Here is a 121,896-nt window from a genome sequence, read left to right on the forward strand (position 1 = left end):
ATTAATAATTTATCAAGAGTTTAATTATTAATACAATTAAGTTTAATTTTGTAATAGTTTATGGGTTGAGCGACAAAAGTGTATGCCATTTCCAAAGGATTTGGGGGGTTTCTGTTTAGTGTCCCGAAGTTTTGCTTAGTTAAGATCTAAAGTGAGCTGGACACTGCTTAGTTGGCTGCTTTTTCAGCTCAAGTGCAAAGCTGGAAAACAAAAAGTGGCCACATTTTGAAGCTGCTCGGGTTATTGCTTTACAGGGCCTCATTGCGATGCCAGCCCCTATCGGATTCCCTCTGCTTTTATCATTCCCACATCCTGGCAAGGTGACTTTCAGTAAAAGGGGGATAGAGCAGATTTTGCTGTTGAAAAACAGTGAAGAAGTGCAGGACCAGCATCAGTGTTTTCTCTGTGAATAATCCTTACCCCAAACCCACAGATTTCAGATGAGTGTGCTTTTCTAGAAAAAAAAAAAAAAAAAGGTTGGTGACACAGAAAAGAAACAAAGAAGGAACTTTAATTATGGATATGATTTTGTTAAGCAGAAGGAGGAAAAAGTCTGAGAAATGGCATTTCATTGGTGGGTTTGGCAGGCAAAGGAGAGAGCTGCTGTGTTTCTGGTACCAGGAGCAGCCTTTCAGAAATGGCAAAGTGAGTTTGCTCAGGTGTTAGAGCTAGTGAAGAAGCTGCTCTTCTGTGGCTTACGTGGTCATTCTGGGTGCTCCCGTGTGACTTTGGTGTGCCTGAGGCTGGCTGGGGACTCAGAGAGGGGGTACATAACAGTGATATTCCTAGCGTTTTCATCACTCACATGAAACCGACTAACACATTTTTCCATTTCGCTGCCTGAGAGTGCCAAGTTACTTCAGATACACGCTACAAACTGGGAAGGGCACCATTACTTCAGAAAGAAAGAGAGGGGTGGGGTGAGGGGAAAAATGCATATCTGGTAGTATAGTTCTGAAGATACAAAGGAGAGATTCTGCCTTTAGTAAAAAACCTGGGAGCTGATTTTTATGCCTCACTGAGAAATTCTCTACCTTAAGATAGAGAAAAAACAATTTTTGTTTTAAAATGTTTATGGTTTTAAAAATACATGGATCTTTAATCCACATGGAAATTATTTGAGGGGCATGGTATGAGGTAGGAGATGTTGGATGTTAAGAAATGGGCTAAACATTTGGGAAAAATTATCATAAATTCCCTCAATCAAATAAAAGTCTGTGAACACTCTGTTCCATTTAAAAATCTACTTAATTAAAAATTGAAGTGCAGTTTATTTACAATAACATTCACCCTTTTTAGTATATAGTTCTATAAGCTTTGACAAATACATGTACTCATGTAACCACCACCATGGTCAAGATCTAGAAGTCCATCACTCCAAAAAATTCCTTATGGACCCTTTGTAGTCAACCCCTCCCACCACTCGCAGCTCCTGGCAACCACTGGTTTGTTTTCTGTCTCTATAAATTTGTCTTGTCCAGAATGTCCTGTGAATGGCTTCATGCACGATGTAGCCTTCTGAGCCTGATTTTTTTCACGTAGCATATGAGATTCACTCATGTTGTGTGAGTCACTAATTTGTTCTTTTTTATTGCTGAGTAATATTCCATAGTTTGTCCATTTACCAGCTTTTGGTGATTATGAGTAGGGCCAATATAAACATTCACATACAGCTTTCTGTTTGAATGTAAATTTTCAGTTCATTCCAGTAAATAACCCAGAAGTAGGATTGCTGTATTGTGTGGTAAATTTAACTTGATAAGAAACTGCTGAACTTTTCTTAAATGGCTACTCCATTGCCCACTCCCACCAGTGTGGGCGAGGTCCCATTGCTTGGCATCTTTGATAGTGCTTGGTATTGTCAGCTATTTTATTCCAGCAGGTTTATGGTGGCATCTCTGTGGTTTTAGTTTACACTTCCCTGATAACTAATGATGTTGAGCATCTTTTCATGTGCTTTTTGATCATTTGTGTATCTTTTACGAAATGTCTGTTTTTTGATTGTATTGTGTGTTGTCTTACTGAATCATAAAAGTTCTCCATACATCTGCACACAAGTTCTCCGTCAGATACATGTATTGCAAACATTTGCTTTTAGTCTGTGGCTTACCATTTCATTTTCTTTATTTTTTAAAAAAAAGTTGTGGTAGGAACACAACATGAAATTTACCCTCTTAAATTTTGAAGTGTACAGTATAGTCTCATGAACTGTAGGCATGATGTTGTACAGCAGATAGCTGGAACATTTTCCTCTTGCATGACTGAAACTTTATACCGTCCGAACAGTAATTCCCCATTTCCCCTCCCTCTAGCCCCTGGTGACCACCATTCTACTCTCTGTGAGTTTGACTGTTTTAGTTGATTCATACCTCATAATACGTGGAATTAATGACTTTTCTTTTGAAGAGCAAGCGTTGTAAATTTCGATAGTCTACTTTATCAGGATTTTTCCTTCTATGAATACCACTTTCAGTAACCTGTCATAAATTGTCTTCCTCCTGTTTAGCAAGATTTTCTCTTATGCTGCCTTCTGGGTATTTTGTAATTTTACCTTTTATATGTAGGTTTTTTACTTCATTTTCAGTTAATTTTTGTATGAGTCAAGTTTCACTCTTTTCCATATAGATAGCCAGTTGCTGCAATACCATTTGTTGAAAAGACTATACTTTTCCCTCATTGTATTTCCTTGACCTTTTTGTCAGAAATGAATTTACTTATGTGTGTGCTTTGAATTTTGAACTCTATTCTGTTCCATAGATTTGTACATCTGTTCTTATGCCAATACCACACCGTGAGGTACTACACATTCTTGTTAGGTGAATTCCTAGATTGTTTTGTGTGTAATTTGTATTGCTTTTAGAAATTGTATCCTTCTTTCTCCATTTCATTTTATTATGACTGTACTATTGTATGGGCTTCCCAGGTGGCAGAGTTGTAAAGAACCTGCCTGCCAGTGCAAGAGACACAAGAGTGGCAGGTTCAATCCCTGGGTCAGGAAGATCCCCCAGAGTAGGAAATGGCAACCCACTGCAGTATACTTGCCTGGAAAATTCCATCGACAGAGAAGCCTGGCAGGCTCCTGTCCATGGGGTCACGAAGAGTTGAACACAGCTGAGCGTGCGTGCACACACAGAGTATTATATAGACAGGCTTTTTAATTTTTTTGTAGGTCTAGCATAATCAAGTCATGTTACTAAACTTTCATTAATTCTCATAGTATTTCAGTCAGTTTTCTTCAATTTTAAAGGTAAATAAGCTATCTACAAATGGCAATGGTATCCCTCCTTGCCCCTGATATTTTTTCCTCCACGTGTCTGCTCTCCTTAGTGGCTGGGCTGCCCTGTGGAGCAGGTGGAGGAGGAACATCTGACTCGGGTGGAAATGCTTCTCCTAGCTTACTGCTAGGTATTATGCTTGCTGTGGAATTTGGGCATTTGCCCTTACTAGTACCTTCTGGAGGCTTTCTTTGCATTTCATTTTTAGCTTCGAAATGTTAAAAAAATTCATTTTAAGATCTCTTGTTCTGTTTGGATGATTTTTGGTTTCATGGAAAAGCCTAACAGTTTAGAGGTGAGTCAGTCTTGCCGGCTTTGGAGGGTCATATTTTGATTTCACTGGAGGAGCAGATAGTGTAGCGGAAGTCAATTTGTTTTTATTTAGACCAGGAAGAAACTACCTTTGGAGCTTTTTTATAATATTGTCATCTACAGGGAAGGGGCGGGGGATGCCAGCTATAGTGAGGAAAGGAGAGAGAATAAAGGAACAGTTTATATGTATAAATAGATGATGTTGTTCAGTTGCTCAGCCTTTGCGACCCCATGGACTGCAGCACACCAGGCTTCTCTGTCCTTCACCATCTCCCAGAGCTTGCTCAACCTCATGTCCATTGAGTCAGTGATGCCATCCAAACATCTTGTCCTCTGTTGTCCCCTTCTTCTGCTTTCAGTCTTTCCCAGCACCAGGGTCTTTTCTAATGAGTTGGCTCTTCATATCAAGTGGCCAAAGCATTGGAGCTTCAGCATCAGTCCTTCCAGTGAATATTCAGGGTTGATTTCCTTTAGGATGGACTCATTTGATCTCCTTGCAGTCCAAAAGATTCTCAAGAGTCTTCCGCAACACCGCTGTTCAAAAGCATCAATTCTTCAGCGCTCAGCCCTCTTTAAGGTCCAGCTCTCACATGCATACATGACTACTGGAAAAACCATAGCTTTGACTAGACAGACTTTTGTCGGCAAAGTAATGTCTCTGCTCTTTAGGTTGCTGTCTAGGTTGGTCTTGGCTTTTCTTCCAAGGAGCAAGCATCTTTTAATTTCATGGCTGCAGTCACCGTTTGCAGTGATTTTGGAGGCCCCCCAAATAAAGTCTCTCAACTGTTTCCATTGTTTCCCCATCGATTTGCCATGAAGTGATGGGACCGGATGCCATGATCTTCGTTTTTTGAATGTTGAGTTTTAAGCCAGCTTTTTCACTCTCCTTTTTCACTTTCATCAAGAGACTCTTTAGTTCTTCTTTGCTTTCTGCCATAAGGGTGGTGTTATCTGCATATCTGAGGTTATTGATATTTCTCCCGGCAATCTTGATTCCAGCTTGTGCTTCATCCAGCCCAGCATTTCGCTTGATGTACTATGCATGTAAGTTAAATAAGCAAGGTGACAATATATAGCCTTGACGTATTCCTTTCCCAGTTTTGAACCAGTTCATTGTTCCATGTCCAGTTCTAACTGTTGCTTCTTGACCTGCATACAGGTTTCTCAGGAGACATATAAGGTGGTCTGGTATTCCCATCTGTTTAAGAATTTCCACATTGTATGAATGAACAATGAATGAACAGTAATTAGATATCTTATGTGTAAATAAGGTAGCTTTTGGTAGTGGTTTTCAAACTTTTCTGCCCACCATTCACAGTGAGAAGTATAAATCTCAGCTCAGTATGAGCATATCTATATATAATTGAAACAATCTCAAGAAGTATTGTGCATTTTTCCTCTGTGAAGTGTATTCTGAAATTTTCAGTTCTCTTCCATCTGTTGTACTTCATTTTAAAATGATGATCATTGCATTGATTTGACACTCTTTCATAAAACTGCTGTGTTATAAAACTGTTCGTTTAGTTTCTAAGTCCCCAAACTGCTGAACTGTGTCCAGGACAGATTCATTTTATATCAGATCCTGTTACGATGCTAAGTGAGTTCATTTTTAATACCCTGAGATGACGGTGCGTGCTGAGTTGCTTTAGTTGTGTCCGACTGTGTGCGACCCCCCATACTGTAGCCTGCCAGGCTCCTCTGTCCATGGGATTCTCCAGGCAAGAATACTGGAGTGGGTTGCCATTTCCTTCTCCAGGGGATTTTCCCAACCCAAGGATCTTGAAGCCAGGTGTCCTGCATTGCAGGCAGCTTGTTTACCGTCTGAGCCACCAGGGAGATAATGGTAGCTACCCCAATTTTTCTCTCAAATTTATATGTAGCCTGTAACCCAGTCTCCCAGCGCCCACTCTGACCCCAGGGAATTACCAGTAAAGGCAGTCTTGTAAATCTACTGCTCAAATCCTCTACCATGCTTACACTAGACCCCTAGTCCCGAGGTCCTATATGACCTTTACCCCATTCTTCCCATACTTTTCCAGCTATGCCAGCCTTCTTGCTATTCATCACGTCAGCCAAGCATTTCCCTGCTTCCCAGCCTTAGCATTTGCGGTGCTGCCTGCCTGGAGCATCATTTCACCAAATAATCTCCTAACTTGTCCATCTGTTTCATTTGGGGCTTCTCTAACCCTCATTCTAAATCAGCATTCCTCACCTACCACTAGAAATGTCCACCCCCTTCATCCCACTTTTGTTTTCTTGTAACATTATTATCTGCAATTATATTATTTAGTTATTCATTCACTAATTCCATGTCTTCTTTTCCCCTTGCTAGAAAACAAGTTCCAAGAAGGCAGGGACTTTGTGTCTCTTGCTCAGGACCTAGAACAGTGGGACATAGTAGATGCTCAGTAAGTATTTGTTGAATGGATGAATGAGTGCACCTAAAATCTAGAAGAAATCAAGCACTAATCTTAAGAAAAATTCAAAGCACTCTGCCTTTTTGTTCAGTTTTGGTGTGGAAATTTCTTTAGGTTAAACATAAGAGTGTATTTTATTTTTATTATTTTATTTTGGCTGCACTGAGTCTTTGTTGTGTCATGTGGACTTCTCTTGTGAAACACAGTCCCTAGATGATGCCAGCTCAGTAGTTGTGGCGAGCAGGCTTAATTGCCCCTCGACATGTGGGATCTTAGTTCCCTGACAAGGGAGCGAATCTACATCTCCTGCTTTGGAAGTTGGATTCTTAACCACTGGACCACCAGAGAAGTCACTTATTTAATTTATTTTTTATAGTATATTTTAATGTAAGTAGTTCATAAATCAACAGACATCTGGTGTCCACTACATTTCTCATCTGTGATAATAATAATCAGTCGTGTCTGACTCTTTGCGACTTAGTGGACTGTAGCCCTTCAGGCTCCTCTGTCCATGGGGATTCTCCAGGCAGGAATATTGGAGTGGGTTGCCGTTCGCTTTTCCAGGGTATAGTAATAACTAACAGCTAATATTTATTGGGCAGGTGGTGCTCTTACTGGTTTACCTTTGTTAACTCATTTAACACTCCCAAACTCTTGAGACAGGTACTATTTTTTATTTAAGTGTACAGATCAGTATTCACTGTTTTTTTTCCCTACCATATTTATTAGAATGGTCTTTGCCTTCAGAAAGTTATAAACATGCCTTTAGCATTTAAGATGTGCTGCTAAGTATCCCAAGGCTCCTCAGTCCTTTATGTAGCAAACACACCCATCCACCATCAAGGTGGGTACTATTAGCATTTCACAGATGAGGAAACTAAAGCACACAGAGGTTAAGTTTGTTCATGTTCTTTGTCCACAGTCGTACAAATGATAAGCAGTAGATCTAGGGTTTGAACACAGACCATCTGATTCAGAGGTGTGGGGTTTTTTCTTGATTGAAATATAGCTGATTTATAGTACATATTAGTTTCAGATGTATAACATACTGATTCAGTATTTTTTTACAGATTATGCTCCATTAAACGTTAGTAAAAGATAGTGGCTCTATTTCCTTGTGCTGTATGATACATCCTTGATGTTTATCTATTTTACATATAGTAGTTTGTATCTTTTAATCTCATACCCCTACCTTGCCCCCCTTCCCTCTCCCCAGTTGTAACCACTAGTTTGTTTTCTATATCTGTGAGTCTTTCTGTTTTGCTGTATACATTCATTTGTATTATTTTTAAGATTCCACATATAAGTGACATCATATAGTATTTGGCTTTTTTTCTCTGACTTACTTTACTGTCCATCAACAGATGAATGGATAAAGAAAATATGATATACACAAACACACAGAGAATATTACTCGGCCATAAAAAAGAATAAAATTCTGTCATTTTCAGCAGCATGCATGGACATAGAACCTGTGTTTTTAACCACAGTGCTCATAGCAATGAGGAGCATACACAATTTTTGATCTTTAAAAATATGTCATGTTTATGGCCTTTGTTCCTGTACCCAAGCAAGTGCTGGTGTGCCTGTGGCACAGAAAGCCAAACTCGACACTGGGTATTTGCAGCAAAGTCAGGGTTTGCTGTAGGGCACCAATCAAGGGAGTGGGAGACAAGCCTCAGATCCATTCCAACTTGATCTTTGAGTTAGGGGCTTTTTTAAATGGAGAAGAACAAAGAGGCTGGGATTAATCATTGTTTTGTGATGTTTCTATGATATTTCTTCATCATAGCTTTGAGAGTCAGGATGTTTCTGGCTTACGATTCTCTGGCCAGGTCTGTTACTTCAGCTTACCCGGGAGAAACAACGTCAGTTTGCATATTAATGGTGATGTCTATAATAGCAACTTTAGTACATTAATGATGTTATTAATGACAGTAGTTTTAGTCGTCTAACTTTGGTTGATTAGTATTCAGTTAGCAAAGGATTGAGGTCAGAAGGGACAGGAAAGGGAGTAAAGTTTTGGATGCATGCATGCTCAGTTGTTTCAGTCGTGTTTGACTCTTTGTGATGCTATGGACCATAACCCGCCAGGCTTCTCTGTCCATAGGGTTCTCCAGCAAGAATACTGGAGTGGGTTGCCATATCCTCCATGGGATTTTCCCGACCCAGGGATCAAACTGGTGTCTCTTCTATCTCCTCCATTGGCAGGCAGGTTCTTTACCACTAGCGCCACTTGGGAACCCCAAAGTTTTGGATAGAGAGCTTAATTATAAACTCAATAAGGGAACTCAGTAGAGGTTTCATTCCCATAGCATAAGTGGCTCTCAACCAGGGTCAATTCACCCCCCGCCCCGCCCCAGGGAAAATGTCTGGACATTTTTGGTTGTCATGACTGGCAGAGGTAGTGGCACTATTGGCATCTAGTGGGCAGAAACCAGAGATGTAGCTAAATACCCTGTAATGCACAGAAAATGACTCCCCACATCCCTTTCTCCTCACTGATAATTATCTGGCCCAAATATCCATCATGCTGAGGTTGAGAAACCTGGCCGTAGCACAGTAGCTCTGAAAGCTGACAGTCTATTTGAATGACTTGGGGAGTTTTTAGAATAAACACTGATGTCTAGGTCCAGGTCCTGACCTTAGTAAACCACAAATGGATCTTCAGCATCGCCTGGTGATCCTACCATGCTTGAGTAGTGGCTGTGTCTTTCCAATTTCCAAAACAGCTATTTTACCCTTCTTTTACTTTCTCTACTTCTCCTACTTCAGCTGCTGACTCTGTCTCTTTAGACAGAACCTTCCTAGTATTCTCACCACCCAGACTCCCAGCATGTGTACAGGTGCCCAGGTGAAACTGACTGAAATGCCCCACTGTTCCTGTGAAACTGACTGAAACATCCCCAGTGTGTCAAAGACTGGCTTCTTTGCTGGGCTCTGGACTTCTCATCCTCTTTGCCTTCTCAAGGACATGTTCTTTTTTTCCCCCCATTTAAAAAAAAATGGGAAAGAATTTCAAACTTTACTAATAAATTGCAAACATAAAAATTGCACAGAGAACATCCATGTACCCTTTAACCAGATTCTTCTGTCCTTAACATTTGACCCCCTTTGCTTCATCCTTTGTGCTCTTCTCCATGCACATAATTTTTTCCTGAACCATTTGAGGCTCTTATGTGCATCATGGCTTTTACTCCTAAGTACTTCAATATGGATTTTCTAAGAATAAGAATATTCTCTTACATAATCACAGTAGTTGTCAACTTTAGGAAATTTAATATTGATACAATATTGTTTTTAATCTGCTGTCTGTATTCCAGTTTTGAAAATAAACTTGCTAACATTTACAGCCTTTTTTCTTCTAGTACAGAATCTGATCTAGGGTTGTTCAGGCATTTGGTTGTCAAGTTTCTTAGCCTCTTTTAATCTATGACATTTTCACAGCCTTTCTCTATCTTTTATGACATTGGCATTGTGGGGGAGGAAAAATCATTTTTCCTTTACCCTTCTAGGTTCTTGGCTGAGACCTCCCTATAATGAAAAGACATTAATTGGAGAAAAACAAATGGTTTAATAACACGCATACGTGGGAGATACCCAGGAAAACTGAGAAACTGTGAAATGGACCAAGCCACCTTAAATGCCATCTCTAGCTAAAGATAAAAGATGTTGGCTTGGGGGAGGCCAATTATAAGACTAACAGGGAAAGCACAGTAAACAAGGGTCATGTTGTAAGGGTCAGGTTGTTAAAGATTGTCACATTGATTAAGAGTTTCTAGAGATTAGAATCATCTCTTTCTCTGTTATAGCAAGAAAGATGTCTGTTGTAAATGTAAATGTCTCTAACAAAAGGGTAAGTTATACCAGGTTTTCAGAGCTTCTCCTGTATCTGCTGTTTCTTAAAAATAATCAGCCTAAGGACTTCCCTGGTGGTGCAGTGGTTAAGAATCTGCCTTACAATGCAGGGGACCCATGTTTGATCGCTAGTCTGGGAACTAGGATCCCGCATGCCTAGGGGATACTGAGTATGCACACCTCAACTAGAGAGAAGTCTGTGTGCTGCAACAAAGACCCAATACAGCCCCCAGAAATAACAAATAATAATCAGCCTAAAATAATCAATATGCCAAAGAGGCATATTTTGGGCTGGCATATTCTGCTCCCCTTTAACATTTAGGATGAAAACAGACCACCTCCCTCTCCTTTTTATTTTATTTTAAAGTTTTTATTTATTTATTTTTAGTTTTGGCTGCGCTGGGTCTTTGTTGCTGCTTGGGCTTTTTCTCTCGTGGTGAGCTCAGGCTACTCTAGTTGCAGAGCATGGGCTTCTTGTTGTGGTGGCTTCTCTTGTTGCAGATCATGGGTTCTAGGCACATGGGCTTTAGTAGTCGAGGCTTGCAGGCGCTAGAGTGCTGGTGCTCTCTCTCTCTCTGTCTCTCTCTCTCTCTATATATATACACACCTCTTCAGATTCTTTTCTCCCATGCTGCTGCTAAGTCACGTCAGTCGTGTCCGACTCTGTGTGACCCCATAGACGGCAGCCCACCAGGCTCCCCCGTCCCTGGGATTCTCCAGGCAAGAACACTGGAGTGGGTTGCCATTTCCTCCTCCAATGCAGGAAAGTGAAAAGTGAAAGGGAAGTCGCTCAGTTGTGTCCTTTTCTCCCATAGGTTATTATAAAATATTGAGTATAGTTCCCTGTGTGATATAGTAGGTCCTTTTTGGTTATCTGCCATTTATTTATTTATTCATGTATTTATTATTAGTATGGACTCATAAATTCCTATTTTTTCAATACTCTGTGATTAATTACTTAAATTATTTTGGTCCTCCAGTTGTGAAGGACTTGACTTATTCCATTTCCCTCTTTTTTTTTTGGCTCTGTATCCCCTCCAGTTGCTCCCACATTTCTAGTTGCCTCTCAGAGGAACCTCTTAAAAGGCTGCATATAGTTTATTGCCCCACATTCTTCCCTTGTCTAGTCTAAACAGGGTCCTGTCCTGAGTGGGGCTCCTCTTGGCAGTCCTCGATGAACTCCATGTTGCCAAATTCATCAGTTGTCCCTTCTCTGGCTTATTGTGCTTGACTTTGCAGTAACATTTCCTCCTTTTTTGAACACTTTCTTCTTGTTGCTTCCATTACCCTACACTCTTGATTTTCCTACTCTTGCTGGTAACTTATTCTAAGCCTTCATTTCAGGCTCCTCCTCCTCTGCTCAACCTACAAAGGTTGGTGTCCTTCCCGGGCACTAGGACTCTGTGCTCTCCTGATATGACCCATCCAGTCTGCAGCTTTCCATTCCATCTAGATGCCAGTACCCATGACCTTTCCCACACCTCAAGATTTACTAATTCACTTTAAAAAATGTTATTGTAGTTGATTTACAATATTGTATTAATTTCTGCTCTATAGGAAAGTGGCTTAGTTATATGTATATATTATTTTTCATAATTTTTTCCATTATGGTTTATCACAGGATATTGAATAGAATTCTCTGTGCTATACAGTAGAAACAAATTCATTCTTTTAAAAGACTCGTTTGTACTCCCTGCCCTTCTGTCAAGCTTTATTGAGATATTATTGACAATATGAATTGTATATCAAGGTGTACAATTTGATGTTTTGGTTATGTGTATATTGTGAGGGGCTTCCCAAGTGATGCCAGTGGTAAAGAATCTGCCTGCCAATGCAGGAGACGTAGGAAACGCAGATTGGATCCCTGGGTTGGGAAGATCCTCTGGCGTAGGAAATGGCAACCCACTCCAGTACTCTTAGCATGGACAGAGGAGCCTGGCGAGCTACAGTCCATGGGGCTGCAAAGAGTTGGACATGACTTAGCACAAACACACACATTGTGAACTGATCACCACGCTCAAGCTAACTAATGTATCTGTCAACTCACAGTTAAGTCTGTGTGTGTGTGTGTGTGTGTGTGTGTGTGTGTGTGTGGTGAGAACACTTAGGATCTACCCCTTTAGCAAACTTCAAGCGTACAGTAACTATTAACTGTAGTCACCATGCTGTGCATAAGACCAGAACTCCCTTGTCTACACTGATTTTAAGAAGTAAACTCCAGCCTCTTTAGCACATTGCACTACCACTGTTAGGTTAAAACAGAATCTTATTGTGTAGTGGGAATTGTCTCAAAAATATCTTTAAGATCTTTATACTGGCTCAAAAATTTCATTGAGAAACACTAGAAAAGAATGTTGATAAGTTGACTACTTCTAAGAATGCTGGAAGTTTTGGGGGAAACTTGAACTCTTAACAGGCTCAGAAATAAGGGTTATAGAAATGAAAAATGGAAGAAAGTATAGGAAAAATCATGCTCTTAAACATTTTGTGCCTTTATTTATTTATTTTGCCACTTCACATGGTGTGTGGGATCTCAGCTCCCTGACCAGGAATCAAACTTGTGCCCCCTGCAGTGGAAAGGCAGAGTCTTAACCACTGGACCACTAGGGAAGTCCCCATTTTGTGCTTTTTAAATATAAAAATTCAAAAATCTTGAAACAAACAAGGAGACCTACTAATCCACATTTTTGATTAAAGCAAATTTTTGATTCCCTGCCATCTCCATGCCATACTTGATTCTCTCCCATGAGACCATCTCAGTGTATGACACCATGATCCATCTAGTTGTTCAAGCTCTAAGCCTACAAATTTCCTGCCCCACATTCAACCTATTTACAGATCTTGTCACTTTGACTTCCAGAGTATACTCCAGGTGTTCCAAACTCTCTATTTCGACTCCTCCACAATTCTCCCTTCTGCTGCTGTCTTTTTTGGATGGCTGTAGTGGCCTCCTATAATCCAATTCCCATACAGCAGCTGAAGCATCTCTTTAGAAGTATTAACTGGATGATGTCACTCCCCTAATGGATTATGGAGTTCTGCCATGTTCTGACCCCTGCCCTTCCCTGTTGCAGACCACACTTCCTCCTTTTGATTCTTCCAGCACATCAAGCTCCTTTTGGTCTTTTGTACTAACTGTTCTTTCTGGAATGTTCTCTCTGCCCCTCCCTCATCTTTCTCTGGCTGGCATCATTCATCTCTCAGTTTAAGTATCACCTCTGGTTCCTTGATCCAAAATAGATCCCAAGTCACTCACTGTATCATTCTCACCTTACTGTAATTTTCAACGTTGCACTTATCATTATATTAGCTTTATTCTTTTTTTTTCACAGCTTGCTTTTATTTTTTATTTTTTTAGTTTTTTTTTTAATTTTAAAATCTTTAATTCTTACATGTGTTCCCAAACATGAACCCCCCTCCCACCTCCCTTCCCATAACATCTCTGTGGGTCATCCCCATGCACCAGCCCCAAGCATGCTGTATGCTGCGTCAGACATAGACTGGCGATTCAATTCTTACATGATAGTATACATGATAGAATGCCATTCTCCCAAATCATCCCACCCTCTCCCTCTCCCTCTGAGTCCAAAAGTCTGTTATACACAGCTGTGTCTTTTTTTCCTGTCTTGCATACAGGGTCGTCATTGCCATCTTTCTAAATTCCATATATATGTGTTAGTATACTGTATTGGTGTTTTTCTTTCTGGCTTACTTCACTCTGTATAATCGGCTCCAATTTCATCCATCTCATCAGAACTGATTCAAATGAATTCTTTTTAACGGCTGAGTAATACTCCATTGTGTATATGTACCACAGCTTTCTTATCCATTCATCTGCTGATGGACATCTAGGTTGTTTCCATGTCCTGGCTATTATAAACAGTACTGCGATGAACATTGGGGTACATGTGTCTCTTTCAATTCTGGTTTCCTCGGTGTGTATGCCCAGCAGTGGGATTGCTGGGTCATAAGGTAGTTCTATTTGCAATTTTTTAAGGAATCTCCACACTGATCTCCATAGTGGCTGTACTAGTTTGCATTCCCACCAACAGTGTAGGAGGGTTCCCTTTTCTCCACACCCTCTCCAGCATTTATTGCTTGCAGATTTTTGGATCGCAGCCATTCTGACTGGTGTGAAGTGGTACCTCATTGTGGTTTTGATTTGCATTTCTCTGATAATGAGTGATGTTGAGCATCTTTTCATGTGTGTGTTAGCCATCCGTATGTCTTCTTTGGAGAAATGTCTATTTAGTTCTTTGGCCCATTTTTTGATTGGGTTGTTTATTTTTCTGGAATTGAGCTGCATAAGTTGCTTGTATATTTTTGAGATTAGTTGTTTGTCAGTTGCTTCATTTGCTATTATTTTCTCCCATTCAGAAGGCTGTCTTTTCACCTTGCTGATAGTTTCCTTTGTTGTGCAGAAGCTTTTAATTTTAATTAGATCCCATTTGTTTATTTTTGCTTTTATTTCCAGAATTCTGGGAGGTGGATCATAGAGGATCCTGCTGTGATTTATGTCTGAGAGTGTTTTGCCTATGTTCTCCTCTAGGAGTTTTATAGTTTCTGGTCTTACATTTAGATCTTTGATCCATTTTGAGTTTATTTTTGTGTGCGGTGTTAGAAAGTGATCTAGTTTCATTCTTTTACAAGTGGTTGACCAGTTTTCCCAGCACCACTTGTTAAAGAGATTGTCTTTACTCCATTGTATATTCTTGCCTCCTTTGTCAAAGATAAGGTGTCCATATGCGTGTGGATTTATCTCTGGGCTTTCTATTTTGTTCCATTGATCTATATGTCTGTCTTTGTGCCAGTACCATACTGTTTTGATGACTGTGGCTTTGTAGTAGAGCCTGAAGTCAGGTAAGTTGATTCCTCCAGTTCCATTCTTCTTTCTCAAGATTGCTTTGGCAATTCGAGGTTTTTTGTATTTCCATACAAATCTTGAAATTATTTGTTCTAGTTCTGTGAAAAATATGGCCGGTAGCTTGATAGGGATTGCATTGAATTTGTAAATTGCTTTGGGTAGTATACTCATTTTCACTATATTGATTCTTCTGATCCATGAACATGGTATATTTCTCCATCTATTAGTGTCCTCTTTGATTTCTTTCATCAGTGTTTTATAGTTTTCTATATATAGGTCTTTAGTTTCTTTGGGTAGATATATTCCTATGTATTTTATTCTTTTTGTTGCAATGGTGAATGGAATTGTTTCCTTAATTTCTTTTTCTGCTTTCTCATTATTAGTATATAGGAATGCAAGGGATTTCTATGTATTGATTTTATATCCTGCAACTTTACTATATTCATTGATGAGCTCTAGTAATTTTCTGATGGAGTCTTTAGGGTTTTCCATGTAGAGGATCATGTCATCTGCAAACAATGAGAGTTTTACTTCTTCTTTTCCAATTTGGATTCCTTTTATTTCTTTTTCTGCTCTGATTGCTGTGGCCAAAACTTCCAGAACTATGTTGAATAGTAGCGGTGAAAGTGGACACCCTTGTCTTGTTCCTGACTTTAGGGGAAATGCTTTCAATTTTTCACCATTGAGGATTTGTATGTTTATTGTTCCCCTCTCCTTCTCTGCCCCACCCCCCTGCTCCGACGATAGAATATGAGCAGGGCCCACACTTTATCCCTGGTACCTAGTATTTGGTATACAGTAGGTATTCAGTTAGATGAATGAATGAGTAATAAACTTAAACTACCTAACATGATCTCCAGCACATGAAATGAAAGTCACTCAGTCACATGAAAGACACTGAATAAATGTTCTCTTTCTCCAGAAATTCATGTCTCTGGGCTAAGTCTAGAAGCTGCTGGTGAGAACAGTGATCTGATGAACAAATTAATGTCTATGTGTTAGGATCCTAATTGTTAAGAGTTTCCAGACAGAAGGGAATTACATTTTACCAAGAAAAAAACAGTGATAAAATTCTAGTTTCCAGACAGAAGGGAATTACATTTTACCGAGAAAAAACAGTGATAAAATTCCAGAGATCACCAATGTCACATTTTTTAGTGGGGGACTCTTCTGGTCCTAACTATAAGACTGCTTCTCAAATTTTTAAAAAACTTGGACATGTTTCCCTTGGGTTTTAGACATGTAAAGTTTCTAAACCTAGATATTCACAAATTGAATATATGGAAGGAGAATGAGAAAGATTAGGAGGATGTATGCCAAAGTGATTTCCCTTTTAGACATAATTTGAAAATTAGCCATGATTTTTAGGTAAACTCTAATAGTACATTCTGTATAGTATTGAAGCTTCCAGGAACAATCAGTACAAATGATCTCCACTAGTGATTTTGCTATCCAGATAATTAACTTTTCGACAGAATATATCACGTGTTTTGGAGTATTTGGAGAAACCATTACCCTTGTGAAAGTAAAAGTTGCTCAGTCGTCTCTGACTCGTTGCAACCCCATGTACTATACAGTCCATGAAATTCTCCAGGCCAGAATACTGGAGTGGGTAGCAGTTCCCTTCTCCAGGGGATCTTCCCAACCCAGGGATCGAACCCAAGTCTCTGCATTGCAGGCAGATTCTTTACCAGCTAAGCCACAAGGGAAGCCCACCCAGTAGTATTTATTTTTTACATTGGATCGATGCTCATTTTATATCCATAGTTCATATATGAGTCAAGAGCTGTGTACCATTGTCCACTCTCCTGATATTTATCACCTATGCGTCATTATTAGTCATTTTCTTTCTAGCATCCATTTTTAGTGAAAGTAGGCAAGTATGGCAAGCAGTATTTCTTAGATATAGAGTCTTATTCTTTTTGACTCATCTGTGAAAGTGGATAAAATGTGTATACATATGTTTCTAAAATTAGACTTTTTAATGAAGTAAAGTATACGCATTATAAGTGTATAGCTCAATGAATTTTGACCAACTTTGCACACCCCTGTCACCAGTCCCCCATCAAGAATCAGAACATGAGTGGCTCCTACAAGTCCCCTTCATGTCTCCTTCTGGGCACTCCCACCCCCTAAAAGTAACTACTATTCTGATTCTAATGTCATAGATTGATTTTGTCTGCCCTTGAATTTCATATATATAGTACCACACAGGATATCTGACTTTTCATTTTTGTTTGGGAGATTCATCTATATCATTGTGTTGTGTGTTGCAGTTACTGAATAGTATTCCATTGTATGACTGTAGCACAATTTATCCTTCCTACTATTGGTGAACCTTTGGTTAGTTTCCCATTTCTGACTTTTATGATTAGTGTTATGAGGAACACTCTTGTACATACCTTTTTTTAAAAACTTTTTTATTTTGTATTAAGAAATAGCTGATTAACATTGTTGTGATAGTTTCAGGTGAACAGCGAAGGGACTCAGCCATAACTTAGACGTGTATCCATTCTCCCCCAAACTCCCCTCCCATAAAGCCTGCCACATAACATTGAGCAGAGTTCCTTGTGCCATATAGTAGGTCTTTTGTTGGTTATCTGTTTTAAATATAGCACTGTGGATAGTACCTATCTTTTGATGAACGCGAGTATGTTGACTTAAAAAATATTGGCAATCCAAAAGTTGATAGTTATGTTTTATTCGGCAGGAATTTTTAGGACTTCAAGCCCTGGAGACAGCATCTCAAGTAACCTTAAGGGAACTTCTCTGAGGAGCCGAGGTGGAGAGGCTGGTTATATAGAAGTTTTGCAACAAAGCGCAGGTAATCTGAATGTCAAAAGATTATTGTTAATTAAAGAAAACTGCTGCTGCTGCTAAGTCGCTTCAGTTGTGTCTGACTCTGTGCGGCCCCATAGACGGCAGCCCACCAGGCTCCCCCATCCCTGGAATTCTCCAGGCAAGAACACTGGAGTGGGTTGCCATTTCCTTCTCCAATGCATGAAAGTGAAAAGTGAAAGTGAAGTCGCTCAGTCGTGTCTGACCCTCAGCGACCCCATGGACTGCAGCCTTCCAGGCTCCTCCTTCCATGGGATTTTCCAGGCAAGAGTACTGGAGTGGGGTGCCATTGGAAGTTAAGGAATTCAATGCTTCTCTATGTATGGGAGCTTCCCTAGTGGCTCAGATGGTAAAGAATCTGCCTGCAATGCAGGAGAACCTGGGTTGGGAAGGTCCCCTGGAGAAGGGAATGGTAACCCACTCCAGTAGTCTTGCCTGGGAAATCCCATGGACAGAGGAGCCTGGCTACAGTCCATGGAGTCACAAGGAGTCAGACACGAGTGAGCAACTAAGACTTTCAAGACTTTCAGCTATCTGGGGCATGTATCCTGTGTTTTCTCACCCTGAGTTTCCTCTGGGCTCATGATAGGGAGTGGCTGCAGTCTGATGGCTGCTAGATGGCAGGTATATTCTTTTCCTGAGTTTCCTCAGGGCTCACCAGCTCATATTGGAGAGCTGCAATCACTCTTGACTGTGACATCCTTTGTTTACTGATAGGGCAGGAGATGTTTTTCTCATGTGCATTACTACTCTGTAAATGCTATAGGGGAAGAAAAAGAACGTTCCCTCTACCCTCCTAGGTTCTTGGCTGAGACCTACACCTTAATAAAAAGACAGATGAACAGGAGAAAAACAAACAGGAGTTTAATAATATATATCCTCCTGTATACATGGGAGAGACCCATGAAAACAGAGTAACTCCCCCTGAATGGCCCAAGCCCCACTATGTTCAATACCATCTTCCACTAAAGACAAAAGATTTTTTGTGGGGTGGGGGAGGCCAGTTCTAGGAATTATCAGGAAAAGCACAGTGAACAACGGTTGGGGTGTTATGCAGATTTAAGTCCTTGCCTTCTCCATTGCGAAGAGTTTCTAGAGATTTAAAGTGACTGTTCTGGTATGGAGAGGGAGACAGCCTTACAAATGGAGGTTCCCCTTATATATGTAAATATCTCTTACAGAAGGGTCACTTCTACTCGCTTTTCAGAGCTGCTTCTTTGTATGCTGTTTCTTAAAAATAATCAGCCTCAAGATAATTCTTACACCAAAGAGACATTTTGAGATGTCATATTCTGCTCCCCTTCAATACCTAAAAAAGAATGCTTTTGATGTTGTCATTAAGTTGCTTACTCGTGTCTGATTTCTTTGCGACCCCATGGACTGTAGCATGCCAGGCTTTCCTGTCCTTCACCATCTCCCAGAGTTTGCTCAGACTCATGTCCATTGAGTTGAGTATGCCATCCAAAGGCAGCTTCTACTTATTTTCTACTTATTCTTATTTCTACTTATTTTCATGGTTGTCGGTTATTTGGTACTCTGAATGCAATTAGGATTAGTAACCACCTCTGCATATACTTTCCTATCTGTATCCATATACCGTGTTGAGGCTTTTTATTCATAAGTTAAGTTTTAGTATGAGTTGTTTTTCTTTAATTTTTTTCTAAGTGTGTTTGCATGTTCATTTATTCCTTTACCAGCTACCTATATCAAAATGTCATTTTAAAATTTCATAAGAATTTTAACTTTTTTTCCTGTGATACACACACGTGATTATTTTGAAATGAATGACACTCCTGGAACTGTCAAATGTATTTTACAGATATTGAGGCAAAGGTTTACCCACATGAATAGTCTTAGAATGGTACAGGCTTATTAAGCAGTGATTAATTTTGCCAAGGAGGCAAAAAGGGAAGAATGAAATAAATGAAAGAGGTTTTGAAAAACTAAAGTATGCTTTATTTTGTTGTGATTACACCCAGGTTTGCAGGTTGACACAATTATCTCCCTTTGTCCCAAATTTGTCCCAAATATCCCATTCAGCAAATCTGAAGTTAATTTGACAAACTGAATAGAGCACATTAGCCTGAAATGGAGCAAATACCTTCCACTTGACTTTGGTAGGAGTCACAGTCACTGAATATACTCTTTATGCAGAGAACACTTGGTGAATTGCTATAAGTCTGTAGCCAAGCTTTTTAGATATACAGGTAGATCTTTTTGAAATGTAGATGCGGGTTCTGGGACAGGGCTGGAGATGCCTCCTTTTGGGGGACCATACTTTGAATAGTGAGGCTTTAAGCACAGCTGGGATCTTTGTCCATAGCCCTTTCAGGAATGATAAACATCCCTGTTCTCGAGCCTCTCCGGTTGGCCTCCCAGCATGGGCCGACAAACCAGACACGTTCAGCCTGCATTAGAGCACAAAGCTCAGTACTCCTTGGGTGTGTCTTTAAATCTCAAGTAGCAACTCCTTTTAGCCTTCCCTCACCTAGTCTCTCCTCAAACATTCCAAACAGCTGAAGAAAAACCACTGAACTCCTCAAATGCACGCCAAACCCAAACACACACACACTCACTCACTCTCTCTAAATCCCAGATACCGACTTGAAGGGAGGAATGGGGCAGGGCAGGCATGAAACTGCCTTCTCTTCTGCTGGCTTCGGTGCCTCAGACTTCCTCATTTATTCCATAGAGACTGGGTGTCTGTTTTAAGATCCTGGGCCCTGAGCACCACAGTGCACCCAGTCCCCTTCCAGCCACTAGCTGGACATTTCTCTCCACCCATGTGGCAGCCTGGAGTGCCAGGATGAACCCTTCCCAGCCCACCCCTGGGAGCAGCCCTTAGCCAGGGCTGGTAGGTATTTAATCCAGCTCTTTGCCCCTGAGTGGGACCCCTGAGACGGCTGGGCAGTCTGCACCGGCTCCCAGAGCTTCCAGGACTGAGACAGCCTCCCCCAGTGGTAACTGGCTTGATGATGCATCTGTATTAGCTGCCTTCCTGCCCCATCTCACCTCCCCATTCTTGTGTGTCCTGGGACCACGTGCTAAATAAATTGCTTGCTCTAGAATCTTTGCCTCGGATTACCTTCTGGAAGAACCCAAACTATGGCATGGCTCTTCGAGGCCAGCAGTCAGGAAGTACTTTTGTTCATTTTAATAAAACCCATGACATGAAAACATGGGAGCCCCTTGGGTTGGTCCTCGGGAGGGCTTCACCAGTGTCTGGTTATTTTGTTGGCGTGACACCAAGCATTCAGGTGGCTGGAAGTAAGCCCAATCTCAGAGAGAATGCTTCCGTGTTCTGGACTCCCAACAGAGCTGACTCTTGTCCTTCTGAGTCTTGCCAGGCCAGGGGTGGGGGTAGGGGGAAAGTGTATTTCTGAGTTCTGCCTCAGGGCCATTGAGCACATCTTGTGGCCCTGGCAACCCTCGCCCTGGCTGCATCCTACTTCCGTGTTCCTTTCTGTAGGCTTCCCTTCCTGGGGTTCTCCGTCATGCGCTCTCTTGCCAGCCCCTTGGGACTAGGAGTCCTTTCTTGGACCTTCAGTTTACTGCATGGAGGCTCCTGACTTTAAGATTCAAGGACGTACCACCCTGTTTTCCAAGCTTTGTGCCAATGATCAGTGCTCCTCTAGTTGTGTTTTTTTTTTTTAATTAAATTAATTTTTTGGCTGCGCTGAGTCTTCACTGCTGTGTTTAGATGTTCTCTAGTTGTGATGAGCAGGGGCTTCTCACTGTCGTGGCTTCTCTTGTTGCAGAGCATGGGCTCTAGGGAATGTAGGCTCAGTAGCTGTGGCTCCCAGGCTCTAGAGCACCGGCTTAATGTGGCGGCGCACAGGCTTAGTTACCTTGCAGCATGTGGGATATGCCCGGACCAGGGATCAAACGTGTGTTCTTGCATTGGTAGGCGGAGTCTTTACCACTTGACCACCAAGGAAGTCCATAGCCACGTCTTAGCTTGTCCCCCTTCTCCTGCCTTTCTCTCCAGACTGGAGTTGGACCCAAACTTTGGTATAATTTAAACTTCACAGTGCATTTTAGAACTGCCTGTGCTCAAACTGGGGATCTTAGCCCTTCTATATGCTCAGAAGCTTGCCTTTCCCCCTTGAGACCTTGTTTGCAGCATTCCCCTTTCTGTGGTTCCTCGAATGATTGGAACCCACACCAGGCAGAGATATTTGTGAGGGTGGCCCGACCTGGCATCTAGAATGGATTGCTCACAGTCTTGCTGTACCCCTGCCAGGGTGTGCTGCCCACTATGTCTTTGTTTGGGCCTCCTGGGATTCCTGATTAGAGACCCTTGTTCCTTTGGATTTGGTATTTTAGGAGTACCCACTACATCAGTGGGACTAGCTTTAATGTAAACATGTATGAAAACATCAAGGATGGATGGTTAGGTGAGTGCTTCCCTGTGACTTTGGGCTCTCTTCCTGGCTTGTAGACTGCCACCTTTTTGTTGTGTTCTCAAATGATGGAGAGAAGTGATAGGGGAGAGACTCTTTCTCTTCTTGAAAGGCCATAGTCCTATTAGATTAGGGTCCCACCCTTATGACCTCATTTAACCTTAATTATTTTCTAGAGACTTTGTCACCAGGTACAGTCATGTTGGGGGTTAAGGCCACAAAATATTAATTTGGGGGTGAGGAGTGGGACTCCAGTGATAGCAATAATTGTGCTTAGCTTTCCCCCCAACTCCTCCATTCATCTAGCTAAATCCTGAAATTGCACTATTAGAGATTCATTTCTTTGACTTAAAGAGTTGTTAAAATGTAAATGGGTACAGAATTTGGTTGATGTGTCTTGATATGAGGTCATCTCCTAAGAGTAGATAGGATTCACAAAGTAGGAGGCCATTGGGTGTCAACAAGTTGGGAATGGGCCCTAAAGAGAGAAAGAGTACTAAAAAAGGAAGTCAGTTTTCCCTCAGCAGCATCTTTTTGTTAACTTTGCCAAGGACTGTTCCAAGTCCTCAGAATTATTTAATCAGTTCCTGCAAAATAACCCTTAAAATCAAATAACTGAGTACTTAACCTAGCTTTCTTGGATCTACGAATGATTTGAAAGCCTTTTAAAGAAGTCTTATCAACTCTCTGCAAAGGGAGAAGTATTGATAGAAGTACAACTTCTCATTGGCTTATCCAGCCTTCTGTCAACACTTTTTATTAGCCAACAAATTATGTGTAATGACAACAGATGTTTGTAGCAAAGATTCTTGTGTTGTTGGAGCCTAAAGTACTTTTTGAATCACTAGAGATTAAATTATGTATGGGATAATTTTCATATTAACTGTGATATTGATAAAGTCTTGGTTCCTGCTTGTTACTGAATGATAATCCTTTATCAGCCAGGATATTTCCATTTCAGTACTTTGTCTTTCTCCTGTGCTAACAGCGAAATGGTACCTGAGGTAAAATGAGCCCTTCTTGTGGCTTGTTACTGCTAGGATAGGCTGCTTTTGGATAATTGACTAAGGTAATCAGAACACTGTGTATGAGTCAGGCATGTGGCTTTGACCCCAATGTGGCCTGTGCTGTTACGGAGACCCCTAGAGAGTGGGTCAGTGTTTGTTCAGTTCTGCTAAGGAAAGTGCGTGGAATTCCATCTCCTTGAGACCTGCTCCATCAATGGTGTCATTTAAGTCTTCAATTCTGGCCGTAGATTAGGTTTTTTAAAAAAATTTATTTATTTATTGGCTATGCCATGCAGCATGTGGGATCTTAACTACCCTGACCAGGAATCGAACCTGTACTCCTGGCATTGGAAGCACAGTCTTAACCACTGGACCACCAGGGGAGTCCTCATTAGTTTTCAAAAAGTGCACAGAAGTACTGTCCTGAAACTGGTCTTCATCTTCTCATATGTTTCTTTATACTTACTCTATATAGGAATATGTCCCTTAGTAAGAGAAAATGCTGCTTGCGTGCTTTTTTTTTTTTAAATTGGAGTATAATTGCTTTACGATGTGTTGGTTTCTGCTGTACAGCAGTCTGAATCAGCTGTATGTATACATATATTCCCTCCCTCTTGGGCCTCTCTCCCATCCCACCTCCTCCATCCCACCCCTCTAGGTCATTATTTGCATGCTTTTAAACTATGTGATTGGTATTTTTTTTAACCCCCATATTATTCTGCAACTTTAATTTTGTCATTGACTTTTTTTGTGAGATTTGTCCTCATTGCTACATGTAGCTCTTACTCATTTCTTTCTCTCTGCTCTGTAGTAGTCCGTTGTGTAAATATATAATCTGTTGGTACATTCTTCTGTTGATGGCCATTTAAATTGCTTCAGTTCAGTTCAGTTCAGTTCATTCTTCTATTGATGGCCATTTAAATTGCTTCAGGTTTTATTATTAAAAATGAAGCTGCTGTGAATAGCCTTGAACATGTTTCCTTGTGCTAATATATTTCTGTAGAGATTATATTTAGGAATGAAAGTACTTAAAAAAAAATCTTTTTAAAATTTAAATTGGATGATAATTGCTTTACAATATTGTGTTGGTTTCTGCCAAGGAATGAAAGTACTAGGTGGTAGGGTATATGCCTCTTCAACTGTACTGGTTGTTTCCAGATTACTCTCCTAAGCAACTGGGAAAGAGACTTCCTGTTGCTCAGCATCCTTGCCAACACTTAGCATAATCAGACTTGAGATTTTTTTAATATCACTGAGATGGTATTATATCTCTTTTGGTTTTATTTTTTTTTCTCTTTTGATTTTAATTTGCATTTCTCTGAATATTAGTGTTCATTGACTATTTAAATTTAATCTTCATGAAATTCTAGTTCAAGTTTCTTTTTCCTTCTATCAGGTTTTCTGTTTTAAAATTGACTTGTTGATGTTCTTAATATATTCTAGATACTGGTTTTTAGTGATATATGTTATAAATAATGCCTCTCAGTCTGTGGCTTATATTCTTACTTTTTATGGTGTTTTCTGATAAGATTCTTTCATTGTAGTCAGATTTCTTCTTTATTTCTTTTATGGTTTGCACTTTTATGTTTCTGTCCCAAAGACCTAAAGATACCTCTGTTATCTCCTAGAAGTTTAAAGTCTTGGCTTTTGAAATAATTTTAGTCTCATTGGAATTGAGGGAGCAGTCTATGTGTGGATTGTTTTTCCATGTGGAAAAACACTTGGTTATTGAAGAGTTGGTCCTTACCCTCCCTCAGCTGCATCTTCCCTGGCCCTCTTTTGCTATATCGAGTGCCCTTATATGTGTGAATCTGCTTCCAAGCTCACTAAAATTTGGCTTCCTGGTATATTTGTCAAACCCTGAGTGAGTATTAAACAGCCTTGATTACTGTAGTTTTCTAAAGAGTCTTGGTATCTGGCAATTCAGGCCCTCCTCCTTTGTTATTCTTTGTCAGATTGTCTTGGCCACTTTCTTTTACATTACATATACATTTGGCCCTCCATATCCATTGGTTCCACATCTAGGAATTCAACCAACTGCAGATTGAAAATATTTGGAAAGAAAAATTCCAAAAGATTCCAAAAAGCGAAACTTGAATTTACCATTAAGTCAGCAACTATTTACATCACATTTATGTTGTATTAGGTAGTATATGTAATCTAGAGATGATTAAAAGAATACATCCTCTGTAGATTATAACTAGGCCACTTTACATAAGGGACTTTAATATCCTCAGATTTTGGTATGTGTGGGGGTTCCTGGAACCAATCCCCCTCGAATACCAAGGAACAGCTGTACACCTTGTTGTTTAGTCACTCAGTCATATCCGACTCTTTTGTGACTCCATGGACTGTAGCCTGCCAGAGTCCTCTGTCCTTGGGATTTCCCAGGCAAGAATACTGGAGTGGGTTGTCATTTCCTTCTCCAGGGGATGTCTCCAACCCAGGGATTGAGTCCGAGTCTCCTGCATTGCAGGTGGATTCCTTACTGCTGAGCTACCAGGGAAGTCCCAGTGTACACCTTAGAATTACCATTAAGTTCCATAAAGAACTTCACTAAGATTTTGAGTGAAATTACCTTGAATCTGTAGTGTTATTTATTTTTCCAAATTACTTTGATATAGATTATCCCGTTTGGGTCTTGCAACAACTTGAGAGTTAAGTTAATATTGCCCCCTTTTCTCAGATGAGGAAGCATATTAGAGAAATTAAATGCCTTGTCCACAGCTCACAAAGCTAGTTGATGACAGAGTCTGGTGTTTTGTTTTGTTTTTTTATTCCCCCCTTTTTTGTTGAGAAATAATCCACATACCATAAAATTCACCATTTTAAAGTGTACAATTTGGTGGATTTTAGTGTATTCTCAAGTTTCTGTAACCATCACCACTATCTAATTCCAGAACATTTTCATTACCCAAAAGAGAAGCCCCTGTACTCATTAGTGGTCACCGCCCACTTTCCCCTCCTCCCCTCAAACGCCGGCGGCCACTCTCTACTTTCTGTCTATGAGTTTGCCTGTTCAGGAGATTTCATAGAAATGGAATCAGGCACTATGTGGTATCTGGCGTTTTTCCACTTAGCGACATGTTTTTAAGGGTCCTCCATGCCACGAATCGCAACTCTACTCTTTTCTCTTTCCCTTCATTTTTTTCTTGCATTCATTTCCTTTCTTCATTTTCATCTTCTTTTCCTTTTCCTTCATTCCTTCAAGCCAAGTCTTTTGACTCAGCCCAGTGGTCTTTTTACAGTTACCATGTTAAATCAATCAGTAAGTGGAAATTTATTTCTTTAAGAAATTAAGGATAAAATGATAATGCATGAGCCTAACAACAAAGTTCTCCAGCTTCACTCCCTGTTGGCATTCATTAGGTGCTCAGACACTGAGCTGAGTGCCCCAGAATAAAGGATCAACATCAGAGATCTTTAGAAGAGTCTTGCCAGTGTTGTTTCTTCTATGCTAAGCCGAACTTTTGCTAAGCCGTGTGCCTGGAAAACAGAACATTGTTTAGGTTATCAGCTGTGTATTAGATATGCATACTTGCTTTTGTAGAAGAGAAGTCTTATTTTCTTCCAAAGAACTTGAGGTTGTTGAGTTGAATGTGTTATACAGATCTTGATTTGAAAGAGTTACATAAAGCACTGTATGTAAAGAACCCTTCTCTCTTTAGAAATGGACTTACTCAGTTCAGCAGTATTTTGCTGTTAACCTTAACCTTCAGTTGAACTATGAAGAAGAATCAGAATGAATGACACTACAATTTGCCAAGCCCTGAAGTAAACCAGGGACAAATATGTGTGTTTCCCTGCAAAGTATGCTGAATTAATTCCTTACCAGTCCTCAGACCACTCCCAGTGAACAAACAGAACCCACATTTGTCAGGGTCAGGAGAGAGGAAAGATTAAACGTGCACACACTTGCATGTGTGTGCACACACAGACACAAACTCATAATTAGTTGATCTGCAACAAACCTCAAGCTGTTCTCTTAACTAAAATCAAGCCAATAATTCATTTAGGTTTTAACCAGCTATTTTGGAAATTGTTTTATAAGGCTTTAGTTCTTTCAAATGTTCACAACCCACAAAGTTGGTTTTGAAAATAATCATTTTTCCCTTTGCCTACAAGGAATCGCAAAATTGAGTTTGAGTTCATTTACAGTCATTTTTCTTCCCCTAGGTTTTTAGATCTCATTTTCTTTCTCTGCTTCCTTTTTTTACTTGCCATGGATTTTCCCTTCTTTCCCCAGTAGTATGTCCAGCTTCTTCAAAATCTCTCCATTCATCTATGCACTCTTTCAACAAGTCTGTCTAACATTCCTACTATGCCCAGGCACTCTTCTAGTCATTGAAGACTCAACAGTGAACCCAGCAGACAAAACCTCAGCCTTCAATAAAGCTTATTTTCTAGTGAGTGAAGCAGATAGTAAAGTAAATAAAATACACATTATGTTAGATGGTGATTCATGCTATCTGTATAGGAAAATGTATCAGAACAGTGGCACAGGGAGCATGGAAGGGCTGCAATTTTAAATAGCATTTCTTTAAGTCAGGGGTTGGCTAACTTTGGCCTGTAACCATCCACCTTTTTCTGTAGATAAAGTTCTATTAGCACACAGCCACATCCATTCATTTCCAGGTTGTCTGTGGGGTTCATTAGTTGCAACAGAGACCATATGGGCAAAGTCGAAAATATTTACTCTTTGGCCCTTTGCAGAGAAATGCAGATTTTATTTATTTATTTGTCTGTTTGGCTGTACTGGGTCTTAGTTGTGACACTTAAGATCTTCCACCGTCATTGTGGCCTGTGAACTCTTAGTTGTGGCATGTGGGATCTAGTTCCCTGCCCAGGGATCGAAATCCAGGTCCCCTGCTTTGAGAGTGCTCAGTCTTAGCCACTGGACCACCAGGGAAGTCCCTGCAAATTTTTATTTATGATAACAGTGTATAATAGTATGCATGTTGTGCTTTTCAGCTTCCAAACATCTTTAATAAACTATGGCCTTGTCTGAGTGTGGCAGTGGTAGGTCCAAGTAGCTTTGTTTTACAGGTCACTGAACCAGAAAGGTTACTGGGGTTGTCCAGGGCTGCCGCTCTTGTAAAGTGGTGATGTTTAGCTCTCACAGCTGGTGCATTTCCCAGCCTGATCTCCTGATGATAATAAAGACAACCCAGCTTTTTAGCACTGGGCGCTTCCTAGCATACACAACACAGGCAGGCAATACTAAGTAGGCATCAAGAGTGTGGGCTCTAAACCTAGGCTGTCCAAGTTCAGATCCTCACTCTGCCACTTCTTCTGTGCTGTGCCTCAGTTTCCTTTTCTATAAAGGAGTTATAATATGCTTTCTGGGTAGGGTGGTGATGCATCCCAGTTTGCCCGAGGCATCTTGGATTCATGCCTACTTTGTCTGCATTAAGTAATAGTGTCTCATTTTACACCCAGCTGCTCCAGTCTGAACATTAAGTTATATATGTACCCTAGCTAGGGTTGTCGCTGGGCTTGGGCTAGTACAAATAAGGCTTTTAGAATCCTGCCTAACCGTAGTCTGTAGCAGTGGTTTCTTATCTTTGCTGTGCCAACTCATCAGTTCATTTTCTTCTGACTCATTTTTTTGTTCCATTTAGTCCAGACTTGTTCCCTTGTGAAGTAATTTTGTGTGTTTGGGTTAACAGGTGACAGAGGATCCTTCTTCCAGGGTACAGAGCCCTCCACCTGCAGTGTTCATCCCCCAGCAGGCCTCCGGCCTCACTCCCTGACCTCCTTCCATAGGTCTCTGCTCACATGTCATTGTCTCATGATGCTTTCACAGGCCACTTCTCTAACTTGCCATACCGTCCTACACACTTCGTGTCTACTAACCTGCTTTAGTTTTCTGCCTAATACTTATGTATATTACCGAGCAGCTAATAATGTTTTTAGTGTACTTTTGTTTTGCTGTTGGATAGAAAGAAGAAAAAAAAACCCAAATAGGCCTGTGAGATTACTTTTTTAAAAAAAAAATAGTGTAGCTTTATTGCTAAAATTTGAAAAATTACAGAAAATCACAGTGCCACAAATATAATCCACCCATAGTCCCACCCCTTCCCGCATGGTTGTCATTTTAAGGTGTATTAAGAAAAACAATTTTATCATAGAACTTTAGAACCAGCTTATAAGCAAGTGAAGATTTACTTAGTTCTCTAAGGATTATAATTTTGATTCCTTTAAGATAAACCTGTCTTCATGTTTTCATCTGAAACTGTTCTGAGAAAATATCAAAGCACTAGTGCAGCCTGGTCCCAACCCCAGAAATAAAGGAAAAAAAACATGGCAGAGAGTGGAGTGAGAAAGCAAGCTTCCCCACTGGGAGTTAAGGTCTCTTGGCATATTGGCAATGCGTTAGCTTGACTCTTGCCGATGTGAATGTCTTAATAGAAAGGATCTTGTGGTGATATGTTTTTATTTGCTGATTTCCTTTATCATATGGAACAAGTTGCACACTCTTTGTGCCTCACCGTTTCCCCTAAGAATATAATTCAGCTGTGTGTGTTTGTTCCACAGCCCTCTTTAAAACTTGTAATTGTTTCATATATTTGTTCGTTTACATTTTTGAGCGCCCCACCAGCATGTCAGTTCCAGAAGGGCACAGTTGTATCTGTCTTGCTCACCAGTGCATTCCTAGCACCTCACGTAGTGCCTGGCACATGGTATTTACTCATTAAATATTTGTCAAATGGGGAGTCCACTGAGCCTGGTGGCACACACACCCCCTCTGTGCAGGGGACCAGGGTGGGGACGACCCTTGTGCAGGGTTCTCAGTTGCAAGAGAATAAAGCCCTAAAAGATGGCCCTGGCCCCTCAAATATCATCCTCATTTTCTCCCCCAGTCCCCCAATTCCTTTAACAAATGACAGTTATTAATTCATCCATCTGAGTTGGTTTAAAGTGTTGATGAGTTTTGAGACAGGAATCTCATTAAGACCTTCACACTCAGGGATCAACAGGGATTCTTGCTGTGGTCCTGTGAGGTGGTGGGGCGGGGGTGCAGTGATGATGGGGTGGGAATGAGGAGAAGAGCCCAGAGCAGGGAGGTGGAAAGAGGGCTTGGGCAAAGTGGGATGGCCAGAGCGGAAGGAACACAGGAAGGGTAGTGGGCCCACTGCCCACACAGACTGTATTTAGAGAAGCTCATTCACTTTCACCCACAGCCCAGACCTATGAAGCAGTCAGCCCAGTGCCTGACACACCTGAGCAGTGGATGATGGCAGTGAGGTCATAGCTAAATGTTTTGAAACATGTACTATTAATATGAGCCACACTCTCTGCTCAGCACATTTCCTGTACTTACTCACTACTCCTTTGCAAGACTTTTAGGAGACAAATACTACAGTTATTCCATTTTATGGATAAGGATCCTCAGTTGGCAAGATGTTTAATATCCGAGACAACTTTGTCCTGTGGCTTGTCGCAGGCTAAAGTTACATACTCGTTCTCATCAGTACTCAGTAAAAATATCTTGCTCCCCCCCACCTCCCTTTCTTCCGCAGTATCCTATATGTGAAAGCATTTTGGCAATTTCGTCAATAATTTGACATGATTACTGTAGAATAACTAAAAGCAGCTTATATACGTGTGGAACATGAGTTTTAACAGCAGCTCTTTTGAGATACTGTGCCCTTTTTCTTTTCTTGTACAAGCACACTACATCTTTATTCAGGCAGATCGTGCCCATATGAGGTGCTGTGTTCAACATATATTTCTAATTACAGCATTGATTATTACTATTTATTGAGAATTTGCTATGTGCCAGGGATTATTTTAGGTGTTTCATGTATAGTGACACATTTATATGTCCCAACAACTGTGAGATGGATGCTGTTGATATTATCTCCATTTTATAGGTGGAGAAACTGAGGCACACAGGTAGACTGAGTTAATTGCCCAAAGGTTTTAGGAGCAGCAGGTAGCAGAGCCAGAATTCAAAGGCGGGGGCTTATGTCTCTTTAAACACTCTGCCATTTGCTTCATGAGTGGGCATGGCGACCTTTCTTTACTTTGGTTAATATTTATTGACAATTCATGAGGAAGTTACTGAATATTCCTTCCTGAGATACCCCACCAGCTGTAACCTGACTTTCCCACTTGGGTTCATTTCCTTTCAGCCCGACCCTTTCCAATGAGAACCCAAGAGATGGATTGAAATATTCTCTTTCATATTCACCTTGCAGTTTTCTACTGTGAAATTTTTCATCTATTTCTGAGACTAATGTGTGTGTGATACTTTGGAAGAGAAGTAATCTTTACTTTTTTCCTCAGCATTCTAATTATCATTCTAGTTGAGTTGCCGGTTTCACCAGTAGAATGTTTTGGCCTCCATTCTCTGCGTAGCAAGCTCGAGGTCCGCATGGTGGAAGGACTTCTAGGGGTTGCCTTTCTGCTATCAAGTTTTCTGACCCCTCGTGGAGTTTGAGGTCAAACTAACTGGCCCACACGGGATATCCCATGACTTTCCTGCAGTGTATTAGAGTGAGTTACAGGGCTTCCCTGGTGGCTCAGATGGTAAGGAGTCTGCCTGCAATTCAGGAGACCTGGGTTCGATCCCTGGGTCAGGAAGATACCCTAGAGAAGGAAATGGCAACCCACTCCAGTACTGTTGCCTGGAAAATCCCATAGACAGAGGAGCCTGGCAGGCTACAGTCCATGGGATCACAGAGTTGGACATGACTGAGTGATTTCACTATAGACCTTCTAACAGGCAAGCCCAGTGTGCCTCCAGGTTCAAGGAGCCTTTGGGGTCTGGTGGCAGAATTGAAGCTTTGGGACCACTCATGTGGTCTGCTCCAGATTTCCAAAAATGTCCTGGGAGTTAGACTTTTGCTGTAAGGAAAAAAAAACAATACTCTCTCACCACTTGGAACACCTCAGTTTTGGAAAAATCATTAAAAAACAAAAAAATGCCACGAAGCCACCCATGCTGCATCAGTGCTGGAAGGTCATTAGGCAAAAGGCAGCATCCAGACACTTGTGGGAGGTATGATTTTTATGGGCTGTTTGTGTGTCCAGTTTTGCAGTTTTCAGAGGAGATCTGCACTGGGGCTGTCAATGAATACCATTGAACCTGTCATGCTGTTGTTTGCCAGGTCGCCTGGAAAAACACCCTGGGAGGGTCAAAGAGGGGAATACTAAAAAAAAAAAAAAAAAAAAAAAAAGGATGGCCCTGTTCTGGTGTGAGGCCAGGGCTCGGTGTCACAGCCAAATTCCCCAGTGAGAGAGGAGTTTCCACCAGTGCAGGCTTTCCCCACCCTACCTTACGCCATCCCGTCTGAAAAAAATTCCACTTCCGGTGGAGCCAAGTAGAGTCACTTGAAGGCAGTGTAAACAAAAGCAGCAGGTAGTGTTGATGCTTGCAAAGAACATTCTGATGGGGGAGAAAAAGAAATGAGAAGACCAGCTAGCAAGTGGGAGGTTTTCCTGGCTGTAGGAAAGCTGCTTGGAATGGCATTGACTTCTGGTTTCTAAAGACCAGCCCAGCAAACCTAAAGCTCTAATGTAGGCAAACTCTCCTTGGGCATCTCTTCCCCATCCGTTCCCTTTTGCCCTCACTGAGCTAATGGCAGGTTCCCATCTCAGTGCTCCTGTCATCTGTGTCTGACCCTGCAGGGCTCTCCCTGGTCACTCATGCCTGTGTTATCCCCCCTCACCAGCAAAGCTGACTTGATCAGTTGAAGTTCAGTCTTTAATGGATATCAGTGCCTTGCAAAAAGAGAAAAGTCAAGCCTTGACAGGTGGTCTTTTAGTTATTAGTCAGAAATTAAGAATTCTGCGGGTAGGAGAAGAGTTTTATGCTAGGCTGCCTTTAACAGGGCAGCCTCTCCTTCAGTCCTGCTGATAACGGAACAAGTTTCTCAGTCCTCCACCTCCCAAACACACAAAAGATAGAACCAGTCACTCCCATCTTTGTGTCCTCAAAGCTCATAGAACTCCAGCACATTTTATAACACTGTTCATCTGTGAGTAGGAATTGGAATGAAGATGTTTCTGCCTTTTCCGAAACAACCCTGTTTAGCCTTTCCCAGTGCAAATAATGGGCCAGCCTCCATTTAGAAGGGAGTCTTAATTAGGAGCCAACTTCCTGTAGATGATGTTATCAACTGTCAAAGGCTGCTAACAGGAGGATTTAGCCGTGGACTGAGAAGTCACTGCTGAGCTAGGTGAGGTGGGAGTCCTGAGTGACCTTGATAAGAGTAGCACAGAATCCCGTTTGAAACCATTTCCAGAGAGGTTGGGAAGAGAGAAAGTGGCCATAGCAAGTATGGACAAGCCCTGAGCAGGTTCAGTGAAAGGACTAGTGACAAGGAAAAACTCTGCTTCCTTGAAGAACTGTGTTTTCTCCTCTTCATGGATGAATTCAGAGTGGAACGTGATTCTTTTTCTCTTTGGACACCAGAGAGCCCTGTTTGTGGTTTGATATTTGATAATACAAATGTGAAGTCCTTTTGTCCTTGCTATTTGTTTTCTAATGCCCCTCCTTGCTTTTGATCTCCTTTTCTAATGTGTGTTCTGCTTGAATCTGCTTTTTTTTTGTGCGGGGAGAGGGAGGGAATACAGAATGGCATCTTGTCTTCTGTGGTCTCCATTGTTGAGTACCTCTTGGCCTTTTTGTCTGCCATAAATCACCATACAAGTGGAAGGCGTAATTGCTCTCAAGAACAGATAAGAAGGAGGACAAGTAATTCTCTTTATACAGGGGGGTTCTATAGATAGTTGTGGAACATGAGAAGGGAGATACTGGAAGACACCTGAGGCAATAAAGTCTTCCTCAGCTCTTCCAAAAGCTAGCATTGAGAAATCGAGAAAAAAAATTCTAGCAGTGTGTTCCAGAGGGTGTACTTCTGATTTACTCTTGTTGATGGAAGCAGTAAAACCCCTGTCAGCCTCTGAATACCTTCACACATGCACCTAGAGAAGAAGCAAACCTCTGCTTCTAGGGATCCTAGGGAGAAAAGAGTTCCATTGAAAACACCATTAAGAAAAGTGACCATTTATCCAACCCTGACATCTAATTTGCCCTTCCTAAACATTGAATGTTGTAACCACAAACAAATGACAGGTTCCAGGACGCCAGGGAAAAGTAAGCTTTTAAAAAGTCTGTGAAAACATCATTCAGGGGAAAAAATAAGTTAGAGTGGGAGTAAAGTACAGACTATAAATGAGGAAGAGGAAAGAAAAGCATTTTAAGAAATGACCTTCTTGTGGCTTCTGAGTTGTACCGAGTGGTTTGATGTCATTAGCCAGATGATCCTATTGATTTTCTTATATTCATGTAGTAAACAAATGGAAATCTAAGCATTTTCCCACTTCATAGTGTGTTGTTTCCTGTAGTTAAAAATATATCTTCCAGTCCCTTAGGGTAGCCAAGTAAAGGAAGGGCTATGCTCCTTAACCCTTGGGTGTCTGGCCTGACAGGCCCATTTTCTTATTGTATGTCCCCTCTGCTGGCAAGGAGTAACAGGGCAACGGGAGGGCTAGGACACCTCAGGAGTCTATTCCACAGGTCACTGTGATAAATGACTCTCCCAGGGAGATTTTTACCAGTAAATGTCCAGAGGTGGGCTGCAAACTGCCAAGAGTCCATCCTTTTGCCTGCCAGTCCCAGAAACGTTTTGCCTATCACTTTATGAGTTTGTCCCAGAGACCATGTGAGATGCCTAGAATCTGTTTTATGCGGGCTTCAGAGGGATGGGTTAGGAGGAAATGAGACCGACTTTGAATTGAACTAGCCCAGGCCACTGTCTTTTGTGCCTTGTGGGTCCTTAAATGGGTACCTGTAGTACTCACAGAAGGAAAAGAGAAAACCAAAAAGCATGGAGGGAATAATGAAAGGGAGGAAAGGTAGCTAGAGAGGAAGAGAAAGATGAAAGGAAGAAGGAAGATGCATAAATTAGCTTTTTCTGTGTAACAAAACACCCCAACATTTAGTGGTTTAGATAAAGCCACAGCCATTTCATTTGTTCCCAGTTCTGGAGTCTGCAGTGTGAGCTGGGCTCAGCTGAATGGTCCTGCTGGAGTCTCTCTGCTCACTCATGTCACTGCAGTCCCCTGCCAGTCAGCTAGATGACTCTCTGCTGGAGGTTGGCACAGTAATGGTAACTGGGCACACATGCCTTTCACCACCCAGCAGGCTAACTCAGGCTTGTTCTCCCCGTCACACAGTGGCTCGAAGTTCCAGGAGCAGCAGGAAAGTGGAAACTTCCATAGTCACGCACTTTTTAAAAGAAATATTTGGTCACACCATGTGGCATGTGGAACTTTAGTTCCTCGGCCAGGGATCGAACCTGTGTCCCTTGCACTGGAAATGTGGAGTCTTAACCACTGGACTTCCAGAGAAGTCCAAAGCACTTTTCAGGCTTCTGGTGACATCACATTTGCCAGTTTCCTATTAGGCAGAGCAAATGCGAGTCCATCACACATTCAAGAGGTGGAGAAAGAGATCCCGCCTTTGGCTAGGAGGAGTTGCAGTCACAGTGCAGATGGATTGGCATAGTGGCATAGGGAGGATTTATGGCCGGTTTTGCAATCTCCCACAGAAGGGAAAGGCTAGAACTCTTTGGCTGGCAGGATTGGCAGAGATGTAGCAGTGTAGAGATTAAGGCCCTCACCTTGAATTTTAAAATGATACTATAAATCACCAAGTTCCTATATTCCACAGTTTATCTGTTGAATAGGGCTGGATAATAATATAACTTCTTACTCATTTCCAGTGGGAACAAGAAAAACTTTATGGGCAAAGTTTCCTCCTCTTTAACTCCCTGGAATTGGACTAAGGAGCAGTTAAATGTTTAGTATGTCTCAAGTGGCAAATGTTTTGGAAACAGAAAACTTTAAGGCAGTAGACTTAATTTCTAACTCGTGTTGAAGATGCAACAAAAACTTAACAAAGGAAAAATTGGGAACTTCCCTGGTGGTCCAGTGGCTAAGATTCCAGGCTCCCAGTGCAGGGGACCCGGGTTCGATTCCCGTCAGGGAACTGGATCCCACATTCCGCGACTAAGAGTTCACATGCCACAACTAAGACCCAGCACAGCCAAATATAAATATTTTTTTTAAAAAAAGGAAAAATTGACATGGTGATCTTCTTAGTTACTTGGTAAGACCCATCCTACACTTGAATTTGTTTGTTTTTTCCTCATCTGTGTATCTTTTCATCATATTTCATTACTGAAAACAGTATCAAAGCATAGTTTAAGTAGAGGAAAATGCTCAGAATTTGTTGCTGTCCAGTGGAAAGAGGAGTTGAGAGTTAATTAGAAAGCCTCAGGTATGGCAGTTGGAATTGATTTAATGCAGCAGTAGTTATCTAAATTCAGTTTTTTTCAGGAAATGTTTTCATACAAAAGGAAGAAAGTCCATGTCTAGTAAACTTTGTATGAGTATAGCTTAATGTAAGACTGTCATTAAAAAAATGAAGTAGGTGTTTTTGTGAAATAGACAGTGAATGCTCTGAGAAAGAATTCATTGGTACATCCTTACCTACAGATTCACTTTTAAGATGGTAATCATTTACACCCTAAGGAAAAGCATGCCCTAAGTTTGGAAACACCTTTAGTTCTGCCATGTTGCAGGGAGACCTGTGGTTGCCTCACCCAGGGGGTCGGGTCTGCTGATCAAGAAGTCATTCGAAGGGGGTCCCTGCCTTTGTGCTCCTTAATACCCTCTTCAGCTCTGGGCAGAGGTAACCATCAACATTCTAGCCCCTGGGATACATTTGGAAAACCTCAGGGGAGGGAAGGAGAAGAGGGAAACCGTAGGATGAAGGAGAGTAGAAGGGAAGAGAGGATGAAAAAACTGGAGAGGAAGGAGGAGAGAAAAGGAAATGTTCAGTGCTACAGAAAAAACATCATTGGACCAACAGTCCAAGAGGTCCGCCAGCTCCTTACCCTGGCCTGGTTCATTCCACCTCTGACCTGGCATCACCAGCGTCACTAAAGAGGTCATCTTCGCATGGGACTTCCATTGTGGTCTAGTGGTTAAGAGACCACTCACTTTGCATTGCAGGGAACTTGGGTTCAGTGCCTAGTCAGGGAAGTAAGATCCTACATGCCTCAGAGCAGTGGAGCCCATGTGCCACAAATAGCGAGTCTTTGTGCCGCAATGAAGATTTCATGTGCTGCAGCTAAGACCCAGTGAAACCAAATGAATAAATAATACCAGTGGCATAGTGATTCTGCCAAACAAACAGAATATCACCCATAAATAAATAAATAAATAAATATTAAAAAAAAGAAAGCAGCCATCTTCTTAAATGTTTCAGAAAGCAATTCCTTCTACAATTTAACAATGCTCCAAAGCAAGATGTTTCTCTTAATTTAAGTCCTTTGGGCTGTAATTTAAAGCTACCTTCCAGCATTGCCTTGTGCCCACAGCAGAGATGAAGACCATCTAGTGTCACCGTTCTTCTCTGAGGGCCTTGTGTACATTGTGGGTATTATTCCTAATCCATCATAACCTCCACCTGGACTTGCAGTGTGGATTTTTTCCAGTCTATTCACAGATTATGTTTTTAATACATTTTCATCGGTTGTCTGCTCTATCCCTCCAGGTCCCTTCTGACCATTCTCTGCTTTGCTTTTGATGCTTCAGCAGCATCAGACTGACTCTAGCCCTGCCCACTCTGTGCCAGTCTTTGGCTCTATGTCTCAGTTGAGGCACTTGGCTCTTCACGTAAAGGGAGTTGCACATCCTTTAAGATGCAGCATGACTGTTACCTTCTGCAGGAACCTGCCAGATTCGTTTCCCTCTGCCAGCTTAGGTTCACTTCCTTGAAGCTCCCACTGTACCTGGTTCATATGGAGCTCCCAGAATGCCTAGCATTCTGCATTCAGGCTCTTATGGTCCTCTTGGCTAAGTGCCTTTGGCAAGGGTGTAACCTGCACACCCCTGTTCTTTGCAACACAGTAGGCCTTCAGTAGAGTTTTGTTCAACTAATTATCTTTGAAGTCTTACAGAACCATCTCAGTTGGACTCCTCTTGAATGGTGGCATCCAGAACTAAACCAGTCTTTGCAGGTAAAGATCCTATTAGGTGGGGTCCCCTCAATAATGGGGCCCCTACAAGGTTTGAGAACCATGCTTGTTTGTTCCTCGATGGCCATACTCACCACTTTGTAGCCAAGCCCGGCATTTCCCTGCCCTTCTCCTGTATCTGCCCACCAGCCTCACCTTCGTCCTCTCCATCTGTGCAATTTGCTTTTCCTACCACTGTAGAGAAGCTTACCGTTATTTATTTCTGCTCCTCTTCCCAATTTATTGAGGCCTTTGGCCACTGGTCCTTTCTTCCATGGTGTTGGTGTCATTGTCAGGAACTGTGAGCCACTCTCTGCCCCTCAGTCTGGGCCACTAAATAATCATTAGGTTCTCAATGAAGCAGTGAGCCCTCAGGATGCTGCACATCATGTCACTGGGTTTTGTTTTGGTTGCTACTTGGACCAGCATCACATTACCCAAGAGGACAGTGGGCAACTCTCTGGAGCTGAAGTTACCTGTGCAGCTACCCAGTGGTTTCCCTGATTATCCCAGGATGTGTGGACCCCACAGTCAGCACCTAGGCCTCTGAGCAGCCAGCGAGTACAGGCATTCCAGTTCTTGGATGTAGCCGCTCTGAGCTTCCTCTTCTCTGGAGCTGAGCTCTGAGTATAATCAGAGATAATTTCCTTCCCATCCAAGCCACTTGTATGGTCTCTCTCTCTCCTTTTTTTTTTTTTTTCTGGTTATGCTGGTATTACCCTGGGTTTTAGCCAGCTTGATAAATAGAGGAAGTTGGATGCATTTCCAGCCTTCCTGATGTCATGGTTTGGGGCAGTCTGCAGCTGTGGGAGGTTTTAGTTAATCCTAGCAATTGGTGAGTTTGCTATTCTTCTCTGAGAAGCTTCCCTGTTCTGTGCCATGTCTTACATAAGTCAGTATGGTTCCTTTTGTGACTTGCCCTTTCCTTTCAATGATGTAAGAAGCCCAAACGTTGGCAGGCACTCTGTTTTGTTACTGGAGTGCTGGTGCTGATCCTCATCAGATCCCGAGTCCTGCTTAGTTTCTTGTGGAGATAAAGGGCGGTGGACATGTGGCAGTGATAGTGGCAAAGATGGATCCAGAGGCTGACGGACGGGCAGTTCTGTAATTAAGTTTAGGCCTATGTGTCCATCAGCCATTTTCACATCATTGCTTTTGACATTCTTTTCCACAGCTTGCTCAAGTGAGTTCTTGCTCCCTGGCTGGGTAGCTGGTTTCTTGGCTCTGAGAGCAGAAGTCTTTGTGCTCTCAATGGGCTTTCTAATTGTGCTAGAGTGGGTCCAGGGGAGACGGTGTCCAGTTGAGCTAGTGATGGCCTTATGTTCTAGTTAGTCTCCCTCTGAGCTTGTGTGTTCTCTGAAAAACCTGGATGGCTTGGCCCAGCCTCCCTCTGTTCTGCCTTTTGCTAGGAAAAAAAAAAAAGTAATTGTATAAGTCATACATGAACTTGTGCCCGTGTTCTGTTGGCCTTCATCCTTTCCCCCATCACATGCCTCTCTATGGAGGCTTGGTGGGTTTCCTTCCAGGCTTTTTTGTATGTGGCCACACTTGTCACTATACAAATAAGCATACATATATAGAGCCTTGTTTGTTTCTTAACATATCCTAGTAGCTACAGTATTAAGAAACTTGATTTTTTTGCATGACTTACACATATTGACAGTCTCTATGTATCAACACATGCAGACCAACTTCATTTTTCTTAAGCATTGTATAACATTTCAGAATATGGATGGATCATCCTTTTTTTAACTATTCATTTACTGATGGATATATAGGCTTTTCCACCCTTGTACAAAGCTGCAATAAGAGTATCTGTCTGTATATTTTTGTGTCTGTGTGTCGCTGTTTCTGTAAGGACAATCTCTGGAATTAGAATTTCTGGATCAAAAGATATGCACATTGAAAAATTCAAAACATAGCTCAAGTGTTCTCTCAAAGTTTATGTATCCACCAGCGGTGTAAGCAAGAGTTCATTTCCCATGTTCCCTTGAACATGGTTTCCAGCTTTGGGTATTATTAGGCTTTTTAATTTTTTCATGCAGTAGGCAAAACAAATTTCATTGTTGCTTGCCCTGTTTTTCTACCTGAGAGTGTTCCAAAGGAGCAAAGAGAGACTCATGTTGTTTATTAATAAACTTGGTTTACTAGGCACCACTCAGCATGCTTTATTGTGGTTATCAGTAAGATTTTGGAAGAGGCAATGTGTTTGAGTTGTGAAATTTCATCAAAAACTCCTATGTAGAAAATTCTCATTTATACAAATATAAAGTGAAATTATTTCCATACTCAAGTCACAATCAATTTGTTTCTTTGTTTGATTATTTTAATGTTTTACAGTTGTTAATCTTCCATTCATTCCACGTTGAGCATTGGTACATGTGTTTATAATTTGTTCATCCTGTGACAGGACATCTTGCTTGGCTTTCCTTTTTGTCTTTAAACATTGCTTAATGAAGTTTTTCTGACATACTGGGCTTTATTAAGAACTAGTCCTTTTTTTCCCTCTTAAAGAGCATATAATCAATAGTAATTCATCATGACTTCTTATTTCCTCTTTGAATTTATATCCTGTATCCTCCTTGAGCATTGAACTTCTGTCTTAACAGTTTGTTGACTGAAGCCAGGAGTAGATCAGTTGGTTCCAAGATCACGCTATAGATTGTTACCTCTTGTAGTTCTTGATTTGAACATTGTTTAGTCTGTATTTCACTTGAGGGGACAGCATGGTGTGAGGTGACTGTCATCTTTGAGCTGATAGCTGTGCCCATATTTTGGTTTTGAAGCAAAGCATGATGGAATATTCTGAAACATACAAGTCAGGTGGTCGGTAATGTGCTCTGTCCTGAGTGGGCACATGATTTTTTTTTCCCCAGAGTGCATCTGCCTTGGCCTTCTCTCAGGTCATTGCCAATGCCTCCGTCTCCCCCTTCCAACTGTGAGCCAAACTGGACAATCAGTAGAGAGTTATTTATTCAGCTCCTCTGTGGATAAAGAATTCTGCCCTGGGCTTTGGGGATGCAAGTGCCATAAATGACTCACCCAATCCTTGATAGCAGGGAGTTTAGGTTCTAGGGAAATTAAGTCACAAAATGAAGAAAGGGCTAATGAAGAAGGGGCTTCCCTGGTGGCTCAGAAGTTAAGGCCTCTGCCTGCAATGCGGGAGACCTGGGTTCAATCCCTGGGTCAGGAAGATCCCCTGGAGAAGAAAATGGCAACCCACTCCAGTATTCTTGCCTGGAGAATCCTATGGACGGAGGAGCCTGGTGGGCTACAGTCCATGGGGTCGCAAAGAGTCGGACACGACTAAGTGAGAAGAGTCTCTCAAAAAGACCACCCTGCCTCAGAACTGATCACTTCATTGTTCAGTGCCGCCGTGATGTGGTTAATGAAGCCCGAGTAGTAATACACGCTACTAAATATTAACAAGGTCAGCCTCCAAACTGACTTTGTCATGTCTTCCAATTTGTAATAAGTTCCTTAAGAGTAAGGTTTTCTTCCTCCATTTCTTTTGTAACTCTGCTGCCAAGTTCTAGCCTTGGTGGACAGCAAGGGGTCTAGAGTCCTTGGCCGATGTGCTCACTGTAGTGCTGAAGCATCATGGTGCCAAGAAGGCCTGGTTTCCATTGGTCTAATTCTTTCTTTTTTAAAAAATTTTTAGACTTGTGCAGAATATCTCCATCTTTTCTTCTGAACTTCCTGCCAGGTGAGTGAGTCTCTTTCTGTGTGAAAATGAGGAAATGATGAACATGTTTGTTTTTCCTTTCAAATTACCCCCCTTCAAGTCTCCCTCCCCTTAACCACTGTATTCTTTTTGTTATTGCTTTGTTTGTCACTCTTCACTCCCACTTGGAGCCTTCTTTTCTTCAGACATTTTTCTCTTCCTTGGGGATTCTGTTGTTGACCTATTTCTTCTCAGTAATCCAGTTGTTTTTGAATAACTTCAGTAATGGGTACCGATTTTGAAATTACATGGTGCAGTAAAATCTGGGGAAGGAGAAGGATCATTTATGTAGAATTCTTTGGGATTTTGTTTCACAGTTTTCCCCTTTCCATCTCCCTGGACTGGCTTCCCTATCTCTAACAGCATTTCTCATGTTTTGAAATGGACCATCGAAGTATTCTCTCTCTTACCCAAAGTGCTGTGCATACATATGTGGCTTCCAAAGACTCCTCCCAAACAGGTTTCTGCTCCTAACCCCCTTCTAAATAGAACTTCTGAGGTCACTATTGACTTGGATTTCCTATTTTCTCTGAGACTCATAAATAAGGATGATTTCTGGTATAAATAATAAAAATCTTGTCACCAATACTAATATTTATTATAGTTAATGTAAATTAGAATTCACATAGTTACAATGAATGCTGATAAGTTACTGTTAGAAACAAGGTTAAAACACCTGAGCAGAGTCACACAGCTAATAAATGACCAAGTGGGGACTTGGAACAGGAGTTGGCATGCATGCTCAGTCGCTTAGTCATGTCCAACTCAAGAGTACTAGAATGTGTTGCCATTGCCTCCTCCAGGGGATCTTCCTGACCCAGGGATTGAATCCGCGTCTCCTGCATTGGCAGGTGGATTCTTTACCACCTGGCCACCTGGGAGTTGGCTTGATGTGACAAAAGCAAGGAAAGGCATAGAATGGTGGTGGTGGTTCCCTTTCCTTAGGACCTCCCTTCCTCTCAAATATGATCTCCTGAGGCTCCAAACCCCATGTTTTTGCCTCATCTCTGCTCCTACCCCCCACCCCCAGCCGGATCAATACCTTGAGAATGCTTTGAAGGAGTCTTCTATTTCTCTCCTCTACATATTGATAGAATTATACAGCAATAAATTCCAGACCAAATCAGTTTTAAAAATCTTTTTTGAGTGCCTGCTGTGATTGGAGTTGCATGTTGTGAGGGTTGGGGTGAGGTGAGGTGGAGACCAAGTCTACGTACGAGAAGATACTACGCTCTGGTGCTTTGTTTTGTTTTTTAGATCAAGTTGAGTCTCATGGACTATGAAGAGAAAGTGTCTTTTAAGTAAAAAAAAAAAAAAACCCACCATTTATTTGGCCACACCAATGACAGGTGAATCTAAACTGTCTGTAAGCTCTTGAGGTCAGGATAGATGCCTGTCTTGTTTAATGTAGTACCTTGAGTCCCTAGCATAGTACCTTGTATGTAATAAAACCTCAGTAAATGTTTGTGAACTAGTTGAATGAATGCAAGAAATAATTCTGAAGTCTATTTACATTTAGTGCTAGAGTATACTATAAACTTGTCTTCTAATTATGCTTGTAATAATAGCCAGCATTTCTTGTCTGTATTAAGATCTTGATTTTATGGCCTCATTTTATCACTGTAGAACCCTATAAAGTAGATTCTATTGTTATCTCCAGTTTTTCAGAAGAGAAATTTAGGTCCATAGAGGTTAAGGAACAGGCCAAGGTTACACTGTTAAGTGATGGAGCTTAGATTTGAAGACCGGCAGATGACTTCCCATGTGTGCTCTTGTACCTTATGCTTTTCTGTGTGTGTTTTAAACATACTGTGAGCATTAGGGGAGGAGCCTGAAGAGTGAGGGCAGAAGAAAGTAGGCTTTCACTTTGCCTTGGGTAATTCAAACATGGGTAGTCAGGAGGGTTGGAGAAGGCAATGGCACCCCACTCCAGTACTCTTGCCTGGAAAATCCCATGGAAGGAGGAGCCTGGTAGGCTGCAGTCCATGGGGTCACAGAGCTTGGACATGACTGAGCAACTTCACTTTCACTTTCCTGCATTGGAGGAGGAAATGGCAACCCACTCCAGTGTTCTTGCCTGGAGAATCCCAGGGATGGGGGAGCCTGGTGGGCTGCTGTCTATGGGGTCGCACAGAGTCGGACACGACTGAAGCGACTTAGCAGCAACAGCAGCAGTCAAGAGGGTAGATTGCAGGTAGGACAGTAGAGAAATATGGAGATGAATGAGAGAGTGGAAAAATATAACACCTTTCACAAGGTTTTGTGAATATTTGTTTACTTTTAAGCATATAATTTATTTCTAATCTTACATATCTGGTATTGATTCACTTGTTTTATTGAATAAAGCTTTTCTTCCCCTGCTGCCTTAGAAAGCATTTAGTTCTTATTAAGAAAGTCATTTGCACTGTGAAGACCAAACAAATTATTTTCCTTCCCTTTGATCCTAGAGACAAGAAAGCTTTACATTATCATCATGCTGTGTAGTTCACCATTGACTTTACTTTGGCTTTGACAAATGATACCCAGAGCTGCTGTTCTGGAGTTCATATTCAGCCCTTAACAGTTAACCCACTTTCTGTTCAGAACTTTTTTTTTTCTTTCTAGCGTACAGAATGCCGTTTCTCCTACAGCATTGCTGTCTGGTTTTAGTTCCTGGTGATTTTATCTTCAAAAAATTTTGTTGCTGAAGTGTGGAATAGTTCCTTTTGTCCTATATTTCTTCAAATTACAAGCTTTGAAATTGCTGCTAGACATTTTGGTGAGCATTCCAGAGAATTCTGTGAATAGTCTCATTTGGTTTATAAAATGGGTAAAAACACGAGGACTTTCCTTGTCAGGTTTTGGCACCAGGGTTCTCCTAGCCTAGTAAGCATGAATTAGGCTGTTTTTTTGTCTGTTCTTTGACTTTTTGTGAGGTTGGAATTCCTGTGAAAACATCTGGGCCTGGAGTTTTCTTTGTGGGGGAAATTTTGAGACCTTTTAATTATACATCTATTTAGGTTTATTATTTCCTCTTGATTCCTTCTTGGAAAGTTATATTTTTTTTTCCTAGAGATTTGCTCATTTTTATCTAGATTTTAAAAATTATTGAATAAAGTTATTCCTAAGATCCTTTTATCTTTTATGTTTATAGCATTTTCATTTATATTGCTTTTACAATTTTTTCTATTGGTTGTTCACTTACACTTCTCTCTCTTTACCTCCTTCTATAGCCTTCCCTCCAACCTCCTCTTAATTTTGCCACAATAGTCTTTTCAAAGAACAGCCTTGGCTTTATTAAAACCTTTATTTTATGTCTTTTTATCTTTTATTTTTTTTATTACTTCCTTTCCTCCTCTTTGGATTTATTTTGCTGTTCTTTTTCAAACTTCTTAAGAAGGTACTTAACTCATTAATTTTCAGCCTTTCTCTTTTTTAAAATATGTACATTTAAAATAAAAATTTTACTCTAAATATCTTTAGCTCTGTCCTACATGTTTTGAGATTTAATGTTTTTATTATTGATCCAGTCAAATATTTTCTGATATATGTTAGGACTTCTTTGACCCTAAAGTTATTTGTTAAATAATAGTCGAACTTTTTATTATAGCTTAATTTTGTTGTGGTCAGAGAACATAGTTCTTTTCTTTTTTCTAAATCTGTTTTCGAGACTTCTTTTATGGCCTGGTTGGCTTTCATAAATATTCCATGTGTGCTTGAAAAGGTTATGTACTCAGTAAGGTTCATGTATGGTCATTAAGTCAGGTTGGTTTAAAAATATTCTATATCTTTAGTGACTTTATCCTTAGTGACTTTCTTTGAATTTTATAGGTTATTGATAGAGATGTGTGACTATCTCTCAATATGATTGTGAATTTGTTCTATTTCTCCTTGTATTCTGTTAAAAATACTGGTTTGTATGTTTTGAGGCTGTATTATTAGTTGCATTCACATGTAGATTTGTTTAGTCTTCTTACAAAATTAATCCTTTTATGAATGCATCATTTTATTTATAGGTAATGCTTTTCGCTTTAAAGTATAATTTGTCTGATATTAACATAAACATTAATTTTCTTTTGATTAGTAGTGGCATTGCATATCTTTTCCATCCTTTTGTTTTCAGACTTTCTGTATCATTGTTCTAGTTGTGTGGTCGTAAACAGCATATAGTTGCATTTTGTATTTTTTCAGTCTTACAATCTTTGCCTTTTAATTGAATGATTTAGTCCATTTATATTTAATGAATCATTGATTTGTGTGTTTAAACTCAGCATCTTTTATTTTTCCTCACTGTTCTGTTTCTTTTTCTCCCCTTTCTTGCCTTTCAGAATGACTGAATATTCTAAAAAATCATCCCTCCCTCTACTAGTTAGGAAATTATATACCTCATTTCTGTTTTTTACTAGGTGTTATTGAATTTATAGCATCTACTCAGCTTTTCAATGTCTGAAGATAATCAATACCTTTAGCCTCCTCTAGGATAATACAGGGACCTTGGAAGACTTTAATTTTTTAAATTTCACTTTTCATCTTCTAATTGATATATTAAATATAGTTGCCATGTTTTTTTCTGTCATGTTTCATTTATCCCTGCAAGATATTATTGATATTTTATATTTTGAATTTGCCACTATACAGTGGTATAGTGCCCACCCTTAACTCTGGGTAGCTGTGGCCTCTGTCCTATGTCTCATGCTTTCGAGGCTCCCTCTCTGGCCCTTCCCTAGTCATATCCCTCTCCAAAGGATGAGGACTTTTTTATACAAGAAAGGCAAGCCCAACTCCTCCCCCAACCCTTATTTCTAGATTGTGTACTGGGAACCCACGAGTCGGGTATTTCCTGTCCAGATATTCTGTGTCTATTTCCAGGACCTGGGCAGTCCTCTTCCCCGGACAAGCCATGCTGCAGGTGTACATACCTCTAGACCTGAGGGATGACCAGAGGATAGCTGCTTAAAGGAGAGATGGGGGTTGTTTAGATCTGTGGACTGAGGTGTCAACATCCATGTGCACAAAGCCTCTTGCAGTTTGAGATGGAGCCTTAGTGGAATAATAAGGGCAAACCGGATCTCCTTTCAAACTTCTGACCTGTATATTACAAATGTTAGGAATGGGTCTGGTCACATTTTTTTTTTTATTGCATCTCAGATCTTACATTTTTTGCCTGAACATATCTTTTAGGATTTACTTAGTGATGATTTGCAAGTAGAGAACAATATGACAGTTTTTGTTCATCTTCTGGTTTCCATTGTTGCTTCTGAGGAGATAGCTGTCCGTCTTACAGATGCTCCTTTGGAGGTTAACTGTCTTGTTACTCTGGCTACTTTCAAGATTTTCTCTGTGTTTGTGATTTTCTTCAATTTCACTATTTCATATTTACATGTTGGTTCCTTTTATTTATTATAGAGGTTTTTTGGGCTCGTTGGATCTGTGGATAGGTGTTTTGTTTTGTTTTGCTTTTACCAGTTTGGGGTCAGTCTGTCATTATAACTTCAAACATTGGCTTTTGCGCCTTCTCTCCTCTTTGAATTTTGTTTAAGTGTATGTTAGACCTTGTATTGCTTTTTTCCATGTCTCCGAACTGTTCTTTTGTATTTTGTATCTGGAGCTCAAGCTTGCTTCATTAGGCCCAAACCCTCAGGCATAAGTGGCTCCTTTGAGTAAGCTCTGGGAATTGGTCATGGACAGGGAAGCCTGGCGTGCTGCAGGCCATGGGGTCGCAGAGTCGGACATGACTGAATGACTGGACTGAACTGAACTGAACTTGCCTATATTATCTCTCTGAGTTCCTCCTTTGGCTTCACCTTTGACCTGGTGATTCTTTTCTATCTTGTCAGCTCTCTGATATATTAAAGAAAATACTTTCTAATATTTTATTCATGATTTTTAATTGTCTTCAGCAGAAGGTTTGATCTAAATAACCTAACCCAACATATTCTAGGAACATTGAAGAAAAAGAAATTGGAGATATTTGTTGTATCAGGATCTTTTAGTAGAGTTAAAATTGAAATTTAATTATGCTTTTACAGTTTCTTGATTCTTTTTTTAACATAGTTAAACATATAATCAAAGATTCTAAAGAAAACCAGCCCTGAGATTCTCTGACTTCTTTGACAGTTGAATGATCAAAGTCAGTTGCTTTTTCACCTTTTAGTTCTTGATTTTATCTGCCTTCTTTAGTACCTCCTTTTATAATTTCTCCTTGTGCTAGTCTTGTTAGCCAACATGCATGATTCAATGTAAATATCTCAAAGGCATAATGTTTTCTAAAGATAGATTTATGACTTATTACCATTCAGGGTTGCACTGATGGTCTTTAAAAATATATACGTATACTATTTAATGAAATTGAAGAGATCTAGAATAATTTCTTGGAGTGGCATATAATTTCTTGGAGGGCCATGGCTTTCAGTCATGTAGCTTATGTACTGTCCAACCCTAGGGGTTGCCATTTACATCAGAGTCTACAACCCTAAGAGATGAATCTGGGATAATCTTTAATTTGTGGATGTCTAATGTCAAGGTCTAGTTTTACTGTTTAAATGCTAGCAAAAAGTTTTCTTTGTCATGGCTGTTGTCTCACAAGCCATCCTCAGCAACTTGAAATTTAGCTAAGAACCAGTGGCTCTTCAAGTCACCTCTGTTGATGACCTAGATCACCTTGACCTAACCCACCTTATACCAGGAGATGAGGAATAAATAGTTCCAGCTGAAAAAGATAAAAATGAATTTAATGTACAGTGAGTAAGGGCTTCAAACTCTACAGCTTTCCCTCTTTGATCAGTGACCCCAGGAATGTCCTGACCCGGTAGGATGTTCTCTCGTTTATGCAGAGGGCAGTAGGAGCGGCAGTATTTTAAATAGCGTTAAACTTCTTCTCCTATTAGGAAAATAATATATATTCAGCCTGAGGAAACATACTCCAGGCTGGACAGTGAAAAGCAGTCTTTGCAGTGACGCCAGGTCTGTAGTAAGTTCTTCCTGAGCCATATTCTCTCTCCTAGATGATTTCTGGAGTCACCCTTCATTTCCGGCCTTTCCTGCCATCATCTGGGAATTGAGTGCAAGCTCTCTTCAGTGGAAAGGCATGGTTTATTTTGGTCAGAGGCCCAAGTCACAGCACTTGTTAACCAGGCTCTGTGTCCCATGACTGATTTAACTTTGACCATAACTTATAAACCGCTTATGCCCTACCCTCCAAGTGGTAAAGCTCATGAATGAGGTTGCAGAAATTTTGAAAATTCTTTAATAGCATTTTGAGTTTGTTGTTTCATTTTGCCTTGGAAGTTTGCTTCCAAGGGGACCATTTCTCAGGAAATGGTGGCCTGGTAGAAAGAGTAGGAGTCCCACCAAATAAATGAACGTGACCCTTCTCCTGGAACAGGGATCCCCAAACTCTGGGATCTAATGTCTGATGATGTGAGGTGGAGCTGATATAATAATAATAGAAATAATGTGCCCAATAAATGTAATGGACTTGAATCATCCTGAAACCAACATCCCTTTCCCCCTACCCCCGGTCCATAAAAAAATTGTCTTTCATGAAACTGGTCCCTGATGCCAAAAAGGTTGAGGACCGCTGCCCTGGAATATATTGGGCCTCTTTCTACACCTATATAACAAGAATCTCAGCTAGGTGGATTCTGAATTCCTTTCCAAAAACAGACTGCTCTGGTACTCTTTCTAGAACTAAAATTAGATACTTGTGCAATAAATCTTCTAAATCAGCTCTTTGAATTCCAGGTGGAGTCAGGCCTAAGGCATTTGTATAGGAGAGTTTTTTAGGTAGAGATTTGGTTCATTAAATACAGCTTTTTTAAAAAAGAAGTGCTCCGGCAGAAGCACTATGGGAAGCTGCTGTACAGCACAGGGAGCTCAGCTGGGCACTCTTTGGGTGGGATGGTGGGGGGAGGTTCGAGGGAGGGGGTATATGTATACATATAGTTGATTCATATCGTCATACAGCAGAAACTAACACAACATTGTAAAGCAACTATACTACTGCAATCAAAACAGAAAAAGGGAATACTTTTGAAGGGGGAACTGAGTTCAAAAATTAAAAATAGATTATTTTTACACTTATATATGAAACTTATGCATATAAGTGTATAATTCAGTGAATTTCTGAAACTGAACACATCATGTAACCAGCAAGCAGAATATTACCTGGACCTCAGAAGCCCCCTTGTGCCCACTTCTAATTGTTATATCCACTGCTCCTTTCCAAGGATAATGACACTCCCAACCTCACTCCATCGATTAGTTTTGTGTGCTTTTGTTTCTCATCTGAATGGGATCATGGGCAACATGCATTCCTTTATGGCTGGCTCTTTTATCTTACAATATATTTCTGAGTTTCATCAATATTATTGTATGTAGCTGTAAGAGACACTTAAGTTTTTCTCCAGAGAGACATTGCTGTATTTTTGCACAACGATATTAGCATTATTGTTGAAGTGACTCATTCTGGAGGATCAGCAATATACCATTATGAACAGAGCGAGGATAAAAGTGCTGGAGAGGAGGGACAAACCGGAGGCACTTTATAATTTATTAACGTAGCATGTTATTAATATATAATACAATTTACAGTATTGATTTTAAAAATTTAAGTCCTCTTTGGAAGGAGAAGGATTCACTTCTTACCATGCATGTCCAAGGAAAGAATTACCTCCCTGGTACTGGCAATGGCTATTAAATTATAGGGTTCCTTTTATTAAAAATTTTTTTTGTTTATTTTATTTTTGGTTTCACTGGGTCTTTGTTGCTGCAGGAGCTTGTCTCTAGTTGTGGCCAGTGGGGGCTACTCTCTAGTTGCAGAGTGAGGGCTTCTCCTTGCGGTGGCTTCTTCTGTTGCTGAGCACATGCTCTAGTTGCATGGGCTCAGTAGTTGTGGTGCATGGGCTTAGTTGCTCTGTGCATGTGGAATCTTTGCAGACCAGGGATCAATCTGGTGTCCCCTGCATTGTCAAGCTGATTCTTATTCACTGGACCAGCAGGGAAATCCGAAATTAAAGGACTCTTAACAATTGCCAGCTTTTCCTGGAGACTGAGAAATCGTGATTTATTCCCAACTTTCCATGTCCTCATCTCTGTAATCCTCACACAAACGAGGTACAGGATAGCTGTTTGTTTACTGACTGACTGAAGAGTCTACAGCTAGCATTTATAGTCCCTTCACAGTGTCAGCCCCTGTGCCCAGATGTCTGCTTTAATCACCACAGCAACACTATCAGGCTGGCACTGTTATCACAGTTTGTTAGGTGGGGAATCTTGGCCATTGGAAATAAGTTATCCGAAGTCACTCAGACATTGTGTGGCAGAACCAGGACCTTTGGCCCCATGCTTTTTAGCCTTCACTGTGGTGCTACACACTGTCTATCTTGAGTTCAGGGAGGTGCAGTGGTGACTGGGTTTGTGGGTGCCTTGTGGCCGGGAGCTCTGCCAGCTGAGAACACATAGCCTAGTGTGTCCTGACCCCTTCCCTGGTGGCTGTGTAGAAGGAGCCTGCTCAGTGGGCTCTTGCTGCCTGAGCCCTGTGGGTGGAATGTGATTTCCTGGCTGGCTTGTTCCTCCTTCAGCATCTCACGCCAGCAACTACTGCTGGTGCTGACTGCCTATCATGGAGTTCTGTTGGTCATCTCCTCTGCAGTTTTCTCTGTGTGCCGAGCTCCCCCCAGCCCCTGCCCCACCTCCACCACATGTATTTCATCTAGTTACCACCTAGTCAGCCCCACATTTCATCTAGTGTTTATTGGCTCTCAATGAATATTTGTTGGAACACAGTTAATAAATGAATGGTAAATAACACTTTTAAATTCAGTACTGATATAAATTTTGCTTTTTGAAAAATGTTGACTCTGCTGAAAAATGTCGTGTAATAAAAATGGTAATGAATTAACATCTAATAAAGAGGAAATGGAACATATCCATCCTTTTACAGCATAAGACATAAATGGGATAAGATTCTGTGACCTCTTCTGATTCTTAGCAGTTTTTTAACCAGCCTTTATATAGTGGTAATCGTTATATATGCAGCATTGTGTGTTTTTAAATTCCTCTTGATATTTTACAGGTATTGATGTAATAGGGGACAGCCAGTTGGATGTTGGATCTATTTCTTTGACTTTAACTTTTGCTTTTCGTGGCTTTTGTTATTATGTGGTTTAGTCACTAAGTCATGTCTGACTCTTGTGACCCCATGGACTATAGCCTGCCAGGCTCCTCTGTCCATGGGATTTCCAGGCAAGAATACTGAAGTGGGTTGCCATTTCCTTCTCGATTTGTTATTATAATCATACATAATGTCCTGCCTCAGGGGACCCTGCCCCTCTGTCAGAATGTTAAACCAAAGTGCCTTTGTTCAGCTTACAGGGAGACAGTCTGCCCCTGCCCTGTGAATGGCTGCAGAAAGGAAGAAACACATGCTCTCCTGTTTTACAAGATAAATGGAAATGGCCTTTTTACTTCCTCATCTCCTCTCACTCTCTGTTCTATAAAAGAAACTGGCATCTAGACCCCATAAGATCAATTTTGGGGGGGACACTAGTCTACCAGCTTGCTGAATAATGTCATACTCCTTGCGTCAAATACTTCATTTCGTGATTTATTGGCCTGTCTTGCTACAAGTAGAGTGAGCTTGGACTCGGTAACATTGATGCTTTCCATAAATCTACATGGACTACCTTGCCTATCATTTTTAATATATATTATCCCAGTGGCTGGGTCTCCCATAGTAAACATGGGTTTTGCTTTTTGTAACCATTGCCCACCTGGCATTGCCAATTCCCTGGAACTAGAATATTTTAAAGGGAGGGGTGTTGCAGGTTGTCTTGCTTGAGGAACTGACCTTTTGGGCATTCTATCTTATGATTATAGCAAGCTGTGATGATGTGTTTTCCCCTTACTTTATTTCAGGATGTTTTTCTCTGGTGGGCAGTGTGGCCATGTTGGCAGACCTGAAGAACTTTTACTGATGTTGAAGGTAGCCCTTGTCATCATTTTTCTTCATGTCACTCTGGTTACATCCTTGGAAGGTAAGATGCTCATTTTCCTTTATCTCTTTTTCTGTTTTATCAGTGTGTATGTTTGTGTGTTTGGGACTTTTTTTTACAATGGTAAAATTAGTGTAAAACATTTTAACAAGTTTTAAGTGTACAATTCACTGGCATTAAATGTAGTTCACAATTTTGTGTGGCCATCACCACTATCCATTTCCACAACATTTTCATCATCTCAGATAGGAACTCTGTACCCATTAAGCAATAACCTGCCTCCCTGCTTCCTCCCAGACCCTGGTAACCTCTGTTCTTTCTGTCTTTATAATTTTTCCTCTTCTAGGTACCTCATATAAGGAATTACACAATATTTGTCCTTTTGTGTGTGGCTTATTTCTGTTAGCATAATGTTTCCAAGGTTCATCCATGTTGTAGCATGTATCAGAATTTCATCTCTTTAAAGCTGAATAATGCTCCATTGTATCTGCATATCATACTAAGTTTATTTATTCAGTGTTAATGGCATTTGAGTTATTTCCATCTTTGGGCTAGTATAAATCATGCTGCTGTGTACATTGTTGTGTAAGTATCAGTTTGAGTCCCTTCTTTTGATTCTTTGGGGTGTGTATACTTAGAAGTAGAATTGCTGGTCATAGGTAGTTCTATGTTTAACATTTTAAGGGTCTGGCAAACTGTTTCCCACAGTGACTGCACTATTTGACATTCTTACCAGCAAATCACAAGGATCCCAATTTCTCTATATCCTTACTAAAATTTGTTATTTTCTGTTTTTTTTTGATAATGAGTGTGATATGGTATATCATCATGGTTTTTGTTTGCATTTCCTTAATGATTAGTTATGTTCAATAGTTTTTCATGTGCTTATTAGAATCGTGTGTATCTTTAGAGAAATGTCTATTCAAATCTTTGGTCCATTTTTGAATTGGATTGTTTGGGAGTTTTTGTTGTTACTGAGTTTTTGGAGTTCTTTATGTAGTCTGGATATTAGTCCTTTATCAGATATACAACCTGCAAAAATTTTCCCAATTCTGTGGGTTGTCTTTTCACTCTTTGAAGTAGTGTCCTTTGATGCAGAGAAGTTTTTAACTTTGATAAAATCCAGTGTATCTATTTTTACTTCATTGTCTGTGCTTTTGCTTTCATATCAAAGAAATATCATGAAGATTTTCCTCTATTTTTCTTCTAAGAACTTATAGTTTTAGCTTTTATGTTTAGGTCCTTTGATCCATTTTGAGTTCATTTTGTATATGGTGTGAGGTAAGGATCCAACTGGACTTCCCTGGTGGCTCAGCAGTAAAGAATCTGCCTGCAATACAGGAGCTGCAGGAGACTCTTATTCAATCCCTGGGTCAGGAAGATCCCCTGGAGGAGAAAATGGCAACCCACTCCAGTATTCTTGCCTGGAGAATTCCATGGACAGAGGAGCCTGGTGGGCTACAGTCCATGGGGTCACAAAGAGTTGGACACTACTGAAGCGACTTAGCATGTGCACACGCAAGGATCCAACTTCATTATTTTACATTTGGATATCCAGTTTTCTTAATACTATTTGTTGAAAACACTGTCTTCTCCATTGCATGGTCTTGGCACCTTTGTCAAAAATTAATTGACCATATATGTGAAGGTCTGTTTCTGGTGCTTATTTGTTTATAAAAGTAGCTACTCAAAGGCACTTCTGTATGGAAATTTAAGGGAGATAGAGAATCACCCTAATGAAGCATTATTTTCTGAAAAGAGGATCTCTATAAGCTTATGAAAGGAGAAAAGGTACCTGAGGAGGGCAGTAAAAAGACGAGAATTACCAGGGCTGCAATATGTTTGGGTACAACTCCCAAAAGATTACAGTGCTGTGCAAATATAAAAAATCATTACAGGAACTTCCCTGGCCATCCAGTGGTTAAGACTGCACTTCCACTGCAGTGGGCTTGGCTTTGATCCTTGATCAGGGAACTAAGATCTCACATGCCATGTGGCGTAGTCCCCTCCCCCCCCCCAAAAGAATCGTTATAAAGAAGACACTATTAGGGACACACAGAAATATCTTTCTTATTTAGAAGAAAATTGCCAGACCAAAGAATCTTTGTTGGATAAAACAAGTATGTACTGGCAGCAAACAATGTAAGTATAACACACACAGATGCACACAAATAGAAAACTTCCCAACAGACTAATACACAATTGGCAGTCTTTCAAAAGTAGGCACTGGGGCATATTGTCAAGGACCCACAATACTTTACATGAAGAAATAAAGAGTCAATGTGTATCGACTACTTACAGTGTGCTGGGTCTCTATGTGCTTTGCATATCAATCCATCCACTCTCTTAAGCTGCTAAACCAAGTCTGTTGAGGGGAAATCCTAGTCTTAGCACCATTTCACAGATCAAGAAACTCAGGCTTAGAGAGATAAGTAACTTGCTCAAGGAAGTGACTGCTGTGGGAATTGTACTTAACTTGGAATTTTGTGCTTGTAACCACAAAACCAGAGTTTTCAAACTTGAGTGTACATCAGAATCACATAGAAAGCTTGTTAAGACAAACCCATCCATGAGAGTTTTGGATTAGTAGCTCTGGGGGGACCCTGAGAATTGGCATTTCTAACAAGCTCCCAGGTGATGTTGATGTGACTGGTTCAGAGGCAATCCCATTGCCTCCACAACTGGCAGAAGACATAAGTAGGAAGAGAGAACTCCAGATATACATCATGGGGTACAAACTCTGTTGTGGCCATGTGATGTTCTTATAAACTGTGCTCACCGTCTCCTTGGGGCATCTTAATGTAAGTGTAAGAAATTATATGTACCCAGCACACTGACATCCCTGTGGGATTGTCAGGGCAAAAATCAAACGTCCTCACTTTACTGATGAGTAAATGTCCCCAGGGACATTATTGGTTAGGAAGTGGTGGAGCCAGACTAGATACTAGATCTTTGGTCTCATGTTTCAGCGCTTTTTCCACCACAGAGTAGATGAGGAACGAAAGTGGAACACGAGGGGAAAAATCATCCGAAGGAAAGCTGCTTGATAGAAATAAGTCTGTTTTGAAGAAGTATATTTAAAAATGATGAAAATAGGGGCTTCTGTGAAGCCAGAAGGTGGTCCAGTGGTTAAGAATCCACATGCCAATGCAGGACACACAGATTTGATCCCTGATCTGAAAAGATGCCGCATGCCGTGGAGCACCTAAGTCTGTGCACCACAGCTACTAAATTTGTGCTCTAGAGCTCAGGAGCCACAACTACTGAGCCCACCATGTTCTACAGCTACTGAAGCCTGAACGCCCTAGAGCCCGTGCTCCACAACGAAACTGTAGCCCCTGATCGCCACAACTAGAGAAAAGTCCACACAGCAACAAAGACCAGCACAGCCAAAAGTAATAATAAAATTAATTAATTAATTTTAATAAATGGTGAAAATGGGCCAGGTAAACAGGAGAGGGCACAGCTCTGACACCAACCCGAGCAGGGAAAACCTGAGTGGATGCTAAGGTCATTGAATGTATTTCTTGCTCTGGCTCTCTGATGAATTGATTTCTTCAGGCAGTGGTTCTCAGAGTGTGGCCCCCAGACAGGCAGCATCAGCATCACCTGGGAGCTTTTCAGAAGTGCAGATTCTCAGGCCCAGCCTAGACCTGGTGAGTTGGGAACTCTGGGGGTGAGGCCCAGCCATCTGTGCTTTAATCAGCCCTCTGGGTGTTGTTGATGCCTACCCAAGCATAGAACCACGGTCTTAAAGAATTGGCTAAACTTTACTGTGCCACATGATATAGTAGAATATGGTGAGATCCATGGTTCGAGCCCTCCACATGCCTGCCACCTGCTATTTGTATGATCTCGATTTGCTACTAGACTGATATGGGGCTCAGTTTCCTCATCTTCAAAATGAGTATAATACTGAGCTCCTCTAGAGGGCTTTTGTAAGGCTCAATATATGTTAAAAAAAGAAACTTCATGATGGCAGACATTTTTCTTTTCCATCTCTATTGACATACAGCATCGTATATGCAAAGGTTTTTCTGAATGAAGTGTGTTGGGATCTGGAAAGGGCTAAATTGGAGATCATTATTGTCTTTCAGAACTCCCATTAAGAGTATTCATTCATGTTATCTAATAATTACTTTGATAATATTTACCTTGTGCCAGCCACTGTGCTGAGCCCTTATAAAAAGTTATTTCATTTAAAGCTCACTCAGTAACCCTTCGTAGTAAGCACTAGTATTATTAGCTCCATTTTATAGGAAACTGAGGCACAGAGAAGGTAAGCAACTTGCCCTAGCTTGCACATTTTGGTTGCAGAGCTGCGATTCCAACTCAGGTCATCTGACTCAAAGTTTGTGTGTTTAACCACTACACTATCCTATCTTCTAGCATCCTTAAGCTCTCTGCTACACTAGGTTGTGTACTCTGCATAGCAGTTGTATATCTGTAAGTTAAAAATAAAGCTGGAATCCACTTTAGGACTGGATGTCAGACTGGATCATCCAGATAGCTTATAGGCACCATCTTTCTGAACAACTTTGGGCTGAGACAGGTTGTCTTCAGTTCAGGATGCCTGGTCTTTGATGAAGGCCAAGGGGACCTGCTGATTGTACTACACTGGATAAGTAGTTGTGTGGTAATGAGTGCCTGCTGTGTGCCCAGCATTACTGCCTGCTGAGTGAGCATCATTTCTGAGTCCAGGGAGTTTACACTCCAGTTGGAGGGGCATGACTAGGATACATGAAAAAAAGTACAAACTGTAACTAAATCCTAAAGTGTGAGTCAGTGCTATGGGGCTCTAACATATATGGCCTCTGGCCAAGTTCATGCATGACGCTAGTAGGATGCTAAGCCACCTGTAGCAGATGCTATTGGTGCTCTGCCCATGTCCCCTTGAGCCACCCAGAGGTTATCTTCAGACAGATCCTGTGCCTTCTTGATGGCTCCCATGTCTCAGTGACTGAGAATGATCTGTGCCCATGGGTCTATGCTTGACCTGTGCAAGGAACCAGCTAGTAGTGCCAGAGAGTTAATACCCCAGAATGGTGAAGAATGGGAGTTGGTGCTTACCTATGCCAGCTTCCCCAGCCCTTGGTGGGATCATGCTAAAGTGTGTTCTGTACACCCAGTGGATTGTTGGATTGGGCCCCAGATGCCCACGGTAGCAATGTGCTCATTAATGTAACCACTGTTGGCTTTACTCCCTTCCCTACTCCCTCCCTCTGCTTCCTGGGGTCATCCCCATTGGGAAACATGCTCATTCTCCAAAGTGCAGCCCAATATGACTACCTCTAGAAAACCTCCCCTGACCTTTTCAGAAGAATTAAATCTCTTTTATCAGTGCTCCCTTTTGTTTTTATGCATGTCTTCTTTATACTTGTCACTTTGTCTCATGTCACTTTGTCTCATGTCAAGGAAGTCAAACATACTTCCTTGGCATCATCAGTCTTTTCAGCACATGGTATGTGCCAAGTGAGAAGGGGGAAGAAAAGTTCGACAAAGTGGATGAGAAACTCATGGGATGAAAACTAATGAGTATTGATGACCTGCGCTGGGGCAGGCCATTCAAGGTGCTTTACATAGATCATCTTGTTTAATCCTCACAAAAACCCTTTATGGTAGATATTTTTCATTTCTGTTTGCAGATGAAGAGACTGAGTATCAAAGAGATTAAGTCATTTGCCCAGAGTCAAACAGCTTGGAGGATTCCCCATTGGAATCAGTAGCCTGTACTGTTCCTACTCTACCGGGTTGCCCAGGAAGGGAAGACTGAATGAACGTGGGATGAGGCATGAAGAGAAGATGGAGAGGGAGTCTGAACTAAACTGCCAGAGAGCAGCCACTGCCCCTGGCTCTGGGGGATGTGGACTGCAGGCATGGTAGCTTCACCCTGGAAGCCTGAGAGATGACTCAGTAGCTCCTAGCAGTGAGGAGAGATTGGACTGATACTCTCTTGTTAGGTTACTGGCCACCAGACAGAGCCCGTAGAACTTCACACTTCCAGTTGTATAGTTTGGTGGTCATTCGTGTAGTTTGGTAGCTTTGAGGGAGTCATTCTTGGTCTACCCAATGCCCAAATGAGGTTTGACAGGTAACTATAACTTACTTACCTCTGGTCTCTAGCTCTCTTGGGCTATGCCAATGTCATTTTTTCTTTGCTTTCTTTTTTTCCTCTGCTGCTGCTGCTTTTTTGTCTTCCAAGGAGGTCTCCTTTTAGGTACAACTATTTTCCAGAGGATGAGATGACGTATTAGTGGAAGATGGTTATAATTTCATTCTTGCAGAATTGTCTTTCCCACTTGGAAACAATTACACATGAGAGCCAGTTTGGTGATCTCATGAGCTATAATCCCAACTTAGTCTCTTTCTGAGCTGGATCTAGATCTTTCTGTACTGCAGGCATTTCTAGTGATAGATTTCTCTCTAAGTCCCCTTCTCCAAGGCCTCACTGTCTTCTCTCCTCTTACCCTCTCATGCTTTGTCCATCCAAGTCTTTGTTCTTATGCAATGCGTGTCAGAGCTGTAGGAGGTAGAGTGTGTGCTCCTGAAAGGTAGGGAAACAGTCTTGTATGTAAACCCAGTGCTGATCTACTTGTCCCTCAATTCCTCTGTATAAAATTGAGAAGACTCTTGAGAGCCCCTTGGACAGCAGGAAGATCAAACCAGTCAATCCTAAAGGAAATCAGTCCTGAATATTCACTGGAAGGACTGATGCTGAAGCTGAAGCTCTAATACTTTGACCACCTGATGTGAAGAACTGACTCATTGGAAAAACCCCTGATACTGGGAAAGATTGAAGGCAGGTAGATAAGGGGACAACAGAGGATGAGATGGTTGGATGGCATCACTGACTCAATGGACATGAGTTTGAGCAAGCTTTGGGAGAGGGTGATGGTCAGGGAAGCCTGGTGTGGTGCAGTCCATGGGGTCGCAAAGAATCAGACACTACTGAGCGACTGAACTGAACTGAAAGTTGAGATTATAAATACCACAGTGGTGATCTGATACTAGGTTAATCTCTCAACCTCCCAAAATCTCCCACAGGCATGATGAGGTCACTTCTGTTGGGTCCTGACTCTTTCCCTGATAAGTAGAAGTTGTGACAAGGAATGACGGAGACTCTGGATGGGTTGAGGAGGAAACTGAAACCAGAGGAGATTGTGTCTCACTTTCCACTTAGAATTCTGGGTGAGAACACCTCACAGTGGCCCACACATCAACAGAGAGCAATGGTAGGGATGATAAATGGTGGCACAGTGTGCTTAGGCAGAGAGGAGGCTGGAGGTGGTGTCCTGTTCAAGTCTCTCTCATTTCTTGTGTGAAGGGAAGGGATTCTCAATGGTTCTTGTGTTCCTAGCGGGTAGCTCCGCTGAGAGCCAGGGCTGCAGAGATAATGGTGTGGACAGCTGAGACCAGGGACCATAGGGAGGATGTGACAGACACTTGGTAGTAAGATCTGAGAGGAACTGCATCAGCAAGTGTGGGCCCCCCAGGTTGGGTAGGATTCTGAGAGAACAGAAAATGGGGCCCACTGGACATGGCGTTAAGCAGTGGATACCAGTGGGCCCTGAAGGAACCCTACTGGGTGAAGGGGATCTCTGGAGAGGCCATTGAGAACCCGGGGCTCAGCACGAGGTAAGCTCACTGATGCAGAGCCCTTCTCCCTGCTGTGAGAACACTGGCTTCCCCTTCCTGACCTAGAAGCCATCTTGACTACCAAAAGGAAGAGGAGGGAAAACAAAGATTGCGCATTTATCTGGAAGACATGGGGTTGACTAGAGAGCATTTTAGAGCAGAAGAGAGCATTCTCTTTAGTCATTCATCAGGTTTAAGGATCCTTCTCCTGTACTTCTGGAATGGAGGCTCCAGCACAAGATGGAGTCATCCTGAACATCAAAGGAAGCTTGAGGGCTTTTAAAATTTTGCTTGTTTCTTGTTGCTACTGTCTGTGCATCTAAATTCTGTCCATACATTTAAAACTAACTCTTAAAGCACATGCATACTGAATACTTTGAGTTTGTGAGAGCACTGATAGGAATTGTTGAAGGCTATCACTATGTCCTGAATTCTGCTCCTCCTCATGGTTTTATCTTTGCTGATATGAAGTAATATCTGGTTAGGTCCCAAGTTCAGGCTCAGGTCCTCTCTGTGTCCTCCAAAGTGTTAGCACATAGTAAGTGCTCAAGAAATTGGCTGCTTGGTTGCTTTTGATTTGTGGCTCTATTCTAAAGGCTAGAGATATACTAAAACATGGATTGCCCTCCTCAGCTTAAGGCACCAGCATTATACTCATCTGAACCCAATGAGTTCTGATATAACATATATTATTCCTCTAAACTTTTGCATAGACTTCAGTGAGGTGGCTGGACATGGGCACCAATTACCCTTGAAGAATATGTTTCCTTTCCTCCATATGATGAAGGGGCTCAGCTGATTGCCTGTTAAGGTTCCTTCACACTTTGACATTATGAGTTCAATTATCCAGTAGGTTCTGTCTTTGAATTCCTGATGTGTTGTCCTGGGATACTGGGGATCCTTGGGGTTTGCCTTGAGCTAAGAACCACTCATCTTAGCAATCCCATTTTAAGGCTACTCTCCTATTTGAAGCTCTTAATATGAAATTGGAAACAATTTAAAAGTCACATTTTTTTCTAAACTACATTTTTCTATTTGATGCTATTTTAAAAACTCTTAAAGTTACAACAAAGCCAATGGATCTCTTGATTTCCATATTGCTGAAAGCTCCAGAAATGGCTTTTGCTGACTGGTAAATGTCCCAGTGACCAGTGCTATCCTTGCCTTGCTGATCACAGAAAAGTTCCAGGGTCTCTGTAGGATCCAGTGGCAACAGCACATAGTACTGAACATGAAGAACAGCAGCAGCAACCCCTCTGGACTCTTCATGGTCTATGGAGCACCTCGGCATCCGTCGTCTCCCCATGTCCCCCTGAAGTGGGTGGAAAAGTTTGTATTAGGATATCCTCACTTTGCTGGTGAGAAGACTGAAGCTCAAAGTGGTGGGTCCTTTTCTAGGTTATCCAGCAAGAAACAGTATCAGGGTGCCAAAAGCAGCTTTCCAGAACTTTCTTATACAGTAGCCCATATGAAGTGCCTACTTTTGGCCATATGAGTATGTTTTAGCCAAGATCTTAAATGCAGGTGACTTTAACCATGAGGGATGTTGTTCTAGATGAGGGCTTGACAAGCTTTTCTTTAAGGAATAGGATGATAAACATTTTGGCTTTGTAAACCATATGGTCTCTGGCCAACTACTCGGGTCTGCCCTAGTTGCTCAAAAGCAGCCCTAGATAATATGTAAATGAGTTGAGTTCAGTTGCTTAGTCACGTCCCACTCTGAGACCCCATGGACTGCAGCACATTAGGCCTCCCTGTCTATCACCAACTCCTGGAGCTTGCTCAAACTCATGTCCATCAAGTCGGTGATGCCATCCAACTATCTCATCCTCTGTTGTCCCCTTCTTCTCCTGCCTTCAATCTTTCCCAGCATCAGGGTCTTTTCCAATGAGGCAGCTCTTCACATCAGGTGCAGAAAATATTGGAGCTTCAGCTTCAGCATCAGTCCTTGCAATAAACATTCAGGGTCGATTTTCTTTAGGATTGACTCATTTGATCTTCTTGCAGTCCAAGGGACTCTCAAGAGTCTTCTCCAACACCACAGTTCAAAAGCATCAATTCTTTGGTACTCAGCTTTCTTTATGGTCCAACTCTCATATCCATACATGACTACTGGAAAACCCATAGCTTTGACTAGATGGACCTTTGTTGGTAAAGTAATGTCTCTGCTTTTTAATATGCTGTCTAGGTTGGTCATAACTTTTCTTCCAAGGAGCAAGCTTCTTTTAGTTTCATGGCTGCAGCCATCATCTGCAGTGATCTTGGAGCCCAAGAAAACAAAATCTGTCACTGTTTCCATTATTTCCCTGTCTATTTGCCATGGAGTGATGGGACTGGATGCCATTATCTTTTGTTTTTTGAATGTTGAGTTTTAAACCAGTTTTTTCACTCTCCTCTCACTTTCATCAAGAGGCTTTCTAGCTCCTCTTCACTTTCTGCCATAAGGGTGGTTTGCCATCTGCATATCTGAGGTTATTGATATTTCTCCCTGCAATCTTGTTTCCAGCTTGTGCTTCATCCAGCCCGGCATTTCGCATGATGTATTCTGCATATAAATAAGCAAGGTGACAGTATACAGCCTTGATATACTCCTTTCTCAATTTGGAACAAGTCCATTGTTCCATGTCCAGTTCTAACTGTTGCTTCTTGACCTGCATACAGATTTTTCAGCGGGCAGGTAAGGTGGTCTGGTATTCCCATCTCTTGAAGAATTTTCCACAGTTCAGTGAGACCATGTGCTATGCTATGTGGGGCCACCCAGGACGGATGGGTCATGGTGGAGAGTTCTCATAAAATGTGGTCCACTGGAGAAGGGAATGGCAAATCACTTCAGTATTCTTGTGTTGAGAACCCCATGAACAGTGTGAAAAGGCCAAAAGATAAGACACTGAAGGATGAACCCGCAGGTCATTAGGTGCCCAATATGCTACTGGAGAAGAGTGGAGAAGTAGCTCCGGAAAGAATGAAGAGGCTGAGCCAAAGTGAAAACAACGCCTACTTGTGGATATGACTGAGTGATGGAAGTAAAGTCTCATGATGTAAAGAACAGTATTGCATAGGAACCTGGAATGTTAGGTCCATGAAGCAAGGTAAGTCGGGTGGTGAAATAGGAGCTGGCAAGAGTGAACATTGACATTTTATGAATAAGTGAACTGAAATGGACTGGAATGGGCAATTTTAATTCAAATGAACATTATATCTACTACTGTGGGCAAAAATCCCTTAGAAGAAATGGAGTAGCGCTCATGGTCAACAAAAGAGTCCAGAATGTAGTCCTTGGGTGCAATCTAAAAAAGGACAGAATGATCTCTGTTCGTTTCCAAGGCAAACCATTCAATATCACAGTAATCCAAGTCTATGTCCCAACCACTAATGTAAATGAGTAGGTGTGGTTTTGAGACAGTAAAACTTGAGTTGCAAGATTTGGCCCATGGACTGTAGTTTACTCCTGATCTAGACAGTACAGAAGCTGTGTGGAACTTACTCCTGATCGTTAATGTTACAACCATGCTTTGTTTCTTTACTTGCTGGCTAAGCCTGGCTTTGTAGGGTGCTCTCCTCTTTCCACCCTTCTCCTGAGTAAATTCTGACTTTTTTTTTTTTTCAGGTTTAAAGGGTTTAATAAGTTTACCCCTTCAGTTCCTATTTGCAGCACCCAGTGTTCTTTGGCTTCCAATATTCCAGGCTTCCCTGGTGGCTCAGATGGTAAAAAATCTGCCTGCAATGCTGGAGACCCAGGTTCAATTCCTGGGTTGGGAAGATCCTCTGGAGAAGGGAATGGCAATGCAGTCCAGTGCTCTTGCCTGGAGAATTCCATGGACAGACGAGCCTGGTGGGCTACAGCCCATGGGGTCTCAAAGAGTTGGACATGACTGAGTGGCTTCCCACAATACTCCTTTGAAACACCAGACAGGCCCTGAAGTGGCCAGCAGTCAAGTTCAGACCTCCAGAGTTTAAAAGTTCAGGTTCCTTGAGCATTCCGTGTTGCAGTGGCACTTGTCCGAAATTGGTACCTCCCTGTCTTTGGCAGATCTTTAAATGTACCAGTGAAAAAGCTTTTTCCCCTTAAAGGTGGAGAAGGAAAATCATTCCTCAAACATGGTGGAGATCTGGCTGTGAGGTCTTTCTTCTGTCCCGTGTCTTCCAGCTCGTGTTTTGTTTTTTGTTTTTACAGTGGAGCAAGAGACCAAAATCTAACCTGAGTTACAAGAAACAAGACAGTGATGACTATAAAGTGAGTGACCAGGAGCAGCCGAGCCTCCTGTCCCTCCCACGCCCAATATATGTGCTTCACAGAAGGACAAAAATAACAGGTCCACCAAATACAATAGGTCGAATTACAAAAATCCACTCATCCAAGAGTGGTGGAAGGCAAGATGGGGAAGTGAGAGGGGAAATGGCACAGGGAGAAAGAGTATTCAAATCAGTCCAGGAATGGGGCTGGCAAATGCTAGAAAAGAACTGCAGAAAAACCTATGGTCCTTTCAGACTTACCAGTGTTGAAAATCCATACTGGTTGGTATCAGGAAGATTCTGCCTTTTACATGCACCGGAGACAAAAATCTGGATTCCTCAGAGAGAATGGAGTGTGGGCAGGGCTCTTGGCAGGGTAGACCTCACCTTCCTTGGGAGGGAATGGAGGTGAGCCAGGAAAAGACCTGCCACAGCGTCTTTCTGATCCCACCCACCTACTCTGGATGGTGGGTGACCAACTCAGTGGCCTGCAGCAGCCTTCAGTTGGGCAGGAGATGGATGTGGTGATGGGAATTCTTCTGCAGAAGTAGATCTACTCAGGGCCGACAGCAGGTAGGCTGTCTTGTGGAAGAGTCTTTTGCCTAAGAAAACTACCAAGGAGAAGAGGCACAATTGGAAAAGGTATGCTTTGCCAGGCGTCTTTGCTTCACTGGTGCTGATAATGAATAAAGGAAAGAGCATGGAGAAGAGGCAGCCACCGACAATGAAGGAGGACTGCATTGCTGTGAGGAAAGCCAGGGGCAAACCAAATCCAAAGTAGTAAGGCCAGTTCCTTTCCATGTTTGGCAGCTGCTGGTGCATTTCAATTCCTTTATTGAACCAACGATAGACGAAGCAGTATAGTATGCAAGAGATTAACCAGCTGACCAATAAGATGGATGGGAAAGAGACTCACAAACATCCCTTGGAGGAGGAAGAGAGCCTGAAGCAAGCGGTTGAAGAGCATGTCAGCATTTATTTTCCTGATACTAGGGAATGGGTGAGGCTTCCTCCCCGATACCTTGAATGCCAGCCAGGTTGGCTATATCCTGAAACCAAATCATGTTGACGACTTTGTTGAGCACAAAGAGGGGCAGCACCCAGAGAGCACTGAAAAGTGATGTAAGGAAGAACTCCAGCCACGACCAGACATCCCCATGTAGTATGGATCACCAATAATCTGGGCTGTTAGTGATTGAAGGACAGGAATTTGAAAAAATAAGGAGACTGAACCAGAAAACTCCACCATTCCAAGCGCAGCACTGAAAAATTCTACTAACAATGTGTGGTTCACTCTCTTGCTTCCTTTCTGTGCTTTGGGCTCTCCTCTGAGCCAGGACACTGCTTGGCCTTCTTCAACGCTGCTCCTGTCTCTTCTGCTGAATTCAAGCATTTAGCTTTGAGATGGTACAGATTCCCCAGATGGAGTCTTTTGATTCTCCTGGCAAGGTCCTGCAGGAAGGTTTTGACACTGTCAGCCATCTCTTTACCACCCAAACTATCAATTACAGAAAGAAGAGAGAAGTGTCCAGCCGGGCCCCTCACCTACCACGGGCCAGCTCAGCTCCTCTGAGCCCCTCCATGCCCTGCTGCCTGCTCTAGCTCAGGCGCTGCCAGGGCTGGGGCTGCTGTGCCCGCACTGAATCTTGATTATTTTAAGCTACCTGTGGAAATGGTTTTCCTTGCCAATATTTGATTTAGGAGTAGGCATGTGACCAGCTTTAGCCCAGAGAGACACCTGGGAAAATCTGCTGGGGGACTTCTAGGAAAAACTTCCCCACTCTTGACACTCCAGGTTTCTCTTCTTCCTCTAGACATGCACTCTCTCTAATATGATAGCCACTAGATGGATGTGGCTATTTAAATTAATTAAAATGAAGTGAAATTAGAAGTTCAGATCCTCAGTCACACAAGTTACATGTCAAGCACTCAGTGTTCACCCGGGGCTAGTGGCTGCCTTATGGGACAGTGCAGACACAGTATTTCCATCTTTGCAGAAAGTTCTATTTGATAATGCTGTGCCTGGATATTTTCAGTTTGGATTTGATGCTGAAACAGTGGTAGCCATCTGAAAAACACTGAAAGGGAGGGGCTAGGGATCTCAAGTGAAAATGGAGATAACCTGAGGTTTTGAAAGGTTGTCTTCCCTGATAGCTCAGTTGGTAAAGAATCTGCCTGCAATGCTAGAAGACCCTGGTCCAATTCCTGGTACAGGCTACCCACTCCAGTATTGGGCTTTCCTTGTGGCTCAGCTGTCAAGAATCTGCCTGCAACATGGGAGACTTGCATTCGATCCCTGGGTTGGGAAGATCCCCTGGAGAAAGAAAAGGCTACCCACTGCAGTATTCAGGCCTGCAGAATTCCATGGACTGTAGAGTCCATGGGGTTGCAAAGAGTCAAACACTGAGTGACTTTACCTTCACTTTGAAAGGCTGAGTGCCTAAACTAACAGTATCTGCAGGATGAAAGAACAGAAGGCTGGAGAGGGTGTGGGTCTTCATAGAGGTTTACATTTGTCACATCAGTTTAAATACTTTGGGACTTTCCTGGTGGTCCAGTGGCTAAGACTCCACAATCCCAGTGCCAGAAACCCACGTTTGATTCCTAGTCCGGGAACTAGACCCCACATGTTGCAACTAAGAGTTCACATGCCACAACAAAGATCGAAGACCCACATGCAGCAACTCAGACCTGGCTCAGCCAAATAAATAAGTATTTTTTAAAAAGCTTCATGTGTTACCTTAGTGAATCCTGACAGGAGCTACAATCAAGTGTTAATCCTTTATTTTCTAAATGAGGGAACTGAGGCTTGGACAGTTGGAGTCACTTCACACAACTGAAAAGTAGAAGTGGTAGCATTCTCGAGAGCTCTACCGTAAAAAAGGCTGAGCACTTAAGAATTGATGCTTTCAAGCTGTGGTGCTAGAGAAGACTCTTGCGAGTCCCTTGGACTGCAAGGAGATCAAACCAGTCAATCCTAAAGGAAATCAACCCTGAATATTCATTGGAAGGACTGATGCTGAAGCTCCAATACTTTGGCCACCTGATACAAAGAGCTGACTGATTGGAAAACACCCTGATGCTAGGAAAGATTGAAGACAAGAGGACAAGGGGGTGACAGAGGATGAGGTGGTTGGATGGCAACACTGACTGAATGGACATGAATTTGAGCAAACTCTGGGAGATGGTGAAGGACAGGGAAGCCTGACGTGCTACAGTCCATGGAGTTGCAAAGAGTTGGAGACGACTAAGTGACTGATCAACAACAACAACAGAATTCTAGAACTTGGGTCCTTAACCACTCCCTCAATATTTAGTCCCTGAAGCAGTTAAAAATGTTAACTTTTACACAATTTTTACTGAAACTTCGCTGTATTCATTTATCTTGTGATGGATTTTTACCTCCAAGACATCTGAGGAATAAAAGCAATAGTTTCGCTGATTTAATCTATTAAGAAGTAAGTCGATGTTCCAAGAGAACATGCTGTTTGAAACGTACCATGATGTGGGTACATCTTTGCTTCAAGGAAATAAGAAGAAACAGATTGATCTTGGCAAGAAGCCTCGTGTTCACAAGATCACAGTGCTGTAAAAACCCGTCAAAGTAAATTGAGGATGCCTTTGCAATGATGTCTGTGGCAGTTGTGCTTGTTTTTAATGTAAGTGTCTTATATGACCTAAACCCTTGCCTCTTCTTTCCCTTTAGGAATGCAAATGACATAAAGTTTGGATTAGTAAAGAACTTTCAGTGATAGAATATTTTTCAAGGTAGAGATTTAAAACTTTAAAGTGAGTTGCATAAAATCACTAAAATGTAAACTCTGTTTGTGGCCAGGGGTTTTGTTTTATTCCCTGCTTATATTTTATTCCCTGCTTTATACCCCCAATGTCTCATATACAGGAGGCCTTGAAAAATTGAAATAAAGGACCAAGCTTTGAGCAAATCCCTTCATGTTCCTGAGCTTCTTCCCTCCTTTGTAGACTGAGGGGCTTGGACTGATTTGGTATCTAGTCTTTTCCAGACCTATGGCTTATGTTATAATACTTTTCTTCCAGTGAACTCCAAGTCCTAAAAGATGTGTCTTTCAAATGATTTAAGTAAAAATTTCCTCCCTTTTTTGTGTCGAGCAAAGTCCACAGAGATAACTGTATCCAGTGTTTGTGATCAGCAGTAGAAAACCAGGAGAAAGCTAATTTCAAATAAAGATCACACACTCTTTCCTTATGCCGCCTATGGTGCGTAAATAAATGATTTTTGAAGTAAAGAAATACAGTGTAAGTGACTACCTTTGCCGCTTTTCTGGATTTACAATATTCTACTAGGTCATCTCAAGTCTCCTTCACCTCTGAAATGGTTTCTGTGAACTTCCATTTCCTGATGTGTAATACAAAATGATGGAACCTATGGTCTTTCTAGGAAATGTTGCTAAGCTAAGGAAACTTGCATTAGACAAACACAGTGTTATAGTAGATACTCTGACTATTCAAGCATTAGTGAATAGATAGGAATGTTTTAGAATTAGAATGGAAATGACATCATACAAGTCTTAGAAACTACATGACTTTTTTAAAATGCTCCTCTGCAAATTATTTATATCACATTATTTGCATTAAGAAAAACAGTTTATTATATAAAGGTAAACTTTATCCAAGGACACAAAGTCATACAGCCTGAATTAACATTACAACTTACTGTGGAAACTGTGATAAAAATACTTTGTAAATGTAATATAATTTCATTTAAAATAGTTGCCCCCATTTTACAGATGAATAAATACAAGCAGAGAAATGCCAGAAATTTACTCATGGCAGAGCCAGCATTTGAACCTCTCCCTTAAGAGCCTAGTCTTTTATTCACATTTAAAGTTATTTAAGGAGGCATACTCATTCATCCTTTGGAAATAGAGTGGTCTGAATCAGTCTCTCAGGGAAGATGATATTTGAGCAACATTTGAAAGAGACACCAGGGCAAACCAAGAGGTTCTCTATGGGAAGAGTATTTCAGGCAGAGGGAACAGCAAGTGCAAAGGCCCTGAGGTGAGGCTGTGCCTGGTGTGTTGAAGAGACAGCTGGGATGCCAGAGGGGAGGGCCAGGGAGCTGAGGTCTGGATGGAGGGCCATGTTTCATGGGCATGGAGGTAGATTCCATGAAGATGCCTGGACTTAATGCCAGCATTCAATAGAGGCACACTCCCTCGCTGCCTCTTGAAGCACTAAGTATTTACATATCAGACTAAAAAGCTCCAGAAGCTACGAGCCTTTAGAAGTAGAGTGAACCCAAGTTGTGGCTAGCATTTTACAATGGAAAGCATAACCCAAGTACTCCATTATCTGCACTGGCCTTGACCAGAAGCCTAGATAACTGTCTATATGTCTAACTGCACAGACACTGGAAAGTGGGGGATGATGCTCTCATATCCCTCACCTGTCAGAAATAGTTTACTTCAAGGCTCTCCTCCTTCCTAAAGTGCACGTCCTTCCTGATAGAGCAGGGTGGATGGCCAGCAGGTCAGTGGCCCATCGTTGTTTTAGATCACAGCCCAAGGTGAGAAGCAGCCCAATGTAGTAGGGCTGGAAAGGCTAGGCTCAGACCCTAGCTCTATCCCTTTCCATGTTATTTATTTGACCTCCTGTGCCTCAGTTTCCCCATTTGTAAAATGGGGATTACTTTCCATGTAATATTGTCATGAGGACTAGGAGATAATATTTATGAAGTGCTGGATCATAGTAATGCTGTATACATGCTTGTTAACTTAAATAGACTTTCTTTTGGTACTCTATTCTTCCCGGAAAAAAATGCATGTAAATACCCACAAAATGCATCTCCTAGATTGTCTGCTAGATCTGTTAACCCCTGAGAGAGGCCAGATCAGCTCTGGAGTGGTTCTCCTATCCTCACCTGGGAGAGGAGCAAGACCCAGAGGCTGGGGGATCAAGAACACATTTCACTCTTCCCATTTTGGCCCAGGCCCACCTACAATTGCCAGTTGTTTGCACTTGGGGAAATTCCATCAGCTAGGAGCTGAAGTTTTCTTTAGTGATGTCATTATTTATTGTTTAATAAAAACGTTATGTCAGTATTTATTGAGCACTGTGACGTGAGATGGTCACAGCTTAAGTAAACACATTTCGGTTGTGTCACTGAAGAAATGTTTTCATTCATTTTGTCTGCTATGTAGTAAAGTCTGAAAAATATGCTTCTTGCGAGAGTCCTTGAGAGCTAGTATCATAAAAAATATTGTTTTGTTTGGGGTTTCCATATAAGAGTGCCTAAGGCGTGGTGCCTTGTTTTGAATCATCTCTTCATTGAAACAGTAATTCAATCCAGAGAAGGACTGTCACTGGATTACAAATTTTAGTTGGGTCTAAAATATTCATGCTAACGGGTCTAGTCATTCTTCTTAGATCCACTCCTAAAAGATTAAGCCTTTATCTTTCCCATCCAACTTGGGATGGGGGGATGTGCTGGGAGTAAAGAGTTATTACAACAGTCTCGGGTTTAAAGACAACCGACTGTCTCCCATTTGAAGTCTTATATTTCCCACATATCAAATAGCAGAAGAAAAAGAAAAACCTCAGAAACCTCACACATGACCTTGTATGACTTGGGTGCAGGTGGTTTTTGAGTTGATCCCAGGAATCAGGAGTGAGGGAGCAAGAAGAGAGCATTAGGAACAGAGGAAAGGTCAATAAAGGTATAGTGTTGAGATTGTTGCTGCAGGAGATGCTTGTTTGAATAGCCATTTTTGTATTCCTTTGGAAGATATGTTAGGCAAGATGGAGTGACAGTTGTGGTTACTACTCCAGAGGGCAATTCTGAGCAATAACCATCTAAGAAGTATTAAGTCATTCCTTAATGGACTCTGCCTCACTGCTCTCAGATCTGCCCATCTTTCCCCTGCTGTGGTTTGTATCACAGGGACCTGACCCCTTGCAGTATTTGCATTAAATTCCTGCTCTTGAACTACCTGTGATGTGTTTCTGATAGAGACTCCATAATGATGTCGTCAGGCAATCCAAACATATTTTGAACATCTATCACATACAAAGCCCTGCACTGGATAACTGAAGATAATAAAGCATCAAGCAGTTTAGCATTTAGTTGGGAAAACAAGACATACAGGGAAAAAGTTAAGTATTAGTAACAGTGCCCAGTGGTATACACCCAAGTGCTAAGTAAATGGTGGAATCAGTGAATACACTTTTAAGATAGAAAGAGGAGAGAACCGTATCCATCAGCTTCCTGCCAGAGCATGCTTTCAAGGGCTAGAGAGCTGACAGAGGTCATCTGAAACTTCCAATTTTGGAAGGGTAAAATTTTGGAATTTTACTTGAAATCTGATTTTTAAATGTTGGTAAGTAATTCAAACTTTCAAAAACTTCAGTGTGAGTCCCATTATTTGGGCAAGATAGAACAACGGAGGTCAGTTGGATGTGGCCAGTGGTATGCATTTGGTGGCTGGCTCACTGAACTGGGGGAGAAGTCAAATGTGAAGAACGTTAGGATCCTTTCCAGTTGAGAAGATTCTGGTTCCTAATATTTCACTTAAGTGTGAGGCAATCAAGATCTGGGTTTAGAAGTGGGCAGTGTGCATGGGAAGAAAAAGATGAGAGAGAAATTAGGGAATATTAGTAATAATACTCCACATTTATATACTGATTTATGGTCTGCAGAGTCTATCATGGGAAGCAGAATAGAGGCCCAGAGGGTAGCCTCTGAAATCAGACTGCCGGGGTTCAAACCCCAGCTCTACAGAGAATTCTGAGGGAGGCATGGAACAATTCACAGAACCTTGCCCGGCCTTAGTTTCTCAAACACTAAAAAGGACTGATTCTAAGGAATCCACATATTTCATACAGTTGTTGGCTGATTAAATAATAAAATATGTATGAAGCCCTTCATGTGTCAAGCCTGGCTCACAGGAAGCATCAATCAGTGTTCACTATTACTACCATCACACACATCATTTCTCTTTAATCCGTGCAAAAGCTCGCTGCTATGGTGAGAAGAATGCACGGGATGGATGACTGGATCTGGGGGTGGGAGGTGGAGAATGGGAGGAGTCAGGAGTGAGACTTTGGTTCGTAAACTCAGCTATATTGCTGAAACTAACTCTAGGTTCTGGGCCCTTCACTTTTCCCCTTTGGGATTTTTTCTTTACAGTGTGGTTCCTTGCAACTCATATTCTCTATAAGTTTAAAAAATTGAATTTTTGAGTCAAAAGGAAAAATAATGACTCCCCAAAGATGTCCGCTCCTAATACCTGGAACCTTAAATATGTAGCCTTTAAGGGATTTTGTAGACATGACTAAAGATCAGGACTATCGGATGGAGAGATGATCCTGGATAGCCTGGGTGGGCCCAATCTAGTCACTTGCTTTCTTAAAACTGGAAGAGGCAGAAGAGTGATTCAGAGGGATGCTACATGAGAAGGACTTACCCACCCCATCCACTGTAGCTAGCTTTGAAGATTAAGGATGCAGCATGAACCAAGAAATGTGGGTGGCTTTTAGAATTGAACTTTCTTACAGCCAGCAAGAAAATGACCTGGGTGCTCCAACTGCAAGGAACTGCCGTTTATCCAAATAAGGAGGCCACACATTTTCCCTCAGTCTCTAGAAAGGAATGCAGGCTGTTGACACCCTGACTTTAGTCTGGCAAGACTGACCAGACCAGGTGGACTTTGGACCTGCAGAGCTCTAACATAATGAATTTGCATTGTCTTAAACCGCTAAATTCATGGTAATTTGTTACAGCAGCAGCAGGAAACTAACGTACTTAAATTGTTCAGCTGGTGTTACTAAGTCAAGCTCACTCCGCTAGCTGCACAACAGGCCACTGAGTCTACAGATAGGTGTTGAGGCAAGGAATAACAACTATTTGGCAAGACAGCAGACTGAGAAGATGGCAGACTAATGTCTCAAATTAACCATTTTATGGGGTCTGGATGCCAGGTTCTTTTATAGAACAGAGTTGGGGGAGGTGAAGTAAGAAAAAAGGCCATTTATCTTGAAAAATAGGGGATATATTAATTTCTTTTCTGCAGCCATTCCCAGGTGGGCAGGGTCAGATTGTCTCCCTGATAGCTGAACAAAGGAACTTTCAGTGAGGAAGAGGAGGGTTCCCTGAGGCAGGCCATTATGTATGATTATATTAACAAAAGCAATGAAAAGCAAAGGTTACAGTCAAAGAAACAGATCCAACATGGAGTCAAAATTGTCCATTCCCTGTTACATTTCCAGCAGTCTATCAAATTCAAGAATGATTAGGTATGGAAATGCTGTGGGGTAATGAGGGACTAATTCTTAGATATGTAGGGTTAGAGAGGCAATGAGAGTAAGATGTTCACATGGCAGTGGTCAGACTACACTTGGCCATGTGGGATTGGATTTGAGGAAGTGGCAATAACTCGAAGAATGTGCCAGGGAGGTGATGTAGGGAAAGAGACTCCATGGAGGAGAGGAGGGGGCCAGTTTCTTGAGTTGCCAGTTCCTCCGTTTGACTTCATTGAAACCTTAGCCATGCCAAACTCCTGTTCATCATAATTGGAATATATGGACTTTGTTTTTAAAAAATCACTAGGGAGTCATATTGAGTAAATTTTATAGACAGATCACAATAATTTTATTTATGGACTTAAATCAACACTTCAATAAATGAATAATGCTTTGAAATTTGCTTTTTGTAAGTTTCCAAAGGAAAGTCTGAAAAACTTAAGTGTTTTTCCTTTCCTTGCTTGTGAATCTTTTTAACAATGGAAATGTTTTGTCTCCTAAGAGTGGCATGGAACTCAAATATATGACTCACTGGAAATGCCGACCACCTCTTTGCTAGCAACAAATTGGAAGTGAGTTAGGAGAGAGCCCAAGAGAAACAGATGCTGATACTCAGGAAAGTGGAAGGCCTATGGGGACATCTCTATGTTGAACCAGGAGGAGTGATGTGGAGCATTATAATGAGAGACAGAAAAAGTGAATAAAATGTTAGTCATTGATAATTGGGCCATTAGAAGGGGGGGAAAAAGCCAAAGGAAAAACGTGGACAATAACAATTTAAAAATCTCTAGCTTTTATTTACTGGATTCTCTCCCTTCATCAATGTAGGTCTCTGCTGGGAGCCCTGAAGGCTGGGCTGATCTAGCCTTTAATCTATGTTTTGATTAGGTTTTTCTTGATTGTGAGTCCATGCCTGCCAAACCTGTCTACCCAGAGATGGCCCAGTAAAGTTCCCCTCTCTACTCTGGCTCTTCTGTTACCCCTGAGTTGTCCATTTCCTCTAGCATCTAAGAAAGAGGTAAAATGCAAATCAGCCCCTTTCCCTGTGGGTACATGCTGCTGCTGCTGCTAAGTCACTTCAGTTGTGTCCGACTCTGTGCGACCCCATAAACGGCAGCCCACCAGGCTCCCCCGTCCCTGGGATTCTCCAGGCAAGAACACTGGAGTGGGTTGCTGTTTCCTTCTCCAATGCATGAAAGTGAAAAGGGAAGGTGAAGTCGCTCAGTCATGTCCGGTTCTTCACGACCCCATGGACTGCAGCCTACCAGACTCCTCCATCCATGGGATTTTCCAGGCAAGAGTACTGGAGTGGGGTGCCATTGGGTACATAGTTCTCATCAAAGGATTTTGCAATGGAGAAGGTAGAAACCATTGGTGACTCAGGTCAGCCACTGGACAAAATTAAAAAGGAAGCAATATTATCCTGTGTTGTCCTTCAGCATCACTCTCCATCCCTTTTTCCTGATCTCAGCTTTTCTTCAGTGCTGTTCCCTGTCTGTGCCATGTTCCCACCCCCTCTCTACCTCACCTGCCTAAACCAATGTGTCATTTTCAGGTAGCCCATACTGAATGTTGATTCTTCCCAGAAATTTTCAACATGGCTCAGGATGGTAGATCTTTGCTACATAATAAGACTTCAGCCAATTGGAATCAATTCATTCTAAGCTGTGAATGACTGATTTTCCCTTAGTGCTCCCAGGAGCATTCTCAAAATTAAAATCCTGTTAACGCAACAGACTCATTTGATTGGTGGAATATTAAGGTAGCATGAGGGATATATTGGACAGATTGAGAAGAGGCAGTGCCAATTAAATTAGAGAATCAAGGAACTAACTACTCTGCACTATCCACTTGAACATTCATTCAGTGTGTTTTCAAGCAGAACTGGGTTTTATTTATACCAGAAAATAATCAGTACCCTACCACCATTTAAGGAAAATAGGTTCCCACAAGTTACCAGGTATGTTTCACTCTGCAATTTTATTTTTTAGTGTACTTATTCTTTCTTTTTAATTGTGTATCAGATACTACTATGGAAATAACCATTCCTTTGTAACTAAAAACAGTTAAAAAATTTATAACCCCTATGTGGGTTAGAGTTTGGGAAAGTAATAGTCATGTACTGCAAAGGGTGGTATAAATTGGTTTGTTTTCTGTAGGTCATCTTGGCAATCAAAATTCATGGAATTTCTGAAGGAAATATCTCAGTGTGTATGCAAAAATTTACCAAGAGGATTTCTTGCAGCATTTTTGTAATCATGACAAATTGTACACACTAAAATGTCCATTAAAGGATGTTTGTTATATAAATTAGTGGCACATCCAATCAATGAAATGCAATGCAGTCATCACAAAATTATATTGGGGATAATTGTTTAATGATACAACACAATGTTTAGGATGTAGTGTTATGAGAAAAATCATGTTACAAATTTGTGACATGATCTTATTGTACATTTTCATGAACTGTAGCACACCAGGCTTCCCTGTCCTTCACTATCTCCCAGAGTTTGCTCAAACTCACGTGCACTGAGTCAGTGATACCGTCCAACCATCTCATCCTCTGTCGCTGCCTTCTCCTCCTGCCCTCAATCTTTCCCAGCATTGGGGTCGTTTCCTGTGAGTCAGCTCTTTGCATTAGGTGGCCAAAGTATTGGAGCTTCGGCTTAGCATCAGTCCTTCCAGTGAATATTCAGGGTTGATTTCTGTTAGGATTGACTGGTTTGATCTCCTTGCAGTCCAAGGGACTTGCAAGAGTCTTCTCCAGCACCACAGATTTATATGTATTATCTCTGGATGGTGAAATTATAGGTCATTTTAATTTTCTTCTTTTTGTTTATCTGTTTTCTGAAGTTTCTCCAGTAAGTGTATTCATTTTCATTGAAAAAGAATAGAATTACTTTTCCTTTAAGGAATCTGAGCATCCTCCCAAAATAAATAACACAGCAGTTCTTGTAGTTTTTATACCCAGAGGTGTCTGTTCTAGGTTAACTCAGAATAAATAAATGGTTTAATTAGAGGTATAAAGTCTGTGCTAATAGGTATAAAAAGAAATACAGTTAAGGGAAGCTTAGTTTATGCAGGTATACACATTTATACATCCTAATGAACATTAGCCAACAACCAAAGTTCTTAATCATCATTTTTAGTTTAAAATATACTAGACCACACTTTCACTTTTCACTTTCATGCATTGGAGAAGGAAAGGGCAACCCACTCCAGTGTTCTTGCCTGGAGAATCCCAGGGATGGGAGAGCCTGGTGGGCTGCTGTCTATGGGGTCGCACAGAGTCAGGCACGATTGAAGTGACTTAGCAGCAGCAGCAGTAGACCATTATATGACAAATATATAGAGCACTGTCAATAGTTGGGAGAATTGCTTCACCAGAGATAAGTCTTTGTGGAGAATTGATAGAACTGATTAGACTGTTGAAAATATTAGTAAATTATCATACTGCCCTCTTTTGGTAGCTATTTGTAATTCATTTTACATTCACTCCCATTAAAGATGTTAATGTACAAATTCACGCACTAACTAAACCAATTTTGTTGATTTAAAATTTTTTTCATTGAAGTATAGTTGATTTACAGTCAATGTTGTGTCTCAGGTATACAGCAAAGTGATTCAGCTATATATATATATAGATATACTTTTTCAAATTCTTAATAGGTTATTATATTGAATATTGTTCCCTGTGTTATACAGTAGGTCCTTGTTGTTTATCTACAAACTAAACTAACTTTAAATCACCTTTTTCCTCAACAGAACATGCTTACAATTCCAGTTTGCTATCACCATCTGGTAAGATTGTTATTTTATGACTTTGGGGGCATTTCAGGAATAAAGTTCTCCATGCAGTGTCAGATCCAGCAAAATTGTTTTCTTGCATGAAGCTTAACTGAATTCTGTCATTAAACCTACACCTGAGAAATCAATAGCAAAAGACGACAGGCATACCTATCCCCCCACATTGTTAAACAGCTGGAGACTAAATTGTAGATTTTCATCACGGTAGCTACTAATGTTCTTCAGTGTTCTTTTTAGTATTCTAGTTCATAAGTGTCCTGAAGAGTATCAAGAACATAAACATGCTGAATGTTCCTATAAAGTGTTGAAATGTTCTCTTAAATATACTTCGTTAGCACCGCACTAAATGAATATCTTTCAAAAGGCTTAGGACTCATGAGAATGGGAAGGCAAATGAGTTTAAAAAATTTATAACTGGGACCCATCTTGGCAGGAACAGGAACAGAACCCACATTTGAGACTGCTGGCTGTAATGGGACCTCAGGGATAATGTGGTCCCGCCATCCCTTAGTTAATGACACAGTGATGCCTGTAACAGTTGAGTAACTTATTTAATTTCACACAGCCTTTTGCCTCAAGAGGCAGCAGGTAGCTTCTCTGACTCCTCCTGTATTTCTCTCTTTCTGTAATGTATATGTAACAATCTTTTGTTACAAAACAATCTTTTTTTTGTTGTTCAAGGAGTGAGTCAACTCATGTTCTGTCCTTCAGTTCAATTCAGTTCAGTTCAGTTGCTCAGTCGTGTCTGACTCTTTGTGACCCCATGAATCGCAGCACCCCAGGCCTCCCTGTCCATCACCAACTCCCAGAGTTCACTCAGACTCACGTCCATCGAGTCAGTGATGCCATCCAGCCATCTCATCCTCTGTTGTCCCCTTCTCCTCCTGCCCCCAATCCCTCCCAGCATCAGAGTCTTTTCCAATGAGTCAACTCTTCGCATGAGGTGGCCAAAGTGCATGAAAATGAGTTTCTACTGTTATTAATTCATTCACTTAAATAAAATTAGTAAAAAAATAAAATAAAGTAAAATTAGTAATTACTGTTACTGCTCATGCACATACTACATGCCTAGGAGTCTTCCAACATCTGATTCTGCTTCCAGTCTTACAGTATAGGGATCATTATATTCATGTTCTAGATGAGGAGACTGATGGTCAGACAGGATGAAACTTGCTCATTCTCTGGAGCCACACTACTTGGGTTTGAATTTGGCCACTACCCTCCCATCTCCATTGCTAGCTGTGTGACTTTGGACAAGTTCCTTCACCTTACTGTGCCTCAGTTTCTTCATCTATAAATTGGGGAGAATAACAGTACTTACTTCATAGGGAAGTTGTGGAAATGAAATAAAATAACACATGTGCCCGGCACAGAGTAAACCCTCAGCAAGTAATAATGATTGTTATTATTAAGTTATTAAGTCATCAGGCAAAGATTCAGACCCAGGACGGCAAATCTCCAAAGCCCAAGCCCATTTTACTAAGCTAGTTTGCTCCTTCGTTGTTACACTTCTAGGATAAAATGAACCACTGTATTTTTCTTGTGCTGTTTTAGTCTTCTTAGACTTAATCATAATGATATCTTTGCAAAGCCCTGTTTGCATGGAATGAGGTCGGAGTTTGGAAACATAGATGCTAGGCACAATCTTGGGGCCCAAGGGGGAGAGCCAGCACACATCCAGGCCTCTGCAGCTGTGCCTGCAGGCCTCTTTGGGTGGTGTCACCATTCAGAAAAATGAATAGTCATTCATTAAAAACCAGCTTTGGCCAAATTATATTGTTCTGCCCCCAAAATAAAGGATTCTCTATTCACACTTTGAATGTTATTGCTCAAGAACTACCTTGCTTCTCAAGAAATATACTTGGTAAGTTTTAAAAATGTAGTTAAATAAATAAATGAAAGAACTTAAAAAAAATGTAGTAAATGACAAAATTTGGAAGCAGTAATGTAGGACAGACAGGGTGTGTGTGTTTCAGCCAACGCATGAATGGTCTAAAACAGACAGGCCAGCCAAGTGCCTCGACACACCCAGATGTTGTCCTTACCAGCTGAATATCAGGCTCCCTACTGCAAAGCTTGTTTTAGTTGTAAACTGTTTATTTGTCCTGTGTATATGGAGAGGTCAAACTATTGGATCTTTTTAATATTTAAACATGCAAAGCGTGTGCAGTGGACTGACCTCTTAGTGTAAGTGAAGTTATTCCACAGGAAATTTACAACCTGATTGATTGCCTTAATAGCAGCCGTATTTTAAAATAACTTACCAGGAAATTGTGTTAGGTAGTACAGTATTGAGTGATAGCAGTGTTGTTTTTTAAAATCCTAAATTCACTGTGAGTAGAGTTACCAGGTGTGATTATAAAGAGAGTAGAACCTATGTGTCAAATTATTAAACTATAGCATGTCTAGAACCGTCTGACTGAAAAAATTTGAAAATACTTTGTTGTGGTCCCTAAACTTATTTCCATAATATTCTATAGGTCACAGCAGGCTTTGCAGTCATGAGTCTCATGTTGGCTGTGAAATGAAACAGTTATATTTATTTCACCTCCTAGGTCCTTTCTTTGTGATTTTCTGATAAAATGTATACTCACTGAGTGATTATGGGACTTACAGATTTAACTAGATATTGGTCTGATAGCATGTTGTCTACTTTTCATGATTATATCTCAAAAGTTCTAACTCCTTAAAATTCAGTAAATAAATTTGTTTCAGTGTATTTATTGGAATTTTTTTCTCCTGCAGCTGAATCATCGCTCGTTGATTTTGTCTCCTACTCCAATGGTACTCCAGGCAAGATTTTGAAAAAATTTAACCTAGATTTACCCCAACTTGTTAAGTTTTGATTTAATTATACCTTTTTCTTGTCTTTTTCCTTTGGGATAAAAGAGGTTGAAACTACAAGCCTAAATGGTAAGAAGTTTTCTAAAGCAAGTAAAAATTGAACCCTTAATATAATGAATGAATGTGTAATGAATGATGTTGAAAGTTTCCTTATTCAAATAACAAACACTAACACAAAAAAATCCCCCAGACCCTCAACCCTGGAGAGCAACCTAGACTTTCTGGTTTATCGTGGAGGGAGAACAGTGTCTGCCACTCCAACTATTCTCTGAAAGGAAAGAACTATTGATCACATTTTGAGAGCCTTCCTTACTTTCCAGAACCATGCCAACACACTGTACAGGACAGATTGTTTAAATGGGAAAAACACATCCAGTGACTTTAATATGATTCAGCCTGGATTTGGAGGCACAGAGTGTTCAAAGACAGCCTTTTACAGATGATTTTTATCAATTTTTAAGTAGTATCAAATACAAAAAAAAAAAAAAAACCACCAACACTCTGGCTTCAGGAAAAGAGCAAAGAATTGGGCTGTTTTCGAGGGAGGTGGGCAAGGCGGCACACTTTGTTCCCTTCCACTGTGGGTAGACAGTTTCCATCTTAGTGCAGTCAAAACCCAACACTTTTCACAATCTCTTAGTTAAGATGAAATCTCACCATGTGGTTGGTGGTTAAGGAGCTAACCAATTTAGAGATGCAATGCATGCTGATCAAAACTCTTAAATTCACATTTGGTCCAGTGGAAAGGGCCAGACATTATCATTTTTATGTGCAGTTACTTTTTTACAGTGAAAGAACATCTTCAAAATCACTTTGGCAGTAGTTTTTAGATCCCATTTATGTGGGTTTTTTTAAAAGTGTGATAATATAATACATACCTTTTTTTCCCCCTTAAAGTTTCATCCAGAATAATAAATTCTAGAAGGATTTTCATTTAAAGAAATACCAATAGGGTAGATTTTAAGTAAAACAAGATGAAAATGAGATTACCTTAAAAGTTGGTTGAATACCATGTTCAAGATCTCGAACTTAAATTAGAATTCCTTAAAGATTGCTTTATAAGAGTATACCATTAGGTACAAATGCATTAAGCATCTCCAAGGCTATGTATTAAAGTTAGTACTAACTGTAGAAGGGATACTAACTGTATTCCTTAGGGACTTTCATTATGATAGAGAAAAAAGGGGACAAAATATTAAGCAACATGAATGAGTTTATTTAAATCTAATAATTATAGGAATGTTGCTGTGTTTTAGGCACATAACATGTGTTCAGGAAACACATTTTTAAATGAATGCTTCTCAGGCATTGTCTGTGGGAGTTGGGGAGTGATAGTATGGTAAGGGGGTGGGCAGCAAATACATTTGCTAGTGCCAATTGGCTTTTGCAAAACTCTCTTAACTTCTCCAGGATTTGAAGGAAAGTGAAATGTTTAAGGAACCTATGAAGATGCATGTATTTGTTAATCATGCCAATAAATTGTGCTAATTTTTATTACTTTATTTCAGATGCTACTTCAAGCGTGTTATCTACTTTGAACAAAACAGGTAACGTCAAGTTATTTCTGAATATAATAACTTGTATTCTGTGGCTTCTTGAGTTTCTCACTGTGTTCCTCTGGGTTAGTAAAAGTTATCTCCTTGCCCATTTCCTATGACTCCAACTGTTGACTTATTACTCATTTTACTTTGACCCCGAACTATATAGTTCTGGTGTCACCACACTTCTGAGCTTCCAAACTCTTACAGCAATAGCATTCCATTTAAAATAACATTTATTATTTTTCTGATTATAGTAGTAATTCATCTTAACTCATAAAAATGAGGAATATAGAAAAATGCAAAGAGGAAAATTATAATCATTTTTAATATTACTTTCCTAAGACTATTACTGATAATAATTTGGTATGTTTCCATTCACTATCATATACATATATAGTATGTATAAGTGTATAACAGAATTGTCATAGTTTACATAAATTTTTATATCTTGCCCTTTTGACTTCATACTAAGCTATAACTATTTTCCAGCATCCATTACTACTTTTTTGCTTCAGTTGATTTTATTTATTTATTTTTGCCACTTCATTTATTTTTTTAATTGAAGGATAATTGCTTTACAGAATTTTGTGGTTTTCTGTCAAACATCAGGACGCATCAGCCATAGGTACACCCATGTCCCCTCCCTCCTGAACCTCCCTCCCATCTCCCTCTCCATCTCACCCTTCTAGATTGTCAGAGCCCCTGTTCAGCATCCGTAACTATTAGTGAGTTGATAGTATTCCATCTTGTACCATATGTGAACATTAAATTTGTTTTTGATTTTCAAATAGAAACTGTTGCAGTGAACATCCTTGTGCCAATATCTTTGCATTCCTCCCTAATTTCTGTAGAATGCGCTTCAAGGATTGGACTTATTTAGGTCAGCATTATGAATATTTTAAGGCCCTTCACACCTACTACGGAATTACCTTCTAGAAAAGTTGTACCCAACAATATTCCTGCCAGCAATGGATGAGAATGTCTGTGTAACTGTACTTTTGCCCAGAGCTGAGACTATGTCATATTATTATATCTTCCTCTCAATTCCATAGGTTCCATTTTGCATTTTTTATTTGTGAGGCTGAAGAACTTTCTTCCCTAAAAGCACTTTCTTTTTTCACTAGAACCAGGAGTTCATTTCACAGTTGTGTTTTATTTACTCTGGAAAAGAATGTATTGGAACAAGCAATATATTTAAATGATTCTTAATGTAAAATGCTGTCAGTCTTTATGATTACCACCAATCATTGCCCATGGCTCTTTCACATACTGAAACAGAAACTCATCAATAACATATAGAAATGAGGTTTCTGAAACTCAGAATACCATCATCATTAAGTGCTCCTCTAAGATCTGACCTTGATGTTTTCTTCAGAACTTGCCACTAACCCTAGGAGACAGACCTTCTTAGCAAATCTGTGCCCTGAACACAGTCTCTTACATCATCCTTACAGTAAGCATTTATGAGCCTGATTCTCTCTTCACTGGAAACCAAGCCATGGCTCTGTCCCCAGAGTGTGTTGGGAAGGTATTTCTAAGGTTTGCTTCCTCAGAGTATGTTAATATTTGCCTATGAATCAGACTTTGAACAGTTCTCTCCTGGTTCTGCTATGAGCTTATTGTATGACTGTAGTTGGATATTCTCTACCTCTCTGAGGATAATTTTATGTCAGTAATATTACATTATTATTATATTAATTTCTTAAGAAAATAGCAGGATACTTCATGATATTAGAGTATCATAGCAATATTTTCGATCTTGTATTTAGTATTTACATTAATGTTCATTCTGAATTGCCCTCTCTTTACAACCTATCACCTGAATGAAGATCCTTATAATGACTTAATTCTGCATATCTGACGTGTATGTCCACATTAATTTGTCTAGCAGCAGCACATAGAAACTGTGGTAGGATTATGCAAGCAGTGGGGTGTGTAACAGATGTGATCCAACTGGGGAAACAGCAGTCCAAATCCAGACCCACCCTCTGCCAATGATCTGAGTATGTAAAGCTCATTCATCCTGCTGCTGAGATGACCAATAGTGTCTTGAAGGTGTCAACAGTATGATTTTCTTAGCAGTTCACTGAAATGATACTCATGGCAAATTGCTTTTAAAAAATAAGTAACAATTCTTCTCTAATGTTTAAATTGTTTCTTTGCAGAAAAAACTAAAATCACTATAGTAAAAACCTTCAATGCATCAGGTATGACTTATTATCAATATCTAGACTTTCTTTTTTTATACCTAAAGTTAAACAAATAGTGGTGGGTGTTTATATTTTCTTTTACCTTTTCCCTGTCTTTTAAAAATGAAATCTGTTCATAATGAATAGATGTTTATGCACTGGGTACCTTAAATTGTACTAAGTGTTTGGGGTTATATAATAATGTACTGTGTTGTGTGCTGTACTTAGCTGCTCAGTTGTGTCCAACTCTTTGCGACCCCATAGACTGTAGCCTGCCAGGCTCCTCTGTCCATGGAATTCTCCAGGCAAGAATACTGGAGTGGGTTGCCATGCCCTCCTCCAGGGGATCTTCCCAACCCAGGGATCAAACCCAGGTCTCCTGCATTGCAGGAGGATTCTTTACTGTCTGAGCCACCAGGGAATAATAATTATTATTATATAATCATAATTAGACACAATTCCCACTCTCTAGAATCTCCTAGTCTATGGGGAGAGACAAGAGAAACAAACAGATAACTATATGAACATATGAGCGAATAAAGGCAATGATTACACAAGTGTTTCTGACATAGTAAAGAGGCATGGGAGATAGAAGGACTGCTGCTAATGATTATCAGTGGTATGTAGTTTATGAAGGAAAGATTCTTAGAGGAGTGAACCTCAAAAATTATTTAAATCCAAAAAGAGATGTACTTTTAAGTATCTATTATAAGATTAAGGATTCATGATTTGCTTAACAAAGGCTTCCAATTGATTCAAAGCAGGTTTTGGAAACTATGGCCTGTGGGCCAAATATGACCCACCATGTATGTTTGTAAATAAAGTTTTATTGGAAGAACACCATTCACATTTGTTTATATACATTGTCTGTGGCTACTTTCCTGCCACAATGAATAGTGAAGTCGCTGCAACAGAGACAAAAAATATTTTAGACACACAAAGCCCCAAATATTTACTATTTAACCCATTACAGTGAAAGTTTTCTCACTCATGATTTAAATGCTGACCTGTGGCCGTATCCTTGGGGGAAGTTATGGATAACAGCCCTAGCAATTGGAAAGAAAATTCTCAGTATGAATGAATAGCAGAAGACATATATCACTGGAAATGAAGGTACTACTAAAAATTCAGAGAAACAGGAGAGATGATAGAATGAAAAGCTTAGTGAGCAATAGACCAATGGTTGTAAAGAACATATAAACCATTACAACCCACCATCTGTATATTCTGTAGTATTTGCATAGTATATGTTTTCAATGAGTTATATCCATAAGTAAGTAAATTTTAAATGAAATCTTTCTATTTTGGTGTGGGTAACATTGCTGGACCAGTATAGAAATCTACATGTCAGGTACCTTTCACCATCTAAATTGTTTGCTCACAGAATCAAAACCCTTAGCTGAAACATGATGCCTACACACCAAATGTCAACTAAATCATTCTGGCAGGAACCACATCACACGAACTAACTCAAATTATAATTTTAGTTTATATCCAAACTAGTTCTCTTGGGAAAGAATTAAGCACTCATAAAGTGCAGTAGAAATAAAATAGCAACCAGACATTGCATACATAATTCTGACCAAACCAGACCTAACAAGGACAGCAAAATATTTCTTTATATGACAACCTTTTCCCCTCAGCAGTCTGCTAATACACAATCAACATTTGTCCCTCACTTTTGTTATAGATTTCTGATAATTCGCCAAAGTCAGTTCAGTCACTCAGTCATGTCCAACTCTTTGCGACCCCATGAATCGCAGCACCCAGGCCTCCCTGTCCATCACCATCTCCCGGAGTTCACTCAGACTCACGTCCATCGAGTCCGTGATGCCATCCAGCCATCTCATCCTCGGTCGTCCCCTTCTCCTCCTGCCCCCAGTCCCTCCCAGCATCAGAGTCTTTTCCAATGAGTCAACTCTTCACCAAAAGGGTGAAATTAATGAAGAAAAGATTCTCAGTGGAGTAAATTTTGAGCTCTTTTCAAATCAAAGAAAACATGTACCTCTCCTTTCACCAAAGGAGAAGGTATTTCTTAGGTTAATATTTGTGAAGTTTTTTGTTCTAACATGGCTTATTTCTCTTCCCACTCATCTCTACCTCCTTTGTATGCCTATGTCATCTGTTGTACTGTCCATCACTCCATTTTGCCTTCACTGTAACTTTTTATAACATCATGTGAAATGCCATGCTGGATGAAGCACAAGCTGGAATCAAGATTGCTAGGAGAAATATCAATAACCTCAGATACGCAGATGACACCACCCTTATGAAGTGAAGAACTAAAGAGCCTCTTGATGAAAGAGAAAGAGGAGAGTGAAAAAGCTGGCTTAAAACTCAACATTCAGAAAACGAAGATCATGGCATCCGGTCCCATCACTTCATGGCAAATAGATGGGGAAACAGTGGAAACAGTGGCAGACTTCATTTTCTTGGGCTCCAAAATCACTGTAGATGGTGACTGCAGCCATGAAATTAAAAGACACTTGCTCATTGGAAGAAAAGCTATGACCAACCTAGACAGCAACTTAAAAAGTAAAGACATTACTTAGCTGACAAAGGTCCATCTAGTCAAAGCTGTGGTTTTTCCAGAAGTCATGCATGGATGTGAGAATTGGAGTATAATGAAAGCTGAGCTCCAAATAATTGATATTTTTGAACTGTGGTGTTGGCGAAGATTTGAGTGTCCCTTGGACTGCAAGGAGATCAAACCAGTCCGTCCTAAAGGAAATCAGTCCTGAATATTCATTGGAAAGACTGATGTTGAAACTGAAACTCCATTACTTTGGCCCCCTGATGCGAAGAACTGACTCATTGGAAAAGACCCTGCTGCTGGGAAAGATTGAAGGTGGGAGGAGAAGGGGACAACAGAGGATGAGATGGTTGGATGGCATCACCGGCTTGATGGACTTGAGTTTGAGCAAGCTCCAAGAGTTGGTGATGGACAGGGAAGCCTGGTGTGCTGCAGTCCATTGGGGTTGCAAAGAGTCAGACAGACTGAGCAGCTGTACTTATTACTTGTTATTTACTGGCCAGTATCCCTCACGAGATTGTATGCTCCTTGAGGGCAGGGTCTGTATCTGGAACCTCCCAAAGCCTATAGAAGGTGGGAGATGTTCAGCCAATATTTTTTGACTTTTACAGGTTTTGCCCATGTGAAACACATTGATGTTATTTCATACATATGTTTACATAAGGAGCTAAGACCAGCATTAGAGTGTTCATGGACTCTCAGGAAAGGAAAGAATCTATGAGTAAGGAAGGGCTGTTTCATTTAAAGTCTCTATACTCAGTTGTATTCATGCTATTCCTTCTTTATTGGGGAAAAAATAATTGGGAATGATTAATAATTGGGCAGGATTAATTGGGAATGGGACAAAGAAATTTTCGGGAGGAGTAGGGGATCAGATACTGACACACTAAAGAATGGTGTGAGTCCACTTCCATAGCTTAACTACTAAGAAGTGAAAACTCATTCCTTTAGTCTTTGTGGAATTAATCATAGCCAATTATATCCAACATATAGTATTTTGGGTACATGTTCAATGCCTGAGTTTGTGAATTCTCTTAATGTTGTATTTAATTGCAGGTATTAACATGTTTAACCTGCTGGGTTGTGTTTTCTTTGCAGGTGTCAAACCCCAGAGAAATATCTGCAATTTGTCATCTATTTGTAATGACTCAGGTTAGTTCTTGTGTACACTACACATGACCAAATAAATAAGCTCCACAGAGAAACGGTTTGTTTTCCTGCTGTTAAGTATATGATGTGGGACCCTCTGATTTATCTCTTTTCATCACACCTGGCTACCCAGAGTCTCAAATGAAAACCAAAGCAAATTTTAGATATGATTGAAAGTGAGATAATGGATTAACTCCTTTAATGAAACTCCGCAGCAAATAATTTTCACCATAGCTAATATCCTTAGAGTTGACTCATGAACATAATTAATAATGGATTTAATTATTAAAAGCCATTTCTTATATATAAAATCCTTAAGCTTTTCCATAGGACCTTCAGTATTATAACTTAGAAACAGGATGTTATCTTTTGCTAAAAATAAACTGCTCTACTAGAATGTTGAAAATCTCACGTACATCTAGTTTAATTGGATGCTAATTCCAGGAGTGCCCATAGTGTATTTTGCCATCACTAACTAAGACTGTCCACTGTTTTTAAAAATTAAAATGGAAACCTCTTGAGAACATGCTATTTTTGAAATGGGAATATTTTCCCTTCTGCCATGGGCCAGAAGGAGTGAAGCAACCACTTTTCTCACGTTGGTTTGGCTCTGTGGCCTCCCTTCCTTATTAAAATCAATGAAAGCAGATGTGAAAAACAGAAAAACATGGTGTGACAGGTCCAAACTGGATCATGGGAAGAGTGAAGAGGAAGGTAACAGAGTATTTTATAATGTTAAAAGTTTTAGTGTGGCTCCAATGATATAAAAAAGCCAATAATTATAGGAAAACATAGGAAACAATTTCAGGTAACATAAGTTAAGGTTGGATGGTTGAGAAAACAAGCAAACTTTCCATTGAAAGAATGTTCCACAAACACTTTATATTTGTGTGAATGTAAGGTTTACTTACATGAGCTTTTTGCTAGTAGTATTCTCCAGGTTGAATATAGCAGGAAAATATTAGCTAACTTTGATTAAAGAAAAAAAAAGTGTTGGATACATTTCACTTTCATATATTGTGTAACTCTCTTCTCTGCTTCTTCTCACCTCCCTCCCCTCGTACCCCTCTCTTCACTGGATACTCTATAATTTCATTATTTTCATGCTTCATTTATGTTTTGGACTGGTGACTAATGTCTAGCTTAATGTTATGTCTACATGATGTTTGATAACTGTTTCAAAGTTGAACATTTAGTAAAAAAAAAAACTCTGGTCATCTTGAATAACAGATGCCGGGAAGCTGGTTGGAGTAATGTTTTCCCCAGTTAAGCTACTGAATTGACCATTTGTTTTAGTGTCTGGTGAAAACAACCTTTTCAGGGGAGCAACTCTTTTGGCACCAGAAATTCCACAATATCCTGCCAGAAACCTTCACTTCTTACAGATTCCAATCTGGATTTATTAAGGGAGATGGAGGCTGGTAAGAAAACTGGGATCTGACCAGGTAGAGTCAGGCTGAAGGTCAAAAGGTAGTGGCTTCCTGGCTGTTCTGCTATCATTGTACACCTAGCACATTCATGAAACTGAACATGTGCTGAATAAGACTGAAGGATGAACTTGGAGAATGGAGAGGCAAGGGAGAAAAATTGTGTGTCAGCACACATACAGTTGCTAAATAAGTTTCTAAAAGCTAAGATTTTAGCAAAAATGGACAAGCAGTTCTATGCATTTATAAATTCTCTTTGGGCTTCCCTGGTGGCTCAGTGGTGAAGAATCAGCCTGCCAATGCAGGAGATGTGAGTTCGATCCCTGGGTCAGAAAGATCCCCTGAAGAAGGAAATGGCAACTTGTTCCAATATTCTTGCCTGGGAAATCCCGTGGACAGAGGAGTCTGGTGGGCTAGTCCATGGGGGTCGCAAAATTCAGACATGACTGAGCAACTAAACAACAGCAACTGATTATTATTATTATTATTTTAATAATGTAGTATATTAATTTAAATTTCAGTATCAATATGCAGAGTTTGGGATTCTCAGTAGAAAGGTGGCTGGAAAAGGTAAATCATGTTCGCTGGTCTAATGGCATTGTCAGCCATTTTAAGTGGAAGTGGACTGCTGAGTCCTTGGCTATGGGAATCAGTTATATTTTGGAGTGCAATGAAAGATGAGATTGGGAGGTCTTCCACCCTCTAGCTCAGGAGTTGGCAAACTACTGCACATAGTTCAAATAATAGCCTGTCACATGTTTTTGTAAATAAAGTTTCATTGGAATACAGCCATGCCATTCATTTATATACTGACTATGGCTGCTCTTACACTATAACCACAAAGTTGTATAGTTTCAACAGAGAACATATAACCCACAAAAACTTCAAATATTTATTTTCTGATCTCTTACAGAAAAGTTGGTTGAGCCCTGCTGTAGTTTATATGATATCCTTGCCTTTCTGCTCAGGAGGCCAGTTTTTTGTCTCTGTAGATTATGAAGTGCACACAGTGTACTTCTGTTAAGAAGTCTCTGTTTTATTAGTTTCCACATGGAGCCAAAGCCCTTCTGAGTATACCCCGCAGGAAATGCTTTGAGTTCTGAAATTGAGTACAGTATTTCTCAAAGCAGGTGTTTGCAGAACAGAGTTTTCTGGCGTTTCTGGGATGAAAGTCACAAGTTGTTCAACTGAAGAAAGGATTTGCTCTGCATTCTATTCAGGTTTCAAAGCAAAATCTCAACTGTGTTCCTAGGAAAGATAGTGCATTTGGTAACTGCATTTTAAAACAACAACAACAAAAACTGCAAATGGCAAGGAATAAATAGACTTCCATAAGGTAGCTTAACTGCTGAGAAATACTTTTTCTCTCCCTTCCCTATCTCCTATAACTGCAACTATAACAGCTTAAACATATTTTTAGCGTTTGAGCCACAGTTCCCCTAGTTAACATCTTGACAGAAAACAGTCTTGATGAGAAACAGGTAGGGATAAAATTTCTTGACAAATAGATAAGCTTTCTCTTTTTCCGCATTGCCACATAAAATGTAGAGTTGATATTTTCTGAAAATTGTACTGATTCATAATCATTGAGTAACTTTTTGACAGAAAAGAGAGTAAATGTGAATAACAAAGACTTTGTTATAAAGTAATATGATGATCTTTTTCTGTGTCATATTAATCCTCAAACTCTAAGGATGCAAGTCTCAGATTTCTATTTGAAATTTTATTTTTAGCCTTTTTTAGAGGTGAGATCATGTTTCAATATGATGAAGAAAGCAATATTACCCAGGTAGGTTTTAAAGATTTTTTAATTGCAATTTAAAAAGTGAATTCTCAGATATTCAAAGATTTAAGGTTCAAATTATTTCTGATATTTTGCATATTTACTTTTATGGCCAAATTTAAAGTATGTGTTGTTGAAACACTAGCTTTGTCAAGAGGGCTTGATTTCGTAATAATCATGGAGTTTTGTTAAAAATTATGTTTTAGTTTTCACTGGGTTTGCTGCTGAATATGAGTGTTTATATGATGTAGTTCTATTGCCAGTCAGAACTTTAAATTATATTAGAAACTCCTAGCAATAGGAAATACGTTGAATCTAAAAATAGTCTCAATCTGATCCTGTTCACTCCCATCTGGGACTCAGACAAGTAATATCAGCCTTCCCATAACCTAGATTGGTTCGGAAAGTGAAAAGTGAAAGTATTAGTCACTCAGTCCTGTCTCACTCTGTGGGACCCCATGGAGGGTAGCCCCCCAGGATCCTCTGTCCATGGAACTTCCCAGGCAAGAATACTGGAGTGGATTGCCATTTCCTCTCCAAGAGATCTTCCCCATCCAGGGATCGAACCTGTGTCTCCTACATTGCAGGAAGATTCATTACCATCTGAACCACCTGGTTCAGAAGCCCAGATTGGTTCAGAAGATCCCAGCCAAATGTGGTTTGTTAATTCCGTGAATATTTCCTGAGCACCTACTATGTGCCAGGCAATGAGCTAGGTACTAGAAATGCAGTGATGGTTGCTACCAAGTGTCCCTTTTTACATTTACACAGAGAACTTTAATAGTGTTCTTTTGGGGGAATTCTTGAAATAACAAAAGATAGAAATTATCATGTCAGACTTGCTGATTCAGAATATTTTTTAAAGAAAACATAAAAACAAAGACTGACTCAGCCAATATGTATTCACTCTTTTGCTAGACAATATTCCATGTAGTTAGAAGTCACAGTCTTTGGGGTGTAGGTCTTTAGGTGCCCAACAAAACTAAAGAACAACTTCTTGTTAGAAAGTGTTATGAAACAAAACAGTGATTGTTATATTCTTAATGATGTTGTGCTTCTAACAGAATCAAGTTATGGCTAATGGCACGTTAACTGGAATCCTGTCTCTAAGGGAATTGAAGTGAGTAATCTTGCAATTTGATTTAAAACCTAAGACATCAACTCTGGAAAGATACTTCCTGAGCTGTCTTTACTTTTGGAAACCAAGAATAGGATAGAGACAGACCCAGAGGTATGAAGAATTGGTCCTTGAGTTCTTCGCAAACTAACCATAGTAACCTGTTATCAACTAATATCCCCATGAGGATGTTCTCTTTGATGCTACTGAATTATGTAAGATCTTCACTAAACCAAATTCGTTTTGCCCAGTGTGCAACAAGCTAAAAAACTGAGAAGCCAAGACTTGCAGCAAAGAGAGGGCTTTTTCCCAACGTAGCCACATGAGGAGAACAAGTCTCAGATCTACCTCTCCAAAGGCCAGCAACTTGGGACATTTATGGGGTGAAAAATAAAGTGGCAGGGTGGTCTGAGGCTGTGGAGTGTGGGGACCATGGCTGGAGAGTGCTGGAGGGTGGAGGAGGGTGTCAGTTGGAGAGAAGGAGGAAAAATCAGAGACAGAGGGCCCCCAGGGTGAGTGACTAGCCAGTCTCAGAAGTTTTGCCTCGGGCCAGCACTTCCTCTGGCCCTTTGCCAGAGGCAGCTGCCTGGGGGTTGCAATAGCCTAATAAGTAATGAGATTGTTTAACCATAATTTATATCTTGTCATTGGCTGGAACCGATATAGCATCTATCTGGTTTGTTTCCCTTGTCATATTAATTAATTTTCCCACATAGGAATGTCTTACTGTACCCACTATTTCTTCAAAGTGAACACTGCAAGCAATAAATACCATATGCTTCATGTAATTGCTAAAATTCTAACTTGTTTTGAACTTAACATCATCAGTGATCTCCTTCATGTCAATTTCTCATTAACAGACGATCAGAACTCAACAAAACTCTTCAAACCTTAAGTGAGGTAATCATAGTACATCCTGTACTTGTTTATAATTACTGTTATTATTTGGGGGAGAGCATGGAGTTCTGTATTCCTGAGGAGATAGGTATTCAAATTATCCCCAAATCTGCTGTGTAAAAGAATGAATGGGCAAGTTCCGTTGCTCCAAAAATCAAAACTAGGCTCAATGGATGGATGTTACACGGGGATAGATTTTCCTTTAAGTAAAACCAGGTTTCTTAAAACCAGGGCTTCAGGAGAATGTGCTACCTTGTGTGGTAGAGTTTCCTGACACTAGAGGTATCCAAGTAGAGCCTGAATAGCTTTGATCATATGTCATTAATCTGGTAGGAATGAGAATTAGATCATTCCTAGGTGTTGTTGTGATTCTAAGATTCTGTGATGCTGTGATAAATCCTGGGTCATCTTGCCTGATATTTTCAATTGTCAAACTAACATTAATACATTTTTTCTTTTGTTTCAGACTTATTTTATAGAGTGTGCTACAGCAGAGTCCCAAAGGTCAGTCATTTTTCATACTTTTTTTTATTAAAGATCATTATTTCTCTACTCATGAGAAATAAAGTATGAGGAGTCTTAGGGTACAAATTCAAAGGTATTCCTCTAGAATAAATACACATTAGTGATAGTTTGGATATATAATTTTTTATTCTTCCAAACACATATCACAGTCACATCCATCTTCTCATTTCTTTATGAAGCTCAGAGGGGTGTGGGAGGTGTTGAACCATTTACCTCTGGTTCTTTGAAGCTGAGGCTCATCACCGCCCTTAGCCCCACAGGCCACCAATAGGACCAACAAATGGCTCCCAGTGGTCTAGTCAGGGTGAAGGGCACACAGAGAAGAAGGAACATAATATGGAGCTTGGTGAGGGGCTTCCCTGGTGGTCCAGTAGCTAAGACTACATGCCCCCAATGCAGGGGGCCTGGGTGCAATCCCTGACCAGGGAACTGTTAGATCCCTGGGAATCTAATTAGTCAGAGACTAATAGATCCCACGTGCCATAGCTAAGAGTTTGCATGCTGCCTGTAAAGATCCCATGTGACGCAACGAAGATCGAAGATTCTGAATGCCACAACTAAGACTCAGCACAGCCACATAAATAAATAAAAATATATATTTAAAAAAAGAGACACTCATTTCAATTTTGAAAAAATTATGGAGCTTGGGGAAAGGAGAGAGGAGGAAGGAAAAGATCAGAAAGAATAAGAAAAGTGCATGCAAGGTTGAATCACAGATTGCCTGACAGCTATATGAGGTTGCACAGATTATCATTTGAAATGATGTTCACTGACTGTCCTAGCTGCATAAGCCAACAAGAACAGCTTTTAGGTCAGTAGCCTGACCACCTGAATCTTGAGCATTCCATTCAGAAAATAACAATTTCGGCTCATCTAATGATTTACTGGTACAAATAATGACAAAGTTTCCCATGAAGCTGTAGATTGGATCCCTACCCACCACATGTATTTAGTTATTTCACTTCTCATTATTTGCAACATTAATATTTTGTTCGGCGTGCTGCAGTTCATGGGGTCGCAAAGAGTCGGACACGACTGAGTGAACTGAGCTGAAACCAAGACAAAAGTGAAAAAAGAAACAGAATGTCTTAAATTCCTAGTTATCTGATGCTCTAAATGGAACTGCCAGAGTGGTTTTGGATTTAAGAGACCTTGATATTTGTCTAGGCTGGGATGTCAAAGGGCTCTCATGTTGAAAACCCATCGGCCTCCGGATACCAGGCAAGCAGCCACCGCTCAGACTCTAGGTGTCAGGATACTTGTCTTCGTAACCAGGTTTCCACCCCCGCATGTTCATTATGCAGGTGGGCAAAACGAATCAGCAGCTGTGTATGGTCAGAGGGTCTCTGGTTTGCAGTCTCTGTGAATGTAAACCTCTCTAAATGCTTTGTCATAGGAAATCTTTGGGGTAAAGTTCCACCCATGGTAGGTTGGTGTTTACAAGCTTATTGGGGTGACATTGCAAGTTAACAGTGTCAATGTCCCCCTTCCCCACTGTTTGAAAAAACAGCTACAAATATGTAGGTAGGTTTCCAGTTGAATAACGCTCTGGTTATATATATTTCTCTTTACAGCACAGTGAATTGTACATTCACCATAAAATTGAATAAGACAATGAACATATGTACTGTGATGGTTGCTTTCCAAACAGTAAAGATTCGACCGATGGGTAAGTTGTCTCTATATTTATGGCTGTGTTCATTTTCACATGACTTTGATGTAATCTTTTTCAAATCGAAAATATAATGAATAAATTTATATATGTTACAACTTTCTGTTTTGAGTCTTTTGTTGTTGGGCAGTTGTTAGGAAGCTCTAAAAGGTGCTTTTTCCTGCTTTCTCAGTAAAGTTTCAGTATACTGTTTTGGAAATCAGAATAAAACAACCCTATTGAGATAGAGAGTTCTATTTGGAGTGCTTGATCGATTGCTGCTGGGATATATTTACTTCGGAATTTCTCTTAGGAGTTGCTGAAGAGCAATTGATACTGCATACAACCCCATATTGTTCATTCAATAAATATTTTAAGCACTTACTATTTATATATAATTTCAATATAATGGAATCCAATTTATTTTATCATCTGTTTTAGACGTAAGTTCTTTAAAATGCCATCAGTGTGAGAACCGTAATACTTGAAGGATCTGAGCTTCTCCCTTGCCTTGTTCTTGACCTTGCATTTTCATTCTTTTCCTTTTGTCTCCTCCAGAACAGTGCTGCTGTTCTGCCAGGACCCCCTGCCCTTCCTCCCTGGAGGAGGTAAAGAAACTGCAGTGGTATGTAGCAAATATGCTGACCCTTTTCATAATAATAATAATTTAATCACCATGTTGGCTAAGGAATTTTGAAATTTTGATGGTGAAGAAGGGTTTTCAATTTTAGGAAAAAAAGCAGTTTTCTTTTGTATGAAGTTTCTGTTGCCTTAAATCAATGATTTGCAATCTTGGTTGCACATTAGAATCACCTGAGAAGTGTTAAAAATATTCTGTCTTCCCAGCCTCACCAGCTGAATGTGTCCTCATATTTAAAAATTTTTCCAGTGTGGTATATGAGGAATAGTATCTTAATGTTATTTGTACTTCTCTTATTAAAACTGTTTGGACATTTTTTTCATATATTTGGGGCCATTTTTGTATCATTTCTGTGAATTGTGTGTTCATGTATTTTTCCCACTAGATATTTAATCAGTTTTTAAGAGAATTTTATATATCATGGATAGTAGACCTTTGTCTGTGGTATATGTTGCAAATATTTTCTCCCAGTTTGTCAGTTATCTTCTGACTTTGTTTATGATGTTTTTGATATGCAAATAAAAATGTTAAATGTACTTAAATTTTATCAATCTTTTATTTTATTGCTTGTGGATTTGGAGGCATTATTAGAAAGCCTTTCCCTACACCTAGTTATAGAGGAATTCATCTTTGTGTTTTTCTAGTACTTATATGATTTTTTTCTACATTAGATCCACTTGGAATTTATTCTTATTTGATGGAAGGCATCGGTGTAATTTAATCTTTTCCAAATGTCTATCCAGTGGTCCCAGCACCATTTATTAAAAAGTCCACCCTTTCCTCAGTGATCTGAGATGTCACCTTTGTCATATGCTAAATTTTGGTAGCTATTTGGGTTAAACTACAGATGTTAGATGTTAACATTGGGGGAAGCTGGGTGAGGAGTGTATGAATCTCTGTGTTATTTTTGCAGTGTTTCTGTAAGCCTACAATTAGTTCAAATTAAAAATGTTTTAAAATTTTAATTTCCAGTCTCCACCCTCAGTAATTCTGGTTAAATGAGTCTGGGGCATAGCCTAGGGATTAAGAGTTTTGAAAACTTTCCTGGTGGTTCTAATGGGCAACTGAAGTTGCAAATCACTACCTTAACCTCTGCCTCAGTGGAGGTAAGGAGGGAGATGGATTCTTCAAAATAGTAGATGATCCCAAAAGTCATGGATGGTGTGATCAAAAGTGTATAAAAATATACATGGAAAAAACCAGGAATTGAATGAATGAAAATGCTCACAAGAGTTCCCAGTGATTGGCCTGCCTGCTGGATGGTCATTTTCTTGTTTTTTTTTTTTTTTTTTTTCTTTGCAGCATTTTGTATACTTTTCTACAATCAGATAAAAATTGTATTTTTTAAAAAGGACATGCATTTTCCAATATGAAACTTCTCATATGGGAATAAAAGGCTAAATGTAGCCTGTCTGCCCTTTGTGGGCCAAATTTCTGAAATGTATTGAAACATTAGGCCCCTAGGAGTAGCTAAAGAACTTTAGTTAAGGATATGTAGCATTTTATGTAATAAAAGGTAAAAAGTACTTGAGTTTTAAGCTTAATATACCCCCATCAAAGTGGAGGGTTGAACCCCACTTGGGAGATGGAATTTCTGAAAGCAACAGGATCCAATGAGGAGACTTCCAGTCACCTCAGGACCAACTAAATCAGACACTGAGGAGAAGGCCACAGAAATCTCTAATTTTTAAAAGGTCCTCTGGGTAATTCTCAGGCACAGCCAAGGTTGGGAACCACTGGGCTAAAGTAACATTAAGGGTGTAGCTGATGTATAAGCTGGGACCACCCCTTTGGCCCCAGCTTGATTCATTTTTTTCATTCAGCAACATTTCTTCATCAGGTACTGTGTGCTAGTTAGTACTTTGGCAGGCTATGCAGTATAAAATCGATTCTGGCAGATTTCTGTGCTCATCAATTTCACACAAAATTGTGTATTGTTAATTCCAACTCAAGATTTTCTTGAAACAAAATTCAGTAAGTTGAATAAAAAAATGGCTGTGTGATTTACCTTTCCCAGCCAGTGTTACCAATGCATGTGAATGACCTAAACTTGAAGTTTCTTGGAAAGGAAAAGCTTATTTGTGAACTACTAAGACCAGTATGAGAATTTCCTAAAATTAGAAACTCCACTGTACAAGTCAATAATTATTATTTTTACATATTTTTCTATTGATCAATATGCAGAAGATTGTAATTGTAATTAACAGAATTATGTACTTTGATTGTAAAAAGTGTAAGAAAAAATTGAACATTTTATTATTACTGACTAATTTAGAGCTGCTTTTCAGTTTACTCCTTACCCCTTTGAGCTCAGTGTTAATACTGAGTTGACACAAGAGTTAGTGAGTTAGTGTATCTATTATGGATGAACACACATAGTTTTGAAATGAGTATGCTTTAGTTTCTAAGGCAAATCAGTTGTCTTAAAAAGATGAGCCAGTTTTGTCAGCGTGGATTTGAATATTAAAAGAAAATTATATTTTGGTATTTGATTCTAATTTTAGAAAAATGTTAAGTATGTTTGAAACAGTTTGGGTCTGTGATTCCGTTTTTTTTTTTAAGAATAAATTTTGTGAAATCTAAAAAGCCCACCACAGACAGACTCCTGTTATATGGAAACCACCAGTTTGGTTACAGGGCATTCAACAGCTCCCTTCCCAAGAAGTACCTGGCAGTGGTACATGCTCTTCTCAACTGACTGAAAAGTGATGAGGTGTAGAATCAGGGAGTAGCAGTGAACAAGTGAAGCAGAACTGTGAATTCGAAAAAGAGCATCCTTCCTGGTTAATTCCTCTCCTGGGGAGAAGGTGGTGGAAGTGGGCAGGGGCAGGAGAACAGTGGCAGGTAGGTACACAGAGGGTCTGCAAAGGAAAGTTCACAATGGAGCCGTGTCGCCTTAGTGGTGTCACATGGTTGCCACGAGAAGAGCTTAGCCTCTGTAGCTCGTTTGTGTCTCATATGCATCTCTCTGATTCTTGCCTTTAGTGACCTGCAAGATCCTGTTGTGTGTCTCGCTCGTCATCCACACGGCCCACCATTCTCTTCTTCCAACAATGCCATCCCAGTTGCTCCTCAGGCCACCATTGTGTCCCAGATCTCTAGTGCCTTCTCTTTTGCTGAGCCTCTAGCTCATCCACTTGTAACCCAGAGCCCTCACTCTCCAACAGGGATGATTCCCCTACCTTCTCCCCAGCCTTCAGCTCCCATCATTTCCAGCCCAGCCATTGATATGCCCCTGCCATCTGGAACTGTCTCTTCCCCTAAGCCTCCACCTGATCTTCCCCTCACCCTGCCCTCTGGGAAGTCCTCAGCCCCCTCTCCCACCACGTCTGCCTCTGTGAACGTCGACACGACTAGCATACCTCCTGACAAGACAGGTAAATACGACAAGCCACGCTGCTCCCATGTTTTTGTCATTCGAGCCACCTGAAACCCAGCTGCCAGCCTGCCAAATTATGATATCTGCAATGAGACTACATTAAGCCTTTCTTTTTATGATGTCTGCTTGATTTTGGGAGCTTTCCTTTGGGCATTTGTAGAACACAGATACAGTTGGGATTGATTGTTTGGTCAAGATAAATAGCTCTGAGGCAAACACAGATCTCATTTTATCCAGATGAGTTATTTTACAGGTTTCTTTCTCCTGCAAAAGGTGATTGGGTCACTGTTTTCAACATTCTGAAGAGACCAGTTTTGAACCATTAAAAGCAGGAACTCCATTTAGACAGAAAACAAAAAATTGATATTCTTGAAATGGTACAGAATACCAGAGCTGGCAATGAGCCAGAGCAGCCGTGAAAAGGGGAAGACCATTCAGAAGACCTCAGGGCAGGTCTGCCTAGGCTCTCACAGGTGGTGGGATTTGGAATAAGCCTTTTAGCCCCTCCTGACTGAGCCTGGTCTACCTCAAGATGGAAATAACTGCACTAACCATATAGGTTTGGAATAATGGTGGATATGAGAATGCCACAGAAACTGCACCAGGCTCCCGGACACAAAGTACGCTTGAGAGTAAAAGGATAAAGGGAAGAGGGAAGGAAGCAGAGAGAATTCTGCATAGTCTCTGGAGTTTAAGTCCAGTGAATAAGAAGCCAGTCTTCCTCTAGAATTTGGAGGGTGAAGCAAAGTGAAATTCTTGGAGACACGAGACTGGAGCTGTTGTGTTCTTGCCTCCTCTGCCTCAGGCCAGCATGTCCAGGAGATCTGGAGCCTCTGCCAAATGGCTTGAGATTTTTTTTGAATTCCACAAGAGAGGAATGATGAAATATGATATGCCACCTCAATAGCATGTCTATTATGCAGCTGTGCATAAACAGAAACTTTGGGCATTTTTTAAGTCTTGAGTGAAGTGAAAATAACTCAAAAGTAAATATTTAGTTTGCACATCATGTTTATAATAGTCTTTTATTGTGTGGATAAATATTAGAAGGGAATATGCAAAATAAAAAATAGGATGTTAGGTGGTAGAATTAAGCAACTTCTTTGTTAGGAGACATACAGATAGCCAGTAGACACTTTAAAAGATGCTCATCATTGCTAATTATTATGGAAATGCAAATCAAAACTATAGTGAGGCATCACCTCACACCAGTCAGAATGGCCATCATCAAAAAGTCTATAAATAATAAATTCTGGAGAGCATGTGGAGAAAAGGGAACCCTCCTACACTGTTGGTAAAAGCCTAATATAACATTTATGAACATGTTTTCCTTTCCCTGGGGCAAATACCTGGGGTTGGGTTTTCCAGGTCACAGAGTCTATGTATGTTTCTTTATGAGTGATTTTTCCATTATGTGTTCATAAAGTGATTTGGTTCTCTTGTTACAGAAATTTTTCACACCAGCAGCATCAGTGTTTCTGATCTTGAAAACCAAGTGTCCCGGATGGAGTGGGCTCTGTCCTTAGGCAGCTTGGAGCCTAACCTCGCAGGACAAATGATAAACCAAGTCAGCCAACTCCTTCATTCTCCGCCCACCTTGCTGGCCCCTTTGGCCCAAAGGTATGACTTAGCACACTGATATGGTCATGAGAGGGGATCTTCTAATAATAATGATGCGTCTAGATGATTAAATTAAACCCAAGTATTTTTCTCCCACTTATGAGGTTCATAATGACTTGTTAAGTTGCTTTTCTGTATTCTGCTTACACTGGGAAAAACAGTTCAGAGTGCTGAATTTGAACTGCTACCTCTCTTTACAGATTGCTAAAAGTAGTGGATGACATTGGCTTACAGCTGAACTTTTCAACCAAGACCATAAGTCTGACCTCCCCTTCTTTGGCTCTGGCTGTGATCAGAGTGAATGCCAGTAATTTTGACACAACTACTTTCGCTGCCCAAGACCCTGCAAATCTTCAGGTACATCCTAATTTATTGTAGAAAAGACCTTTTCTTTTATATGATTATAGTCCTCATGTACTTCACGATTAAGGCCATTGCTGTTTATACTCATGGGTGATATTCAAAATATTTAGCATCTAGAGCAATGAGGCATCACAGAATCAGAAGAAGGACATTGGCTGGAGCAAGATTTCAGAGGTCCTCATTGTGCCCAGTGTTAACCCTTTAGCAATTGGATTGTGGAAGTCTGGGGGGAAGTGGGGGAGGTGTCCAGTGGGTTCTAGGCAGTTGGGAGAGAGCAGGGACACCAAATGTGTCCCTACTTTTCAACCCATTTCAATATTTTAACCTATTGAAATAGTGATGCTGAATATCAATCCTGCTTCTAGTGTTTTTTATCGACCTATTAGAGGGATGGGTAGGTGGGGCTGCTGAAAACATGCAAGTAAAACCAAATCTTGCCTTTTAACTTCATTTTGGTAGTCTTCCTTTTACAAATTTCGTGCATGTGGTTCTACAGTGACTTTGCCCTAACAGGTCACTAAATTGGTATGTTGGCTACTGTCATCTCCCTGGGCTCTGCAGTTATCTTGAACTTTATTTTCCCCCAAGCTTTACTGAGATATAATTGACAAATAATATCCTGCACTTTCTGATTATTTCTGTGTATCCTTTACCCATGAAATGTTTTCTCTCCTGCTCCAAGGCCTCATCTCCCTATCACATCTCCCTACACAGCCTCTAATTCCATAGTAATCAGAGAAACCAGAACCAATTGTACATAGAAACACTACAAATAAATGCCCTTATAGGACCCTCCATCTTAATTACTTGTGTTTTCCCTCTCCTCATTATACGAGCCCCAGACATTTTTATAATCTTTTACTTCATTTTCAGGTTTCTCTGGAAGCTGAGGCTCCTGAGAACAGTATTGGCGTTATTACTTTGCCTTCATCATTGATGAGTCATTTACCAGCTGATGCTGTGGAGCTGGCTTCCAGGGTGCAGTTCAACTTTTTTGAAACTCCTGCCCTGTTTCAGGTAAAGTTGCCTCTAATTGCTCTTAGTTTAGATTCTGGGGAGACTGGAGGAGTTTTAATTCTTATAATCCTCCAATATTCTTAACCAGGCATGCATGCTAAGTCCCTTCAGTTGTGTCTGACTCTGTGCAACTCTGTGGGCAGTAGCCTGCCAGGCTCCTCTGCCCATGGGATTCTCCAGGCAAGAATACTGGAGTGGGTTGCCATGCCCTCCTCCAGGGGATCTCCCGACCCCCTGTAGGGATCAAACCTACTTCTCTTATGTCTCCTGCATTGGCAGGCAGCTTCTTTATCACTAATGCCACCTGGGAAGCCCATTCTTAAGTCTACTATAAGTCAGATGGATTGCTGAAAAGCTGTAGTTTATTTTTAAACAGGACCTAATGATGCTGTTGAGGATAAATAACAATAACCAACACAAAGTATTTATCAATTGCTGTGCAGTATCATAAACACTTAGAAATGTTAACTCTAATCCTCTCAACAACTCCGTGAGGGAGAAACTGTTAAACTATTATCCCCATTTTACAGATGAGGACATAGAGGCATAGAGAGGTTAGGTAACTTGCTCGGGAACACACAGTTTAAATGGCTTAATGTTATGTTCCTTTTAAGATTCATGAGGGTCTCATGTCAATCTATGAAATTTAACTCAGTTTTTAGATCATACTATAGTGGAACAAGCTCTGCTTCTCATTGGGTCCTTGGGGAAGTCACTTTACTTCCTGTCCCTGAATTCCTGACCTAGGTAGTAAAATAAACAATATTGATTAAATAGTCCTTAGGCCCTTCTGGGCTTCCCTCATAGCTCAGTCAGTAAAGAATCTGCCTGCAGTGCAGGAGACCCGGGTTCGATTCCTGGGTTGGGAAGATCCCCTGGAGGAGGAAATGGCAACCCACTCTAGTACTCTTGCCTGGAGAATCCCATGGACAGAGGAGCCTGGCAGGCTACAGTTCATGGGGTCGCCAAGAGTCGGACAGGACTTAGTGACTAAACTACTAACTAGGGTCCCTTCTAACTCTAAAATTGTCTAATAACATTTCATTTTCTCTTGCCATCTTGTTGATTCTTTGATATGCTAGGACCCTGCCTTGGAGAACCTCTCTCTGATCAGCTATGTCATTTCCTCAAGCGTTGCGAACCTGACAGTCAAGAACTTGACAAGAAACGTGACAGTTACCTTAAAGCATATCGACCCAAGCCAGGTGGGAGGGGCCTGTCTGGTCAGTGCCTTGACTAGAGACACCTCATGCAAACTCCCTGTGCAACTTAGCCTGAAAAAAGTTGGTCCAGCAGCACCTTAGACCCAGTTAGGGCTGTGTGTGAGACTAGAATCATGCTCATAGGGTTTGAGCATGCCTAATAACTGCCCTCCTACTTTCTAGGAAGGAGCAGTGTAAAAAGCAAGCTCTTACTGCCACTTTTCAGTGCATTTAGATCTGTGGCTCCAGGTCTGATTCTCACCTCCAAAGAGAAAGCATCTTGCAAGGTCCAGTTCACTGAGCATCATCTGTGACCTCGCTGCCCAGAGTATGGTTTGCAGACCTGCAGCATCAGCCTCCCCTGGGAGCTTGCTAGAATGCTAGAATGCAGACTCTTGGGTCCACCCCAGACCCAGTGAATCAGAATGTGCCTTTTAACACAAGGCAATTGCTGCTCCCGATGGCTGAGGTTAAAAAGTGCTGACCTATATGAGACTCACTGCCTTCTAGAGACCCATATAAAATAAGAACTCCCCTGAAATCAAGAATGAGATTCTGAAATGTCCAAATGTCATTTTTTTTCTAATTGCTTTTCAGTTTTTTTCAGTTGGATAAATTTTTGGTAATGTGTCCTTCTGTTACAGGATGACTTAACAGTGAGATGTGTATTTTGGGACTTGGGCAGAAATGGTAGGTTCCAGACCTAACTTTTTCAAAGTCTTGAGTGGGGAAGGGGAATGGGGAGGAAGGAGCAGTGATTGGTGCAGTGGCCTTTCTGCAGGGACAGAGACTCTTTCCCATGCCCCCTAGGTGGCAGAGGAGGCTGGTCATCTGATGGGTGCTCTGTCAAAGACAGGAGGCTGAATGAGACCACCTGTACCTGCAGCCACCTTACAAGCTTCGGCGTTCTGCTGGTAACATCCCCACTTTGCCTGGCCTTAGATTCTGGGTCTGAGGGGTAGCTGGGCATTGTGCTATGAAGTCTATCTGGTCGATGACTTGATGGAGCAACAGATTTCATGATACTGTGGCAAAGTTAAAGACCAATGAAATGACTCTTCTAATATGCATATATACTTGAAGAAAAATATTTGAACAAAGTATTTTTTCTTATTCTAGTTTTACATTTAAGTTCTTTTTAAAATAGCTATAGGAAGGCTAGGCAATTCAGATTAAAATGGGTAATAAAAATGGTTTAGTTGGCAGTGTTATAAAACATGACATAAGTTCTCTTATTTAATCTCCCCAACAATCCTACAATATAGGTAGAATGGGGTGTTTTTATTGTCATTTTTAAAGACTCGTTTGTGAGGTAATTGTCCACAGTCGTAGACTGAGAAATGTAAGAGCCAGAAGTCAAATTCACATCTTTAGGCTGCTAGCCTGGGGCTTCTGCAGAGCACCATAATGTAATGATCAAATACATGGGCTTTGAAGTCAGCCAGACCTGGATTCTGGCTCCTCTACCTCGTAGCTTTGTGACCCTGAGCAAATTACTTAACCTCTCTGGGTCTCATTTTTTATTATCTCAACAGGATGATAATAATTATGCCTACCTTGTAGGCTTGTTGAATAATCTTAGACTATCCAATAATGTAAATTATAACTGTGTCATTTATTTTAAAATATTTGGTCTTGAAAGCAATATTTTCTTTTCCAGGACTTGTCTCGAACATCCTTGCCACCAGCTCAGATGATGGCCCTAACATTTATTACCTATATTGGTTGTGGGCTTTCATCAATTTTTCTGTCAGTTACTCTTGTAACCTACATAGCCTTTGAGTGAGTATCCACAACTGGAAACTGGATTATATGATGTAGTGGTCACCTCAGTGGCCAAAATGTATTAAATAAGTGCTCCTTGGCCTAGCTTACCCTGTCCACCCCTCTAGTGGGGCCATGTATATGTGAAACTTCATGGGACTTTGGTTTACATACTTACTTACTTCCAATAGTTTGTACACTCACTGAAGGCAGAAGTTGTGTCTTAATCATCCTTGTACCCTAGAATGATGCTTGGTACCTAGTTGACATTAAGTTAGAAATGAAAGATAGATGCAGACCTCGAAAAACAAGAGCTTCAATGTGAAACAGGCCATAGCTCCATATACAGCAGAAGAGCTGTGTTTAATATATTAAGTTTCTAAATTATATCAAGCAAACACAAAAGATTAAATACATTAATGGGTGTGGGGATGAAGAAGAATAAAGGATATCAAGCCTCCCTGAAAAATATAGATACAAATTGAGTGCAGCTTTGTAGGTCAAAGAAAGAATGACATTCCAGATGACAGCATCTGCTTGGCTTATCAGAATGGTCCCTTTGGTTACTTTGTGGGGGGTGGGGGCAGGATTCCAATAAATTCTGTCAGAAAAAAAGGAAATATAGGCACTTTTTTTTACATTTGTTTGTGCTTAGTCATTCAGTCTTGTCTGACTCTTTGCGACCCCATGGACTGTAGCCCATCAGGCTCTTCTGTCCATGGGATTTTCCAGGTGAGAATACTGGAGTGGGTTGCCATTTCCTTCTCCAGGGGATCTTCCCAACCCAGGAATCAAACCAGGTTCTCCTGCATTGCAGGCAGATTCTTATACCAGCTGAGCTACCATAGAACCACCCCCCCACCACCACCTTTTTTAAATGAAACAGTATATAAGTTCTGGGATTTAGATTTTTGGACACTAATCAGGAAATGCACAAATTCACTTTTAGTGCCAAACTTAGGGTCCAGCTGTGAGTACAGATCTTCTAGTGGACCGCTGGAAGGATTAATGAGACTAAATTACTACAAGGCCAGCCATTACTCAGAATGATCTCACCAGATCTAATTTCACACACGTAAACATGTACATGTCATCAATTAGCTGTATTTTCCTTTCCCTGTTTCATTTAGCTATAGTTTGAACTCTTGTTTCCATGATCTCATTTTAACTAGTAACATAAAATAACAGGAGAATCTGGCTATGTTTTGAAGGTCTGAATAGAGGAGCCTCTTGTATGAGAAGCAGCAATGCTTCCAGGAGTTTGGGAGAAATGGGGGTGGGTGCTCATGAGATTCTACTACATACTATTTGAAAGGCTGGGTCAGTAGTCGGCATGTTAAAGATTCCATAGAAATATAAACATAAAATTTCCACATGGTTATCACAGATGATTCTGTTTAGATTTTTTCTTTGTTGTTATCGTTAGTTGTAATGCCTCCACCCACGCACCACACACACACATACAGACATGCATTCAAAGAGAAGAAATTTATGCATATAGACAGTCACCAAAGAATAAAAATAAATCACTTTGAACTCAGATATGCTAGCTCACATAAGCATCAGCAGGCTGTGATGCTAATTCTTTTCTTGTCCTTTCCTTTTAGAAAGATCCGGAGGGATTACCCTTCCAAAATCCTCATCCAGCTGTGTGCAGCCCTGCTCCTGCTGAACCTGGTGTTCCTCTTGGACTCGTGGATTGCTTTGTATGACATAAGAGGCCTCTGCATCTCAGTGGCTGTATTTCTGCATTATTTTCTCTTGGTCTCATTCACATGGATGGGCTTGGAAGCATTCCATATGTACCTGGCCCTTGTCAAAGTGTTTAATACTTACATCCGAAAATACATCCTTAAATTCTGCATTTTTGGTTGGGGTATGTATGATTTTTGTTCACACATTGCCTGGGCTTTTCCTGCTTTTTCTCCAGTGTTTTGATTTTTAATCAGAGAGAGACATTGATGAAGCAGGTAACACTTGGCAGGTTTCTAAAACAGTTTTATTCTTCTTTTCATGTTTCATTGCCCAAAGAGGAACCTCGTCAAGTCTATTTCTAGAACACCTGTATATTTATGCTTGATTGGTTATGACCATAACACTCTGAGGTTAGGGCTGTGAATCTTTTTTGTATCTCTAGCGACTAGAACTGGGGCTGGCACACAGAAGATGCTCAGTCAATTGAAAATATTAGCTTGGTGATGATGAGGTCAGACAGTCAGTCCCTAAGCTCCCAACTAGCCTCACGCTGCTCTGTACCTCCCAGATTCACACACATACACAGCTGTGTGCTTAGCAGGGCAGAGAGAGAGAACATACAGATAAAGTCTAATGTAACTTCATCACCACACCAGCCCAGTATTCCTGATTATGCCACCTGTTGGTTGTTGGTCACTAAATCTTAGATGCCCCAAGATCTTGAAGAGTTCTTCATTCAGCTCCCCGCCAAATGTAGGAAGCTCCTGGACTTGACTTAGCTTTGACTAGAGATAATTTGACCTCTGCTTGAATACTTCTATTATTGGGGAGCTCATTACTTTAATTAAAAACAAGATTCTACTGAGTGCCTTTGAAAGATCTTACAGGGTTTATTGAATACTTCATGAATTGGGCAGCATCCCGTCTAGCAGACAGAAAGGAGATTTGAGGAGCTGTACTAAGTGAAAGATTTTATAGGCAGAAGGAAGCAGGAACAAGGAAGTCACTCTGGGCAAAAAAGCGGGCTGGTTATTGCAAGCTTACTTTCTTCTGGGGATTTCTGGGGTCTCTCAGACAGGTTACCTAACTAGTGACAGGTTACCTAACTAGCAATTTCTGATTGATTGGTTTAAGATTCCATTTCTGGGAGAGCCAAAGCTGTGATGGAGTTAAGTCTCAGTTTGGTGAACTGTGGCTAGCATAAGCAACTCAATTTTGGACCTTTTGTCTTATTTTTAATACCTTACAAGACAGCCAGTGACCATTTTCTAAAGCTCTACAGTTCTGATTTTTCATTAAGTTCACTTGGCTCTCTGGTAGCACTTACCCATCGGTCTTGGTTTTGCTCTCTCGGGGAAAAAAAAAAAATAAGCTGACACTTCCGCTGAGGAGTCCTTTAGATAATCAACAAGTAATATATAACATTATGTATAATACTTTATGTCTCGATGTATTTTCACACAAGTAACCCCATAAAAAATAAGCCAGTGGAATTCCCTGGCAGCCCAGTGGTTTGGACTCTGCACTTCCAATGCCAGGAGGCCTGGGTTCAATCCCTGGTCAGGGAACTAGGATCCTGAAAGCCCCAAGGTGCAGGCAGTTATTGCTAATACCAGGTGAAGACGTGATTTACCCTAATTCCCACAGCTCAAGAACAGCTGAGGCTGGCTTTCTAATCTCCAAGGCATACCCTTCCACTGCATTAGAGCTGCCACTCCTCTCAGACTCCATCTTCTTCAGGCTAAATATTCCTTCACATATTCCCTACACAACAGATTACCTCCCTTGTCATCTTGCCTGTTGTTATATCTTTGTGAAAGGTACAGAACAACACCTTTCTACAAGATATGTCACTTACTCCCAGAAAAATAAGTCACTGCTTCTGATCTTGGGCATGGATTTTGTCTTCTTTGTAGAATTCAGAAACATCAGGTTCCCTTGTCAAGGACAAGCTCCACACCCTCAATATTTTATTTTTAGGAAGGAGTCTCCCTTAGAAAGTCACCATATGTCAATATCTCCATAATGTCCAAATACAAAAGAATTTAATGAAATATCATGTTAGATGGTACCAGGTAGCCGTCTTAATTACCGGAGCCTTGAGATTGGATGTCAGGCTGGTCTGTGTGCACAGTGTGTGAGATGTCGGCATGGGGTGGGGGATGATGGGCTGGAGGGCTGAAAAGGACTCCTCAGTGCAAGGCCACTATAAGGAAAGAGGAGACTCCTCATTATGCTTCCTGTTAATGGAAGTGCCCTTGGGCCCTTGAGAGAGCCAGTGGTGGCAATCAACACCCCCAAATAACTAGGGCAGGCTTCTCAGTCCATCAGCAGATTCCAGATAATCAGTTGAGGACATTGGGTTTCATAACGGAAGGTTTTCCAGAAGTTACTGGGTTAATTCTTTGGTTTACATTTTGGAGTTTGCCTGCCACCTGACCCTTAAAATTATATTCCAGGTGGGTAAGGGTAAGTGGGTTGCAATTTCCTTCTTACTCATTTGTGGTCTAGTTAGCAGGAGTGGAGGGGGTCTCTGGTCTGTGGTTGTTCAGGATCCAAGCTGCTAGAGACTCTGTCTCAGGACAGGGCTTCCAAGACTGACCTGAACTGGGGAGAAAAGAGTAGAGAATCTCACAAGTGGTTTTATAGTCTAGGCCTAGAGGAGGAGCAAATCACTTCTGTCCATAGTCCACTGGACAAGACCTAGGCCACATACACCCACATGCTGGGAGGCAGAGAAACTGGGTGTGATGAATTGCTATGCTATTTCAGAAGAAAACAGAAAATCTCCACTCTTTTTTCTCACCACCTTTAGTTATTAGAACTATGTGTGATCAGTGTTTCCTATCTCCCAGGCATCCCAGCTGTGGTTGTGGCCATCGTCCTGATTATATCTCCAGATAACTATGGGCTTGGATCCTATGGGAAATTCCCCAACGGGTCACCTGATGACTTGTGAGTACAAAGCCCCACACGAAATTTTAAGTGAATTGGAAAGCAGAATTCTCCAAAAAAATGGAGGATCTAATCAGCATATCAGGTGTCTCATCCTAATAAAATCCAGTAATATTTACAGCAGACTTTGCAGTTATATATGTAAAGAGATCAGCTAGTTAGAAAAGTCATGCTGCTGCTGCTAAGTCGCTTCAGTCGTGCCTGACTGCGACCCCGTAGATGACAGCCCACCAGGCTCCGCCATCTGCTACTACTTAAGTATTTAAAAATTGAATTATCTTTCAAAAATACTTTTATAAGCCTCTGATAAAAATAAAATACAAGCTATACTATATTAGTAAAGATTCATGGAATAGACTTACGAGGATCGAAAGAGGATAAAATCTTTTAGTGTTTTCAAATAATATTTTAAAAATACTTTTAATCACCAGATTTCCTACAATACACTCTCTTGGATTTCTTCCCCTAGAGCTGTTAAGTGGCTATGGAGATCAGAGGTTTTATCCTTTTTTAAATTTTGTGCTTGTAGGATAATGTTTCAGTAAAACAATATAGGTTCATTGTTACATTTTGAACCATATTTTAGCAAGAAAAAACCAAAACATGTTTTCCCTGTTTTTCCCCCCAATTCCAGTTGCTGGATCAACAGCAATGCTGTATTCTATATCACGGTTGTGGGGTATTTCTGTGTGATATTTTTGCTGAACATCAGCATGTTCATTGTGGTCCTGGTTCAGCTTTGTCGAATTAAAAGGAAGAAGCAACTGGGAGCCCAGAGAAAAACCAGTATTCAAGACCTCAGGAGCGTCGCTGGCCTTACATTTTTACTAGGAATTACTTGGGGCTTCGCCTTCTTTGCCTGGGGACCAGTTAATGTCATCTTCATGTATCTCTTTGCCATCTTCAATACCTTACAAGGTAAGCTCTACAGCAAAAAATAAACACTGGATGACTCATTCGAACTGAAAAATATTGCAAGTAAAAGTTGGAGTGTCTGCAAAGTAGCTTAAGATATAGGGAGGGGTATATGTATTTGTAGGGCTTCCCTGATGGCTCAGATGGTAAAGAATCTGCCTGCAATGTGAGAGACCCAGGTTCGATCCCTGGGTCGGGAAGACCCCTTGGAGGAGGAAATGGCAACCCACTCCAGTATTCTTGCCTGGATAATTCCATGGACAGAGGAGCCTCGAGGGCTCACAGTCCATGGGATTGCAAAGAGTCGGATACGACTGAGCGACTAACCCTTTCCCTATATGTATACGTGGACTTCTCAGGTGACTCAGTGGTAAAGAATCTGCCTGCCAAGGGTTTGATCTCTAGGTCGGGAAAATCCCCTGGAGGAGGAAATGGCAGCCCACTCCAGTATTCTTGCCTGGAGAATTCCATGGACAGGGGAGCCTGGTGGGCTACAGTTCATGGGGTCACAAACAGTCAGACACTACTTAGTGACTAAACAGCAGCAGCATATATCTTCATCTGGCTGACTCACATTGTTGTACAGCAGAAACTAACATGATATTGTAAAGCATTCATACTCCAATAAAAAAAATCAAGTAAAATAAAAAACAGATTTATCTTTGAGAAAGGGTGCTCTGAGATCCTTGGAAGAAAGGCTAAATTCACTAAATTCAAGAAGTAGTCCCTTTCCTTCCTTACCATCCCTGCCTCCTGGGAGGGAACAAGGATATCAAGGGGAACCTACCAGTAACTGTTTCTGGGAGAGTCAGTCACTCTTTCTTCACCTGGTTCCTTATGTTTTTTTGTTTAATTTTGCTACTGAAGTATAATAGAACATGCATTCAGAGAAGTACACATACCATAACTGTCCCCATGAGGTCTTACCACTCTGAGCTCCTCTGCCTGCATTTGATTTGAGGAGAGTGATAAGCGAGAAGTCAGTGGCAGCAGCCTGGCCCAGTGGCTAATCCCTGTGCAGTTCCTCTGTCTAGACATACAGTGGACAAGCCAGGCTCTGTGTGTGGCCGTTGACCTTGGAGCTGCCCATTTAATGAAGCCCAGCTGCAGTCATTTGGGAACCCTTTTCCTCTGTACTCTTTACAAAAGCAAATTACTCATTCTTTTGTTGACGCTTTTGTCCTACTCTTTGCGACCCCATGGACTGTAGCCCACCAGTCTCCTCTGTCCTGGGATTTCCCAGGCAAGAATACTAGAGTGGGTTGCCATTTCCTTTTCCAGGATATCTTTCCGACCCAGGGATCAAACCCATGTTTCCTGCATTGTAGGCAGATTCTTTACCACAGAGCCACCAGGGAACCACACTCATTCTTTTAGATCAGCTTTATAAAAGAGTTGTCAGCTGTGACTAATATTTAATGAACGCACTTTGACATTAAAAGCCAAGCAAACTAATAGGTTTGCGTAGATGAGATGGTTGGATGCCATCACCGACTCGATGGACATGAATTTGAGCAAGCTCCAGGAGTTGGTGATGGACAGGGAAACCTGGCGTGCTGCAGTCCATGGGGTTGCAAAGAGTCGGACATGACTGAGTGAACTGAACTGATAATAAGCATTCTTATCCCTTGGTTGTCTTTTATTCCAAATCTTCTGTTGGGAAGCCTTTTAACTGCATTCTCATCGGCTTGTTTTCATCTTTTCCTGGTGGCTTTTAGCTCCCATAGCATCCTCCTGTAGTTCTATCTAGGCAGTAGTTCATTAACTTGAGATAGAATTCAAGTGCCTAATTTGGCTTATTTTATTTGGAGGAAGCCAGTGAATGTGCTTGTTGGTTACATGCAGTGTCTTCATTTTTACCTACAGTGTATAATTTCTGAACTTGTATATCCAGATGTTGTGTTACTTATTGTAGAAAAGTTTTATTTGCTAACAGTGGCATGCTAAGAGACACTTATTTTTAAAGAGAAAAGATATATGCCCAATTCATACTGATCATAAACCTGAAAGCACCCTCACATACTTATGGTAGAAAATGAGCCTGCCCCATTCTTATTTCCCCAGAATGACTTCTCATTAGAATACAAATGGACAGAAGGAACATATTGTTTCATTTGTAAAAGGGAACTAAACCCTAATTCACAGGACTTTCCTGTAAAGGAAAGATGTGTACAGGTTCTGATTTGGGCCACGAGTACCCCCATTTTAGTCTCTCATCTGTGCTGCTTCTCCCCTAATGCAACCAAGTGTAGCTGCCCAGGGTGGCAGGTGGACAAAGATATGCATTATTTGAGATGTCAGTCTTCAGAGTGGGCACATGCACCTGACTAAAAGCAAACCTGATATTTAAAAATGAAGGTCTTTTAAGTAGATAGATTGGGGTTTGGGGCAAAGGAGGATTCAGAGTTTGTCCATTCATCCAGCTAATATTTATTTGCTTTCAAAACCTTGAGGAGTGGTAGCAAGGGGGCCGCATGGGGAGCCCTGCACCTGCCTGTGATGGGGAGGGGGAGGCAGAGCCTGAGGGCCTCTTGAGGTCTGTGGTGGCTTGGGAGAAAGAGGGGAGGGCCCAGGGAAGGGACGTGGCTGTGGACCGGAGAGGTGAGCTGAGGGATGAGAGACAAAGGAGGAGACGGCATTGACAGAACTTGGAAATCGATGACACATATGGAGGGATGGGGAGGTGGGAGCCATGGACAGAAGTAAAAAAAAGCACAGTGCGAGAGCTGTGAGCTCCCATTTTCTTTGGGGGACTACAGCTTGGGAGATGGCCGCTCAGGTAGCTCTGAAGAACTGATCAGAAGAGGTATGGCGAGGGAGGTGGACATACACACAGTCAACCACACATCTTGGCAGAAGGTTACTGCTTGTCATAAGGCCCAGATATCTTAGTGTTTTTAGTGCTTTTCTAAGTGTGGGAAAATGTAAGAAACTACCTCATAAAATTTTCTCCTGAAAATACCAAAATATCTGAAGGCCTGTTCTACCAGTTTTTCCAGAGCATAGGGCACCTCATTCCCGATCTCCAGCCTGAAATCCTTTCAGGGTGTGTGGAAGGTCAGGGACTGCAGTGGCTCATGACTCAATCTTTGTAGAGCTACATGGCCGGAGACATTCTTTAGTTGGCTGATCCTAGGTCTGAGCTGGTCTCCTGGGTGGATGGCTTGTACTTCAGCAACAAAGATTGTTGTCATTGTTCAGTCATTAAATCGTGTCCAGTTCTTTGCAACCCCATGGACTGCAGCATACCAAGCTTCTGTGTCCTTCACCATCTCCTGGAGTTTGCTCAAACTCATCTCCATTGAATCAGTGATGCCATCCAACCATCTCATCCTCTGTTGTCCCCTTCTCTTGCCTTCAGTCTTTCCCTGCATCCGGGCCTTGTCCAATGAAAGGGCTCTTCGTATCAGGTGGCCAAAGTATTGACGCTTCAGCTTCAGCATCAGTCTTCCAATCAGTTTACAGGTTGATATCCTTTAAGACTGACTGGTTTGATCTCCTTGCTGTCCAAGGGACTCTCAAGAGTATTCTCTTGCACCACAATTCGAAAGCATCAATTCTTTGGTGCTCACCCTTCTTTATGGTCCAACTCTTACATCTGTTCATGACTACTGGAAAAAAACATAGCTTTGACTGTATAGACCTTTGTTGGCAAAGATAGGGAAGGCTAAGGACAGGATGTAAGAGACCAGACAGGTAAATTTTGGAAGTATGAAATGATCATTCTTTTTATAAATACATTATTTTAATCTTACAAAGATAGTTCTCCCAGGATGCCTTTTGATAGCAAACTTTCCCAGGACTTTGGGCTTTATTTTCAATCTGTAAAATTTCATTTTTCCTATAGCTGCCAAAGATTCTATCATTGTGTGAAGTAAGCTCATGACATTCAGGTCTCAGTTTGGAATTCATTGTGTTGTATTTCCCCCCACCCCATAGGATTTTTCATATTCGTCTTTTACTGTGTAGCAAAAGAGAATGTCAGAAAGCAGTGGAGGCGATATCTGTGTTGTGGAAAGTTACGACTGGCTGAAAATTCTGGTAAAGATTTACCTTACTTTTTCTCCTTTTCTTAAATCTTGAGGAAGAGATTGCATACGTTAAGATCCAAAGCAATTAATGCCAGAGGAATATCAGATCTAGAAATCAATGAATGGAACCTGCTCAACAGAAAATATCCAGTGTGAACATTATGGAAAAAAACCTAGTGAATTAAAAAATTTGTCATATCTGGGAACTTAGTGAGCAATATAATTAATGGCCTGGCTGCTTCTACAATGAAGCAGCAGTGAAATGTTTAGAATTCATTTCCCTTTGAGTGTATGTTTTCCATTTGTCCAGAGTAATTTTTCATATTTACCTTCCTAATTTTTAAAATCTTGACTCAGCGTTTTCTCCACAGGTCCTGGTTGTCAGTGACTTCATTTATTTGTTATTGGGCCAGACTTTACATAAAAGTCTTAGCATACATTTGATTACTTTGAAGTTATTTTCAGCTGTGCCCTTCTGGGTTGTATAGCAAATAGATCATTTTTAAGAAAATAAGAAAAATGAAGTACTCTTTGAAAATCTCAATTCCTTTTGCATAAATATTACCCACAAATGCAGACTTTGCTGTATTGCAAAGGTCTGGTTGCACAAGATCAGAAAATGGCAGTAGCTAGAGTTCAATCATTTGCCTGGATTTAAGAGCCATGAGTCATCACAGCAGGTCGATCCATGTTCTTGTAAAGATAGTCTTTGACTTTGAAATATTACCTAATTCAGTGACTATTTTTAGACATAATCAAATTAGCCTGGCCTTTAATTCTGAGAGAATATAGGTTACTTTTGACCAGTGAGTCATTTAAAGGACAAATGTATATAGTCTTAAATGAAAGAATTCTCTATAAGATCTGAGAGCAAGAGATCATTTCCTAGAAAGAGTTACGCTGTGTCTCTTGCATTTGCACTTCAACATTCTGCCCTGTTTTTCTATAATGCTTATCCTGCTATAGACTGGAGTAAGACTGCTACTAATGGTTTAAAGAAGCAGACTGTAAACCAAGGTGTCTCCAGCTCTTCAAATTCCTTACAGTCAAACAGTAACTCCACCCACTCCACCACACTGCTAGTGAATAATGATTGCTCAGGACTCGCCAGCGGGAACGGTATGTATGTCTTGATGTACTGTTTCTCAAGTTAGTGTTTGTTTTATTAAAGCAGCTTTATCCTTTAATGGCACTTTTGCTTAGCAAAGTGAATAGCTACATATATGACTGTTGGATCAAAATGTAATTCCCTTGTAAAAGAGAAAGTTGATTCATCCAAATTTATTCATTTTAGAGCAAGTTTACTTTTAAGATTTAGGGTTTTTAGAAATATTTATTTTTAATTGATGATTGCTTTTAAAATATTGTTTTGATTTCTGTCATACATCAACATGAATTAAGCATAGGTGTACATATGTCCCCTTAGGGTTGTTTTTCTTAAAGATTTAATTTTTCATGATGAGAATGGATTATGACCTAAAAGTTTTAATGTGGCAAATCCTGACTTAGGTATTGCCCAAAGACTTCTTATGGTCTTTCTGTGCAGTCAGTACCTAAAATAGTAAGACTATATCAGTTTTTTAGTATATCTATAGTTATACATATCTTCAACACTTCTGAACATTCCTACTTTTTGCTTATCATCTTGTTCATTCTGTGCCCCAGTGTGGCTGCCTTGTGACAATTCCCAAATCCCCATAAAGATATCCAGTATTGAAAGATGAATTGTCTCCAATAGACATACAGATGATTTCTGTTGTGCCTCTTTTACTCATTAATTCTGACATTTCTAGCTTAAATTTCCTTTGTGTTTTCTTTCCTTTGTAAGACTGAGCTGTTCATTACTCATAAAAACTTATCTATCTTTTTGACTTCTTAATATATCTTCATTTTTATGAAAACTTAAATTATGCTGGTATACTTTCCCCTTCCCTGGAGAATTCGCCTTTACTTATCATTCTAGGGTATTAGTTATTTGTATAATAAATGCAGATAAATTTGTGAGAAGGTTCATATACGTAACAAATAGTTTTCCAGCCTCCCAAAGATGGGAGGTCTCACTGGTTTGTATAAACTTTTAAAATAGCAAAATAAAAGGATGCCTCTAAATCAAGGTTTCTCAACCTGGGCACAGTTAACATTTGGAGCTAGATAACTCTGTTGTGGGGGGGGCTGTTCTGTGCATTTGAGGATGTCTAGCAACATCTCTGGTCTCCACCCACCAGCTACCAGTAGTACCCCCATACTCACCCCATGTTGTGACAACTAAAAATGTCTCTCAATATTGTGCAAAAATGCTCCCTGAGGGGTAACATTGTCCCCTTGCTGCTTGTGGAGAACCCTTGCTGTATAAGATGAGAACCATTTCTATATAAGATGAGCTGCCATGGGGCCTTAGCTTTTTATTGTAGATACCAGGGGCAGAGCAGGGCTTTATGTCAAATATCTATAGCAGGAGTGACTCAATGTAGGTAAACAGAGTAGATGTAGTAGCAATCAAGGCTGGTTAATAAGTTTGTGTGACAAACCAGATTCAAAGTTGAGAAATCAGAGGTGTGAGCTAAATCATCAAGAATCCTAAGAATCACAACCTATCAGTAAAGCCTGTTGGTTTGGATAGAAGTGTTTGGGTCTCTTAAAACCAAATTTTTCCATATTCTAGAAGGAACTCAGAGATGAAGCCTCACTTGCCTAGCCTATCAGTATGTTGCCATCCTTCGGGGAATGAGATCAGATGGAAGCAGCACTTTTTGCAGAGCTAGTTGACATGGTTGATTTGAAACAGCTGTTTTTCACAGCTGACAGTGAGAGTGGGGTACATTTTAGGTTACCAAAATGGCCATAGGTTTAATATCATGTAACTTGCATATCAGATAGACTTCCTTGACTCCTCATTCCACACATCAGGATCTGGGATGGATGAGGGAAAAGAAGCTGGAAGGTCAATGGTTTGTTTATTATACCAGGTCAAGTTGTTCCTGCACCAAAATGTCCTCAAACCAAAATGCCTAACTCAGAATAGCAGCCTCAGTCAGTCATTTGCCTATCTCTGTGCCCAGAGATGGGGCTTTGTTAACCATATCCATCATCTAGTTTGTGTGAATACTGTATATTTCAGTTATGCCTTAGAGGGTTAATTTATAGTTGTTGCTAAGTCATATCTGACTCTTTGTGACCCCATGGACTGTAGCCCACCAGGCTCCTCTGTCCATGGGATTTCCCAGGCAAGAATACTGGAGTGGGTTGCCATTCCTTCTCTAGGGGATCTTCTTAACCCAGGGATCAACACCCCCACCCACCACCCCGTCTCCTGTATTGCAAGCAGATTCTTTTTTTTTTTTTTTTTTGTCAAGAAAGGTGTTTTTTACTCACTATTTTCAGCCAGAATGCTTGTTGAATATCTTTTCCTTAAATTTCAATATCCTTACTATTTCTACATCTTTATCTTTTAAAATTAACTCTATGAATTTTGTTAAATATCAAATTATATCTTTACCTGTGAAATGGTTTCTTCTTCCATGTGTTTTAACATCATTTTATTTTTTTCATATTTTTTATTTATTTTTTTTTTACTTTACAATATTGTATTGGTTTTGCCATACATCAACATGAATCCGCCACGGGTGTATACATGTTCCCAATCCTGAACACCCCTCCCTCCTCTCTCCCCATACCATCCCTCTGGGTGGTCTCAGTGCACCAGCCCTAAGCATCCTGTATCCTGCATTGAACCTAGACTGGCGATTCATTTCTTATATGATATTATACATGTTTCAGTGCCATTCTCCCAAATCATCCCACCCTCTCCCTCTCCCACAGAGTCCAAAAGACTGTTCTATGCATCTGTGTCTCTTTTGCTGTCTTGGATACAGGGTTATCGTTACCATCTTTCTAAATTCCATATATATGCATTAGTATACTGTATTGGTGTTTTTCTTTCTGGCTTATTTCACTGTATATAATAGGCTCCAGTTTCATCCACCTCATTAGAACTGATTCATATGTATTCTTTTTAATGTCTGAGTAATACTCCATTGTGTATATGTACCACAGCTTTCTTATCCATTCATCTGATGGACATCTAGGTTGCTTCCATGTCCTGGCTATTATAAACAGTGCTGCAATGAACATTGGGGTACACGTATCTCTTTCAATTCTGGTTTCCTTGATGTGAATGCCCAGTAGTGGGATTGCTGGGTCATAAGGCAGTTCTATTTCCAGTTTTTTAAGGAATCTCCACACTGTTCTCCATAGTGGCTGTACTAATTTGCATTCCCACCAACAGTGTAAGAGGGTTCCCTTTTCTCCACACCCTCTCCAGCATTTATTGCTTGTAGACTTTGGGATCGCAGCCATTCTGACTGGCATGAGATGGTACCTCATTGTGGTTTTGATTTGCATTTCTCTGATAATGAGTGATGTTGAGCATCTTTTCATGTGTGTGTTAGCCATCTGTATGTCTTCTTTGGAGAAATGTCTATTTAGTTCTTTGGCCCATCTTTTGATTGGGTCGTTTATTTTTTCTGGAATTGAGCTGCAGGAGTTGCTTGTATATTTTTGAGATTAGTTGTTTGTCAGTTGCTTCATTTGCTATTATTTTCTCCCATTCCGAAGGCTGTCTTTTCACCTTGCTTATAGTTTCCTTTGTTGTGCAGAAGCTTTTAATTTTAATTAGATCCCATTTGTTTATTTTTGCTTTTATTTCCAGTGCAAGCGGATTCTTTACCATTGAGCCACCTGGGAAGCCCAGAGGCTGGGTTACTAGCAGCCATCTGACTCAGTACACAGGGCCACAAGCTCACAGTTCAAAGAAACATCACATGTTGACTCTTTCACTTCTGAGCCATGTAACCCTGAGCAAAGCATTTACTTTCTGAAACCTTAGTTCTGTCATCTGTGAAATGGGGGTAATAATAGCACTCATGCTGTAGAGTGATAAATGAGATGATACTTACAAGGTTCTCAGAACTCTTATTATTAGTATAATTATGACATGAATTAACAGTTGGGCTTATTATTTAGCTTTCTACATTGTCAGAAATATGGTGCCAAAGAGCTGGAGGATCTCAGCAGCTGTGCCCACCCCCAACACGCACATGCACACGCACACACACACACACACACACACACACACACACACACACACACACACAGAGTTCGGGGCCTGCTTGGAGTTGGGGAGGCCCAGCTCCCCTGGATTGGACTTTGATGTTGTACTCAGTGGTTTCTTCTTGGAAATCAGTCTTATCCTGACTCAGAGGGACTATTTTAGTGTACGAGACACGATTTTTTTTTTTCTTGCCAGGACTGTTGTCACTCAGGATTTCTCTATTACAGAGTTTTATTTTATAGGACTCTTAGGAATCCAAGAACCTTGTATGGGATCTCTCTTAACCTTTGGGGGAGACCAGACTATTACCCCAGGTTATATTACACATGTTCTAGTACTTGACTGCAGTATATGGTCAACCAGAGTTAGGAATTGGGCCTTTTAAAATCAAATATATTGCTTTGCTTCATATTTTTACAATTTCATTTTTAACAAAGTTACCATAGGAAGTGGTTTTTGAATGATTCTCCAATTTGTTTTGTTTACTTTGGTCTTAAGAAAGGAAAGGAATGAAAAGTAAATAAAATAAGACAATATATCAGAAAATTTTTTAAAATAAAGATTGCCTAGAACTAATTTTGGTTCACATTTGTCTGTATCTACTTTTGGTTTTATTTTTAACTAATGTTTTTTTTTGGGGAGGTGCTGTGCCGGGTCTTCATTGCTGCACAGGCTTTTCTTTCGTTGTGGAGAGTGGGAGCTACTCTCTAATTGCAGTGTGTGGCCTTTTCATTGCGGCGGCTTCTCTTGTGGAGCATGGGCTCTCGGGCATGCAGGCTTCAGTAGTTGTGGCTCCCTGGCTCTAGAGCACAGGCTCAAAAGCTGTGGCACACGGGCTTAGTTGCATATGGGATCTTCCCAGATGAGGTATCAAACCTGTGTCTCCTGCATTGGCAGGTGGATTCTTTACCACTGAGCCACCAGGGAAGTCCCAGAAATATGTTTTTAAAAAAGATTTCATCTGCATGTGCATACTTAAGAATAAACTAACATTTAAGTTTGTTTATTTTGAAAATGCTTTCTGTGGATACTTCATGACACCAATTTTGTTTTTCCTTATACAGGGAATACTTCTACAGAGAAGAATGGTGTTTCTTTCAGTGTTCAGAATGGAGATGTGTGCCTCCATGATTTCACTGGAAAACAGCATATATTTAATGAGAAAGAAGATTCCTGCAGTGGTAAAAACCGTATCGCTCTAAGAAGGACTTCAAAGCGGGGAAGCTTACACTTTATTGAGCAAATGTGATTCCTTTTCCTAAAATCAAAGCATGTTGCTTGACAGTGTGAAAATGTCCAGTCTTAACCTTTTACACAATGTGAGTTGTATAAAATCAACTAATTTTATACTCAGCAACTTTGGGATGAACATAAGCTAATTGAGGGCAATGGTTGCTATTGGAAGAGGAAACCAAGACATAGTACCATGGTTCTAAGACATTTGCGATTTGGTTTCTTATCCTTCATTTTAAAAGAAGATTGGTTTTAAACAACACATTAAGAATAAGACTCATTTAAAGCAAAATCAAAGCAGTTTATTTGCAGCCTCTTTTAAAGAGGCTAATATATCGTTGATAACATCATAGAAAGTCACTATTGACTTCATCCTGTTGGTGAGTTTGTTGTGCATGCCTTTGTTGTAAATAAGCTAAACTCTAGTGATCCACATGTCAAAAATCTTACTTCAGCATTTTTGGTATTTATTTTCTACTGTGTAAATTTCTTTCTTTGTAGAATCGTGGTTGTGTTGTTGCATCTAATGTGATAATTCAGAAAATCGTTGCTGGTTTCAGTGAACTCTAAACCTCCTTTTGGAGATTATATGGGATGTGAAATACAGGACCTTCACTGAAATCAAGAAATAATGACACCAGCCAGACTGGAAAAAT

General features: G+C 40.6%; 1 protein-coding gene and 1 pseudogene across 4 annotated transcripts; one reads left to right on the forward strand and one right to left on the reverse strand.

Annotated features, from left to right (window-relative positions):
• Window positions 1–52,633: 52,633 nt before the first annotated feature.
• On the forward strand, window positions 52,634–121,256 carry ADGRG2 (adhesion G protein-coupled receptor G2). Of its 4 annotated transcripts, none has more exons than XM_068962699.1 (26): window positions 52,634–52,751; window positions 77,619–77,654; window positions 80,406–80,453; window positions 82,013–82,051; window positions 84,211–84,252; window positions 87,866–87,919; window positions 91,077–91,132; window positions 92,191–92,246; window positions 93,104–93,143; window positions 93,607–93,644; window positions 95,240–95,334; window positions 95,875–95,941; window positions 98,942–99,333; window positions 100,784–100,955; window positions 101,156–101,312; window positions 102,192–102,335; window positions 103,418–103,540; window positions 104,182–104,227; window positions 104,348–104,451; window positions 105,198–105,319; window positions 106,909–107,177; window positions 109,852–109,951; window positions 110,586–110,869; window positions 114,806–114,907; window positions 115,864–116,016; window positions 121,072–121,256. In XM_068962699.1, the coding sequence occupies exons 1-26, from the start codon at window positions 52,634–52,636 to the stop codon at window positions 121,254–121,256; spliced, it is 3,042 nt and encodes a 1,013-aa protein (XP_068818800.1). The 4 variants fall into 4 exon arrangements, with proteins under 4 accessions (XP_068818800.1, XP_068818801.1, XP_068818802.1 ...); XM_068962700.1 differs by having other exon boundaries at window positions 80,406–80,444; XM_068962701.1 differs by lacking the exon at window positions 80,406–80,453.
• LOC138071218 (etoposide-induced protein 2.4 homolog pseudogene) lies at window positions 65,058–66,101 on the reverse strand (annotated as a pseudogene).
• Window positions 121,257–121,896: the final 640 nt, after the last annotated feature.

This window comes from Capricornis sumatraensis, chromosome X (assembly GCF_032405125.1).
Source record: "Capricornis sumatraensis isolate serow.1 chromosome X, serow.2, whole genome shotgun sequence".
Classification (NCBI taxonomy): Eukaryota; Metazoa; Chordata; class Mammalia; order Artiodactyla; family Bovidae; genus Capricornis; species Capricornis sumatraensis.

Excerpts from the sequence above, each read along its gene's own strand:
- ADGRG2 (XM_068962699.1), top strand. The coding sequence starts at position 52,634 with ATGTTTTTCTCTGGTGGGCAGTGTGGCCATGTTGGCAGACCTGAAGAA. Across the intron at positions 110,870-114,805 it reads CATCTTCAATACCTTACAAG|GATTTTTCATATTCGTCTTT; the intron begins GTAAGCTCTACA and ends CCCACCCCATAG. Across the intron at positions 114,908-115,863 it reads ACGACTGGCTGAAAATTCTG|ACTGGAGTAAGACTGCTACT; the intron begins GTAAAGATTTAC and ends ATCCTGCTATAG.